The following is a 144,179-nucleotide window of genomic DNA, read 5'->3' as shown; positions in this document are numbered from 1 at the left end:
TCCATTTGTATTCAATCTATGTTATACTTCTTTTGGAGGTTTTTTTTTGTCAACTAGAGTTTTAGAGAACATTTTGTTTTCCCTCTTTAAACATTGGTGACTAGGTGCATGACTCATCCATTTATCTTAATAATTTTTTTTGCTCTCATCTTTTTTTTAAATGCAATTTTTGGAAAACTAAAATCTTTTGGAGTGTGTAGTGTAATTTCATTTTCTTTTCTTCTACCATCATATAATGATTTTCTTAAAGGATGTCTATCTCTAGTTTCACTAAGAAGCAACTAGTTCAGGTTCAACTTCCCCTCTAGAGGATTTCATCTCAAAGGAGTTTCCTTCACTAGTTTTTACATTTTTTATCTGTAAATATTAAGTCATACCTCCTTTAAACCTAAAAAATATAAAAATGGGAGTAATCTATGTAGAAATTTGAATGAAGACATGCACCACAAATTTTTCCAACACTTGCATAAGGATCTTGTATGATCACTCTATCTTATATCTATTTTGTCTTGGTCACATTGGATACTTGTAAGTTGGAGCATTAAATATTGTTAAAATGTGTGTTGATTTTGTAGCCACCAAATCCTACACCAATTTTATTTTGTTATGCAACTCAAATGACTTCACCAAAAGTTGCCCATAGGCCAAGTCAATGCCAACTACTCCAGTGACAAATAATTGGTTTTCACTTTCACATGACCTCCACATAAAGTCTCCCTTACATAAAGATAATGTACCCTTACATGTTTTATGTCATGGATAGTATGAACAAATAAGGGCACTGCATTGTTTAAACTATCAAATGTCTTGTTAAAAAAATTATGAACTAACTATTATTCTCTTAATAATTGATTGATAGCTTATCTCAAAATTTTGTAAAAGGGGACAACATTTTCCTTTCGCCATAACTAGAAAACAATGGGTTTTTTTGCAACGTGTGTAGCCGATGAGAAGCTCATTCCATCATTTTAACAATTGTGACATTCATTTGTCAAAATTGTAATTCTTTAACCTCCAAAAATCAATTTGTTGTGCAATTTTCAATGGAGGAATAGCTTTCACCTTAATTATGAAAAATTGACAAAATTTTGAAATTCATCAAAATTTTGCAAGGATTTCATATTTGTAATCAGAATGAAGTTTTGGATAGTTTATTTTTAAAAAAATATATAAAAATTATAGACTATAAATAGACGATTTGGCATCAAAACCTGATAAATACTTGTAAATCTTGTCTCACATATTTCTTGGAGGGTTAAAATTCATATATAATTCAATTTTGGGGGGCTTGTAAGGAGAAATTCAAGTGCCTCATTGTGTTTACATTATGGATGCCAAAATCGATTTGTTAACTCCACATAATTTCCACACATGGAAAGTAAAAGTACAACTTCTCCAATCAAAGGTTTATCAAAAATGGTTAATGGATGAGAAATGTGGGTTGTAGGACATTTTGAATAGTTTACTTATCAAAAAAATTAATATGAAGCAATCGGTATAATTGGTCTCCTTGTATTTTATAAATTGCAATTCACATTGTTGATTGAACAACTCTAAAGAAAATGTGGGAAAATTTAAAAGATCTATATTCTATAGTTGATGAATTCAAAATATTTCAATTCGATGTTGAATTAACAATATTGTCTCCTGAATTAACAATACTGTCAAATTTAGGTGTTTTGTTTAACAATTTAAGGGTTCTAATAAAAACAATTAGATAAAGTGTCTTCTTGGTTTTGTCAAAACTAAAAGGCCCATATCAAGTATTTTGTTATTTTGTTTACTCTATAATGAATGCTCTTGGAAATACATTTGTAATGCCTACTATTGAAAAATTTATTATAGAATCACACAAGAACAATCTAAGTTAATCTCAAGGGATGTTATCACCTCTTCAAGAAGGAAAGCACTAATTATCAAATCATCTAAGGGAAAATAATTATTCAAAAAAATGTAAGAGAATCAAATTTAGGAAATGAGAATTTAGCTAAGAAAAAGAACAAATCCAACACACAAACCATGTCCTCTTCACATTTAAAAAAGAATACTTCTGAGTCTGAGAAGAAAAGAAAAGGACACTATACTTCTATGGATTACAAAATCACGATAGCAAAGTTTGTTATAAGAGGATTGTAGCTTTGAAAGAGGTTGTGAAGAAACACATATTCCCAAAACTAGAAAAGGACATCCACTTACAACTAGAAGTTTGGCCTCATCCACAAATGGTTGGGTCATTGAATCATAAGCCTCTACTCACATGATCTTCTTGATCGTATTTCTACCAACACTACTTTGATTTAAGTGGGCAAATCTTCATAGATTCTAGTTTTTGGGTCAAGGACAATACACTTGATAGAGGCTTGCATTGAGGATGTTCTTTATCTTCCTAAGATTTCAACTAATCTTCTCTCAATTTACTATATTTTGCATACTGGTGATGGGAAGGCAATTGAACTTCATCACATGATGTAGTTATTTGATAACTTTGTCATCCTGAGATGATTGTTTCTTTAGGAAGAATAGATCATGATTCTTGATTGTATGTGTTTCATGGTTTAAGTCATCTAACGATGTGCCACATACTTCTCATGTTCTCTTTGAACAAAATCTGGCATAAAAATCTTCAGCATTTGAGTACTAATAATATGGTACTTGGACTCCTAAGGTCTCTTGCATAGATGGAATTTTTTGAGATTGTGTTATTTCCAAACATAATTGGGAACCCTTTAAAAATTGTAAGTTCCATCATGTTGCTACCTTACTTGAGTTGGTTCATAGTCACCTCATGGAATTCCCTTCTTTTTCCTAGGAGAAAAGTATGTATTCATCTTCATTGATGATTTCTCTTGTCACAGATGGGTATACTTTTTCAAGTACAAGAGTTATGCCTTCACCACTTTTTGAATATTCAAGGTTTTCATTGAGAAGAAATAAAGTTATTCTATTTGGTGGATACACATAGATAATGGGGGGAATATGTCAACCAAACCTTTATGAACTATTGTATTGACCATGGTATTTAACATCAGTATTCAGTTTCCTAAACTTCTTAGTAGAATGATGTTTTTGAAAGAAGAAAAAATCATTAAGAGAGATGAAAAATTATATTTTCCAGTCTAGATCTATAGCCCCATTATTTTGATATGAAGCAATCAGTTGTGCCAACTATATTAAAAAACAACACTCCACACAAGGCAATTAGAAATATTAATCCAAAGAAGTTTGGTTCCCTCGTGAGTTGCCAAGAATTATAGATTCCTCTACAATAGTCAGCCTTCCGACTCTCATTCTCATTTGCAAATATGGAGGCATCTTTTCACTTTTTGGGTAGAGTGACCCTCATAAATGCTTGGAGAACAATTATATCCATTCAGAACTCGGACTTGATTCGACCTAGTTCCCGACTGCCTGTCACGTGTCACATCCATGAGGAGTTAAAACTTCTAAGGCTAAGGCCTGTTTAAAAGAAAAGAAATGAAAAATTAAAAGTAGGTGATGTGGATAACTCTATCGGGGCTATAGATGCCTAGCTAGCAATAGAGCAATATTTGATAAGAACTAGGACAATATCCTTGTCATGGCTATGGATGACCATCTAGCAGCAAGGCCCTATCTAGTTGGTTATAAGAGGTCAGTTCCATCTATGTAGCTTATCCACTCATATACTTTTTTTTTTGAGTCTACTCAAGGAGGAAGGATTAATCTCACACACACTAAAGCAATGAAGTCATTCGTTCCTACATACAAAATTATTACGTGCAAACTTGAATATTATAAACCTAAAAACTTCTTAACACATCTCTTCTGAAACTTATATCCTAAAGTAATATTTAGTGTTCACATTTCTCTTGTCCCTAAGTGCAGGATTATGTTATTCTTTCTTTCATTTGACGTAACCTTTACTTTGGGAATTTTGATCTTCTCAAGCCTTGCTTCCGGCAACCTAGTTGCTTCAATTATCTTGAGCCAACCTTGTTCTTGTTTTTGGATGATATTCATAGTCTTTTGAGAAAGGCTTGGTATTCGTTTAAGCTACAAGGTTAATTGCTTTCTAATGTTTAACTTCTTTCTTTGGTTGCAGGAGCTAGAATATCAACAAATAGATGCAATAAATCTTCAAAGGCTTTTCTCAGCAAGCCCATTGCTAAGATCTAATCAAAGATACCTGACATCGATTCTAGAAAGCCCAACTGACAAAGCATCAAAATTGTGGAACTAGAGATTCAAGATTCACCTCCATGGGAAAAGGTTCCCCCATGAGTCACCAAGAAATGTAGATTTCACCTTCGTAGGTGAAGATTCCCTCGTGAGTTGCCAAGAATTGTAGATTCCTCTACAACAATTGACCTTATGAATCTCATTCTCATTTGCAAAGCTAGCAGCATCTTTCCAATTCTCTAGAAAAGTGGCCCCCATAAATGCTTGGTAGACAGTTATATCCATTCAAAACTCAGACTCACTTTGGCCTAGTTCTTGACTCCCTATCATGTGTCACATCCGTAGAGAGTTCAAACTATGTTGTGGGTCTTCCCTTGAGAATCTTCGCCTACTTTCCATGTGTCACATCCATGAGGAAGCTTCACAAAAGGGATCGAGAAGTTCTTAAAGAGCTCGCAAATCCTCCATGTGTGTAATCTACATCCTCCCTTTCATCGAGTAATGATTCTTGGTCGTTACAATTTCAACAGTCATGGAGAATGAATGATGGAAACAACTAAGCAACATGATGTGCATGCATGAACTAGAAGAATTGTAAAGATTCTTTAAAGTCAAAGAGATCGCGAGTATAATGGAGGTGGTTAGTTCCCCAATCATGACCAAAACACAAATGTTCCTCATACCAAAGATCAAGGATGGATCTATGGCCTAAAATTCACCAACACAGAAGTAGCCGGCAACACCATCCTGGCCTTACTCCCAAAATTCTCATGCTGAGTAGTAAGGCTCTTGAAAGAAGATTATAAAAGCCTACAAGGAATGAGAAAGAGGGAATTTTGAATTTTTGAAGGATATGCTGAATTTTTAAGTCTCACAAACTGAGTCTCTCAAAGATGATCTTTTATGGATGTAAAAGCCTTAAAGAAGAATTACAAGCTTGCCTCCTTTTATTTTATTGCATGAATTGTGATCTACATTACAACCTTACTATCATTTGTAAATTGATAGATTATGCCTCTGTCGCCTTTTTGTCATTATAAATGATGTACTATGTCATTAACAAGGGCATGATTATTTTTCTTAATGGATGTCTCAGTTATATTTCCCTTGTTCATGAAATATGGATTATGTGTAACCACTCTTTCCAGTTTTATGAAAATCAGTTTCGGATGGTATCTATTTCGCAAGATGTAAAGGGATTGTCATTTCAGAGTGGTGGCATTATCAATTTTGTTTGGCCTTTACGGGTGCTTCCCTTGGGAGGATTTTTAAGTTATGATTTATGTCTAAGTTACTTTATTCATTTCATTCTCTTCCCAATAATGAAGGGTCTGTGGCGTATTGTGCTCGATCTGCAAAATAAGTTCCCTTTGATGAGTGCCTGTAGTATTCTGTAAAACCTCTATATTCATTGAGGCTTCCATTCCTTCAAAATTCTTTAGTTTGGATGTTGGTTTTCCCTCTCCATTTTCCAAACCCCCTTTAAAAAAATAAAGAACCGTCTTCTAAAATCCTAGAGGTTGTTTCACAATTTGCATCTCGTCCCACACCTGTGAACTTCCCGAACTGCCTTTTGGAAATTGGCGAAAGCCAGTTTTGAGGATCATCAAGTATTTGGTAGCGAGGCTCTTGGGAATTCATATTGTATGGTTAATGTCATGTAATGGAGAAGAATATTCAACCATACATATATATTTTCTATTGAGGATGTGAAAGCATATAGATTGTTTGATCGTATCACTAGAGATGTCCACTTTCACATGGACATCCAATTTGATGAGTTTTTTACATAGATATCTCCTCCATCTACTTCTTCCTTCACTACCTACTCCATCATCTTCATCTCATGAGGATACATTTGTATTAGATGATTCTTTAGAGGATGGTCTTGATCCACCAGCACTTCCACCTCTTATCATTCATGTTTTTTCCCAAGTGGGCCTGAGGTACTATTAAGGAGGTTGGTTCTTTGGTTGGTCATCCTATGACCTCTCAACACACTTGCTCAAAGACTTGCATTGGGTCATGATATATCTCCAAATACACAAAAAAATTTGGAGGCTTTCGACATTCCTTAGTGGGAAAGTGTTATGCTAAACGAGTATTATTAATTAATGAGGAATTGTGCATGGTATTTGATTTCTCTCCCTAAGAGAAGAAGTTTGGTTTGATGCAAGTGGGTGTACCATACAAAGTATGATGTTGAGGTTCCATTGAAAAATAAGAGGCACATATTGTTGTAGACACTAAAATTGTCCAAGCATGTAGCGACATTTTATTAATTTTCTTCTCAACTAATTAAATAATTTTATTATTCAACTAAAACTAATTTTCTTCTAATTCTCAAATAATTTTTAAATTATTTCTTCTTCTAGTGTTTAATTAAATAATTTTATATTATTTAATTAAAATTTATTATTCCTCTCTAATCAAACAATTTATATTCATTAATCTCGCATCAACTAATTATTCTTCCATGATTAAATAATTATGTTAATTATTTAATCCCTAATGAGCCGTCCTCTTTGATTAAATGATTATGTTACTCCTCTAGATTAAATAATTCTTTTATTATTTAATCTTTTTCAAAATCTCTCTAATTAAATAAATCTTATATTTATTTAATTATCTTCAACATGTGGGTGAAAATAAATAAATTTAATTATTTAAACTTCACCTCCTTATCTTATCTTTTAAACTTGCTAATTTCTTCTTCCCTTCCAATTTTTGATTTTCTAATTTCTTCTTCACTTCCACACTCAACTTGCCAAATCTAATCTTCTATCTTTATCCTCCAAAATGGACTTTCAATTCCATTTGATCCTATCCATTTATTTGTCTATTGTCAAATCAATCTCAATTATTCAATAAACTCTTATTTTCTCATTTATACCCATATATTTTCTCATTTTCATTTAACTACGCCTTTGAAATCTTTGTGCTATCATATCATCTTGCTTGTATGTTGTTTTTGTGCAGACTTAATTTTTGAGAGATAATTTGCAAGAACACTAGAAGAACAATGGAGGTCATGAATTTGATGTTTGGTATAGCTTGTTTTAATTATCTTTTTTAATGCATTGTGAATTCATCTTCTATTGGTTGTATAGGTTTATTTTGCATAGAATTTGGAGTTTGAGGTTTCTCTAACGGTTCTTTGCAGATTTCCTGTGTTTCCTAAATGATAATTCTAACTAAGGTTTTTTTCATGAGTTTAGGGTATTGACTACTCAAAGACACGTGTTCCTATAGCCAAGATGAATTTAGTTTTTTTATTAATTCTATCACTACATCTGAGAGATTACTAGTGTATCATATGGATGTGAAGAGCGTATTTTTATATGGTGATCTTCATGAGAAGATCTATATGGAGTAATCTCTTAGTTTTTTCAAGGACTCCTCACTTGTTTACAAGTTATTTCTTTCTTTGTATGGTCTTCAAAGAGATCCTATGGTTTGGTATGATAAGATTAGTGGTTTCTCTCTTTAACTAGTTTCACTCAATACTAGTTAGATAAAAATGTTTACATCTAAAACATGGAGATGAACTTTTCATATTAGTCTATAAATTGATGACTTGATTTTTCTAGTAGTTTCTCATCCATGCTTCAGGGTATTCAACACAATTTAATGGCATAGTTTGACATAACAAATCTTCAACTTTTACATTTCTTCCTTGATCTTTATATTATTTAGTCTCTAGAGGGGATCTCCCTATACCAAAAAGAATATGCCATTGAATTTATTTATTGGTTTTATGAGTGATTGTTAACTTGTGCCTACACCATTTCAATTTGGTGTCACTTTTACTACCACTTCCATAACGTATAGTGTTAATGTTACTTTGTATAGACAATTAGTTTGTAGTCTTTTGTATTTCACACACACTTGTCTTAATATTTGTGAGATTTTTCCAAGATCTAGAGGCAATGGAAAGCACAAATAAGAGAGAACAAAATAGATGATAGAAATAAACTATATTCTATCAAGATGAAAATACTGATAACTGGATCATTAAGTGTTCAATGATTGCCCGTACAAACAATGTAGATGAGCCTTCTTATATAGGCAAGGCTATATGGATATGTGAGTACACAAACATGACATGTGGCTCAATAAGAAACAAAGGTAGGTAGGAAATAGGTATGGGTAGGTAGGAGAAACAATATAATATTCCACATGAGGTGGATCACCCACCGAAGGTGGAATTATTACTCCACAATATGTGGATATGATAAAGTAGTAACAAGATCATACCATAAAAGGTGAAAATTCTTGTACACACACTATCCCAATGTGGCACAAACACCCAAGTGTCGCATACCCAAACTACTATTAAATGCATGTACCTAAGTAGACTTAAGTATAGTGTAATAATATCCATGATGAATAATTATTTACACCAACACCCCCCCTTAAGTGCAACTTAGGGGAATGCACTAAAGTCTACAATGCAACTAAGCAATGCAAGATGGGTCTCGACTACGAGGCCATGTTAGGTACCCATGTACAATTGCAAATGCAATCTCCCACAAACGGAGAAAGAGAGAAAAACCCAATGGGAAAAAAACTCCCCCCTAAAAGAGAGATGATGAAAGCACACAGTGCTCTCAATGATGAATGAGAAGAACAAAAAATATGTCCACCCCCCATAAGACAGAAGAAGAGACCATGAAGCCCTCCCTCAATGTCGATTCTCCTGCAAAGATGGTCCAATGATGTTGACCAAAATACCTCCCCATAAGGAAGAAAGAGAGTCAATGTTGGACCAATAATGTCAAAGTGTAACAAAACCAGGTACCAAGTCGATGACGATGAATCACTCACTACACCAAAATGAAGATCAAACATGGAGACAACTTGCTTTGAGCATCATCTGGATACTTGTGAATGGCAGAAATATTGGTACAATCTAAGTCTCACGGGAGCCATGCACAAATGTGTACAATCTAAGTCTCAACTGAAGCCATGCACCAAGTCTCACAAGATATTCCTAATCTATGTGTATAAGAGGATTACATCAAATATGTCAACAATGACAAGATACAAAGAGGTGTGGGACTTTATGGTAGTGCAAGTATAGCATTGCTCATGCAAGAGCATACAACATGATAGTGCAAATCTGGAAACATGAAAATGATGCCACCAAGAAGCCTTGTAGAATGTTGCAGAAAAAATGCCTCCGATTGGGATGTGGCCAAGAGATATAAAGGAGCAAATCAACCCCCACCCTTGACTACCAGTTGGAAGCACTGCAAGACAGGTATGTAGTGACAAGAAAAAAATTGTGTTCCCAATTTGACTTATTCCATGATATTAGTGTTTTTAAAACATTTGAAAAATCTAGAAAAAACAATTATTATGCCCCCAAAAAAAAACTTTATTAAAAATAAAGAAAAAAAAATTAAAAAAGGCGCTAGTCATTTTTTTTTTTTAAATGAAATGAAAAAAAAAACTTTAATAAAAATTTATTAAAGATAAAAAACTTTATGAAAAAGTTTATTTTTTTATTATTAAAAAAAACATATTTTAAAAAAATAAGAAAAAGTATATTTTTTTTATTTATTAAAATAACATTAAAAAAAAATTTTAAAAAAAAAAGTGTACCCCCCCACCAGGGAGGGGCCGAAGGTACATTGCGGGGCCGCAGTGCCTGCGATGACCCACAAGTACACTGCGGGACCACGGGTACCCTGCGGTTACTCACAGTGCCTGCGGGGCCGCAGGTACACTACGATATACCCGCAGTGCCTGCGGCACGAAGCCCCCTAAAATAACTTTTTTTTTGGCCCCTTCTTTTAAAAAAAAAAAACAATACCAACAAAAAATGCCCCCCCCCCCCCCCATTAATTAATAAAATTTATATTTTTATTTTATTTTTTAATTTTCCGGAAAAAATAAATAAAAACAAATTTCAGACCTATACCTACAAGTTCGTATGGTGGGTCAGGAGGGGAATATTTTTCATCTCGAGGTAACGGAGGCCGATTTCGACGAATTGACAGTCGATCTTGGGATTTTTGGGCCTTCTGAGCACAATGGTAATGACGGATTTGGCCAAAAATCCTCCAAAATTGCAGATCGGTGTCGGGATGAGTCACCACCCTCCATCTTCAAACGGCTCTAGATTTGGCCTCGGATGTCGGATTTGGACGAAACAAAAGGTGATTCTTAATTCCTCGAACCTCCTCAATCCAATGGTGACCTCAGATCTAACCCAAAAAGCTCCAATAATAACCTACAATAGAAAGCTCCAAAATACACAACCCCAAATAGCATCAAATTTCTCTCAATTGGCAAACCAATGACACTCTAATGGCTCTGATACCATGTGAGAGCTCTGATAGCATGTGAAATTTTTCCAAGATCCAGAGGCAATGGAAAGAACAAATAAGAGAGAACAAAATAGATGATAGAAATAAATTGTATTCTATCAAGATGAAAATACTGATCAACGGGATCATTAAGTGTTCAATGATTGCCAATACAAACAATGTAGATGAGCCTGCTTATATAGGCAAGGCTATATGGATATGTGAGCACACAAATATGACATGTGGCTCAATAAGAAACAAGGGTAGGTAGGAAATAGGTGTGGGTAGGTAGGAGAAATAATATAATATTCCACATGAGGTGGATCACCCACCGAATGTAGAATTATCACTCCACAATATGTGGATGTGATAAAGTAGTATAAAGATCACACCATAAAAGGTGGAAATTCTCGTACACACACTATCCCAATGTGGCACAAACAACCAAGTGTCTCATACCCAAACTACTATTAAATGCATGTAGCTAAGTAGACTTAAGTATAGTGTAATAATATCCATGATGAATAATTATTTACACCAACAATATCACCTTCGTTGTTGTGCTCATTTCCCAATTTTCACATGAACCTTGTGAGAGTCATGGAAGACAACCACACATATTTGAGGTATATTTGTGGCACCACTCATTTTGGCATTCATTACACTCTACGAGATTCATACATAGTAGGCTACACCAACTTGGATTATGCAGGAGACGTCGACTCACACAAATCCGGTTCTAGGTTTATTTTTTATCTTGGTTTTGATCTATTTGCATGGTCTTACAAGAAGAAAAATGATGTTTCATTATCATCTATTAGAGTTAAGTATTGAGGAATAATTCATGTTATACATGAGGTGTTATGGCGTTGATAACTTATAATATTGTTTGGTCTTCCACCTCATCATTCTAGTATACTTTGGTGTGATAACCAAAGGGCCATCCACATTTCATGCAACCCAATTGAGAATTAATGAGTAAAATGCATCAAGACTCACATGCACTTCTTTTGACAACCTATCCAAGACAATATTCCATCCATAGAGTATTTGCCAATTGAGGATCAAGTTGTGGACATCTTTGCTAAGTATTTAGCATCACCTCACTATCTTGTGTTGTGCCAAATGCTTGGGGTGAAGGAATTTTTATTTGTGGCCTATTGATTCCTCCTCCCTTGTATATATTTTATCCTTTTTTTAGGGAAGAATTTTCTTTTACTCCATTTGAGATACTATTATTTCTTATCTAAGTACCTCATCAGGTCTTATTGTTGAGACTCATTGTTTAGTGACTTACTTAATAAGTATCACTAATAGAAGGGTGTTAGTGTGAAAACTATTTTTACACATCTAGTTAGCATTTACCTTGTTCCCATAAACCTATTCACATTAGCTTAAGTTAACTTATTGGTTTAGTTGTCTCACCTCATAGACACGCGACACATTCTCTCACACTTGTGTCAAGTGCTCTACACGTGCCGCATCCCTTGGAGGGTTAGTTAGTCATTTTGTTTCACCTTCCTATTTCCTCCTTGTCCTATATGCAATGAGATATCGTTGTACATTCACATGTTTGATGATAGTTTCTTGGTTAATTTATTGTGATTGATCCTTTTGTGGAAGTTTTGAATTTTTCATAATTTGTTGCTCCAAGATGTTCAAGAACAAATTCTAATTTTTTTTTAATTTTAAAAAGATAGGCTAAAGTACTAGATCTAACTTCAAAGCAAAATATTGTGTACCTATTAAAAAAATACGAAAAATTACATGTGGAGATTTTTACATCTCTTGAATACCTTTTTGATGTTACAAGAATCATGAAAATCAAATATCTAGGTCAAAATTTATGAGCTCAAAGGCCAAAAAAGAAGAACTAACTTCAACAAGAAATTAAAGGCACTAACAACAAAATTTGATAAAATGACCTTCATTGTTGTAAAGTATTTTGAACCTCTTTTTAATTATGTCTAGCTTTTGAAAAATTGACTTCTAGAAATAAAGTTATAACAATTTTTAAAAAGTGCCCTATCAAGGCATAAGAGGTTTGGGTGTTGGTTGCTCACATGACCACGAGCTTGAATCTGAGTTATATTGGCAAAAAAAATCACCATATCTCTTGGTGATGGGTGGGCGAAGCCTAATGCATTGCTTCCAATGGTGAGTAACCATCATTAAGCTTTAAGCCCCAAAACTTACATAGAGAACTTTAAAACCACAATTAAAACTAACCTGCCACAAAAATGGTTAAAATAACATTTTTATAAAACTTTTCCATCACATACATATTATACTAATGACATAAAAATCACACAGTTTGACACAGGAATTATGCATATAAAATATTTCAATATATGTCAAACTAAACTAGAGATCTATATGGTATAGATCTGTATGCATGTACAAATTGTGTATAGCTATATCGACTTTTTTGAATTTTTAAAAATCCTTCCTAGAAAAGTATAAACCAAATTTGTCACCAAAATATAGAGTGCCATATATGAAAATAAGGGTTTTAGGCCTCCTAGACTCAATGGTGAGGTCTTTTTTACCCCAATGTGCACATAATTAAAGATCTTGCCCAATTATCTCTCACATTTACAAAAGGGCTTGTAGATATGAGGCTCTAATATCCTATTAGAGTCACAAGTGGGATCAAGCTCAAAAGAACATCTAAAAAACCAAGGATTACTTCTTTCAAAAGAGAAACAAGAGAATAATATTTTTTTATTATGGTGTGTTAAATATGAAAATTCAAACATGATGCTTTTCTCATATAGGAAAGGTTGAGAGATAGGACTCACTATGATGATCATGAGTGTATTTATCCTATTTCATGTGACAAATAGGGGTTAAAATCACATGTCTATTAAAGACTTCTTGAAATATTCCTAACTCCCTAAATAAACTTAACACATAAAACATGTGCGAAATAAACCTAACTAGGAACTAGTTAGATAAGGTTTTTATTCACACTACAAAGGGAAAACTAGATAGGAAATAACCTTGTTCACACCAACATGAACAACAAAAGTAGGATGAGATACTACCATTATAAGCCAAATAGGGGACCCTCCATTGTAAACATTAAAGGAACTTGAATGACAAGGTCAAAGATGAGTGTTCAACCATGAACAAGAAGAACACAAATTGACAACAAGAACCAAGACATCATCAAGCACACTCTCAAACAATGGTAGAGTCTCACCCAATCAAAAGTTCACATAAAAACAAGAATTCGATCACCAATGTATGAGAGAGCATGATGAACAAAAGAGCAAAAAAAAAATGACCTAATGATGAGATCAAAAGGTAAGCAACACTTTCCAAAGAATACCATTAATGCATAGCAAGATGGTAGGTTTGGTGAAGTTGTGTCCATTGCTAAGCGTCAAGGTTTTGAAGGTTCTTTGGCAACCATGCTTTGATGACCAACTCTGACACTCTAATGAGGTCAAAGTTTAGCAGTTTCTTTTATAGTCATGTTGAGATTACCAACTCCAACAATATAACAAAAGGTAAAATCTCTAAAATAAGCAGAAGGAAAAAAAAGTCAAAGGTAAAATTAAATATAATAATCCCAAAGAAAGAAAATAAAAATTTAAAAGAAAATAAAAGTGGTGGATCCCTTCTTTGTTGAAAAAATGAGGTGTTTGTGTAATGAGATGATGGAAATACAAGGCATAAGACAACTCCATACATTGCTCAATATGCTGGATTTTTTTTAGGATGGACAAGATGTTCACAAAGGGGGTTATTAAAACATGTTCAATGAAAAATAAATTTGATAAAAATTATTTGATCCAACTTAAATTTCATAGTAGAAAATTGTAACTTCATTAGGCATCCATGGATTAAAGGGATAAAATTTGGAATCATGAGATATGGAATGTAGCCTACAATTACAATGTAGTGTTCAAAGAGATCGACTTTTCTACTAAACATACACAACCTATAGATGAGAAGAAAATAGTGTTGCAATTTGACAAAAAAAGTCCAAGAATAGTGCATCTCAAATTGAACTAGAGGTTCATAATAGAACTATTCAAGAGATTGAACTAGATAGTGAGTAAGATGAATCAATAGAAGAAGAAGCTCATACCCCACTCTTGAGAACCTTCACAAAAAAGCAACTAAAAAGGTATAACCCACCTAATTTTTTTTGTATTTTTTCCTTGTTTTCTAATGATGACACATCTAATATTATGAATGATGCAATAATCCAAAGTCATCAAGTCAAAGAAGAAAGTTATAATTGAGGAGATGGTTGCACTATAGGAGAATAGTAAATGATACTTGGTAGAATTGTTTAAGGATAGAAAAAAAATTAGATACAAATAGGCTTTAGAGAAGTATAGTTATGAGGGAAAGTTTGGTGGCTAAAGGTCATTCTTAGGCAAAAAAATTGATATCAATGAGATTTTCTCTCCTATTGGGAAATTTGCATCCATTGGATATTTTATCTATAGTTGTTGCATTTGACCATGAGGTTGAGAAAATGGATGTTAAGACAAAATTCTTGCATAGATATTTAGAGGAGATATACATGATGCAGATAGAGAATTTTGTGGTAAAAGGTAATGAGGATGGTGTTGGAGTATGCAAGGACATAAAGCACAAAACTGGTCTTCCACTAGTCAAACAGTAAACACAATAGGATATATATAATATAATATGAAGAATGTGTAAAATGTACATATATGCCTTGCATATATAGGAAAGTTAGGTGAGATAGGAAGGTAAGACTCAAATTGTGACTAACACTCCAAAGATGCAACACTTGTGAGTTCACTTGACAAGTGTGTGAACAAGTGTTAAAGATGAATATGTTAGGTGTCTCAAGTGATGATGACACGTGTCTCATTTCTATGAAGTGAGACAAAAGAATGAAAAATACTAAGAAAACATAAGGTAGGTGTGAGTAGGTCAATCCTAGAAAGGTGATTAGCTATCTAGTTGGATAATGACATTATTTTTCTAACACCCCTTTTAAGTGCAACTTAGGGATTAATGTATGAAAGAAAATAAGTCCCAACCACTAGGCCATGTCAAGTACTCATGTATAAATTTATCATAAAGTGGAGATAAAGGATAAAAGCTAGTAGGAATAAAACTCCTCTCCAAAAGAGACACGATGCATGAAATGAAATGTTCAAGTATGAAGAATATAAGTGACAGAAGGAAGAACTTGTGATGACCCCCCAATGAATACTTCTAACACAAGTACAATAATGATCCCTCAATAGGAAAGAAAGAAGATAAGGTCATGTGACACCCTAAAAAAATGAGAAGTAATGAACTCCTTGTGCGGAAAGGCTTCCTCCCAAAACTGATAGTAGAAGAGAAACCATCCAGCCTCCCCTCAAGATGATGCATGTAATACTGGTAGATTGACACTAGATGCAAATGGTGATCCAGATCGTTCAACAACATTTCTCCTCTTGGGAAAAAGGCACAACGTGTGTCTGCAAGATCACCTTCCATTTTGGATAGAAAAATATAGGAAGCAATATGAATATCTCTAAATTATGCACATGATCCAAATCTTCAAATGATGCCCATGATGGATGCTAAATGATCAACAAATGTTTATGTGATGGATTAGATACTGTACAAGATTAAAAAACATGGACCATAGATATATGGTGATATCTGGACTTATGTGAATTTGATATTATTGCAAATGATGATGAATGGTTCAGATTAAACTCATGATGCCCTGCAAAATTTTTCATGATAGAAACTGATGTAGGTGTGGCAAGATAAATATTCAAATATGGTGATGCTACTTGATTAACGCCAACATAAAATAGACAAAAAATTTCCTCCCTAATGTCTCCCAAATTTGCAAGTTGGGATTCTAAAAATAAAGATATGATGGTTAATAAATATGTATCCTAATGAGACAGATTTGGATAGACAATGGCAATGTCCTAATGTAAAGAATGATTGAAACTCATGGATGTGTTGAAAATGGATTCAAATTTATAAATACATGATACGGGAGATGAGATCTTAATGCAAGCCATGCAACTACATTGTTCATCCCCAAATGATGGTGTCTCATATGATGGCTAAGTGAGATTGGATGGTGTTTTTGCAAGGGCTAAAAGGAAAGAACTTGGTAACTTGAGGCCATGTTTATTAAACTACCTTTGTATTTTACAAAGTCTACAACAATCCAAAGTATATAGTTTCTTTCCATGATTATCACATTTAATTTTCAACATGATTACAAAATCAACAACTCAAAAGCAAAAAACACTCAAATTGCCCCTTATGATTAGAGAGCCCCCCAATGTTGGCACTTTATAATTTAGAGCATTTTGAAATTCAAATAGGCCCAATGCTTGAGAAATATCAAAATATTATCTTTTGTAAAAAACAACACTCAATTTCGACATACCAATCAAAAGCTATGACATAAACAAGTTCTTGTAAAATAGGCCTATTTTAAATATAAAGAGTAAAAATAGCACTGAAAAATCAACAAACCTAGTCACGCAATCATTTATTGAAATTGTAGCGGAACAAGCTTTTCGTCAACAATCCACACTTGAATACAAATACCCCTTGTTTGCAAGTTATGGAAAAACAGAAAAAATAGCCCCTTTCCAACTTTCCCAAATATGTTATTGGTTGGATATTTTGTAATGAAATTATTGTCCGGCTAACAAAATAGCCCATTTTCTCTTTTATTAAAACTGTCATTTTCTCTTTGTTACAACAATTATGTCAGCTACATAGACATTTCCATTTTGTAATGTCATTGGAATGTGAGGTGCTTATAAATGATCACAACTAGCACTAATGGTTGAGTTAAGTGTTAACTGTGAGTTTTAACAAAAAAATGATTAGTTGTTGGTGTAGATAATAGTAGTTGTTATCATTTATTACAATTCTACATGGGTGAACACTAGATAATGAACATCACACCTCACAATGAGAATATAATGTTCTTGTTCACACTACAAAGGGAAAACTAGATAGAAAATAACCTTGTCCACACCAACATGAACAACAAAAGTAGGATGAGAAACTACCGTTATAAGCCAAAGAGTGGACCCTCCATTGTAAACATTAAGGGAACTTGAATTCCAAGGTCAAATATGAGTGTTCAATAATGAACAAAAAGAACATAAATTGATGACGAGAACTGGGACATGATCAAGTACACTCTCAAGCATTGGTAGAGTCTCACCAAATCAAAAGTTCACATAAAAACAAGAATTCGATCACCAATGTATGAGAGAGAATGATGAAAACAAGAGCAAAAAAATAAAATTAAATGACCTAACTATGAGATCAAAAGGTAAGCAACACTTGCAAAAAAAAAACCATTTATGCATAGCAAGGTGGTAGGTTTGGTGAAGTTGTGTCCCTTGCTAATTATCAAGGTTTTGAACGTGCTTTGACAACCATGCTTTGATGACCAACTCTGAAACTCTAATGAGGGTCAAAGTTTGGGAGTTATAGTCATGTTGAGAAGACCAACTCCAAAAATATAACAAAAGGTAAAATCTCCAAAATAAGCACGAGGAAAAAAAGTTAAAGGTAAAATTAAATAAAATCATCTCAGAGAAAGCAAAAAAAAGTTAAAAGAAAAGAAACGTGGGGGATCCCTTTTTTTTTTGAAAAAAATGAGGTGTTTGTGTAATGGGAAGATGGAAATAAAAGGCATAAGACAACTCCATACATTGCTCAACATGCTGGAATTTTTTAGGATGGACAAGATGTTGACAAAAGGGGCTATTAAAACATGTTCAATGAAGATAATTTTGATAAAAATTATTTGATCCAAGTTAAATTTCGTAGTAGAGAACTGTAACTTCATTAGGTACATCAATGGATTAAAGGGATAAAATTTAGAATCTTGAGATATGGAATGTAGTGTACAATTAGAATGTAGTGTTCAAAGAGATCAAATTTTCTCATACAACATCTAGATGAGAAGAAAATAGTGTTGCAATTTGACACAAAATATAAGAATAGTGCATCTCAAATTGAACTAGAGGTTCACAATGGAACTACTCAAGAGATTGAAATAGATAGTGATTAAGATGAATCAACAGAAGAAGAAGCTCATACACCACTCTTGAGAAACTTCACAAAAAAGCAACTAAAAAGGTATAACTTACCTAACTTTTTGTGTCTTTTTTCCTTGTTTGCTAATGATGACGCATCTAGACTATAAATGATGCAATAATCCAAAGCCAACAAGTCATAGAAGAAATTTGTAATTGAGGAGATGGTTGCACTATAGGAGAATAGTAAATGATACTTGGTACAATTGTCTAAGGATAGGAAACTTGTTAGATACAAAAAGGCTTTCAAGAAGTATAGTTATGAGGGCAAGGTTGGTGGTTAAAGGCCATACTTAGGCAAAGAAATTGATATCAATGAGATTTTCTCTCCTATTGGGAATTTTGCATCCATTGGATTTTTTATCTACAATTGTTGTATTTGACAATGAGGTTGAGCAAATGGATGTTAAGACAAATTTCTTGTGCATAGATATTTAGAGGATATATACATGATGCAGTTAGAGCATTTTGTGGTAAAAGGTAATGAGGATGGTGTTGGAGTATGCAAGGAAACTGAAATCACAAAAATGATCTTCCACTAGTTAAACAATAAACACTAGGATTGTTAGAAACAATCAAGAAGGAAGACTGAGAGGGGGCGGGGGGGGTTAATCAGTCTTCACTGGATGCTCAACAAATTAAACTTCCAAAACACTAACTGATAAATCACAACAATAACAGTTAAGCAAAATAATCAGCACAACACACAACACCAATATTTTGACGTGGAAAACCCGGTTAGGGGAAAAACCACGGCGGGAACCTACCCACAATAATATGATACTCTACAGTAGTATGTGAAAATATTACAATGGGGAATGCATGTGCATTCAAGCACACTTCCTAGAGCTCACTACTCAAAAGATATATGCCTGGAATGCTACAACAGAAGCCTAATATTGGTCCTAATCCTAAAAATAGAAATGGTAATAAGTTTCCTCATGTTGGGAAAACTCATATGACTAGACCTAACAATTCTTACTTCTATGGTTATTGTTTTTCCTACAACTATTTTGGTCACAAAGCTATAAATTGCAGAATATTTCCTAGAAGAAATTTCAGTTTTGTGAATCAAAATCCTTTTGCTCCTTTAAGGAATTATAATATTGTTTGTTATAAGTGCAATAATTTTGGTCATTCTACAAAGTTTTGTAAGAGTGTTATGAGGGCAAAGTTGGTGGTTAAGGGCCATACTTAGGCAAAGAAATTATTATTAATGAGATTTTCTCTCCTATTGGGAATTTTACATCCATTGGGTTTTTTTATCTACAATTGTTGCATTTGACCATGAGGTTGAGAAAATGGATGTTGCATTTTTTCTCATAAGGGCCAAATGGTGCATCGATTCTACCCTCAGACTGAAGCGCTCTCATCTTGAGGAGAAATCGGTGGTCTATAGTGTGGAAAGGAGATAGTGGTTGTTGTTGTTATTTAGTTAAGGACTGAGACACTTCAGAAACAAGGGAAATTTTGTGAGAAGCCACGATTTGGTCTCAAAAAGGAATCCATCTTCCAGATATTGCTTGCTTCTTTCACTACCATTTGGAGAGATCAAATAACAAATTCTTGTCTTAGTTTCAATGTCAATTTGGGGTCAGTAATGTTATTGTAGATGATACAATTTGAGTCGATATATATCTAAAATTCAAATCTGAGTTTGTATAAAGAATTGTGATCAATATGGAGTCAGTTTGGAGTCACATCTTGTCACATATTTAATGAAAAATAAGTTGTAGACCTCTATTTACTATTATGTCTATAATGATAACAGTCATATGCCAAGTGTTTGTAGAAATGTCTCTTGACCATAAATGCACATTGGTCATTTAAAAATTCATAAATATGCATTGAAAATATCAAAAGAATCATTATGCATTGAATTTGTAATGTTAGATATCATTGAAATATTTTGCAAATACATTACATGTGTATCGGTATCAGTAACACACAATGTTAAGCAAAGCATTTACTTATATCAATAACACGCAAGGTTATCAGACTGAAACTCAAACCAGCGAGCTAAATGTCTATATGATAATATTCCTTGGGCTATAAACATCAAGAGAGCAATCATATTTTAGTAACAACAGGTTAAAGGGGTGAAGGACAATTGTTTGATAAAATTCCTTGAGTCCAAATTCAAAATATTTAGTCATACAACAACAAGGGATATTATAAATGCCAAGGCCATGAATGCAATTATATGTGGGTTGTTTGAGTTAGAGTTTGTTAAGGTCATGCATTGTGAGTCAACACAAGTTATGTGGGAAAAATTGCAGAACGCTTACGAAGGAGACGAGAAGGTTAAAAATATAAAAGTTCAAATGAATAGAATGTTGTTTGAAGGTCTCAAAATGCAAGAGGAGGAGATAATAGCAGCATATTTCTTAAGAGTAGTTGAAGTGATCAATTCCTTACAGGGTTTGGGAGAGAAGTTGGATGACAAAGTTGTTGTTCCAAAAATCTTGGGATCGTTACCCTTAACATTTGATGATAAAGTTTCAGTGATTGCAAAGATGGTTGAACTTGATAAGCTCACAGTTGATAAGTTGCATGGAATCCGGACGACTTATGAAATTAGAACGAATGCTGAAACGTTTATGAAAAGGGAAACTACCTTCAAAGTATTGAAGAAGGGTAAAGATAAAAGTCTTGCATCAAGTGACGGTTCAGAAGAAGAAATTGATAGTGAAGAATCTCATTTTGCAAGAAAATCTAAGAAAAGTTCAAGTTTAAAGGAAAATTGTCTTTAAATTATTATAACTACAAAAAGAAGGGACACTTTGCTTCAAAATGTCCTTATGAGAAGGAAGAAGACAGTTGTTATGAAAATTAAAACAAAAACAGCAAGAAGAAATTCTTGAAGAAAGGCAAAAACAATTGTTTCTCCAAAAGAAGTCTATATTCAAAAGAGGAAAGCAGCTCTTCAGAAGCTAGTGAAGAGAATCTCTAAATGATGAAGTCTTATTTATGGATGTTGAACAAACTTTATCTAAAAATGATGAAGAAATTGAAGTTGAATTGGAACAAGAACTCATTTCTTCTCTCAATGAAATTAAGAAGCTTATAAAGAAGAAACGGTCTAAAGATGCTGCTACAAGAGGAAGGTAACAAGGTTTATGAAAAGTGGTTGCATTAGAGGTTGCTGAAAAACAGGTTGAAGATCTTAAAGTGCAAATTGAAGAATTCAAAAAGATTGAAGACGATCTTAGAAAACAACTCAAGGACAAAGAGCTAGATTGTGAGAAGCTTAAAAATGAAGTTATCTATTTGAGAAAGTTTGAAAAATCCTCACAGCAGTTTAGTACTGAGAACACTGTTTAGAAAAGTATTATGACTCTAGATGGTTTATTGAGTTCGCAAAAGAATTTTCTTGACAAGAGTGGATTTGGCCATGATGAAGGTCAATGCTCTAAATCCTCTGCAGGTGAATAACAAAAGCCTAATTCTGGTCCTAATCCTAAAAATAGAAATGATAATAAGTTTTCTCATGCTGGATGAACTCATGTGACTAGACCTGACAATTCTTACTTCTGTGGTTATTATTTTTCCTACAACTATTTTGGTCACAAAGCTATAAATTGCAGAATATTTCTTAGAAGAAATTTCAGTTTTGTGAATCAAAATCCTTTTGCTCCTTTAAGGAATTATATTATTGTTTATTATAAGCGCAATACCCTTGGTCATTCTACAAATTTTTGTAAGAGTGTTATGAGGGCAAAGTTGGTGGTTAAAGGTCATACTGAGGCAAAGAAATTGATATTAATGACATTTTCTCTCCTGTTGGGAATTTTGCACCCATTGGATTTTTTATCTACAATTGTTGCATTTGACCATGAGGTTGAGCAAATGGATATTGCATTTTTGCTCATAAGGGCCAAATGGTGCATCGATTCTACCCTCTAACTGAAGTGCTCTCATCTTGAGGAGAAATCGGTGGTCTTTAGTGTGGAAAGGAGATCGTAGCAGCTGCTATTATTTAGTTAAGGACTGAGACACTTCAGATTAAGGGGCAATTTGGGGAAAAGCCACGATTTGGTCTCAAGAAGGACTCCATCTTCAAGATATTGCTTGCTTCTTCTACTATCATTTAGAGCAATCACATAACAAGTTCTTGTCTTAGTTTCCATTTCAATTTGGGGTCAGTAATGTTACTGTAGATGATACGATTTCAGTCGATATATATGTAAAATTCAAATATGAGTTTGTATAAAGAATTGTATTCAATAGGGAGTCAGTTTGGAGTCACATCTTGTTGCATATTTAATGAAAATTAGTTGCAGGCCTCTATAGTATTATGTCTATAATGATAAGAGTTGTATGCCAAGTGTTTGAAATGGCTCTTGGCCATAAATGCACATTGGTCATTTAAAAATTCATAAATATGCATTAAAAATATCAAAAGAATCATTATGCATTGAATTTGTAATGTTAGATATCATTGAAATATTTTGCAAATACATTCCATGTATATCGGTGTCAATAACACGCAATGTTATGCAAAGCATTTACTTGTATCAATAACACGCAAGGTTATCAGACTGAAACTCAGACCACCGAGCTAAATGTATGTATGATAATATTCCCTAGGCTATAAACATCAAGAGAGCAATCAAACTTTAGTAACAACAAGTTAAAAGGGTGAAGGACAACTGTTTGACAAAATTCCTTGAGTACAAATTCAACATATTCAGTCATACAACAACAAGGGATATTACAAATTCCAAGGTCGTGAATGAAATTTTATGTGGGTTGTCTAAGTTAGAGTTTGTTAAGGTCATGCATTGTGTGTCAGCACAAGTTATGTGGAAAAATTTGCATAATGCTTACGAAGGAAATGAGAAGGTTAGAAATAAAAAAGTTCAAACGAATAGAATGTTGTTTGAAGGTATCAAAATGCGAGATGAGGAGAGAATAGCAGCATATTTCTTAAGAGTAGATGAAGTGATCAATTCCTTGAAGGGTTTGGGAGAGAAGTTGGATGACAAAGTTGTTGTTCCAAAAATCTTGAGATCGCTACCCTTAAGATTTGATGCTAAAGTTTCACCGATCGAAGAGATGGTTGAGCTTGATAAGGTCACGGTTGATAAGTTGCATGGAATCCTGACGACTTATGAAATCAGAACGAATGTTGAAGCATCTACAAAAAGGGAAACTCTCTTCAAAGTATCGAAGAAGGGTAAAGAGAAAAGTCTTGCATAAAGTGACAATTGAGAAGAAGAAAGTGATGGTGAAGAAGCTCATTTTGCAAGAAAATCTAAGAAAAGTTTGAGTAAGTCTAAAGGAAAATTATCTTTAAATTGTTATAACTGTAGAAAGAAAGGACACTTAGCTTCAAAATGTCCTTATGAGAAGGAAGAAGACAGTTGTTATGAAAATTAAAACAAAAACAGCAAGAAGAAATTCTTGAAGAAAGGCAAAAAAATTTGTTTCTCCAAAAGAAGTCTCTATTCAAAAGAGGAAAGAAGCTCGTCAAAAGCTAGTGAAGGAGAATCTCTAAATGATGAAGTATTGTTTATGGTTGTTGAAGATACTTTATCTAAAAATGATGAATAAATTAAAGTTGATTTGGAATAAGGACTCATTTCTTCTCTCAATGAAATTAAGAAGCTTATAAAGAAGAAACAAAGTCTAAAGATGTTGCTACAAGCGGAAGGTAACAAGGTTTCTGAAAAAGTGGTTGCATTAGAGGTTGCTGAAAAATAGGTTGAAGATTTTAAACTGCAAATTGAAGAAGCCAAAATGCTTGAAGAAGATCTTAGAAAACAACTCAAGGACAAAAGTGCTAGTTTGTGAGAATCTTAAAAATGAAGTTATCTCTTTGAGAAAGTTTGAAAAATCCTCACAGCAGTTTAGTACTGAGAACACTTTTCAGAAAAGTACTATGACTCTAGATGGTTTGTTGAGTTCTCAAAAGCAGTTTCTTGACAGGAGTGGAGTTGGCCATGATGAAGGTCAATGCTCTAAATCCTCTGAAGGTGAACAATAGAAGCCTAATTTTGGTCCTAATAATAAATACAGAAATGGTAATAAGTTTTCTCATGCTGGACAAACTCATATGACTAGACCTAACAATGCTTACTTTTATGGTTATTGTTTGTCTTGCAACTATTTTGGTCACAAAGCTATAAATTGCAGAATATTTCATAGAAGAAATTTCAGTTTTGTGAATCAAAATCCTTTTGCTCCTTTAAGGAATTATAATATTGTTTGTTATAAATGCAATATCCTTCATCATTCTTCAATGTTTTGTAAGAGTGCTATGAGGGAAAGGTTGGTCGTTAAAGGCCATACTTAGGCAAAGAAATTGACATCAATGAGATTTTCTCTCCTATTGGGAAATTTGCATCGATTGAATTTTTCATCTACAATTGTTGCATTTAACCATGAGGTTGAGAAAATGGATGTTAAGACAAATTTCTTGTGCATAGATATTTAGAGGAGATATACATGATGTAGTTAGAGCATTTTGTGGTAAAAGGTAATGAGGATGGTGTTGGAGTATGCAACGAATCTGAAAGCACAAAAATGATCTTCCACTAGTCAAACAGTAAACACAATAGGATTGTTAGCAACAATCAAGAAGGAAGACTAAGACGGGGGGTGAGTCAGTTTTCACCGGATACTCAACAAATTAAACTTCCAAAACATTAACTGATAAATCACAGCAATAACAAATAAGCAAAATAATCAGCACAACACACAACACCAAGATTTTGACATGGAAAACTCGGTTAAGGGAAAAACTACGGTGGGAACCTACCCACAATAAGATGATACTCTATAGTAGTATGTGAAAATATTATAATGGGGAATGCACATGCATTCAGGCACACTGCCTAGAGATCACTTCTCAAAAGATGTATGCTCGAAAGGCTACAACCCTTAGGGAAGTCTCACTGACTTACAAAATTATTCGGACTACAATCCGGAAGGAATGAACTGCAATAATAGAATCTACAAATGCCTAATGACAGTTCCGGTTAAGCACAATTGTCTGCCCTACAACACCAAACTCACCACAACACTTTGTTGAATGCTATATCCTTGTTCGCACATTTACCTCTCTCTGATAATGCAGACACAATACCAACACCTAAATTACATAAGTATCTCACCTATTTATACAAATCATCTACCTTGATAACAAGGTCGGCTAAACCCTCAACCCTTAACTCCTAATTACATTAAACACGATACAAAGATCAACCACCAGACCAATATTATGATTTACATTACATAGCATGGACCTAATTAAAATTCCCAAACAATTACATCCACTAGCAATCCCACCAAGATCAACCGTAATACGTTACACCACTAGAAATACTGCATAACACACAAATTATCACCGGTTCAAAGAAATCACCAAAAACTCGCACAACGATCAATGTGGATCTCCAAAACAAATAGGAAACAATTAGGAAACACCATCAAGAACGTTAGAATCATTTGGAATAGTTGCACCATCATCTCTTTTCAAATCCTCATCAGTCAACGTCTCAAAGCTCAAGAACACAACCAATAAGCAACTGTCAAGAAGAAAGATAACTTGCAGAGCACCAAATCATGAACCATCTGAAATGAAGATACACAAGATCATCCCAAACAATAATCCAAAATCTCAGCACAAGATTTGATCACATAGGAATATACCGAAGGGAATATTGACAGAAATCGGTAAATAAAGAACTGCAAACCGGATCAAAAAATCTTCGCAAACTCACCAGAATAACTCACAGGAATATGTTGACATCAATGACAACAACATATCCTAGAAGAAGTAGTGAAAAAACAAATCCAACAATGATATCTATCATATAATATGAAGAATGTGTAAAATGTACATAGATGTCTTGCATATATAGGCAAGTTAGATGAGATAGGAAGGTAAGACTCAAATTGTGACTAACACTCCAAAGGTGGAACACTTGTGAGCTCACTTGACAAGTTTATAAACAAATGTTAAAGATGAATGTGTTAGGTGTCTCAAGTTATGAGGACATGTGTCTCATTTCTATGAAGTGAGACAAAAAAATAAAAAATACTAAGAAAACTTAAGGTAGGTGTGAACAAGTCAATCCTAGAAAGGTGATTAGCTAACTAGTTGGATAATGACATTATTTTTACTAACACCCCTTTTAAGTGCAACTTAGGGATTAATGTATGAAAGATAATAAGTCCCAACTACTAGGCCATTTCAAGTACTCATGTACAAATTAATCATAAAGTGAAGATAAAGGATAAAACCCAGTAGGAACAAAACTCCTCTCCAAAAGAGACATGATGCATGAAATGAAATGTTCAAGTATGAAGAATATAAGTGATAGAAGGAAGGACTTGTGATGACCCCCCAAGGACTACTTCTAACACAAGTACAATAATAATCCCTCAATAGGAAATAAAGAAGACAAGGTCATGTGAACCCCTCAGAAAATGAGAACTAATGAACTCCTTGTGAGGAAAGGCTTCCTCCCAAAACTAATAGTAGAAGAGAAACCGTGTAGCCTCCCCTCAAGATGATGCATGTACTACTAGTAGATTGACACTAGATGCATATGATGATCCAAATCATTCAAAAACACTTCTCCCCTTGGGAAAAAAACACAACAAATGTGTGCAAGATCACCTCCCATTTCCGATAGGAAAATATAGGAAGTACTATGAATATCTCTAAATTCTGCACATGATCCAAAGCTTGAAATGATGCTCATGATAGATGCTTAATGGTCAACAAATGTTGATATGATGTATTAGATGCCATAGAAGATTAAAAAACATGAACCATTGATATATGGTGATATCTAGACTTATGTGAATTTTATACTATTGCAAATGATGATGAATGATTCAGATTAAACTCATGATGCTCTACAGAAAATGTCATGATAGACACTAATGTATGTGTGGCAAGAGAAATATCCAAATATGGTGATGCAACTTAATTAATACCAACATCAAATAGAAGAAAAATTTCCTCAATTATGTCTCCCAAATTTGCAAGTTGGGATTATAAAAACAAAGATATGATGGCTAATAAATATGCATCCTAATGAGACAGATCCGGATAGACAATGACAATGTCCTAATGCAACGAATGATTGGAACTTCTGGATGTGTTTAAGTGGATTCAAATGTAGAAATACACGATATGGGAGATAAGATCTTAATGCAAGTCATGCAACTACATTGTTCATCCCCAAAAGATGGTGTCTCACATGATGGCTAAGTGAGATTGGATGGTGTTTTTCATGTAGGGGCTAAGAGGAAAGAACTTGGTAACTTGAGGCCATGTTTATTAAACCACCTTTGTATTTTACAAAGTCTTCAACAATCCAAAGTATATAGTTTTTTTCCATGATTATCACATCAAATTTTCAACATGACTACAAAATCAACAACCCAAAGCAAAAAAAAACTCAAATTGCCCCTATGATTAGAGAGCCCCCCAATGTTGGCACTGTATATAATTTAGTGCATATTTCAATTCAAATAGGCCCAATGCTAAAGAAATATCAAAATATTAGCTTTTGTTAAAAACAACACTCAATTGTGACATACCAATCAAAAATTATGACATAAACAAGTTCTTGTAAAATAAGCCTATTTTAAATACTAAACTGGAAGATTAAAGATAACACTAAAATATCAGCAAACCTAGTCATGTAATCATTCATTGGAATTGTAGTGGAACAAGATTTTTGTCAACTATTTGCACTTGAATAAATATCCCTTGTTTGCAAGTTATGGCAAAACGAAAAAAATTGGCTCCTTTCTAATTTTCCCAAATATGCCATTGGTTGGCTATTTTGTAACGAAATTGTTGTCCAGCTGACAAAATAGCTCATTTGCTCTTTTATTAAAACTGTTGTTTTCTCTTTGTTGCGGCCATTCTATCGGCTGCATAGACATTGCTATTTTGTAATGTCTTTGGAATATCATTTATTACAATGCTACATGCGTTAAGACCGAACAACTTAAATCACACACTCTAAGTTTTGACTTCTAGGCTTAAAAGTGTTAAACATTGAAAGTTGACTGAAATTTTCTAGGCTTAATATATTGCTTAGTGTGTGTGGTTTACAATTGACCAATGAAGACTAGTCAATGAATGTTACACCTCATAATGAGAAGATTAGCAAATGCCAAGCTAACATCAAGTACCATGTAACCAACCTTGACCTAGTCATGAGTGGGAGGATAGATTTGTTGAAAGGGCACCAAAAGTGGAGATTAGGCATGGATGTTATCTATTACGCAAACCAAAGTGTGTTAGGTGGTGATTGTAGAAAAAAAAAAGGTTTGTTTGGTAAGTGAGGAACTAGTGCAAGATGTAGCACCCAAAGTGGAGGTGATTGTAGAATAAGCAAGGAGGTCATTTGATAAAGAGAGAGGCCAAATCAAGGTTGTGAGATTAAAATTGTGACCAACCCTCCAATGGTGGAACACTTTTGAGCTCACTCGACTAGTGTGCGAGCAAGTTTCGAACATGAATGCACTAGGTATCTCAAGTGATGAGAACACGTGTCTCATTACTATAAAGTGAGACCAAAGAATGAAAAGTCTAAGTAAATGTAAGCTAGGTTTGAATAGCTCAATCCTAGAAAGGTGATTAGCTAACTAGTTGGATAATGACATTATTTACACTAACATATGATTTAAAGGTCAGAAGTTATTTTATGGTCTAAAATAGTCTCCTAACATGTAATATTAAAATTATAGTTCAGGTTTTAAAGTCAAGCTTTGTTAGAGCCAAAACGTAATACTATCTTTATTATAAAAAGATAAGTGATTATCTTATTGCTATTATTATATATATTGATGGCATGTTGATTAGTAACATTAATGATATGTTTAGAGTTTGAAATATATCTTTTATTCTTATTTGGTATAAAGAATTTAGGGTATGCTAAGTTTATCTTAGGGATGGAGATTAGGATGGACATGGCTAACAAGAAACTCTGGCTAAGTCAAATAAAGTATGTGAACTCTATTTTATAGAGATTCAAGATGTAAGATTTCAAATCAATGAGTGTCTTTGCTCCCATGAAAATAAAAGCTTTCAAAATTATCTTTTAATTTTTAATTAAATTGGGACATGAACTATGTGCCTTAATGTGAGTATAGCTAGTTTCTTGATGTATACTACAGTTGACACTAGACTCACCCAAGCAATAGAAGTCGTTATTATGTATATGTTGAATTTGAGCAAGGATATTTGATTGCAATTAAGAGGGTCTTTAGATACCATTGAGGAACTTCAAACTATTCTGTTTTCTACCAAGGAAGACCTAATTTAAGTAAGACAATGGACATATAGGGATTCATTAATTCAAACTGTGGATAGGAAGAGGTCCTTGATTGATTAGCTTTAACTTATCCGATGGTGTAAAAAAGGTTTTTATTCTTTCAACTATAAAAATAAGAGTATAATAGCTACTTATGTTTGTAACAATGCAATTTGACTACAAATATTGGTTTCACTAAAAATACAATGCAAAATCATTGTGGTAATCAAAATGTATGTTGGTGTTTTTCCTACAATCCATAATCCTAATGATTTCATCACATCAAACTAAGGACGGGAAAGTCCAACAGTAACAAGACTTTCATAGTCTTCTTCACTTTGAGTTCCATCATACTCAAGAGGGTGTTCCTAATATGGGCCTGCATTGATACTATCTCTACAACATCACAACCTTCAAGCTTATGAAAGATGGCCTATTCTTAGATTCATAAAACTTTATGCACTACTTCAGATTTGAACTTAATTTCACTTGCTTGTCTTTGAGAAAATCTAAGAACAGATAACTTATGGAATAACTTAGAAAGGGGAAAGGGTTAGAAGGGAAATTGATTTGATTTGTTTCTAGAAACATCCCAAGCCCTCAATAAACCAGTGCCTAATCCAAAGCTACAGGGTCAAACATGAAACCATAGCAAATATCCTATGAACAAGTGGAATTCAATTAGCATATTTCAGATGTTAATGCCTTACATTAACAAATTCATTCATCCTGTCATCAAAATTCTCCTTACATATCCAACATGTGCATCCAAAACCATAAACATTTACTCAAAGCATTTAATTCTCCCCTTGGAAGAAACCCATGAATAAACATTTCAATCACATACAACACTGTGAAAATAACTCTCAAATGCGCTTGATATTCATAAAATTATATGAATCTAGACACAAACTTGAGATTACAATTGTTTGGACAAAGAGATTTAACTCTTTCCTTGAAAGAGATCAATGAACAAACAAAAATGAATCAAAACCTTCTGAAGGCATTCAATTTGTATAATCAAAAGTTTACAAACTGGAGACAACCTGATGACAACAACAACATAGTACAAAACACTAATGCACTCGCTCATAAGTTAAAACTACAAAATTAACAAGCCTAACTTGCAACTCAAAACTCAGAACTGTCTATTTACTTACTTTGAATTAGAAATTCCAGAACCTCTACAATAGAGAAGAATGGAGAATTAATAGAAGAAGAAGACATTTCAAATTTTTTTCTAATGCAGCCACCTGTCTTCTTCAATCTAATTCACATTAGCCATATGTCCCTATTCTCTCCTCCCTCATCAACAGAAAACATTTCTCTGCCAAATCAACACTTTTCACCTACAGCTCTCTAACTAAAAATATTCCTTTTTGGTCATGCTTGCTTTCTCGAGAAAACACTCTCTACATTTTCAACATTAAACCAATATATCTTAATTTATATCCTTATGCCCTGACTTCAAGTAACAAACAATCTGACATGCTGGAATATATTTGTTACCTTTTACCTTGTTGCACCTTTCCTGTTTATTCTTTATTATGTTTCACTCTCAAAAATACTTTACCCCTAAAAAGAACAAATACTCGGTGCTCTTAGTTTTTACCCTCTTTGGCAAAATATTTACACTTTAAGAGAAAGAGATTCACTCCTTTGTGTATACCAAGATTACTAACACATTTTCCCTCTGCATAAATCTTTCACATGCGTTTCACATTCTTGACAACAAAAAGATTTTTAGTCTATTTACTCTTCAATCCACATTCCTCCACGATTCTCTTGCACTTACCAGCTATGTGGAATGCCTCCCACATGTTGTCATCCTAGTGTTCTAACACCCATTCTCCAAAGCTCCTTAACAGCATGCTTGGCAATTGTTCCAAGAAATCTGCAATCACTTCACCCAAACAGATATGCAAATAATCCACTAATTCCTTGATATCGTTATGACTATGGCTTTGGAGTATTTTTCATGCTCCATACATGTTGCAACTAGGTACAATTTTATTCCAGCCCTTTGAATCATGTGCCCCTTCACCAATACACCCATCTGTTTTTTCCACATCTTGACAAGTTTCTTCGCCTTCTAGCAGCTTCTGGTTTCTGAGTTGCCCCTTAGTTGTTTCAATAAATTACTGAAAGGCTTTTGTAGCACCACCAGTTGTGAGCACCTTTGAAGACTCCTGCATTTTCTCCAATTGTTTAAATTCCTTGTCGGCAGCCATACTTACTAGGTCCGCTTCAATGTCAAAAACTTGAGTCACATTAATACTGTTGAGTTGTTTCAACTTGGAACTTTCAACAAAGGTCATCAAGTCCCAAGCTTGCTGGTAAGCTTTTATAGCTTTCTCCTTCTTTCACCCCTCTGGTTCTAGTTTGATGATCATTCTGAGAAATGATACTGCTATCATCTTCCACCAATTGTCATTCAGTGTAGGAAAATACTCCTTCACAATCTGCAAACTTTCAAGCTGATCTACAAATCTTTCCTCATAATAATAAGGTCTCTCAGCGGATCCCTTAATTAGGTCGATCAACTCACAGCACTTGTTATCCTTCCCTTTTTGAATATGATATGTTTGAAAGCTTATAAAGCTTCTTCAATAAATCCGTTATGTGTCAATCATGTAGCTCGCGGCATCAAAAGTTCACATGCCTTGACCATGCGTTTCAATTGTCATTCTCAAGAATCTCAACAACAAATATATTTAGTGCATAACTTGCAACTATAACACTCGATGTAATTCCTCTACTACTTTGGAGGATGTCTTTGTCCTGTCCATTCACTTGCACATTATGCAAAACCCTAATGCTCTGTCATGCTCACAAATTAGGGCAACAACCCTTGCTCGTGATGCCGCAATGCATATCGGCCTCCTTACTTCCCATTGCGGCATCACGGGATTGTAGATATGTAAATAAAATTGCAAGGGAGATAACATTGCAACAACATGGCAAATCTTTAATTTTCCCTTAAAATATTTCCTCATTTGCAATTTATGCATTTGATTTGAATTTTTCTTTTATTCGTTCACAGGCCCACCAAAAATATCTTGGATGCAAAGTATGGATCACAATTTGAGAAATAATGTTTTTATTTTGAAATGAATTATTTTGCCTCTCATTTATATTTATACATTAATTTATCATAATGTGTAAATAATACAATAGAACTAATCACATGATGGCCGCTCCTTGTGAGGGATGTCCGATCCCGATGTGGGTCTGACTAAAAGAAAAATCGTTCTCAAAAAACTACACCCTGGAAATGATCTGAAAACACTTCAACATTCGTCTGGATCACCAATTTGCAAAATGTGATCACTGGAAACTGATTTTCAACACTTTGCAAAACTGATCAAAACCACCTTTGGACCCTTGGAAACCGCTTTCAAAAACTACTCAAACAGCCACCTGAGACTATGCTACCTAATAGGCAAGTAGTCCAATATATTGTGAATCATTCTGCAAAACCATTTTGCTTGACTATGCTCGAGGCGGGAGATATTAATCACCAAAGTTCACTACTTAGCTGTTTCTGCATTAAAACCTGCCAAGAACCTCTTCAAACCTAGTTTCAAACCAATTTTGAAAAGGCAACAAATGATATCATGAAGAACTAAAACTTGGCATACACGCTCATTTCACTACAAGGAATCATAGGAACCAAATGATTTGAGAAACTAATCATGTAGGAACAAGTTAGAAACACTCAAAGTGAGCCCTCCTAAAAAGCATTTCACTGTGCAAAGTACATAAATTAACAAATTACAAAAGATTTGGCTTTGGCAAACAGGCCAAATGAAAACTTGGGAATTTGAAAACGGGCAGAGGAGTATACAAATTTGTAGGGAACACAAGGGAACAAGGATTTCCTCATGAAAATCAATAGGTTGCAAGATATAAGCCTCCAAAGTAGGCTACTCGGGCCTTTTCTTAAAATGTGCACCTGTTGAACCCTTGTCAACCCCTCAAATCTAGTGCCTCAAAAACTCATCAAATTTGATCACGAGAAGCTACAACTTGATCAATACGCTCTCTAATAAGTGTTCTTTCCCTCAAGTGATTTCCCATGAAAATCATCAGGCTTCAGATTATAGCTCTCCCTAATGAGCTACTTGGGTTGAATCTGCAACTGCCTTTCTGAGTGTCACAAGGCAAAATTTTGTATAGGTCCTCAAAAGTTAGCCAACTTTTGGAGGTCCCAACAGTGGCATTACCCTGGCAAAGAACCTTACTTTTGACATGTGGACAAAGTTTGTTTCTATATAATACCAATAAATTAAAGATGGTTTTTTTGGTCCCATGGAGTGTTTAGTCTTGTGGACATCATTAAAATATTTCATTCATTCATTCATTTTGTGACATGGTAGATATGAGAGTTATGATCAAGGTGGATTCTTCAATTTGGATGTTACAAATTAAAAATGCATTAATGCAATCAATGACCATGGAAAATCATAGATTATGTATGACTAGCATAGATATCTTAAATACATCTATCTAAAAGACGTCGAGAAATATTAGTGTCGAGGTGCCTATCTTTCTCAATAAAAATTTAAATTTAAGCACCTTGAAATATCTATGTCTATTTAAATGTAGGCACCTTGAGATAGATGTATTTAAGATATATATGCTAGGAGATATATATCTATAATATATAATATTTATATTTATTAAAATGTGTATTATACTTTATTAAGATACATATAATATATGTATTCTTCATTTTTGGAGTGTATTTAATACTTTAATATATCATGTATTTATTAGAATGGATAATAGAATATTTTTAAGATATTTAAAATTATTAAACAATCATAATATTTAAATTATTTAAAATATATTTAATAAATATTTATAATAAAATTTTGAAACAAAAAATTGAAATTGTTTAAGAGATGATTATTTTATTTTTCATATGTAATTTTTTTCTTTTACTACTACATAAGTTTTTAGAATTAATATTTTATTTATCAAGTGCATTTTTTTATATTTTATTACTATTAGATACTATTGTAATGAGTTTTTTCTTTTTTACAGTTAACTAGTTATTAAAAATTTAATTTGAACCAATTACAAACAAGGTTTTATTCTTGTTTTTTAAAATATTTTTATTTTCTAAAGTTACTTGTGCAATTTTTAAGTTTACATATTATTTAATTTGAACCAATTACAAACAAGGTTTTAATCTTGTTTTTTAAAATATTTATTTTCTAAAGTTACTTGTGCAATTTTTAAGTTTAGATATTATAAAAATTATTTTTTTGTATCCTGATTGGCCAATACAACTTTTGTTGTTATAAGCGGATTTTTTGGAAATCTAAAACAAATAATGTTCTAAAACAAATAATGTGCGTGAAAAGGATTCCCATAAAATAAAAATTTATAATATAAAAACATATGACAATGCGGCAATCAGATTAATCATTCATTTTTTTTCATATTTTATTTTTTTAATATATATAATTTATCATATATTTATAATATCAATAAAAAATTCATATTGAAAATTTACTTGATAACAAAATATACTTCTACCTCATATAATTTACATATTATATTTATATATCAATGGTGTTGTGACACAAGTTTATAGTTTAATTTTGTTTTTCATTATATTGTATTTATTATTAAATGATATAATCAAAATTAAAACCTTTTATGTAATTTTTTAAAATAAAATGAATAGGATTTACATTTTAGTTTTTAGAATATTAATAAATATAATATTAATTAATATTTTCAAGAAAATAATTGATCTCTTTAAGTAGATAATTGTTTTTAAAATAAAATAAATAGAATGGAGAATTTAATTTTTAGAATCATTTAATATATTGAATTAATGAATTTAATAATAAATTAAACAAATAATATTAATATGTAGTAATAAATATAAATTTATATATAAAATATTTATCATATATTGATAAGATCTCAATTGATAAGATCTCAATTGAAAAAATATTTATATCATTTTATAAAATAAATTGAATAATATTTTTTATTATTAAATATTATTTACTTACAAATAAATTATTTACTTGAAAATATTAAAAATCATCACTCTCACACTATTTACTTGGGATGTTTAAAACCTAGAACGGTAAGAACTATAAAAAAATAAAAAATAAACTTACAAACACATTCACGTGCAACAAACTTTGAAGGATTTGTCAGGCGACTTTACCTATTTTCACGTACATTATTTTTTATCTTAATTATTATAATTTTTAAAATATAATCATTATTCAAATTAAATCATATTTATTATTAAAACTATACTAAAAACAAGGCAAGTACCACTATGTGGTACTTGTTTTTTATGTGTACAAAATGACTTCTTGTGATTTTTGATCTTTTGATTATTTCTTCTTTATTTTTAATATGACACATTTCTTTTACTCTTAGTCAGTAATCATTTTCTACTTTATTTTTTCAAAAATTTATCAATGATTAGTATTGTATATACAATTGTCTTTTAATTATTAATATTTACTATTTGGGTTATATATTCCTTGCTTATTACTTTGTCAGCTATTTGATATTTTTTAAAGTGTTTTTATTAGCATTAACATGCTCATGTTATACACTCCACCGCATGCTGCCACTATAGTTCTCATACAATTACTAAAAGGCATTTCAAACCCTAGTAATTAGTTCACTTTGTTAGACCTTTTTATCGTAGTCTTTTGCAATGAATACGAGAGGGAGACAAGGATAACTTTAAGAAACTCCCTTGAAAAAGATATAAAATTCTAACCAATCATTCATCTATTTGAGAAAAAATATTAATTTTATTGATGAATCTATCTTCTTTTTTTAAAATATTAATTTTTTTTGATGATTTTTTTAGATCACTAAAAATTTGTAGAAAATTTTGATAAATTATACTTGTATTCAAATAAATAAATTAATGTCAATGGCAAAGTATGTTTTTATTAAACAAAATAAAATAATTTTGTTGGTGAATTAAATTTGTATTCAAATAAATAAAATAAGTTCAGTAATGAATTATATATGCATATATATAAAACTATGAAATCAATTGTTAAATGTGTTGGTAAGTTAAGAAAAATTATAATGTGAGTGGCAAAAATATTAAATGCTAAATGATAATGATTAAATTACTTGAACTTATAATTTTAAATAGACTTTCATATACATCGTTGGATGATCATTAATAGAAATAAGTTCTATTCTATTTCAAAGTTTTGATATAGTCGAATTCATACATTAAGTTCCAAGAATAGAGACAACTATATAGGAATTGTGAAATCTGTTGACGAGTTGAACATCTTTATTGGCCTTGTGTTGGAGGGACATGTGTTGTCCTTAGGACTGAGAGAGTATTCAAACTAATTGTTGTACACCTTGCAGTCCCTAGAATATTGTAATTATTTAATTGTGTAATGTGTGTAAACGTTGGGCCCTCATGGAATGGAGCACCTCACATGGAAGGAATCTGAGATCCTTTGGTTAGCACATTGTGCCATTTTACATGTGTCATGACAATTGTAGTCATTTAAAAGGGGGATTATGTTGAGTTAAACTTGATCCTTGTTGTCTCAAGGGTTAAAGGTATTCATGGATGACTTATTTACTATTTTTGTAAGAGTTTCTCTTGGAGTGGATACTAGGTTCAAGTAAGACCATTTTGAGCGTGTTGGCTCATTGTTTTAAGCTCATGCTTTTGAAAAAAAAAATGATTTCTTAGCTCTCCTTTTCTTATAAATTGAGGGTTTGGGATGGAAATTATATGGTAATTTTATTGTAGGATTTATTAAGAGCAAAAAATCTAATTGAATACATTGCATTAAGAATCACACATTTATACAATAAATATATGGTGAATCCTGTGAACTATAAGTTCAACAAAATAACAAATAATACCCTAAATATGCTATCAAATAATAACAAACATAACAAACAATACATGCCAATGATGGAATATCAAACACTCCCCAATTATTACATCATTATTTTAAAATGTTGATAAGAGAATCTTAAAAAGTATCAAATTTCATACATCCAAGAGGCTTGGTGAAGATGTCATCACGTTGTTCTTAAGTAGAGTAGAACTGAAGCTAAATATTATTTTATTGAACATGTTCTCATATGAAGGAGCAATCAGCTTCAATATGCTTAGTTCGTTCATGAAACATTAGATTACGAACAAGCTTGAGGACACTTTGATTGTCACAATAGAGGAATGTGGGTTGATTTTGAGGCAATCCCAATCCTTTTAGTATACAATGTAGCCAGACTACAACACTTGCTAAACAATATTCTACTTTTGTTGAAGAATGAGCAATTGTGGCTTGCTTCTTACTTCCCAAAAAATAGGACCTAATCCTAAGAAGACAACAAATCCAAATGTGGATTTTGTATCATCAACAAAACCTGCATAATCTACATATGTATATCCTTTCAAGAAGAATTGATCATTCTTTTTTATATTCCAAACTATGATTTGTTGTACCATGTATATACCTTATGGCCAATTTAGTTGCTTTCAATAACACATCTTTGGTTCTTGCATGGATCGTGAAAGATAGTTAACAACAAAACTGATATCTAGTCTAGTGTAAGTCTAGTAAGTTAAACCTCCAATCATTTGTTGATAGAGAGTTGCATTTACTTGTGGAGATGAATAAAAAATAGATAGCAGCAATCCTAATTCCATAGGTGTAGACATAGGTTTGAAATCCATCATTATGCTGAAAGGCATCTACAATGACATCAAAATGTCTGTAAACAAAAATCCATTTTTGAAACAATTTGACATGCAAATGACAAGGAAATGCATGAAATATGTCATGTTTCAGCTTTTGTGGAGGTGTTATTTTATTACTCCAAATAAAATAGAACCCTTGCCACTTGTCTCCAGCTAGATTCACAGTTTTTTGCATGCAGGACTTTAATATAAGTATTTTAGAAGAACATTTATTTTACAGATCATTCTCTTCTATTATAAGATATCTCTCGACATATTTTACATATATTTTTTAATATAAGTATAACAGTTCTAAACTTCTCAAGCAATCTCTTGGCATAATTTTTAGTGATGTAAAGATATGGTGATTTGTTTTCCATACCTTTAACCCAAGACAATAGTGTAGTACCCCGAGATCTTTCATATCAAATGGCTTCTTGAGATTGTTTTTGGTTTTCTCTGTTAGGATTCCCAAAGATACTGAGAGGGGGGGGTGAATCAATATCTAACCGGTTATTGAATTTACTTGATTTAAAACATGTAAAGCATATCAATACTGTATACCGGTAAACCAAGAATAATGCAGTAAACAAGAATAACAATAACAACATGAAAAGCACACCATAACACAGTAGTGTAACGAGGAAACCCGGTGTGGGAAAAACCTCGGTGGGATTTGTGACCCACAATATTCGTTTACTGGCCAATAAGTGAATATTACTCTTACAATAGGGGCCTGCACATGCAGGAAGGCCAAGTGCCTAGAGCTCACTACTCAATTACAAAATAAGAAGTCACACTGACTTACAAAATGGATTATACAAATCCAATGTCTTGTACTGCTTCAAATTAGCATCTGCTATGCCAAATCCAGTACCGGTTTTAGCTCTGCTTCATACATAAACCCTTAACCTATAATTCGCATATTAGGTCTGCCTTATTTTTGCCTATCACATTGTTACAAAATATTCTACAATGATCTCATACATATATGAGTCATATTACAACTCGCCATGACGGCTTACAATGATTTTACAATTAATTACAAAATACATTATAAACAAAATTCCTGTCGACTAGGGTGTCGGTATCCTTCCTTTGTCGGTGTTCTGTGTGCCGGTGTAGAGTTTGTCATTGCCGGTGTCAGTATATTGTCTTGCCAATATCATATGATTGCAAGGTTGTCATCAATGACAAAACCTTCAATCACCTACAATTTCTCATTGGAGTGTGCATTTGCCAACATTCTCAATCATTGTTTATGAGTTGCCTATGATAACTAGGTCATCAACATATACATTGATAATCACATTCTACCGCCTTGTTCCTTGAGGTAGAGATTTGGATTATATGGATACCTACTAAATCCATGTTGTAGAAAATGTTCATCAATTTTAATATACCAACCTTTGGGAGCCTATTTGAGACCATAGAGAGACTTAACAAGTTTGCATACTTTTTCTTCTTTACTAGGTGCAACGTATACCTCTAGTTGGGTCATATAAACCTCCTTAAGGTCTTCATTGAGAAATGCACTTTTTACATCCATTTGATATAATTTTCTTTCTAATTGTGCATCTAAAGCAAAGATCCTTCTAATTGTTTTGATGTTTGTTGTGGGAGCAAATGTTTCCTCATAAACAATCCCTTCTTTTTGGGCATAACCATTGGCTACAAATCTAGCCTTATACTTAATTATACTACCATATGTCTTATACCTGATCTTGAAGATCAATTTACATCCAATTGTTTTCCTACCTAGTGATAGAAGTCTTGTTTTTCCTTAGAGATTGATACTCTACATCCATAACATCCTTCCAAGACTTTGGTTCTAGTGTTTTTTGAATATTAGATGGTTCAAAATTATCAACAACTAATCTCATTAATGCCATCTACCTCATTGAAAGTCATGCTACGAGTCCTTGGTCTTGAAGTTAAAGTGTCTACAACTCCATCTAGCTTTGCATCGCAAATGGTACTAGTATACCACTTAAAAATAGGTCTTGTGATATTTGTTGGTTTTGAATTAGTTTGAGTATCAACATCCCCATTACATTTCCCATCCATGTTGAATATTGGAGCACTATCTAGATTAGATGATTAAGTGAAGGTGAACTTAACTCACTTTTCTCATCAAAAATAACATCTTTGTTGATATTTATCTTCTTTATGGTAGGGTCCATAAGACTGTAGGCCTTTGATTCGATATAATAACCAAGAAGAATACATTTCATGGATTTTTTTATTTTCTTTCTTTGCTGCTTAGTAGCGTGCATATACGTTGTGCAACCATATACACAAAGATGAGAGATAGATGATTTTACCCCCTATCCAAGCTTCTTCTAGTGTGATGTCATCAAATGTTTTGGTTGGTGTACAATTCAGAAGATAAACAAATGTATGCACATCTTCAAACCAATATGCACGTCCCAAGTGAGAATCCTTCAACATGATATGTACCATTTCCATGATGATGCAGTTACATTGTTCAGCAACTCCATTTTGCTAAAGTGTGAATTGTAGTCAGTCAGCATCGAAGTCCATTTTCCTTTAAAGTGAAAAAACACTTCGTCCAGTCATGTGTTTGGTAGCACCTGAGTCCACATACCATATACAATTTGATCGTGAACTACCTTCTAAAGTGGAGTGAAAACACATACTCATATTCTTGAGTGTCTTCATCAGCAACATTATCATGTTTCCATTTGTCCTTCTGCTCATTACATCATTCTTTTACTGGCAAATTGACTCCAGATTGAGAGATCGAATACCTGCTTTAAAGCACAGATGCTTGGATTCTATTGTAACCATTCGATTCAAATTAATACAATAAAGGTGTTTTTGGTGCTGGATTTTTCCTACAAGGGTTTAACAGTGCAGTTCACCCTAGCATTGTTAATAAACTACTCCCATAAATATATGTGAGTTGTACAGCCGCAAGGCAGGATTAGGACACCAAATTCATAGCTAAATTTGATACTAAAATGAGTTGTTAAGTTTGTTTCAAGGAGAACCATTCAAGAAACATAAAAAAAGACAATGGAAACCCCAACGTGTGGAAATTGAATGTAGAATGAGAGACTTGATCTAAAATCTTAAAAGCAAGAGATCTGGGATGCCAAACACATGATGAGTATATTAGCATAAGCATGTAGAGCCATTTACCTATATTGAAATCTCCATGGAAAAAAATATATATTTAGAAATAAATGAAAATTTTCACGTGGAAAGCTATGCTCTAACATCAACTAATATGATTTTTGTTTCTGAATGCTTATTTATTTAAGAGAAACCTATATTTACAGGTTCAAAATCCTACAGATTCCTTCAACATTTTCAACTTCCAACAGTCTACCTCCTTTCAAATTAAATTACATCTACCCTAAGAATAATTCCCACTAGCGCTACATGCATATGGATTCAACTATTGAAGAATAAGTAAGAATAGTCAACGAAATAGTTAACAATGGATGTCTTCCTGAACTTCATAAAAGCTAGTGTTTACCCAACCAGTTGAATGTGAACATCAGCAGCCTATGCACAAGCTGCTTGAGCTCATTTCCAACTTTGGTATCATTGGCTGTGTCCTCACCAGACACGAATAACACTACTTACAAAATATGTTGACATTGGTACTGCAGTCTTGAGATAAAAGAGAGCCGCCTTAGAAGGGATTCAAGCCAATACGACAGCTTATGGCCTTCCTCCCATGTAATAATACATTAGAAGCATGAATATTGCATTATAAGTATAGTCTCATTTAAACAGAACAATAGTTAATCAAGTGGATCACTTAAACTCTCATTGAAAAAATGCCATCTAAGTTTATACTTTGCAAAGGATCTGTCTAATAAGTGAGCAATTTATCAATCAAATGCAGTATGGAAGATAATCCATGCACTGCCGTTTCATAGATTTATACAATCTACCACTGTGTTTGATAAGAATGATTTCCAAGAAGAAAATATTTACAAGCAAGCCAATAAATAAATTTATAGCCTCAATAATAACCAGCTGCCATGACTCTGAATCATCCATACCAATGAAACTCATTTTTAAAATGACTAGATTACCTTTTTACCACCTAAGAAAGATACACGGGGATTTTAAATCCCTGGATACATATGTGCTCAAGCTTTTCCCCACACGAACATCCAGTTCAAACCATTGCAATACAGCAATAATAGCTCATAATCCGAACTAATTGCATATCAAATTACAGCAATGTCAAGGTTTCGTACTAGTTGAATTTTTTTATTCTCATACTAACAAGAATACGTTATTCAGAAGCCCTTGGCAAAAAAATACACAACTTTGAATTGGTGCAAAAGGTTAACCCAACGTAGAAAGCAAGATGTCATCTAACAACTACACATATGTCAAAATGAGAAGAGTCGATGCACTAAAAATGTCCTCATTTTTTAATAATCTGTTTTATCAGCTTTTGCAAAAACCCTTTTGGTTTATTTGCATTTAGTACTTTTATGTACTGTTGCCTTTGCGATTCAATCTCCTCCACATTTGAGCTATCAATTGCACCATTATCACTTGGTTCCGGTTTAAGTTGTGAAGGATCGGCATTATTTGTGGATTCTGAAATAGATGCAGCGTCCGCCTTCATGTTACGAGTGCTGGCCGCATCAAGTTCTATGTCTTCACAATGACCAATACCAATAAACTTGGCCTTACGGTCTTCTTTGAGCTTTTCAGGACTCATTGACTTCAGTTCCTGAAGATATAACCAGAAAGAGATAAATATTTATTCCAATAAGAAATTAACTCTTATTTGCTGAAGGAAGCGGCTACTTACCCTCAAGTGCCTCAAGATGGCATGTTTTATTCTTTTGGAGGTTTCCTTTGGATCAGCATGTGCACCCCCAAGGGGTTCCTGCATGTATAAACAAAACAATTGAGGAATAAGCCAATCTCTAAATGCAAAATATCCAGTTTCAATCATAGAAATACTACTTCATAAGAATTTGAAAGCAAATAATTGCACCACTAGAGTCAATAAAGTCAAAACAATCTGAGCTCGTAATAAATTAGCATATAAAACTAAATTGGTAGAGAAAGCATCAAATACTCCAGATGCAGTTAAAATCAGAATTACACACCTTGGTGAAGTCCTAAGGCATTATGTTTATAGCAATAAGAAAAAACACTAAAACCAGTAGAGTTGCAAGGTGCCAACTAATGCTAAATGGGGCATATTGAGCTAGGTTATTAGATATCTATGACCACCTCCTCTTCCATGCATGTATCAAAATTCCAATTTACTATGAAAAGTGCCAGCCATTTTGCTATGTAACAGCAATATCACATAATTGCCTAAGACTTCTCATAAATACTCTTTTAAGTAGGCATATCCTTCCAAGCACTCTTATGATTTATCAATTCTCTACCACTGCCTATCTAGAATCTTGAGAAAACAGTTAGTCCTTGAATATATTTAATATAATATTTCAGCGCTATAACTCTCTAAATTATAATGTTGTAGTTTAATTTATGATCCCAAATAGTAAAAAAATCCCCTAAATATAAGGCAAGAAAATGTGCAGAAGATATGCTATTTACTAGTAATTAGAAACATATTTGTCTACACTTCCAGAGACATGTCACATTCAGGACTTGTGTGAATTGTAATTTTATGATCTCTTTTGACAATTGCGTTGGAAATTATATTTACCATATATAAAGCTAACTTCTAGAGACAATAAATAGGATCCATCTCGAGACTTCAGTGAAGGCCATAATGGTCAAAATAATGCAACAGGTTGTAATTTACTGGCCACAAAATAACTGAGGACAAGCCAGAACGCATTCTCACATAGAATAAAGTTCCCATCTGGAGTCTGATATATTTGATTTCAAGAAACAAGTGGAAGAAATATACTCTAAACCAAAATCAACTAAATTAATTCAAGAGCGGATTTGCACTTCCAATTTAACAGCCATAATATGTCAATTTCAACAGTGAAAAGTTGTTTATACTCATAATTCAAGAAAACAAAATTTGGCTAATTGGTAACAAATAATGCCTTTTGAAGAAACATTATTGTCTAGTAAATCTTTAATGAATAAAGATGCCTTCCACTGATAAAATAAATGATATTAAAGGCAATTTGAGAGGGAGCTAGATAAATAAAGCAAAAACAACATTCTGATCCGCTCATTATGCAAGGAACAGCTTACAGGAATAACTTCATCAGCTATTCCAAATTCGCGGAGTTCTTCAGCTGTAATCTTCAACCTCACGGCTGCCTGTATATTGATATAAGCAATATCAGAAATAAAACTATTAATTTACCCTCATCTCGCTATAAGTATGATTCAATAAATTATTGAAGCTACATACCTTTGGAGCAGCTTTAGCTGATTTATACAGGATTGCAGCAGCTGCCTCAGGACTGTATTTCACAGTTAAGATGGAATGAGAAATAAGACTTGAGAAATGAAGGTTCCCCTTGTAACATATGGAAATTGCAAGCAAAAATTATAGAAATCACGAATGAGAAGACTAGCAATAGCATAACAATCTCAGCTAAAGCATATACACAAATATGTAGTAGTACTAAATTATAAACAAAATCATTGCAACACGGAAAGTAATGAATACCACTAAAATGTCAAGACTCGATACCTAAATGTACTAGCATACACCTATATTGTTGTATGGGGCCCTCATTTCACCACGAGAGAGACATACACATGATCTAGTTAGTCAAATAAGGTGCAATATGGAACACTACTGCAACCCTTGAAAATGTCATTAATGGCTATAGTATTTTGCATAGTCAAGGGAGTTTAAGTTGTCTTTGAGCCAATATAACCTTTCCATTTTACTTGGAGGGGTCGATGCATGACTTTAAAGACACTCATGCACAAGCCTGTATGGGAATACATTTTTAGACAATGGAGAATCGCCATGGTTCAAATGCTGATTAATGTAACCTTTCTTTAAATACCTAGCATTACATTACTCTGCATACCTGTTGGGAATTGATAAAAACATGCTATAGAGAACCACCAGATCTCATTTTACAATGTCTATTTACTACTCAATGTTTACAGTTGAACTTTTGAAGATCCCAAATAGCAGCATTAGAGGCATCTAAACAATTTTTTTTGGAATTGGACTGCCAAGTTGACTATGGGTTCTTGCAAGCTTTGTAACTAATTCATTTGTTGTTGAAGTTAAAAAAAAAAATAGGAAATTTGTGTCTATATGTCATAACACGAGAAATATCAAGAAACAAAATTTCTCATTGGAGATTAAAAATCTTAGTGATAAGAAATTTCCACAATCCATAGAATAAATCAAAAGCTGTTTCTGGATTAAATTGTGTGCAAGATTTTTGAATCAACGTTTCGGATCACTCTCCATGATCCATCATCAGGATAAAGAAGGATGATGGATCACGGAGTGTCCGAAACATTGATTCAAAAATCTTACACACAATTTAATCCAGAAACAGCTTTTGATTGATTCAAACTCTTCTTTCAGTCAAATATGAAATATCATTTCCAGAAGGATGATTCTGCGCAGCATAGCAGAATTATTTTTCATGCTTGCAGATATTAATTTGGATAGCAGCTATCCAAATTAACTAGACATTACTCTAAAGACCTACCTTGAAAATTAAGTATCCAAAAGTAACTTATATTGTACACTTTAACAATGATAGGTTCCTACAAATGTAGCCCTTCGCCCTCACACTTGTAATAACAAGAGCGAAGATTACTTCTGAATACTAATTTTCACTGTTCACCCTTAATCAACAAGTGTCATATGATGACTAGTTTCTAACATTGCAATATAGTTAAAAGTACAGTTGATAGTAACTAGTTGAAGCATGGTAGATTTGACTGGTCCAGTAGCCCATTTGTTATAAAATTTGCAATGTGATAGTGTTTTAATTTGCACCTACCGGTGCAACAAAAAAACAAAAACAAAACAGTTATGTGGTAAAAATGCTCTTCAAATTAGAAATGGTAATGTAATTTGTAGAAGATATGCTTGTTATTTACAATCTTTACAATTATTTTCTGGGTTGTTTCGTGCTCATGCTGAATAAAATTTCAGTGTCTTGTTGGATTCACCTAAGGCAAAAGTTCACTCTTCAACTCAAGGCAAATGATTTTGTGCTTTTTGACTGAGAATAAATCCTACAACTACACACTCACAGCATTTTAGCTATTAGTTGTTTTTTTACAACTAGTTATGCTTTTATGCTTAATTTCACTTAGGAGTGCTTGCTTCTAGTTACTATAGTTTAGCTAAAGTTGAGCTTTTTATAGCTCCTCATGCTTGCACTTTAGTTCTCCTAATTTTAGCTCATGGCATCTTTGTGCTTTCTTTATAAGCACCTCATTGTACAATTGTAATTCATTCTGTATTCATGCTTTTGAGTAATATAGCATTCATTTGTAGAAGGTGTTTTTGTTTGCTGTTTAATCTTGCAGGTGCTTGTGTTGCAAAATTCAACAGAACTATCTAACTAAAAGCAGAAGCTGAATACTGCAAGTACATATAAAAGATTCAATAGGTCAAACCATAGATTGCAAACTTGCCAGTTTGTGCGACTAGTCACCACTTTTTCTACTCAGATTTTTTTCCAAAGTAGATATGCGAAGTCCTAGGTATCAAGTTTTTACCAGATCTTAGGTGCCAAGACTTTACCAAGTCTACACGAATTTTTTTTTAAATTCTCAACAAACCAAAGGGTTTGACATGCCAACATGCTAAACACAACAAAAATGTTGGAAAAAAAAAAGTTTTCATGCCTTTATAAGCTGATACTCGGAGACGTGTCCCCAGCCAAAATGGGGCTGTCCTCACTCAGAAACATACTGAGGACTGGGATGGGTTGGAAACATCCCCTGCCATCCCCAAAAAACCAGAAAAAATTGGAAAAATTTTGGGGATGTTTGGAAAAAATGCAGGAAGTGGTTGGGGACAGCTAGTCGTCCCCTAAAGACCCAGCCAAAAAAAGTTTCATTTAAAAAAAAAATTACACAAGTGATGAAAACTAAAGGGGAGTCAATTAGAAGGCATGTTTAAGGAAATTCAATACACTAGTTATGTATGGTAAGAGTTCAATTCACTCCACACCTATCTATGATCAGTTAACAAATGACCAAAAAAATAGGGTGGCAGTAAGCAAAGACTAGGCTTTGTTTGGCAAAGTTAGCAATTTAGTTAGTTTTAGTGGAAATCAGCTTTCTACTACACACAATAGCCTACAACAAAAATCAACCCTATCAGATATCAAAAAATAAGGATTCTTATCAAACATGAATTTGGTTCAATTAATAACCTAATTTGAATAAATATAGAATACAGGGAATCAAAAAATCCTCAAGCAAGCCCAAAAGTAACAAAAGTTGAGAAAATATTTCCTGCATAATACTAATTTTCAAATTCGATTTGTGGTTAAATTAAGGCTTTAGATCAAATGCTAATTATTTTCAAAGGGAAGAACATAAGGTCCCTAAGGGAAAAAATAGCCAGGCGCTCAATTTCTAACCTACTCAACATAAAAAAAAAAGGCTATCTAAAGCCAGGGTCATAACTTTCCAGCAAAAGTCCTAGGGCAGGGACAGGTTGAAAACAAAGAAAAAGCTAGGGCAGATGGTGGGCTAGATGATGGAAGATGGGTAGAAAAGAAGCTACCTAATTGCATATGAAGAATTAAGTCCTTGACTGGGCTATCACTGGATCTGAGTGCAGCAGCAACAGAAAAGGTGAGGCTGGTCATCTAACAATAAAGAAGCATCCATCTAATGTCAACATAGTCTGCATCAGGTTCTTTAGGTGAATAAATACAATTAAAGTTTGTTAAAACCTAATTTATTTGTCTCTTTCTATGAAGTGAAAATCTCAATTGAACTCTAATATTATGTGTTAAGGTGCTATGATGCTATCATATGAATATTTGAGATTTTCTATATTTTTTAAATTTCACATTTTTTCAATAACCGTCCCCTATTAATTTTCCTATTTAAATATGCTGGAAAAAGTAGTAAACTATCCTCATGAGTGCTAAGAATTCAGTCATGATAACTCATATCCTAAAAGTCTGCAAAATTCTCATGAAGAGCCAAGATTTGGGTGAATAAAAATGTTAACACAATGAAAGATTTAGCACGAATTGAGTGATATACATCAGTTCTAAGTGATATTCCATAAGCAAAAATATGTGCCTCCATATCTAGTAAGGTCATGCAATTGTAGGACCTCTCCAGGAATAGTAAACACCACATATCTAATTTGATCCTCTTTGACATATGCCAAGGTAAGCTCAATCCAAGGGTCATCTTCCATGAAAGGATTGAGCTTTTTAGGAAATTTTCATCACTTGTTCCATATTTTTTTGATCCTACACCTTCTAATGAGAACACTTCATCACCATTAATTGAGCATTTGTTTGACAAACCATAGATGGAAGACTCGTGGGACTCTCCACGGACTCGCAAGTCCATTCGCGGGCCGAGTTGACTTGCCAAGGACTCGCGAGCCGAGTCCTGACGAGTCTTAACAAAAGACTCGCGAGTCTTATCCAATGACTCACGTGAGTCCTAAGTCGAGACTCGCGAGTCCAACCTAGAGACTCACGTCACCCAGCAAGCACACCCAACCACATTTTAAAGTAGTTTTTTTTTCATTTTTAACTTATTTGACATTTCTTATTGAAAACAAGTTTGTAGGGTTTGAAGGAGAGGAAATAAGATTAAAACGGCAAAAGAGATCCAGGTAAGGATTTTTCTTCTCTTATTTTTTCATTTCCATGTTTTGAAAATCAAAATAATCTTGAAAAACAAGGGCATATGCTGCCAAAAAAATTTCTATTTCTCTTCCTAACTTTATTTCCTTATATTTTTTTCTTGTTTTCGAATGTATTTTTTTCAAATGATTCATTATTATTATTTTTGTTGATTTTCTACAAAACCCTGCTGATTTTTTTATTTTTTCATGTTAAAATAGCAATTGCAAGTTCAACTCTAAGGGCAATTGTTGGATACTAGTTGTTGGAATGTGTTGTTGTCAACATATTCTTGTGTTTCTTGTGTTTCGGTGTTGCAGAGAGTTAGTTTGGGTGATTTGCTGCAGATATGGTGATGCGGACTAATGGGTTTTGAGATACTTATTTCTAGTTGATTCAGTATGAGTTTCAGTGTTCCGGAAGGTGATTTGATCGAGTTATATGATCCGGTGTGGTGATTGGTTTTTCTGTTGGTTCTGCATTGCAGAGTTGTGATTTCTGGTTTGTATTACTCCGGAATTGATTCATTATGTTGCGCGGATTTTGGAGAGTGTTTGGGACGTTCATGTGTGTCCTCAGATCGGATGGTTCATGATTTGGAACTTCACAAGCGTATCTTTCAGTTTGTTGTTGGTGTTCTTGAACTCCGGTGATGAAATAATGATGCTTCTTGATATCCGAGTTGTTGCGGTTATTGCGATGGAATTCATGTTGCTTGTTGATGTCCTTTGATCATGTTCTAAACGTTTTGGTGGTCCGTGTTGATCATGGTGCGTGTTATTGAAGATTTTATTGGTTCGGTGGTATTCTTCGTGTTATACGACTTTTTGGCTGACCCGACGGTTCTTGCGTGTTGCAGATGAGCTTGGCGAGATATTCGGTGGTGTTGTGTGTTCGAAGATTTGATTTGGGTCCATGCTATGTCCTTGCCGACATTGTATTGATCTGAACATTGATTTGTATATTGTGTGATGTAATTTTGTAATTAGGTTTTATGTGTTGAGCCGACCTTGAGGTTAAGGTTGATAAATTGTATAAATACATGTAATATTCATTTGAGAGATGTGATCAGTGTGTGCGAATATTGTTTTGATCTTTTAGTAGCAAAGGAGATAAGCGAAGAAGTGCAAAAGAGTGTGCAGAAGCGTGAAGAGAGGAGTTTGAGTATATGTGATTAACCGGAATTGTAATCATGCATTTGGAGATGCTATTTTTTTAGTTCATGTAATCCGGATTGTTGTCCGATCATTGTAAGGCAGTGAGCCTTCCCAGGGTTGTAGCCCTTTGTTATTTTGAGCAATGAGCTCTAGGCAATGTGCCTGAATGCTTGTGCATTCCCCATTGTAATATTTACACATACTACTGCAGAGTATCATCATATTGTGGGTAGGTTCCCACCGTGGTTTTTCCCTTGACTGGGTTTTCCATGTCAAAAATCTCATGTTATGTGTTGTTAATGTGGTGTCTATCTTTTCTATTGATGTTCTTGATCAGATTTAAAGTTAAGGTTAATTTGGTTCTGTTTGGTGAAAACTGATTCACCCCCCTAAAGTTAAGGTTAATTTGGTTCTGTTTGGTGAAAACTGATCCACCCCTCTAAAGACTTCAATGGGCCATTGCTAGAGCAAGCCGTAAGAAATACGCAAGTTGTGGTTGATGATCAGAAAAGATATTGGCGGAGAAAAGGATATAGCATTTTATCGGATGGATGGACAGATGGACGGAATAGGACTCTTCTCCACTTTTTGGCGGCTTCAAATGGTGCAATGGTATTCCTAGGTTCTATTGATACCTCAAATGAAATAAAAAATGCAAAGACTTTGTGTAATCTATTGGATGGGGTGATTCAGGAAGTTGGAGTTGAGAATGTTGTCCAAGCTATCACGGACAACACAACTGCATATGTATCTACAGGTAGAATGCTTATGGAGAGGCATCCTTCGATTACATGGAGTCCTTGTGTTGCACATTGCTTGGACTTGTTGTTAGACGACATTGGGAAGATTAAATGGGTGAAAAGGGTGGTTAAAGATGCAAAAAGTGTCACCAAATTCATCTACAACCATACTTGGGTCATTGCTTTGATGAGAAAACACACAAATGGCAAGGACCTTGTGCAACCTGGAGTGACACGATTTGCTAGCCACTTCCCCACTTTGCAAAGTACTCTTGGTGCCATTCTTCATCTTAAGCAGATGTTTGTGTCTGATGCTTGGTTGGCGTCTACATACTCCAAAAAAGTTGAAGCGAAGAAGATTGTAAGCATTGTTTTTTTATGCAGGGTTCACCAAAAGTGGAGAGGAGTTGATTGGGGTAAGTAACAAAAACACAAACCTAAACTTTATACAGAATAATCTATTTGCTGATTTTTTTTTAGGGGTTAATTTTGTACTAATTTAAAATTTGTTTTAATTTTTTTAGGTGATAGAACCTTTGGTATGGGTTCTTCATATGGTGGATGGAGAGGGCATGCCAATGGGTTACATTTGTGAAGCCATGGATAGGCCAAAGAGATCATTTCACATTACTATGGCAGATGTACAAGAAAATGTGAAATCCTTTGGCGCATCATTGATCGTAGGTGGACAAATCGACTCCACCAATCGATGCATGCCTTCACCTACTTCTTGAACCCGAAATTCTACTTCTCTGATTCATATAGGGCTGATGAGGAGGTCATGGCAAGTGTTGTTGCATGTATTGATAAGATGGCACCTCATCTTGAGTTGAGAGACAAAGTTCTTGATGAGTTGGAGGTGAGATTTGACATTTGCTATATCTTTATTTATGAATTTGGAAATGTTCATCATTGAATTTGACTATCTATTTATGAATTTGGAAATGTTCATTGTTCAAGATGTACAAGGGTGTAGAGGTGAGACTCTTCTCTTCACAACAAGCAATTTATAGGAGAGGAAAACAACCAAGTAAAAAATACTACAAGAAAAAAACTACAAACTTGATTGTTACATTTTTTTCTCAATTCTAATATTTCTAAATGTTTTTTTTGTAGATTTATGGTGTTGGCACGCCTAATCTACAAAAGATAGCCATCCATGTTTTGTCCCGGCCATGAAGTGCTTCTAGGTGTGAACGGAATTGGAGTTTATTTGAGAGCATTCACACAAAGAAAAGAAATAGGTTGACACAAAAGCACCTCAATGATCTTGTCTTCATTCAGTACAACCTTCACCTTCACTCTAGAAAGGTAGAGGGTGTTCCACATGAGGCCATTGACTTGCATGAAATTGATCCATATGGTGATTGGACAATCAATGAACAAAATGATGGTTATGATGTCCTCCTTATTAAATATTTTGTCATTGATGTCGGTTTTGGAGAATCTCAGCTAAGTGTTGTTTTGCCTTCAGCATTATACTTTTCATTCAACCAGTCCAGTTGTATGTTTGATCGTACCGAATCTATGTCTGATCTGAGTTTTTGTTCAGCTTGTTTCATGAGTTAGTATGTCTACAAGTGACATTCTTTTTCAGTATATCTTCTTGTTCGTTAGATTTGGCAGAGATGTCAGGAATCCTCTACAACTTCAGTTCTGAGTGTGTGTTTAGTACGCGAGCAGTGTTTTCAGATCAGTTACACTTCATCTTGTCAGGGCAGTTACACTCCATCTTGACAGGGCAGTGTATTCATGACATTTGCTTGCTGCGCAGTATAATCTTCTTGCACATTTTGTCTTTGTTCTTTTTCAGCATACGTTTTCTTTTATTAGGAAAGAGAGATTTTTTTTTTAAAAGGAAGATATGCTGGAATCACTTTTAACTCCTACAGGCAGTCCATTTTTTCTGTGCAGTGCTCTCTAATTCGATGGTCTTGTTTGGTTGGCTGTACCTGTTCAGAAGTTCTGAGCTTTTTGAATGATTCCTTTTTCAGTAACTGTCTGTTGTGATGCGTTTTTGGCAGCTTGGATGTTCTTGGTCGACATATGGTCATCATGTGTGTTTTCCTCTTCTGATTATTAGCTATCTTACAAAGTATGGTGCTGCTATGAATCTTAGCATTTAGAAGCTTTTTGTGTGCTGGGATCATTGAAGAGGTGGAAATGAATATACTCAGATTGTCTTTGATCGACACTATGTAATGAGGTTGAAATATATTCTTCAGGGGTAATGTTGGGACGATTTGCATGTATGCATATGTGAGATAGAATGCGATAATGTGGTGTTTCAGTTTTGATAGAAAGAATATATGTTTGATGGTGTTGTGCTTACTGTTTAGTGTGAAGAATACGAAAATGTGGAAGGATGCAGTTGTGCTGAATATATTCTCGAAGGTTTAATGGGACTGTGCCTACAATGAGGTTGTGCGTTCAATATATGGGTGCAGCTGTGACCCTTAAAGCAGAATATTATACATTTCTCTGTCTGTGCAGTTGATTTTTTTACAAGAAAATAAGATTGTTGAGAGTGTTCATAGCCAAAAGTGTTTTATACACTTCAGTATAAAACTGCGATTTAACTTTTGTAATTTCTTTAAAATCTGGAAGTTGTTTTTACTGAGTTGAAGCTCTACTTAGGGGTTGGAGCCTCTTTTGATTTGAGTTGGTGCTCTGTATGTGAGTTGCAGCTCACATTTGTACTTGGGTTGGTGCCCATTTGTTTTAAGGAAGCTATTGTTGCCATGGGTTTTTACCCAAAAGGGTTTTCCATGAGATAAATTTTGCGTTCTTGTGTTTTGGCTCAGTTCTGTTAATTTGTTTTAATTTGTTTTAAAAGCATCTGAAATACTGATTCACCCCCCATCCCCACCCCCCTCTCAGTATTTTTTATTTGGTTTTCACTCCTTACCAAAGATCTTGTAGAAATAGAGAGAGGAGCACCACAAGATGCAGAAGCAGCAGGATTGGATGAAATGGAGGAGGATGAAGATGAGGATGAAGATGAGGACTTTGATTTTGAAGAAGAATCATTTCACCATTTAGATACCTCAACACCTACTGCTACTACTACTAGCTCAAGGCCTGAAAAATTGAGCTATATTAGGAAAGCAAATAGGAAGGTGTAGTCTTCTCTTTAGTTTGTTGTTTATATTTATAACATTTCGACATATCATTATATGTAATTTTTTAAACATTTATAAACTTATGCTGCTATTATACATTTTAAAGATTGAAACTATGAGTATGAATGATGAAATTTCAAATATTAAGTGTTTGGAGATCATATGACTGTTTTGACATGTGTAATGTTTCAATTATGGCTCTTATGTTCTCTAAATGCTTAATTTGTTTTCGTTTTTTTTTGACAAAACTACGGTTTTTTTTTTTTGCCCAGTCCTTTCACAAGTCCGTGGCGGGTCCGAGTTTTCCAACTTTGGATAGACTAACTAAGAATGCTCATTTTCATTACATATCTTTTAAATATAGAACGCCATAAGTAGCTGATCTCTTATTTAGAGAAATCTTTAAACTACATGGACAACCCAAAACATCATAAGTGACAGAGATAGTAAATTCCTCAATTTATTTTGTCAGGACCTCTTTAAATTGTTGGGAAAGGGACAAAGCAAAATTGTAAACAAGTGGCTTGAAGGACTTTTGGGGAACTAAGTCACAGGGAAACAAATAGCATGGGTCAAATGGTTACATCTTAGAGAATATAGCTATAATTCTACCCATCATATGTGATTCCATCTAGATGTGATTCCATTCATTTGACTGGTTTGTTTTGGCCAATCAAACTGTTGTAGAATTTGCCAGGTTAATAAAATCTCGTCACACAAAAAACTATTGCCTTCACTTAGACATTTGAGTTATTTCTCAAACAAGGTTGTAGCCCTCAATCGAGTTCCTAAAGCAGTTTACTTGATCATTTTACCATCATATAATTATAATATCTCTATTGGGAACTCATATACACCTGACATCACATTCAATGACGACAACTTCAAACTAATAAGTTTTGTGCATCTATTATTATAAGCTGTGTTGCCTTGCTGCATAAAACATGTTAGGCCTCTTTTGCATCATTCGAAAAAAAGTGTGGATGATAATCATGAAAAGAGGGTAATCAACTAATCATATAGTCTAAAACGCATGATCGTCATCTTTGAATGTATTTGATCCTATGGAATCCTACTCAAAGAAGTTTCATATAATAGGGGATCCTCATTTTTTTCTATTAAAAGAAATTTATGGCATGCGACTCCATTAAACATCAAGGAAAAGTGTTCTAGTTTTTATTTGGGGCCCACATTTAATGTTAGTGGTCCTGACTAAAATTTATAGGTTCTAATTAAAGTTTATCCTTATAATTTATTAAATATCATTGAGCATATAAAACAGATAAATAAATAAAGAATTAATTAGTAACCAGATTTTTATATTTGGATAAGCTAATTTATTAATTAACTTATAATATTTGTTATGGTCCATGGAAGATTCTAATATAACCTCCTCAACTAATGTAACCCATCCATTGCCCTATCATTTAGTGAAGCCCTATTGTGGGGAAAATATAAAGTGAGAAATATAAAATATTACTATTGTGAAAACATTGTTGAATGTATTTCACAGAAGTTAGGGTTTTATATTGAGAGGTCATTGGTGGGAGACGAAAGAGAAAAGATTTCATAATCCAAGTTTCTTGTAAGTTTGTATTTGACAAATTTGATGTAAGTTTTCTAAAAAGGATGATGCTCATGTGGATTTTTACCTTTATGGTTTTCCCCACCATAAATCCTGCATACACTCTATTTTTTCTTCTACAAGTTATTTATACATTGCTTAAATTTAATTCCTATATTAATTTGATTGTTACACAGTTACACCAACCTAAGATCCTAATTTCTAACAAAAACAATATAGTATTTCTAAAAATAGAGAAAACTGTGATTTTGTTATTAACTTATTTCATGTTAAATATAGCATACAGACATAAAAATAACATAGTTTGTTGATTAAAAGGTGAGTAGGGTGTTTAACAGAAAACCGTTTTACATTTGCCTAAGAAACAAAAGGGGCCGGTCCTAAAACAGTACATCATGTCATCGTGGAGTGCATGCTATTACTTGTACATGTTCACCTCAAGTGTAAAAAGTTAAAAACAAACTGAAAAAAGATAGATTTGTATAAGAAAATTCAGAACCATTTTTCTCCCTGTAAGTGCTTTGTATTCTTCTACCCTTAATGTGAAAAATGAGCCAAGAAAAGACACATTTAAAAAACTTCAGAACCAATTTTTTAAAACTTGGGTAGTAGCACATTAGATGTGGTATATTGAAATTAATCAGGATTAATAGCAAGCTTTTTCAGTGCAATGATACTAAGTTGTTGACACTGCCGAGGGATAGTGAAAAATGTTCAAAAAATAAAAAGTTCAAATAAAGACTGTTTATTTGTCTTGCAAACATTACTATTGCAAGACCTCCAAATGAAAAAAAAAATTGTTTTGCCATTGCTTCATATGAGTTTTGCTTTCTCAGATGAGTTTTTATTTCTAAAGCACTCATAGCATACACCATTCTTACACCAAGGATCTCCACGAATTTCCCACTTTATATCATGATTTATATCTCATCTTTATTTGATCCCCTTTGTCTCAAAAATTGCCTCTAGAAGCTTCATAGATTTCTAACTCAGCCATACCACATGACTAGTAATCATAATCAAAAATGCACGGCTACTTATGATTGGCTCACTCCTCTAGCCCTCTTTCCTTCTTTCCAACTTTTACCTACTTGCCCATGCCATTCTTGTCTTTTCCCAGCTTATTATTTGTCATTCTATTTCTACCCCCGGGCAAGCAACAACACATTTGAGGTCTCCAACCCTTTTCTTGTGGAGAACATGACAACTGACAGATCGGTTTTTTTCAAATGTTTTCCAAAGTTTGCACTATCTGGTCATTTGATAAAAAAGCTACTTTTTTAGTGCAATTTTAGAATTTGACCATGTATGCATTCCTATAGTAAGTAACTGTCCAGAGCAATTTGAATGGCATTACCCAAATAAATATGATGTCTTCTACAATTACCCAAAAACTCATAACTTGTAATCCACTAATCATCTTTTGTGTCATAAACATGTCCACATGTTGGAGATACACATTGGAATGTCTCCAAACATTTGGAGAGTTCAGCTATTGTCTCTTGGAATCTTCATATTTCTCCAAGAAAAGCCCGTCAAAATAAGGAACCTTCCCATGGACCATACCCATACATTGCTTGTAATGGTCAATGAATGTTTGCAATTCTTGATATTCACACAGAAGTTTCTTTTCTTATCCTCTTTGCTTACTTGTCACACATGTATGGTCCATGACTGCTGGTCACGTTCAAGATCAAATGATCAATTGTACACAACATCAGTTGAGGAGAAATTTTTCATGACTTGCCTTCACATGGATATTGTTTTTTGTTAGTTTCTAAGATTAAGGAGTTTGTATACAGGTTATATGTGGACTTGAGATGATCCTAAACACCCTAGGAAAGATAAAGGACATGTATTCAAGCATTAAAGACCCATGATAGAATCACCATGGCAAATTCATCATAACCAAAAATGAAACACAAATAACCCCTAGCAAGAGTGAAAGCACAAATGCCCCTTAATAGACATGGCAAGTTCATCACAAACTCTATGGGGCATGCAATGTGAAGGGTTTTGTCGATTCATTTCAGCTTCCAAGCATGGGGAAGCATGGAGGAGTGTCATGACAGTTATGAGAAGTCTATAATAAATGTTTGTATAGCATGTGCAAAGTTTCTTAACTCTAGTAATCCTCTTTGTAAGCTCAACTTGCAAGATTTGACATTGTGGAACAGGGATTTGTAAGCTCAACTTGCAAGCTTTGACATTGTATGGTTTTTTGGCCACATAATTGATGGCTCATGTAGATGTGATGTTCAATCACTACAATGTATTGAACTGAATCATAGTGGCTTGAGGAGAATCTTGTTCACAATAGCTAGGGTTTTCTCCCTTTAAGGTTTCTTTGGGGTAACAACACTGATTTGACACCTAGCTAGGTGAATGGCAAATGGTGCCCATTAGCATTAAGAGTGGGGCTTTGGTACCACCACCTTGTGGGCATGTGGCAACTAGCCCCGCCATCTAGATTGGGTATGCACCTCCCAACACGATGAAGGAAAGCCTACTAGGGTTTAGCTAAGGGCATCAAAGGCCCACCATGCTTTGTAGGGCTAGACCTTGGGACCTCAACTTTGGTACACAGCTACACAACCATTATGCCCAAAGTTCAAACTACTCGTTGTTGGCACCAACCAACATTAAGGGTGATTTTTGTCCCACTAGAGCACCACCACAAGTGAACCCTCTCATGGACACATGGTTGTTGGTCCTGTTGATGTGTGTTTTATGCACATGCAAGCATCAGAATAAAATACCAAAGTACTTTACCCTCTCTTGAACAAAATCACCTCAGATGCTAAGGGTAAGATCAACTAAAATGATTCCAAGGTTTCTACAGTCAGGTCTTCACGAGTGGGTAACTCAATGGTCGATGTGAATTGTTGTTTTCACTTGGGGACTTACACAATTGTTCGAATCAACTTTGCTTATCATGAATATGGAATGAGTGTGCTGATAACTTAGGATTTGGCAATGTAGTTCTGGACTTAATTCTAAAAGAATTTCTAAAAAATGACAAAAGGGAATAGGGTTCAAGAATTCTATTCTAAAACCTAGAATGCAAGAAGTGATGAACAAATTCAGTGGAATCAAACTAGGCAAGGTCTCACCATCAAGTCGAACAGATTTTGACACAAGCTTAGTGCAATCATCTAAGGTGTATTTCATAGATTTTCAAATTACTAAAATCAAACATTGAGACCATCCAAGTTGATGCATATCAATGGACGCATAATAATTGAAGTTAAGCTTGCATAAATTTTCAGTTGACCACGCACGACTTACAATCAGCAAGAGGCTAGTGGTATGGATTAATGGACTCCACACAAATATACTCAACAATTCTTTCATTAAATCTAACAAACATTGAAAGAAAATTCTAATCTAACTTGGAGGAATTGAGAACCTTGAATGCAAAACAACACTTAAACAAAAATCACCATCAAGTCAAACAATGATTTATATTCAAATCTGCAACATCTACCAACAATTCTCAAAAATCTCTCCCTTACAAATGAGAGGCAATCAGGTATATGTAGAGTCTCATATAAAATGGATGGCCAAGATTAAATCAAAATCAAGGGCCAAGATCATGCCAACAAAACCCTAGAGTTGCCCTAATTAGGGTTTACATCAAAAATGGAGCCACCAACATATGGCCCAATAGAAAGACACCTAGTCATCAAATAGGAAATCTTCTAGAAGATTCCATCTTGCATCTCTTTCTCTCGCAACATAATCCAAGAATCTAGCCAATGCAGAATCCAACTCCATGGAAATATTGGGTAAGGTATCCTACTGTAAATCAATCAAGTCCAACGCATCCGAGCAAGCATCCAAGGTGTTCTCCCAATCTGGCATGAGCTTCTGCAAATTGTGAACATGAATCAACAAAGAGACCAAGTCATCCATCTTACTCTTCTTCAAAGAGTCCAATTGATTGAAGTACATGAACTTCATTTTGTCTCTCAATTCTGCTAAGTGTAAACCACTGGCTTCACTAACATCAACTCCCAATAATTCCTCAATTGAGGAAAGGATCCTCGACTGAATATCATGAATCGATCCTTCCATCTCTGCACAACCCTTTTGTGTGCTCTCATAAGTTGATTTCTTCGTGGCCAATGAACAATACTAGCCATGGAAATCGTATCTATCTCCATTGTGCACAATATTCTCTCTGATCAATGTGGACATAGGAATCTTCTTCAAGGCTCTGAGGCGTGGAATAGTCTTCTCTTAAATAGGTCGGAATTTCTCCCAAACTCCCTCCAAATACTGTATCCTGAATATAAACATTGTTGTCCTGTCAAAAGCCTGGACAAAATGAGTAAGGAAATTATATGCCTGTCTCTTCGTATCCTCAATCCATTTCTCCACTTCCGAGAGTGTATCTCTCATTGCCTCATAATGTGTATGTAGTCCACGATCAACTGCAATAGGGGAAATAAGGGTGGGATTCTCAGGCCTTATCCTTGCAATATACTCTCTAAGTCTGATATTCTCTTCTTCATACTTCTCTCTCCTCTTTATCTCTCGGTCCAATTTCGCACTGATTGCCTTGAGGGTATCACCGACCTCCTGAAATTCCTACTCTTTTGTAGTACGGCCAAGGGCAACTGAAGTAATCTGGAAATCCATGGGAGTAGCAATGTCCTACGTTACATCTCCAATAGGAACAGCCACCTATGCAATCCGCATTCCTGTCTCATCTCTAGCTATGTGTGACAAAATCTCAACTTTCTTAGGTTCTTTCTCCTTGTTGCTCCTAGTTAAGTAGTCATCAATGTCATCAATAGGTTGTGCCTCTACCATCTTCTTACTTTTCTCCATACTCTTCATCAGCCCATCAGGAATAGCGGCCATCTCCATACCATCATCGAGACACAACTCTCGATCAAGCTCTCTCAATGCCAAGATAACATTATCATCATTATCAGGATTATCCCTGGTCAAATCATATACATTCTTCCCCAAACTAACCTCCAAAAGGACAATAGGAGATCCCAGTTGATCATCATCTTCATTAGGTGGAGCAGATGTAGTTATGGCATGTAAATCCTGAACATTCTCTGATAATATCATTGTGTTGGAACATTGCTCAAACTCCTTATTTCGTTCTGGCACTTCAACTTCCTTGATTGATGAGACATTGAGGGGTGGTGAAGGAATGATAGGCGATGGAATCATAGTCTTTTGCTTCTTCTTAACCTCCTCAATCTTCTTCCCTTTAGCCTTGACTTCTCCTAGTGTGTTCTTCCTTCGTTTAGGAGCTTGACTCTCCTCATCCGCATAAATTCTTATGTCGTCGATAGTTCTTTGATCATCTTCGGAAGCGGGTTCCTCCTGTTTCATCTTTTCATAAGTGAAGATAACACCCATGTCAACTAACTTGTTCATCTGACTGTCTACCCATCCTCGGGAGAAACTCAAGACCTCTCTCATCAATACATTCAAATCTGTCACTTCTTGTTCTGACCAATTAGGCAATAGAATCGCCTTCTTCATTTCATTCTCATATTGTGGATGCGTATGATCCTTCTCATCTAATATCTGATCAGGAATGAGGAAAAGTCCACACTTCCTCATGAAATCCATGGACATTCTGGAGCACATTCTTCTTTTTATTGCTTGCTCGTCCATCAAGTTGGCCCAATTATCTTCTATGTCTACCTTGTGGATGAACTTATCTCCCCTGATCCTTCCAACTTTCTTATCCGGATCAAATCTTTCTCTTTTCTTGTATGTTGCAAATCGATAGAATGCAAGCTCTTCAATTGTTGTGCTAGTTGTTGCGGCGGATTGGCAAACCTCCAATGTCTTCTCTATTGAAATAGGAAAAGTCATCCTCATTCTATGTTTGTCCTTCTGGATAGAATTCAAACTCTAGAAGTTGTCTCACCACCTCAAGTAATATCATTCTATCTATAGGATACCTAGAAAGCCTGTAAGGTTCGGATTGAAATCCATGAATCCTTAGGTATGTGAAAGTGGGAAACTGTATGCACCATGATCCATATTTCTCTATCAACTCTGTTGCCTCCTTGGACAACCTTCTGTGGATTCCGCTTTGCAACATCCGCATTATGTACCTAGTGAATGCATCATTCACTCTCTTATAATCTTCAATTCGATACATTATCAGCTATGGATAGCACTCATAACTTCTGAATTGTCCTTGTCCATTCCCGACTTCACCTCTACATATCAATCCCTTGTAGGTAACAAATCGTGCAAGCAGGTACACCAAAGAGGAAGTCATGGCCAATGGCTTCGACCTCTCCACATTCCTTAGCTGAAAATCAAGATTGTCACTTATGATTTTAAACCAATTGATCAACGTTCTTTTTATACAATCATGGATGAAATAGAACATTCATCCATCGTATATTGCACCATGTGGCATCCTCATCACTCGGTTAAACACGAATACTAAATCACTATATTCATCTTTGAAATTTGTGCACATGAGTGTCTTGGGAGCCTTAAAATGATGAGTCCTAGGATTGATCATCCACTCCTTGTTCACTACGGTCTTGCACACATCCATCTTCTTCTTATATCTTTCTTCATATTCATCCTTGGTTCTATCTTTCATGTCTGCTCCACGTGGAATTCCAAACACCTCAACAATCGCATCCTCAGCAAGGTAGGCAATGATGGCACCCTTAGGAGTCTTGATCATTCGGGAGCGAGGATCATAACATCGCACATATTTCGGGATAAGCTCACTACACTATATGGACTGCAGGAATCCAACGCCCTGATAAATGCCACTCTTCATAATGTTTACATAAGCTGGAGAAGGAATCTGGCTTCCAATTCCGAACATCCGCTACCGCATCTTGTCCATGTTCAAGAAATGCATGTTTGTGTCTGTAATCTCCTTCCATCTAGATGACATCTTGGATTCTGGATAGAATCTCGTCTCAACAATCCTCTGTTGTTCCTTACGGATGCTAATTCCCGACTTCGATATTGTACCTATATGAAGTTGGAAGTTAGCAACTTCGGAAAATATTCCTGATAACAAGTTCTGATTTCCTAATGATCAAACAATTTTAGAATGGAAATCAGGAAATTTATCCACATTCCTAATGAATAGTAAGTAACTATGACAAGATTAGGTTATGAAATTCACTAAAATCATCAATTAAGACTTAAGAAAGTCTGAAGACTCCTTATACTTGGAAATTTTATCAAAATTAGAGTGCAAAGGAGTATACCGAATCAGGAATTGAACAAGGAAAGGTGTGAAAAGTAGTGTTTTCACACAAAAGTTGTTTGAGGACACCTTCCCAACGTCAACAATGGCTGCCAACAAGTCTGAAGACAACCTGCAACTCTACAAATCAGTCTTTCAGATTTTCCCAATGGTGAAAACAATCAATTCCGGGCATACATGTATTGGCTGGTAAAATTAAAAAAATTGAGGACAAGTCTGAAAATGGTGGTTTCAAACTTACCAGCACTTTGCAAAGTGATAAAAACCCTAAAAATGATCACGAAAACTCAAAGGAATGAGCTCCAAGCAAAATCGCCAAGGTAGGTAAGTGGCTGGAAATGATTATTTTTTTCTGAGGACAGTCTGCAACAATGGCGTCTCAGACCTGCAACAGCACTCAGAAGCTCTGAAAATGCACTCAAAACTCCTCCAAACAGCCTTTAGACAAAATCGACTTAGGTGGAATTTAGCTGGAAAAAATGTAAATCTGAAATGTACTTCCAAGCCAACAATGGAGGTCGAAAATCTCAACAATGGAGGCAAATATCAGGTCTGAAAAATGTCTGTCAGCAATCTCCTAGCTATGGCGCCACAAATGGTGAAGAAATGCACCCCAAAATGGAGGGAAATGACCCCCAAATAAAAATTGCCCAGCTAAGAGGAATGGCACCACCCTAGCAAAAAAATCGCTGTCTGAAAAAATCTGCAAATAACCTCCTCCAATGGCAGCCAAAATAAATCACCTAGGCTGAGAATGAAGGGAAATAAGCAATGAAAACAATTTTCAGCCCAATGGTGTCAACTTGACACCTGAACAAATTCGCCAGCTGAAGGAAAAATCGCCTAAGTAAGCAACACACTTGGCAAATATAATATAATTATAATGCTGGCCACCTCCTTTAAACTTGTTTTAGCCTTGAGTTTTCACCACACAAGCAATGTGGGATTAAACTTTGTTACTTATACTTGCCTGGGGAAAATCGATTTGCTTCTAGAAGGTGAAATTCATTAAATGCTCATTGCAAATCATTTATTAATTGTTTTTTATTTTTAAAATAATCTTTGACGTATTAATAAACAATTAAATTGGGTCACTTTATTAAAAAGTTTTAAAATTTGATCCAAAATTGACCCATGGGGAAAATCGCCCCATGTTGGGATAAAAATCCCAATGAAAAAAAATCATAAAAAATGCCAATTAGGGGAAATTTGAACCCTATCAGGATAAAAATCCTAACAAAATTTTCATCAACTTGCACAAAAATGGCTCCACGGGAAAATCGATCCATGTCCAGAGTGAAAATTCCAATTCAAACTTGCCACTTAGCACAAAAAATCACCTGGGGGAAAATAGACCTCAGTCTCGATAGTCATCTAGACCCAAAATCATAAAAAATCATCACTTGTGGAAATTCGCCTAAGGTCTGGAATCACTATCCACATAAAAATCCATGAAATCTCATCATAAAAGCCCTGGTGGAAAATCAATAGGCGTCAGGAATCATCATTTTAGTCCTCATTAAAGTCATCCGCAATCCTGGTAGAAAATCGTGGGTTGTCAGGAAAAATTCCCACTTAGTCAAATTTTGAGCATCCTGGTGGAAAATCGCCCCATGTCTGGATAATGTGGGGGAAAATTTGGGTCCATCAGGAATCCAGGGGAAATTCACCACCAGTCAGGATTTTGAGTGGGGGGAAATTATGGGTCATCAGAAATGTGGGGGAAAAGCACCTCCAATCTGGAATTTTGACATTTTGACCCTTAGAACATGGATTTTCATCAGGAATTTAACAGTTTAGCCACTCCAAATCATCTGGACACTTAGAATTTTAAATAAAACCCATCAGGACTTAGGCAAATTTACCAAAATTTGAGTGAAACAAAAGGAAACCTATCGAGATAAAGTGCAAAATCAACTTGAATAACTTCCTAGGAGCGAGAAAACAACTCCTAATGGTCCTGAAATACCTTAGCACTTAAAAATCATCGATGAGGACGTTCAAAACACGTTAACGCTCAAAAGGTCTATACTTAGACAAAATTAGGATCATTTAAATTCTCAACTTTTACACACTTGATCCTATAACTTCAAAACCCTAAACGACAATTAGGCATGATCAAAACTCTGAGACTCGAGCACAAGAACTCAAAATTGCCCACTATGCTGCCAAAACCCTAAACTAACCAACGCAGAAAGCAAGAAAGAGGGGGTCCCTGTTTGCAGTGGGGCAATGTGTGAAAAGGTCACAACAGGTCCCACCATCAAGTTTGAATACATGCACTCTAGCACAACAGAGATCGTTCGTCAAGGTTTAGCCAAGGGCATCACAAGCCCACCACACTCCATAAGGCTCAACCTTGAGACCTCGGCTCTAATACCAAGCTAAGCAACCACTATGTTTAAAGCCCAAACTATTAGTGAAAGTCACCCACCAACATTAAGGGTGAGTGTTTTGTCCCACCACAGCACCACCACAAGTAAACCCCCTCATGGACTGTGATTGTTGGCCCCACCATCTAGTTCAGGTACACAGCTACTAACACAACGGAGGAACATCCATTAAATTTTAGCCAAAGGCATCACAAGCCCACCACACTTTGCAATGCTTGACCTCAAGACCCCAGCTCCAAGCTAGGCACCCACTACACCAAAAGCTTGGACTCATGGTCAACGGTGTCCATAAACTGTGATACCGGTTCTCCCCTTTTTTGGCTGGGTCCTGGTCCTGGTCCTGGTCCGTGCCCGGTCCTGGTCCTGGTCCGGTTCGCTCTGGGTCCCACCCGGGTCCTGCCCAGGCGGCTGGGTTCCCTGTGGGTCCTGCCATGCATGACCCACAGGGAACCCAGCCGCCTGGGCAGGACCCGGGTGGGACCCAGGGCGAACCCAGGAGGACCCGGGTGAACCCAAGCCCATGGGTTCCCAAAAACGGGGCCCACAGGTTAGCAAGCATTTAAAAACAATAAAAAAACAATATTTTTAATCTTCTAAATACATCTAAACCCTAATCCGCCCCTCTATGATGCATTTCATGCATCAAAACATGCATTCAACCTATTCTACTTGCATTTTTGAAGATTTTTTCTCTACAATCAGGGTTCTTAGTTTTTGTATTTTTCTTCGAAGGTGACGACTACAAAGGTGTGAGACACGCATCAAAGGCATAGGAATCACTGGAGAAGAAGGATTTAGCCATTAAAGGTAAGTGAATCTGAATTTTTTTCAAGTTTTCAAGAATTTTTCCAAGTTTTTTTCAAATTTTTAAATTTTTTTTTAAAGTTTTTTAAAGTTTTTTTAATTTTTTTTAAAGAAGTCTTGTATATTTTTTTACACTTTGTATGCATAGTATGGGGTTATAATACCAAAATTTTAATAATTTTTTTCAATAATGTTGTGCATTCTCTTTTCATTTTAGGTGCACTATTCATATAATCATACATAATGGTTGGAACTGGAAGTGCAAGTGCAAGCTCTAGTTCAGTTGCAAATGTCCGAAATGAAAATACCCCCTTTAAAATTGATCAAGATTCACCACTTTGGCATTATACAACAATGATCAAGCCAGTGTCTGGTGGTGGGGGTTTTGTTTGGCAATGCAACCATTGTGGCACTGAGTATACCAGCTCATACTATCGAGTGAAAGGCCACCTTTGTTTCATCCCTGGGCATGGAATAAAATTTTGTAAGGGATCAGATGGCAAGGGGCTGCCAAAAGCTCTAGTTTTGGGATATATTAGAGAACAAGAGGAAGCTGATAGGAGAAGTAGCAAAGCAAAGACTGATCATCCTCTTGTCCATCAAAGCTCAATGTCTAAGAGGCCTTCTAGTAGCATTGGCTCCACAAGACCAGCTGGTTCACATCCTTTCATGCAAAACCCACCAGTTGATGTAGTAGAGAATCAGAATGTTGTGGCTTCACGGAAAAGAGGCCCATTGGATTTTGCCTTCAAAAATGAACTGAAAGAGATTGCAGATTCCAAAATTGCACGTTGTCTTTATGGCAATGGGCTTCCTTTCAACCTTGTTAGATCACCTTACTTTCGAGACATGGTGCATACTCTTTGCAATACACCTTCTGATTATGTTTGTCCAGGGTATGAAAAGGTGAGAACCACCTTATTGGCAAAGGAGAAAGCATCCATAGAGTTACAGTTGAAGGTCATCAAAGATACATGGCAAGAAACAGGTGTGACCATTGTTTCTGATGGATGGAAAGATTGTAAAAATAGGCCATTGATCAATGTTATAGCAATGTGTCCTAAAGGGGCAATGTTTTTGAAAGCAGTGGATTGTGAGGGGCAAGTGAAAGATGCAAGTTTCATTGCCAATATCTTGATAGAATGCATTGACATGGTGGGGCCTCAAAATGTTGTCCAAGTTGTAACTGACAATGCTAAAAATTGTAGGGCAGCAGGGACTATAGTGGAGGCTACATATGGTCACATCTTTTGGACACCATGCGCAGTACACTCACTCAATTTAATCATGCAAAAGCTTGGCACACAAATTGATTGGGTGAAAAAACTATATGCGGAGGGCGAGGAGATTCAAATGTTTGTGACTAATCATCATATGTCACAAGCCATTTTCAGGACCTTCTCCAAGTTGGAGTTGTTGAAGGTAATTTATAATTACTAATTTTAAATTTTATTTTTTAATTTTTTAGTTTTAAATTTGTATTTTTTATAGACTTGCATTTGATATATGTTGTGTATTTTGTTATGTCATGTTAGGTTGCTGAAACACGATTTGCATCTCACACGCTCGTCTTAAGACGACTTCTGAAGGTGCGAGACGCCTTGAGTTCTATGGTCATCAACAGCTTGTGGAGTGTATGGAAGCAGTCCCACACAGAAAGAGCTCTAAAAGTAAGAGCATTGATCCTTAGTGAGAAATGGTGGGATGATGTGGAATATGTTTTGAATTTCACTGAGCCCATCATGAGCATGATCAGGTATGCTGATACTGATCGCCCATGTTTGGGCGAGATTTATGATGGCATGGATTGCATGGTGGAAAAAATAAAAGAAGTAATAAATAGAAAAGAAAATGACCCAACGGAAACATTTTTCAAAGTTGTGCAAAAAATTGTTGTTGACCGTTGGAACAAGATGACCACACCCTTACATCTCTTAGCATTTGCTTTGACGCCAAAATTTTATAGTGCAGAGATGCTTGCAACACCAAGGAGGGTGCCACCATATAGAGATGCAGAGGTTGCTTCTGGCTATAGGGCTGCCTTTAAAAAGATATATCAAGATGAGGAGACAAGAAATATTGTCATGAGGGAGTTTGGCCAATTTGTATCTGCAAAAAATCATGATGTTGTAGCTCTTAATGCTAGATATGGGATGGATGCTGATGAGTGGTGGTATGTACATGGTCAAGGCTCCATTTACTTGCAGCCTCTTGCAATTAAACTTAACTCCCAAGTATGTATCTTTTTATTTTTTATTTTTATAGTTTTCCAATTCCATTTGATGCTATCATTTTTTTATTTTATAATTTTAATTTGTAAATTTCTAATTATGTTTTAACTTTTAACAGGTTGCAAGTTCTTCTTCAGCTGAGCGAAATTGGAGTACATACTCCTTCATCCACTCAGTCAAACGTAATCGTTTGGGTGCAAAGAAAGCTGAGGATTTGGTCTACGTACACTCCAACCTTCGTTTGTTGTCACATAAGGACCCTGAATATAGTGAGGGTGTAACAAGGAATTGGGATCTAGCCCCTGAGTGTGCTGATTTAGATGCTACAGTTGCACAACTTTGCCAAGTCTCTATAGACGAGGCGGTTATGGAATTTGAGAGAGACATAGCTAGTGGGAGTGGCATTCCATTTGATATTGGTTCAATTGATGCTGAATTTGAACCACTTGATGACCGTGGGCTTGGGTTGGATGCTTCAGATGAAGATGAATATGGAATTTAAATCCCATAGATGGCTTGTAATTTGAATGTTTAACTTTATACTTTATTGTGTCATGACATTTTCACATTTTGAAACTTAAAACTTGAATATTATCTTTTTTGCAAATTATGAATATGATATTACATTTATCAATTTATGATTTATGATATATCAATATCAGAATATTTATTGGCATTGGCAATTATGGATTTATGATTTATTGATTTATGATTTATCTGTTATCATCTATGTATCATTGTATGGGAAAGTTACATTGTATGTTTGATGTTTCATATTTGTATGTTTGAACTGTGAACATATATAATTTTGATGTTTGAAGTTTGAACATATATATATATATATATTAAAAAAAATTAAAATATATATATATATGTACGGACGAACCCGTACCCGTACCCAAAAAAGAAAAATTTTTGCCGAATCCGCGAACCCGTACCCGAATCCGAACCGGAACCAGTAACTTAGTCCATAAACATTAAAAGTTGGGTTTTTGTCTCACTAAAGTGCCAACATAGGCCAACACCCTTGTGGACATGTGACAACTAGCTCCACCATCTAGATTGGGTATACAACTGCCAACACGATGGAGAAATGTCCGTCGCAGTTTAGCCAAGAGCATCACTAATCTCAATCTATGTCTATGTGTTTCCTTAAGTTTTCTTTCATGGTTTTCATGTTTCTATGGTGTTATTATAATACAAATGATGTTACAATATTTTTAGTGTTCTTTTCTTGCACTTAACATGATTTTGGGGGTTACTATTAAGAGAGTTCAGTAGAAATCTGTGGTTGATGAGTAGTATGAGGACTATCATACCTATTTATGGATCATGTAGTACTAGAGAACCTCCAAATTCACAAGTAAAAACCTTGTTTGATTTTTCCTCAGCTTTCCATATTCACAAATTAACACCTTTTTCCATTTTCTTTCTGCCTTTAAATATAAAATGCTCATTTTTTGGAGAAATTGGGTCAAATCTGAATCAACCTCCCAACATTGATTAACCCTAGACCAAATAATCCTGTATGAAAGAAGTTCTAGGTGCTTTAGAATAAATGCTTGAAAAAAATTCTCATGTATTTTATTCTTATCTATCTCTCAATTGTTTCTGCTATCAAATACTTCAAACAATTTCAAACCAATTGTTTTTGTCTTTTATCAGAACTGATTATTATGATTGCATGCAATCTCACCATATATGCCACAATTAGATTCACCCTCTACTGTGAACCCAACTATAGCTAGCTAAATTCCATTAAATCTAAATCAAAACTTTAGGACTGAAATAGACAAATAAAGAAAAATCTTAAATTCTGGCCATTATCTACTTAAGGTTAAAAAAGCTTCATGCTAAACAGGAACCTAAATACTTTTGATTCTGTTCTAGAATCTAAAATCTGAAAATTATACTAGGAAACTAAGACATTCTTAAACTACAAATATGATTTCTGAAACTGCCAGAAAAACTAATTCTTTTGTTTAAGAAAAGGATCAAAATTTTCATGTTACCATAAATACAAAAAAAATTTAAAAATGTAAATGTACACAAGAAGCAGACTTTCTTGGCAGAAACAGATTTTCTGCAATAGGCCAAATCCAAAACAGTGTGACCGCTATCTTGACCCAATAATGTCTTCGGACTTGTGCTCAAGGTCGCTTATCTCAAAATAGATCTTTCTCTAACACCTTGCTGGTACGAAAGTGAAGCAGTTCTGACACAATCGGATAAAACCTACTGCATCTTACCGCACAGCATTTGCAGAGCATGAAATCCAAAAGATAACATAGGATAGATAGGTCACATCCCATCCCCTAGATGTATGTATAGGAAAAGATATATGTAACAAAGTAAGCGATATGAAAAAGATAGAGGAAAGATATATGTGAATATATAGGAGTATAGAGGAAGATATGTAAAGATTATGAATGCATATGATGTAAAAAGGGGTTATAAGGATATATGAATGTACTCAATTGATATTGACAATACAAATATACCGGAATTATATATATGATGTGTTATGTGATATTCTTTTATTTTCAGTAGATTAGTTGGTATTCTATCCAGATCAAATCCTGGCTTTCTTTGTATAATTGAGTCTGGCGTATAAACTACAACACTCCGAAAATACTTGGGGCTCAGAAATTCAGTTTGTGTCCCCAATTCTTCTTGCTAACAGTCCTATAACAAACTTACAACTAATCCTACACTAGCTCCTCCTTTGGTTTGCAAGAGATAATTATTTGTCTTACAATAAGCATGTCTAATGAATCAAATGGTTCAACGGAAATTCCTAACAAGGTGACACGGGAACACGGGGACACGGGGACAAGTTTCGGGGACAGGAGGATGAAGGGCCTAAATTTGGGAATGCAATCGAGCAGCAATGTGGGGCAGCACTAATATGCAAATTGAGGTGAACTGAAATCTTCAAGGCAAAATCTGCAATATAACATCTTTATTTGTGCCCCATGAAAGGAAAACTAATTTTCACGAAACTCGAGGTTGCTATCAATATGTAAAGGCATGTGCCATATAACAAGCAACCCGAAGACGTCCCCAACAAAGGTGGTGTTTGTTAGAAATTCAGATCTTAGGATACTAATCATTATAAACAAGATATAAAATAAATAAGATGAGAATCATACAACCATAAATTTACAATTACACAAGATATAAATGGGGAAAACCCTTTGAGGTAAAAAAACCCATAAAGCATCATTTTATTAAAACACTTTCAAAATATAGTCTATAACAAAATAGACTTGAAATTGGGGATACTCCTCCAATACTTCCTCGGGGCCAATAATACCTCTTGTGCATGGTGATACAACTCTCTATAAATCTCCACATTTACACACCTCTCAAATGAGAGAAGACCTCCTTAAATATAGGAGGAAGGGTGACTTCACTAGTCACACCTTTTCAATAACCTCCATTTATAAATAATTAATAATCTAATAGTTATTAGATTATAATTATTTCAAATGGGATATGCCTATAAAGCATATAATATATAAGGTTTTATAACCTTATATTAGAACATTATATATAAATGTTATGACCCCTAATAACATTATGTTCTAATAATGTTGCTATGGGGGGACATTTCCCCTGAGTCATCAAGTCTCAAAAGCATCCCCATACCAAGGGCATGAGAATTTTTTGGGGGGATGTGTCCTCGTGGAATAATGATCAAAACCCATTTGGACCCCTTGGATTGGGCCCCGCATACCAATAAGAAACAAATTTAAACAACAGTTTCCAATGGATAAATACAACTGGTCGCATTGGACCCACATCCCAAAGAGCCATGAACAATGGCCTGAGCCATATACCTAAAAATAAGCATTGGCATGGTCATCCCCCCTTAAATTGCTTTGCTCCTAAAGCAATATAAGTGTTATAAATTGAAATTCTTGGAACTTCTTTAACAACTATTGATCCGTTAAGTCTTTTTCAATGTTCCCTAGGGACCCATCCTTGATCTTTTTGACAAGGTTTCACGGAGGAAAAACATCTTGAGGACAAGGATAGAATGTCCCCTCTAAATCCCTGCCATAACCCCCACCTAAAAAATAGTATAAAACCTTAGAAAGTTTGTCTTATTTATAAGACATCACAAATTTTAAATTTGAGGCAGCAATCGCACAAGTAGTAGTTAATTATCTCAGCGCTTAAGGCATTCTACCAAATAAATAGTGGATTAAATATATATGATTGCCACCCTTATTCTGGTCAGCAATCCCAAATAAATAACATTAATTACTATATTAAAAGGGCCAACCTGGGAATAGACACAACAGGGCCGACCTCCTCTAGTTTGGTGCCCTCTTCAATTAATCAAATTATATTTAATTTATTCTAAGATTGACCTCCTTGAAGAGTCACCCCTCTTGGATGAAAGGGTGTATTTGGCATGGTATGTAAGCAGATAAGTTTGAGATGAGAGTGGAGGACAAATTATTGAATATCATTCCTATTTAGAGCAGATATAAAGGAATAAAAATCAGAATCGAACAGCAGAGAGCTTCATATGCAGCAAATCCGATTTGAGTAGGACATTCAATTCTTGTGGTATGCAGAAGTAGTTATGCATATGTATCTATATCAATTATATGTAGATGTGAATGCATATATTTATACTAGTTGTATGCAGATATGAATGTCTGAATTTAACATAAATATCTATGCATTTAATAATGTGATTTTCTGCCTGCAATAACCGATCATGTTAGGATAAAGAGGGGCATGCAAGGAGGGAGAATGGCTAGGGACCCCTCACTAGGCAGACCACTCCATCTGGATGTTAGAAAGGCCACGTGGGGCAAAGAGGGAGAGAGTTTCCACTCTTGGGCCTAGGGCAGAGGGTCATTTTAACGGCACCCTATTGCAGTTTCCCCTACAAATCCTATATTGATCAATTGTTGAAGTGAACTAGAGGCATCCTCAATCATAAGAGGGTGAGTAGTGTAAATGATGTTCAATTTACAATTCAATATGCAAGATGTATTCTTAATGTATTCTCTATATCTATGTAGTTTTCTATCTCTATCATGAATCTGACTATCTTCTTTATTTGACAGGTGAGAGAAGTATTTTTCGATTTCAATATCCTCTTCACAAATATCAAATGATACATATATGCAAGAGGAAGGATCAAGCAGTGCCTTGACCGGTCATGTCTTATGGACATGACCGATCAAGACACTACTTGATCGCACCCCTTGGTATATGTTATCAACCGGTGTTTAACTTATTACCAGCCCGATACTAATCGGGGTTCACGTAACATAGTGTATATGCTAATCGGTATTTACGATGGGGTTGACGTGGCATATTAACCGACGGGAATCGGTGTCTATGTTAATTGACACCGATCGCTAACTAAAGGTTATACATCCCAAGCGGTGCATACTTTGCCACCCGAAAGCACTTGATAATTATTTGTTTATTGCAGGGAACACATCCGATGTAAATCAGAATACATAGTTAACCCGAATAACCATCAGTGACCACCGATATACCATGCTATCGATATTGATTGCCTAAGTAGATTCGATATAGAGAGGAATGATTATCAGATGAAAATAGCTTGATGTTTTCTTGATGGTTATTCGATATGATAAATAATTAAATGAGAGACTTCATTTATCTCTCATTCAATCATTTATCTTACCGAAGCTATCATGCATTAACACTCCCTCTTAGCTAGGTAAGATAAATGAGAGTAGTATATCAAGCATCACAATTCAAATGATAGTTAGCATTCCTTCACACAATCTAACTTTCTAGGGAATCATATCACCCAATCACATGATATGAAGTATCACCTAAACACATGATACAAAGTGTCAATCACATCAATCTTGTGATGACAGGATATCACCTTAGCATGTGATATCAATATTGCCTAAGCATGCAATACTTAAGGATAATCATATGAGAAAATATTCAATTCTCATCTTATCCAAGTTGTAGTAGGTGCACTAGCATCTCATATATATGTTTTATCACAACACAATCATGGCTCATCCATGACACACCAGAGATCCAACATGATAACTGGTTTGGACATTATAAGATCGTCACCTTATAATGTCTCCATACAAGTGTTCATTATCTTGAGAGATCGTCACCTCTTAGATATGAACCCAGGGGACAAAAATCCAAAATGTCCTATCATAACAAAGAGGTTTACACATTAAACATCTTATTGATATGTAAATACAGATTACAAAGAAAATTACCTTTCTATCATACCTAAACCTTTTCTGAAGTGATCAATCTTCACTCTGGAAAGAGTTTTGGTCAGAATATCTGCCATTTGATCTCCTGTACAAACATATTCTAATTGAATCACATTTTTGTCTACCATATCTCGCACATAGTGGTATGGGATCTCAATATGTTTGGATCTGTCATGGAACACTGGATTAACTGAAAGTTTTATGCAGCTTTGATTATCACAATGTATAATAGTGAGTTTCATAGGTTCTCCAAACAACCCCACAAGCAACTTCCTAAACCATACTGCCTCTCGAGCAGCCATAGAAGCTGCAATGTATTCTGCCTTGGTGGAGCTTTGAGCTACAGAGGACTGCTTCCTGCTGATCCAAGATATCATGGCTGAACCTAGACTGAAGCAACACCTTGAAGTGCTTTTTCTGTCAGTTACACTTCCAGCCCAATCTGAATCTGTAAATCCATGTAGGTTTATGTCAACTTTCTCATATTTGAGACCAAGGTTTAGAGTACCTTGTAGGTATCTCATGATATGTTTTACTGCAACCAGGTGTATCTCCTTAGGTTCACACATGAACTGACATAAGGCATTAACTGCATAACAGAAATCTGGCCTTGTATTCACTAGGTACATCAGGGACCCAATCATCTGTCTGTATTGAGTAGAGTCAGTGGGTTGTGACTCTGTTGTTGCTTCTTTAAGTTTATGTAAATTGGTTTCCATAGGAGAGGTCATGGGCCTACAGTTTAGCATTCTGAATCTCTTCAAAATATCCAAGGTATACTTTCCTTGGTTTAGTATAATGTTGTCAGGATTCTGCCATACTTCCAATCCTAGGAAGTAATGAAGGAGTCCTAAGTCCTTCATATCAAATTCTTTGGATAGATCTTTCTTGCATTGATCTATAAGATGATCATTTCCTGTGATTAATAAGTCATCAACATATAAAATCAACATTAGCATATCACCTTTATTTCTTTTGTAGTAGAGATTAGGATCTGCATCATTTTTAGAGAAGCCTAGTCCTGAGAGATAGGTATCAATTCTTTCATACCAAGCCTTGGGAGCCTGTTTAAGCCCATAGAGAGCTTTCTTGAGTCTGCACACATGAGACTCTGCATTATAAATTTCAAACCCTTCAGGTTGCTCTAGGTAGACTTCTTCTGAGATCTCACCATTTAGAAATGTTGTCTTAACATCCATCTGGTGTACCTTCCAACCCTTAGCTACTGCAATGGCTAATACAACTCTTACTGATGTATATCTGGCAACAAGTGCAAATGTTTCTTCATAATCTATTCCTTCCCTTTGTGAGAACCCTCTAGCTACAAATCTAGCTTTGTGTTTTTCAATACTACTATCTACAGCATGTTTGATCTTAAAAAGCCATTTAGATGAAACGACAGATTTCTTAGTTGGCCTAGGAACAATCTCCCAGACATCATTTTTCATAATAGACTGATACTCTTCAGACGTAGCATCTTTCCATACTTGATGTTCAAGAGCTTCTGATACATTGTTTGGTTCTGCTTTAGAGAGATCATTCATAAGAGCAACATAGCTAGTGAATTTGTTAGGTCTTTTGCTTTCCCTAAAGGTCCTTGAAGGAGCAACAAATTTCTAAGCTTCTGCTACAATCTTGGTGGCCCATAGTGGTCTCTTCTTGAAGTTTTCTCTAGGTGGACTTTGAGTTTCACTTATAGTTTCCTCAGGATTCTCCCTCTGAAGCTCAGGAATAGGATCTCTATCTATGCTAGGGGTGGGGATATAGACTTCAGGGTCTAGAGAGCTTTGGGCTCTTTTGAATGCTAAGTCTTCTTCAAAGATCACATCCCTGCTTAGTTCAATATTCTTTTGACCAGGTATATAGATCCTATAGGCTTTGGAGATTTCACTATATCCTACAAAGATTCCCCTTTTTCCAGAAGGCTCTAATTTTAATCTTCTCTCCTTAGGTACATGAATATTGACAGGGCATCCAAATATCCTAAGGTGGCTAATGTCAAGTTTTGATTTAGTAAATACTTCCTCAGGGGTCTTATCTTCGAGATGAGAGTGAGGACATCTGTTTTGAATATATACAGCAGTGCTAGTTGCTTCTGCCCAAAGATTGACATTTAGATTCTGATCAAGAATCATAGCTTTGACAGCTTCAACGATTGTCCTATTTTTTCTTTCAGCTATCCCATTTTGTTGAGGGTTATAAGGTATTGTTAACTCCCTCTTAATCCCTGAATTTTTACAAAACTCTTTAAATAATTATGATGTGTATTCCCCCCATTATCAGTTCTTAGGGTTTTAATTTTATTTCCTGTGTAGTTCTCTGTTAGTGATTTGAATTCTTTAAACCTATTAAGGATCTCTTCTGATTCTTTACATTTCAGAGAGTAGATCCAGGTTTTCCTAAAGTAGTCATCAACAAATATTACATAATACAAAAAAAACCCCAATGAAGGTACAGACATAGGTCCACATACATCAAAATGAACTAACTCTAAAATTTTACTTGTTTTCCTAGTACTATTTTGAAAAGCACCCTTGGTATTTTTACCTAGAGCACATCCTGTGCATGCCCCTGAATGATATTGCTTTAACTTAGGTAGACCTGTGACAAGGTCTCTCATTGTTGATAAAGCTCTAAAATTTAGGTGGCCTAGTCTTCTATGCCAGATTTCATTGGCATCTGTAGTTTCATGAATTAAGGCTAAGTTGGGCTCTGTACATAGCTCATACAAATAGCCTTGTCTTTGACCAATTGTTTTAGCTTTCTTAATGGATGAGTTCTTTGGCCAAGCCAATACTTTGTTGTCCATGAAGGTTACTTTGTATCCATTGTCCTCCAGTGCTGATATTGAGACTAGATTTCTCTTGATGCCTGGAACATATAATACTCCTCTAAGTTGTAATGATACACCTGACTTTAGTTTGATGGTGCAGGTTCCAACTCCTTTGACTGGGTGTGTAGAATCATCTCCGATAGTTACTTCCTCATCATTCTCCTCTTTCATGGAGTCTAGTACTTCTCTGAATCCTGCGATGTGTCTGGATGAGCCACTGTCGACCACCTAGGAGTTCACTTTGTTTGATGCTTGATTTGTGAGTGCTAAATAGAATACATACTTCTCGGAGTCCTCTTCCCTTTTAGATTTTCCTGTTTTGGCAAATGTGGCTTGCTTAATTCTTTTTGGACATTTGGCAACATAGTGCCCAAATTTGTCACATCTGTAGCACTGAATTTGAGAAAGGTCCTTCTTGAAGGAGTTCTTGCCGTGACGACCTTTTCTCTTCCAGAATTGCTTCTGCTTGCCTTCCTTGTTTGAGGTCGTATTTAGAACTTGAAGATCTTCATCTATATTCTTCTGTTTGATCCCTTTCTTATTTTGCCTTGATTCCTCTTGGAGACAGTCAGCCTTTAGCCTATCGAATTTTGGGAATTCATCCCTTGCACTGATGCCTTGGACGAATGTTTCCCATATGCTAGGCAACCCATCTAGAGCAATGAGGGTTAATTCTTTGCTTTGGATCTCATATCCAAGGGTTGCCAGTTCATCCCTTAGGGCAGATATTTGCATGAAGTAGGCATTGACTGATTCTCTTTTTATCATGGCTATATGATTTATTTCTCGTTTTAAAGCCAAGGTTCTACTGGCATTAGATATCTCAAAAGCATCTTCAAGTGCTTTGAACATGTTGAAGGTTGTTTCATGTTTCCTTATAATGGGCATTATATTGTTTCTTACTCCATCAACTATGATTTTAATGGCCTTTTCATTTCCTTCTCTCCAAATTGCTTTGTCAGGTTCAGTCTCAGGTTCTGCAGTTTCAGTCTTTACAAATGATTCGACTTTATTTTCTTTTAGAATCATTTGAATTCTGAATTTCCATGCGGAGAAGTCATCACCTCCTCCAAGTCTGTCTTCAAATCTAATAGCGCTTGCCATTGAGAGAATTGTGATGTTGAATATATGCTTGATTTGAATTTTACGTAAAATTGAACAGCCTCAGGTTCGATTTAACCTGGCTCTGATACCATGTAAATGATGTTCAATTTACAATTCAATATGCAAGATGTATTCTTAATGTATTCTCTATATCTATGTAGTTTTCTATCTCTATTATGAATCTAACTATCTTCTTTATTTGACGGGTGAGAGGAGTATTTTTCGATTTCAATATCCTCTTCACAAATATCAAATGATACATATATGCAAGAGGGAGGATCAAGCAGTGCCTTGACCGGTTATGTCTTATGGACATGACCGATCAAGACACTACTTGATCGCACCCCTTGGTATATGTTATCAACCGGTGTTTAACTTATTACCAGCCCGATACTAATCGAGGTTCACATAACCTAGTGTATATGCTAATCGGTATTTACGATGGGGTTGGCGTGGCATATTAACCGATGGGAATCAGTGTCTATGTTAATTGACACCGATCACTAACTAAAGGTTATACATCCCAAGCGGTGCATACTTTGCCACCCGAAAGCACTTGATAATTATTTGTTTATTGCAGGGAACACATCCGATGTAAATCGGAATACATAGTTAACCCTTATAACCATGCTATCGATATTGATTGACTAAGTAGATTCGATATAGAGAGGAATGATTATCAGATGAAAATAGCTTGATGTTTTCTTGATGGTTATTCGATAAGATAAATGATTGAATGAGAGACTTCATTTATCTCTCATTCAATCATTTATCTTACCGAAGCTATCATGCATTAACAAGTAGGATGGCATGATAGAGGGGAATGGTGTACAGGCCTCACTAGGTACACCACCTCATGGAGACAAAAGGCCACATGAGGCCAAGGGGGACAGTTTCCGCCCTTGAGCCTAGGGTAGGGGATATTTAGGGCACCTTATCATGTCTCCCATTTCAACCCCGTTATGGTTGAACCCCACATAATAATTTACATTTGTTATATGTTATAAATATTTTTTCTCTTAACCCTAGAAATGGATGTATCTCGTGAATTATACCTTCATTGTTATTTAACTTCATTGCAGGTTTCCAAAACAGATTTATCTTATCTTATATCTTATTCTGGGGTGAGAATTATATCTCTAACTATATTATACTCTTTGTTTCATTTAGGATTTGTGAATTTAGGGCAAAATATAAGGTGATCCAAGGAAGGGGCATTACAATCCTCCAACCTATTTTGGGAGGGGACATCTCCCCAAAGTGATGGATGTTTCTTGGGACATCCCCATTTTTGGGGGACTTGGTGGAAATGACCAAAAGTCCCTTTGCAACCATCCATTTTAATTCTGCAAGAAAGAACCTCTAACCTCATTTTCTAATTAAAGATATCTGCATGGGCATCCATTCAATCTACCAAAGCTTGTAGCCACAAAGGGCTGTGGTAAATGTTATGATTAACGGGTGGTAACTAAAATCTACAGCAAGCCAACAATGGACTACGGAGCTGGGTTGGATGGATAATAAGTAGGTCAAGATCCAAGAAACAAGATTTGGTTATATGCCTTACACAAAATTTTACTTAAGTGTATGTTTAACATTGGTTTTAGTTTGTTAAGTTATAAATCTGAAATATCACAGAAAGGAACAAGACCTTTTTGCTGAAACATGGATTGCCACCAAAATGAGATTTCTTGGGCTGAGATGCAGCTTGGATACTTTCAGCAGAAATCCAAGCTCTATGTATAAGATACTTGATAAGATCGTTAATGACAGAAAGCAGTGTTTACTATGCTAGGCGTTGTACTAAAACGTGTCAGAGCAGAATAACAAATTATGCTACACAGTGTTACTTTAAATTCCAGCTCTTACAATGAACATCAGATATGACTGAAATCCTAGCTCTTACACATTGTGCTACAGTTTTATTTTAAGTTATTTTTATTATTTAATTTGAAATATAAATATTTTTATTATTTTATTAGCCATCCCCCAGCCATCTCTAAAGTTTAGGAAAAATTTTACAGTCCCCAAAATCCTGTCCCAGCATCCTCCCATCTCAAAACTCAAGACAAACACAGGATTTTTTTTTTTATTAGATGCACTATGTAAGAGAGCAACTCATGGGATCATCAAAATTTCCTATTTTATCAGGCACACTTCTATCATAAAACTGTTCAATGCGTAAAGAAAAAGCACCTTCAGCAAGAAGTGATCATAAATAAGTGTTAGGTGTTAAAAAGAGGCCATATAACATAAGGCTATGTTTTGGAGCATTGTTTCTTAATTCTTTGGCAGTTGAAGGAGTGTATTCTAGCCAAGACCAATGCCCAAAAACTGTTCTTGTAGCTGGCCGGGGTTGCCATTCATGTCTTCTCAGAAAAGTTTGTGTTACTTCATGTACTTTGTGAGGTGTTTTCCTTGTGAGGTGTTTTCCAGAAACATTATTGTTATGTCCTCTTTCCAACTTATTAACGTAGTGATAGAACAGAAAGAAATTAAATTTCAATATCTTGAAGAATTCCTGTAGTATGTGTTGGTTCTTCTGTTTAGATTCTAGAAGATCTCTCATCTTTGGTTGCTTGAATTTACTGGCTAGTATGTGGTGATGCTATTCAGATTTGTCTAGACTATTAAACTAGTAATGACAGGTTTTGCTGATTGTAGGCCACCTGGCTTTTCTTGTGGATATTTCTTGTGATGGCCTCTCTTGTGGAAAAAGCGCCATATTAGTGGCCACGGATACAAGATATACAACACTTAGTAATTACTGCTGATGATAGATTAATTAACATTCTGTTTTGCTTTTGATAAACTAAAAACATGGCACTCAAACTTAAACAAAATAAATTAAAGTCTAATACGAAACAGCATTAACTATAATAAGTACTTTCTTGACAGCTATTGCTGGAAAATAATACTTGTAAACCCACCTTGCAACAAAGTACACTGAATTTTCTAGCATGAGCATCCTATTAGCAGTCCCAATAGCCAGTGCTCCACCTGAACCTCCTTCTCCAATCACAACTGATATAAATGGAACTCGTAAGCCAAATGATGATCTCAAATTCTGTGCTATTGCTTCCCCCTGCAATTATAATGAAAAATTAATATTGAAACAAATAGTGCAACCATCATATCTGTATAACCAATAAGTATAAACTACAAGTAGCCTGGTACAAAGTTCACTGAATATACTTGTCCTTTCCGCTCAGACTCAATGTCTGCATATGCGCCAGGAGTATCAACAAATGTAATGATAGGAAGACCAAATTGATTAGCCTCGAGCATTATTCGTAAAGCCTTTCTATAGCTGCAATACCACATATTTTATACAATTAGCTGATTTTCCATCAACTGTAATAGATAAACAGAAGTCATACAATTTTGGAAAATTGTAATAAAAACATCTTAGCTCTACAAAATGCAAACTGACAACTGAGTGAGAAGCTTAAACATGAATAATTGTTGCTAATTTAAAATATTTTTTTCTGTAAGTAAAATGTGAAGAAGACCCAAATTATTAAATCACCATGTAGAAATGAAAGTACTATCAAAATCACTGCCATGCCAAAACTTAAGCTTCAAAAACCAAAACCAATTTTTCAATACAACGTTTAAGATTTTGCTCTGACATTCATGGATGCTGAAATGGTTCCTTCAAAGGAAAATATACATATAGGATATAAACATTTCCTATCAATAAAACCCATATGTTAGTTTTAGTAGCTAACTGCCTAGTGCAAATTGGACCTGATTTAAGAAATATGCCTTCTATGAACCTGAATAAAAAGCACATGCTATTTGCTAAATATTGGACCATAAACATACCCATGTGGAGTTGGCATGCCAAAGTTCCGATGAATATTTTCCTTTGTATTTCGGCCTTTCTGGTGTCCAATAAACATGAAGCTCATCCCATCCATGCTTCCAATACCAGTGACAATAGCTGGATCATCATATCCAGCACGATCTCCATGCAGTTCCAGCCACTAACAAGTGCAAGACAAAACTTGAGAAACTGCCATGTGCAATGCAAACACAATAAATAAAATTAAGGGAAACAATATTACCTTATCGCTAATGTTTGACACATGTTCAAGACAAGTAGGCCTGTTGGGATGTCGTGCAACACTTAGACGCTGAAATGGGGTCAAACTCGAATATATTTCTTGCATGATCTATAAGAGAAATGTGCAATAAATATTACAGAATGAATTCAAAACTCAATAGATCCTCAAAATAAATGATAGAAAGACATGAACCCCTTGTATTATTATACTGAATAAGACTAAAGTAAAAGTCATAAAATTTGTCCTAATGATATGAATATAAAACTCAATAGATCCTCAAAACAATAGAAAGACATGAACCCCTTGTATTATTATACTGAATATGACTTAAGTAAAAGTCCTAAAATTAGTCCTAATGGGTAGATGAAAGGACAAATCTTTGACTATTGGTCAACAACAGGATTGAATGAATAACCAATGCTCACAAAACCAATCCTGAAAAAATCAACAGTTACTTACATAGTACCAGTTGATGCATATCAAATTATCAATTAATTGCACTCAATTGCAAACAATGACCCACAAACCATGCATCTCGGAAGGAGTCACAAAAAGAATATTGGAATGGGCATAAGTTACTAAGTTTAGCAATGTTTTCATAGACAGACTCATCCATTGACTGCATGGGTGGATGCAAACTTTCATCTCTTGTTAAGAACTACCGGGTTTTAATAATTTTTCTCTGGAATTATTGCAATCTCAAGTCAATTGGAAAACCCAAAACATGAATTCAAGGAGAAAAGATTCATTCACTTTCTCAAGTCAACATATGATGCTTCGATTTTGTTAAAAATAAAAATACATGGTATGCTGATAATGTATGAAAACTGTATGAATTTCATTACCTTCCCCTCGGAAGAGCTACAAGAAAGAAAAACAGCATATGACAACTCAAAAGCGTATCTGTTATAAGGATATTAAGCAAGATTTTTGTATTCTTCTTACAAGCTGAAGATCTCCCTTCCTAAATCAGAAGGCTTCTTAAGGGTTCTTGTTAGGATTTGCTCCTTAGCACCAAATCCAAGAGGTGATGACAGGTAGATTTTGCAGCATGAAGCACCTATTCAACATATGACTAAGTTCCTTAAGGTTGGGGCCAATTTATTGCCAGAGCACAGAAAGGGAAAGAACTAGGAATCTGATTTCAGCTTCAACAAGCCACATACAATTGTAATTGGAAAATGCCTTCAATGCTCAAAGACGAGGAATAGCTAGCAGCTTAGACTCCCGATTTCGGAAGTCTGAGTATAGGACAGGGGGAGCTAGAATACGAGGCCACCTACAATTGGATGAGAAGATGATATAGCCTCCAGATTCCATCTCTAATATCTAAAACAGAAGCACTAGACAAAGAACATTGTGCTACTCTTAGAGTATGAATTTCAAATTCAATAGATTTTTTAGGCCACTGTTGAAGATTCAACTCAGTTAGTCCTGATCCTTTATGCAACAACACCATGGGTCTTATCAAGCAAGCATTACCTCAAAAGATCAATGGCTATGAGATGACTTTTCTGTATAGAGGGCTTGAGCATGAGAAGGTAGAGGCAGATATCAAAGATGTAAAGAATGACAAGTCCCCAGGCCATGATAATCTCTCTAGAGAGTTCGATAAGAAAATGTGTCAGCCTACCATCCATATGAAGATTGAACCCATCAAAAGTGGAGGCACGGGCAAGTTAGTCAAGGCCAAAATAATCAAACTCATATCAAAGGGCTCCAATGGAAAGTGGGTAGACAGTTAGCATCATAACATACTCCTAAATGTTTCTTATACAATTCCAGCTAAAACCCTTCTTGGAAGTATCTAGTCATTGGTGACAAGAATGGTCCAAAGGGAGCAAGCTGGTTTTACAGAGGGCAGATTTACTCTCAATAACCTTATCACTGCATGGGAAGGGATAAAGTAGGCCACAAAACTCTGGCCAAACAGTTTTATTTTTTTCAAAATCAACTGTATTAAGTTTTGACGTGTATGACAGAAAGAGTGGAATATCATTTGACCATGCTTGATTGGTTGGGCTATCTAACTCTAGGCCATTGTGGCCAATGCTCTTAAATATTGATTAAAGGAAGTTATAATCTGGGTGAAATTGGAAGAAAATATTTGCTGAGTGATCACAAGCCCCTCAATCTTCACTTTTCTCGTGAGTCACTTTTAACTCCTAGGCTTATTTAGCAAATCACATAAAAGCACTATGCTTTGTGTAGAAATTTTTACTAAAGCTGGCAGTGCACTAGTGAGTGCAGAAAAAGGATAAGTTTTGTTCAATAGGCAGCATGACTCCTTCATAGCTGAATCAAAGATCGAAACTCATAAAACCATGTATAATTACTACTTCAGCGTTTGGGCATTTGTTTGGCATTCAACTAACTGTGACTGAGAAATGTCATCGGATCATGCAGAATTGTGAAAAGAAGATATTAATTTGGAATAAGCTTGAGCTTCTGTTTGCTGACAAGATGTGTTAGTGTAGCATAAATTTTTACCTAAGTTTACTTAGGTTACAATTACTTTCATTTCCATAACATTACCTAGGATATTAGTCACACTCCTAGAGCTTCCAGAAAACGTAAGCTGCACCACAAGTTGTCATTTTATGCATTCAATAGGTATGATAAGTTAGCCAACCATATGCATTCAATAAGGATGTTTGTTTTCTATAAAATGAATGACTCCCTTGCTCAATATAAGGTACTTAGAACTTAATGCCTTGCAAAACATGAAAAGGCTTTGAACAAGCTTATCTTAGTTTGTAGTCAGAAGTTTTTCTTTCTTAACTAGAACAGTTTGATAGTCTCTTGCAATTTATATAGCTCCCTGCTTTGTGCTCATGAGATATTGAGTCTGTGACCCTGTAGAACCCGTGCACAATACTCGCAAGACTATGATTGTTAACAAAATGGTCATATGTTCTACTTGTGTTTGCTCCAACTTCCGCTCTAAAACAGTTCATGGAGTACATGAAAAAAAAGTTTTTATTGGGTGGACAAGGCAGAGGAAAGGGCTCTCTCTTGCTTCCTGGTTTGTCTGCACTTTTCTAAGGTGAATGGCACTTGCAGGGAAGTGGATTGCAAGAGTAATGGAAGGAAATGCCACTTAGCAAATCCTTATACACCTCAGAATCGTTTATTTACACTAACTACAAAGAATCAAGGGGTAGTTGACATTATTAGTAATGCTTGAGCTTTTCTGATTTTTGGTTTGGCACCACTTAACAGAGCTTGAACTGTTTTCAAAATCTCTTAGAATCTCTCCATCTCTTAGATGTTTGTTATATAGCCACATGGTCTATTTGGACATTCATCTTATGGCATGGACAAGCTGAGCATTTTCCACTCTACTCTGGCGAAAGGACAGCAAGGGCTTGTTTTATTGCAGACATCTCAGAACAAAGACAGCCAACAATGGCACTCTTAGCGTTGCCTAATCACCACTCCATTATTGATACCAACAGCCAAACCAGAATTCAAAGAGTTCTATGAAATTCTAACTAAACATTGTCTATTTAATTTGTAAATACAAATTGTTGGCATGGAACACCAGGATTGGAAGTAGAGCTCTATAAAATCCTCTGAGTGAAGACAAATGACCTATATAAGCTAGGGAGGCAATCAACTGTAATTTCCACTCAATTGAGCAAGCAATGTTATGCAAAGGGCAATGATGTGAAATGGTAAAGCCATTTGGAAAGCAAGAAACTCCTTCAAACAGAAGGTTCTAGAATGGATAGTAATGCATCAAGCATTTGTTGTCAAAGAGCAGTAAATAAAGTTTGTATTGCTGATGCTTCATGCATTGGGTGCACAAGAAAGCAGCCAGCTAACCATATCTTCTAAAATAATGTTTAACACATAGAGGTTTATGGGATTTGGTTACAGCTGAATTCAATTTCCTTTCTACTACCCGTCTCTCTTGGTGAGGGCTGCTTCTACGAAATTCTTGGATGGTCATGGGCAGCACCTAAAGTACACGGAATACAATTTGGTTGGCAGCAAAGGTACCAAGCTCTGATGGGTTAGCTGTTGGCTGATGGATTAGGTGGTTGAAGGAATTCCTGCTCTGGGAGCTCTGGGGTTGGGCTGGACCGGAGAGAAATTAATGGGGGGTCTCGCAACCCATTAAAATTGCATTTAGAGGACAAGATGCCAAGCTACTTTTAGACATCACTACATTCAGTTTGGGTAAGATGTCAATTCTTGGCTCTAATTGTGCAACCTAAGCTTGAAAGATTTCAGAAGGATGTAAATTCTTTGCCCATTCAAGACCAGGCAGCGGAGCTTCCTTTTCTTACCTAAGTAATGAGAGCTTTAACTATAGTTCTAATGCTTGGCTGACGTAAATCCTTCAAAGAAAAGATGGATTCCATACCATATATATACATGTATGTATATATTATATATACATCTACAAGTATATATATATATATGTATATATGTATATGTGTATATGTAGATATATGTATATATGTATATATGTATACGTAGATATATGTATATATACATAATACATACACACACACATATGAAAACATCCAACTAAATAAATCATCCAAGTTACAACACAAGTAGAATAAACTATGGTGATATTTTTGTTCCAAATGGATATTGTTAAAGTCTGATGTTGAAAGAACGTTGGGCCATCCACCAGGCTTCCACTCTCAAGGAAGTTCTTTATAGAGTTATAAACAGGTGCAATTGCTAGGCTAACTGGCCAGAATAGATAGTTTTACTGTCGTAGCTACTAAGTCAAAATGTGAGTTCATCTCTTGCAAGCTTTTATCCTTTAGTAAACAGGCATTGTCCTTTTGTAAAGCAGTCAAGTCTGCTGAAGCAGGAATCTGATCATTCTTCCAACTAAACAAACTTACTTGTACAAGTTTGCTGAAGCAAGAATCTGATTGTTCTTCCAGCTAAATGAGGTTATTCTTACAAGTATGTTGAAGCAGTAATTGTTCTTCCAATCAAATGAAGTATCTTCAGAAGTAACTCTCAAAAGTAAATTGCTCATAGTTGTGGATATAGGAACAAAAACAGAAATCATTCGTCCCTCACCCAATGTCATATAAAAGAGAAAGATATAGCTGTAGAACTTCTCAAAAAGGAATAATCAGAATAAAATTAACTGATAAATATCGTAAATGGCAGGACTCAAAGTTCAAGTGGAATGCTTGAACTTTGGATACACTTGTTTACAGCATTTATAATTCAACAAAACTCAAGTGGATGGACTATCCTTAGAAAGATAATAACAGAATAACAAGTCAGCTAATACATTAGTTTATTTCAGGCATTTGATTGCAAGTGAATGATCGCTTATGTTGCACTCAGATAAGATCAAATGCACTTTCTCAGCCTAACAAGTTAAACACCTGAACATCTGAAGACTGCAACTAATAAAAAAACAAATAAGGGTGGAGAAAAAGGGACCTCATTGTACTGAATCTCCAAAATATTAATATAACGTTCAAATTGTAAGCCAGTTTCCTTCTGCATTTTTTTAACCTGTTGTTCCCATGAAAAGAGCAGATTTGTATCAGCATAATACTCACAAGGATAAAAAAATCGCACATCTTAATTTTTTACAAACTCCAGTTTTGATAAACAACAACAAACAGCTTTAGCTATATTGAGCTTGGCATATAAAAGAAATTTAAAACATCTCCCTTATATCACCAAAGTCTTCTCATAGCCCCATTTTTCAACAGCAAGAACAACTATTAAATGCTATAAATAGTAACAGCAAACATTTATCCAACAAACAGTTGCAGATCTAAGTTGAAGGTTTGCATTTAGATAGGGGTTTGGGGTTCAGGTTTAGATACAGATTTGGGGTGCAGGTACAGCATTTCACTATTTTTTTCTTACCCGGAATCGATGCAACTTGGATATGTCTGTATATATATATATATACACAACTGATAATTGATAATTTGGGGTGAAGAATGGCAGGTGAGAAGTGTTGTCTGCTTTTGTTTTTCAAGTTTTAAGTGTTGTTAGTATAGTAGGTAGTTAGTTTTAGGGTTTGTTTAGGTTTTTACTCTTCCTTTTTTCTGTTCTTTTCATTAGCTTTTGAATTTTGGGGCTGGGCTTGTGTATCCAGCTTCACTCCAGTTACAGATGCTAGGTACTGTGGCACGGGCCAGGTTCATCTCAGGCAATATTGGATGTACCAAAGCAGTTGTGCAAGAACTCGCATTTAGCCAGACATGTACCAGACCAGGATTGCATAAACTTCATGATTGCAGAAATTTTGAAAATGTCAACAAACAATAAAGTAATCTTAAAATTAAAACGTATCCTTAAGCAATAGTCTAAAGTCCAGACAATACGGTCCATGCAAAAATTAAAATACAATATAACCCAAACCAATACAAAGAAAAGAACTCTTTCTACCAAAACAAAAATACCACAAACCAATTTTGTTTCACTAAAAAATAGAGGAAAAAGGAATGCTTAAAAACAAATTGCAATAAAGAAACTAAACGTTGATAACAACTCGGATAGAATCAAAACTCACAAGGTCCACTGACAGCAGGATTGCACAAATTAAATTTGCATTACAACTAAACAAGGCTTATGTAAAGTTGGAATTGATCCCTAAGAAATACATAAGTTTCTCTGACCTCCACACGATCAGTCTAATAATCATAACAGAAGAGATGTGAAGAGAAAAATGTTAATAGGCTAACATTTTGGTGAGGTCAACGAAATTATGATGCTGCTATGTTGTTGAGCAGTGGCAGAGCGGGTGGATAATTTGCATGCTGGCCATAGCCGGAAGGTTCAAAGAGGATGCTTTGCAATGTAGGATCCAGATGTCTCTTTGGAGATGCGCTGGCACTTGAGTACAATTTTTTAGTGTGGATCTGGATGTCAGCCTGAATGTCTACAGGCATTTGAGTAATACTTTTTGGCTCATTCCAGATTCATTACACACAGATTTTGTCTGTGTTTTAGCTCTTTTAGCTTTGCTTCAGTCAGAAATATTTTCAGGCAGGGGATTCCAGATGCAATTTGACTGTGTGAATTGTTTTTGGAGATTAAAATGTAGTAGGGCCTAAACAAATCAACAGCAAAAACGCTTCCAATTTAAATTTAACGTTACCATTTTTTCTCTCAAGTGCAAGATCATCTAATATAATACCCGAATTGAAGAGAGATTCCAAGATCCATGATAAAGCGTTGAATTGAGTAAACCTACGTCCAACTCAGCATTCATAGTGTAACTTCTAGATGAAGCCAGACGTAAGTCCAACGTAAAATTGACAGAAAAGATACCCATTACTTAAGAGTCTTAAGACAACTAAGTAAGGTACTTTATATGGGCTATTTCTCGCAATCGGCTAATTTGAGACAAAAATTTCAAAGAACAAATGCCAAAGTTCTGTATAAAATCTACATTTCCATCTTATAAACTAAATCTACAACTACTGTCAGCAAATAATATGCTTTCTCTTTAAAAGCTACTCTTCTGGTTAAAATTTGTCTACCTGATTTTTCTTTAAAAACTAGCCTCATTTTTGAAGATGGGAAGATTGACTTACTGTTCTATACTTATTTAAAAGTAAATGTCTATTTCTTGAAAATTTCCCTGCAAGTTTTTAGATGGAGAACTAATTAAACTTTTAACAAAAATTCAAAAGTTGTGAGTTGAGTATACCTCATTAATTTTCCTTTGTACTTCTGCAAGGGGCTTCTCGAAAGGGAGTAATACCCTCTTTGGCGGCTTCTCGAGTGGCTTAAATCTGTTAACGTAGGTGAAAACGTGCGGTCCACTGCCATCCGTGGGAAATTTGTCAGGCCACGGGTACTCTTTATCTTTCTTAAATTTCTTTCCCCTGCGAAGCTTATGGTTAGCAGCCACAACGTTTAGCGAAGCTGTTGCAGATCGCGGGAGGATTCGAACCCTGGACGTCTCCATTGGAAGGGGGAGCAAGGTTAAGCCATTGTGCTGGTCAAATTGGAGCATGTGACCATAGCGCAATGATAGCCCGGGGCAGCTCATTGCAATTATGAAAATACAGAAAGGGGTGAAAAGGTTATTAATCCGACAACAGGTTTGGCAAGGTTTTTGGGTTTTTGGCGAAGTTGATAAATTGTTAGTATGTTTGGACAGATGAGAGTTGGTGAAGCGGGTGGACATATGGCGTGCCGGCCTTTCCCGGCGGATTTGCCGAGGTCGCTTTTAGCGTGGGGTCGGATGTGTACGTGGAGGAGTGCTCGCGCTTATCTACCCTTTTGCCTTCATCTCTATGTAGATTTTGCCTTTTTGTCGCTTTTTGCTCCGTTGGCACTTCCAATTTTTTGAGAGAGGTTTGTCATCGTTCAAGTGGTATGTTTAACGTAGGGGCTTCAAGTATATTAAATACTTGCTCACTATTGAGCTCTAAACTTTTTATTTCCTAACTTCTTTTTAACAAAAATTATTGCATCTAAACAAATCGTTTCACAAATAATTAATTGAATGATCATAAAAGTTTAGGATTCAAGAGTAGAAATTGAATATTAAATTAAATGTGCTATTTAAATACAAATAATGTAAAGGTTTTTATTTTTTATTCAATCAAAAATATTATTATGATAGTTTTAAAAAAATGAATCTATTATAAAATTAAAAAAGAAATTGTGTTGAATATTTATCAATGATTTGAAATTTTGATTTTAATTTTTTAATTTATTTTGTAAGAGGGAAAGTGACTTAATTGGAATGACTAATAAATTTTGTCTTTACCTTCTAGCTTCTAAAATAAAATAAGGAAACTAGTAGTATTTACAAACAATTTTGAGAGAATCTATTAGTTTGCAAAATTCATTTTTTCTTCACTCAAACCTCTAGATTCAATGGCTTTGGAAAATGATTGAAGACAATTTGGAAACATGTAGTGTGTTAAAAAAATAAATGTTAGTCAATGATGCAATTATAATGCTCTAAGATTTTGATATGTTGCTCTCATGTAAATACTTTCCAATGACTTGCAAGCCATTGCAAAAGCAATCAAACAATGTCTTTAAATACAACGTAGCACAAAAATCAACACAAACATGTGTTATGTCAATTCACAATAGCTACCGATACAAAGATTAAGTTGCACGTAGACTTGAATAAAGAGGGAGGTCAGGAAAACATAAGCCTAAGACTTAATATGAATTTGATTTTTTTTAATTTAAGATTTAGATTTTCAAGTACAAAAATAACCTAGATAAACTTTAAACCCACAAATTTAATCAGAGATGAAGAATAGGAGGTCTAAGGATGAGGATCAATTTGTACAAATAGGTGTTAGATGAAATCAATAGAATAATACCATGAGTCAAATTCATAAGAATATGTGACATGTAAACTTGTTATCACATAAAGATACTCAAATTAAATTGTGTCTAAAACATAAAAGACACTCCAATTAAAATGGACCCAAAACATAGAAAACAATATTATTAACTTAAAAGAAAAAAAATAGATATAAAAATTTCACCATTGTCATATGTTAAATAAAAAAATTTATCTTCTAATTATTAATATAAATTAAAAGATAAAATCGTATGTCTAATCTCAACTTAAAAATAATTTAAACAAATTTGAAAAATGTGAAATATACATTTTCACTATTATGTTTTAAAAAAATCACCTGCAAATATTTAAAAAATTAATATTTAAAAATTGAAAAAATCAATTTGATTAAAAACAATATTATAAATCCCTCACTAATTTTAAAATAAAAGAATAGTTTAAATTTTTTTGTTGTGTTGTATACAATTGTACACAATTTTAATATATACAAGTTTACATATTGTATCCCATATCAATTGCACATATGAACTCTCAAATTTTAATATTCTGGTTTGGTGTCTGGTGGAGAGAAAATTGAATTCAAATGCACTAAATTCTTAACCCGCCGAAAATTTAGGTTTTCTTGGTGTACTAATTTCTACCCTAAACGCCCTTGTCGGGACAGGCCAATTAATATCCCATCTATTTCCAGTCCACGTCATGATTACAACTGTTGGCTCCTTCACTCTTGAATCCCCTCTTTTTCCATTCATCTTAAATTTTACACTGTTCAAATTATGTATCGTTCTAATCATTCCTCATTACAAAATGTAATCATGATTTATAGATATATAGTCTCTATAAATTTAGATACCGTAATTAAACGTTAAATTTGACAGTCGTATAATATTATAGATATAACATTTTAGAGGATAATTTTGTTTGACAGGCAGAGTCTAACCGTCAAATTTGACTCCAACAGCAAATAATAAGTAGCCGTTAACTAACAAATAGCACGTGCATCCGCGATAGAAGGATTTAGCCTTTCTGTCATTTCCACATGGATTAAGATGGTTGTGGAAAATTTATTAGAAGATGGTTATGGAAAATTTATTAGAAAAGGCAAAAGATGTTCTTTATGGTATATTTACAACTCATTTAATAGAAGGGGCCCGCAGAGAGGAGAAAGTCCGCCTCATTTATATATACCAGTGTGATACACTAATTAGATCTGCATATGTCATGTGCCTGTAATTGTTGTAGGCCCAAGACCGTAGGTAGTAGATTTCACCCAACTCTTAACGGCTTTGCAACGCAAAAATGAAAACTATTAAATTCTAATAACACCAAATCCTGATTCACACTTTTAACACTGGAAAAAATTTACATTTTAGTACAGAAGTTCGGTCGCTCTTTTTTTCGTTTGGAATTCTGTGATATATCTAGAGGTATTTATTCTCAAATTTATGGAAAATATAATTTTCACTTCATTCTTTTGAAGAGTCAGAGGCTTTGTATTGTACAAGGTTTGATTTTATTTTTTCCTGTTTAAATCAATGAATTTTAGAATTGAATCTTTAAACCAAAAACCACTTTACAAGATCACTCATTTTGGAGAAATGTAAATTTCTTTAAAATTGAGAATCCCTGTGTCAAAATTGAATCTTCTTCCACTCTATCAACAGGGATCCAAAAAAAACTTTCGCAATCATCTCGTTCCATAATCAACAAAATCGCTTTGAATCATGTTTAAACGGTAATTTAATCAAAAGTCATTTCATCCATAAGGGACATGGATTGAACTGATCAACTACTTCTCGTCAACGAAAGTTGTAAACTCAACTGACACAGGCTTAAAAGAAGTTAAATAATTTAAAATTTCTACCAAAACCCTAAAATACAATCAAACTTAACAACGAAGCCGCCACAATCACGCGAGACGGAAAAGGAAAACTGAAAGAAGCGGAAATCTATTTTTCATAAATAGAGATCAATCTTCCGATTCAAATATAGCTGTAAATTTCTTTCTCTGGACTGATTTCAGCCGAACTTTAAACTACAATAAGCTAATCTGATGCAGCCAAAAGGCAAAAAAAAAAAAACTTCAGAGCTTTCAATTTGGCCTACCTCTTCAATTTTCCTCTGCACTTCGGCAAGCGGCCTCTCAAAAGGCAGAAGAACTTTCTTCGGCGGCTTTGAGAGAGGTTTAAATCTGTTAACGTAGGTGAAAGGATGCGTTCCACTGTCATCAACGGGAATTTTATCTGGCCAGGGATACTCAACCTCTCTCTTATGTTTCCTTCCCCTGCGCAATTTAAAGGTTGCAGCCATTACAATTAGCGAAGCTGATGTAGATTGCTGAAGGACTCGAACCCCGATCCCCCGGGTAAAGAGGCCGTTGTGATGATCACATCGCAGCATTTGGCCCTGGCCCAATGAGAGCGCACAGGAATCCATTGATGAAACGAGAGGAGAAAACAAGAGCAGAGCAGAGCAGAGCAGATCGTTCATACAGGAGTTTGGATGTTATAAGGCAGAAGTGAACATCGCAGTCATCGAAGAAGGGCGTGGGGACAGAAGATTAAGCGGGTGGACGTATGGTGAAGGGGGCCACAGGTTTCGTCCCCGGCGGTCGTCCCGAGGTCGCCTCAATGCGTAGGGATGGGCCGGCATTAGTTGTGGCTGTTGGCTTTTATTGTCACTGATTTGGGCTTCCTAGAAAAAAATTTCCCTCTCCAAATGCTTATGTGGCAAAGAGCAACGTTCAAATGGTTTTAGTTAGATTTTCAAATGGTTCCATATTCTAGAAGAATTATGTTCGTATCTTTTAACTAATGTTTTTAATATATAGGTTTTTCTATAGTTTTCGTAAATTTTAAATGTATTGTTTTTAATCAATTTAAGAATATTTTTTTTCCTTTGGACATTTAAGAATCTAATTGCTTTGAATTCTGTTAGAGACTTTGACATAGAAGACTCTTTTTATACATCACTTTTATGGAGACGGTTTCGATATTTTTTTTTTAGGAGTTCTTTATTCTTAATTTTATAGTTTCGATTTTAGTTTTATGGTATCACTTGTTATAATTTTTTATAATTTTATTTTTGAATGTATTAATTTTTCACAATCTATAATAATTATTGTTAATTTTTTAGGTTTTGATTTTGTGTGATTTTTTGCATCAATGTTTTGGATCACACTTTGTGATTCATCATTAGGATGAGCTTTCTTTTATCTGATAATGGATCATAGAGTCTGATCTGAAACATTGAAAGGATGAGCTTTCTTTTATCTGATAATGGATCATAAAGTCTGATCTGAAACATTGATTTGATGGATCACAAAGTGTGATCCAAAACATTGATGCAAAAAATCACACATAATCAAAACCAGAAAAATCAATCATAATTTTATTGTTGACAAAGTGTATGAAATTTTTGGTGAGAATAGGAGGTTTGAAGTACTATTGGGGTTAAGTGAGGTTGTATATGCCCTCCCCTATTCATTTTGATATACGAGTGGATCATGAGCTTGAAAAAATCATTTTCCATTATTTTAGTGCATAGGTTACTTTTCTACAAAGTTTGTGTTGGTGTTCTTTTTTTTTACAACCAATATCATTTTGATGGCTTGCTTGAAGGAAAGTCTCTAGAGACAACTACATATCTTAGCATCAATTTTTAAGGGTTGACATGACCTCTTTATAAGTATATGGTAAATGAAAATATTTTTTCTAAATAAATCTAGACTCATTGTTAATTGCAAGAAAAGTAATCACAATTAACCTAGATTAAATAAATTGCTAATTAAGTATGATAAAGTACATAAATTGAGATTGTAAATTAGGAAAGTGAATGTATGTGAAAATTCATTATGTCTGCAACTTGTACGGATCCAGGGAGGATGTCCTGTCACCTTCCTCGGATTTCGAACTAGTTTGTTGGCGTTCGTTTGTGAGGTCACTGTGGTGTCCTTTCATGTGATGCGTGTCCTCTGCCCCTTGTGGTTTTTTATTTTTATTGAAGTGTTTGATTTTGTCTTTTGCCTCGTGTTTGCCTTTGTCGTGCTTTGTTCTCTTCTTTATTTTCCTTTCCCTTCAGCATGTTTGTTTTATTTTGTGTCAATTTGCCTCTGGACTTAGGTTCGTTCATGCCCTTGCATTGAGGACGTGCGTGCGAGTTTGATGGGTAGTCTGAGTAATGAAGACCCCTCTCGAAGGAATGATGAGAATGGCATCATTAATAATGAAGGAAGTTTGGGAAATGAGGCCGTCATTTCGTAGAAGTAAGAGCATAAAAAACTCTCGTACAAGGCAGTGGTTTCAGAGAATTCAGCCACCATTTGTCTGCCTTCTGCATGTTTTAATGGATTCTTTTGCAGGCCCGAGTGCATGGACACGAAGACCACCTCGAGAGGAGCCACAACCGATGGAGATAGACGTGAACCCAAGGATGATAGAGCGATGGACGATCCCGGAGGAGGAGGATATGGTTAAGGCTATTAGGGCCAAGCAATCTCGATTAAGAAATATTGCAGTTTTCTTTGTATGCATGGATAGAGAGTTGTTGCCTTTGAGGAAGTTTTTTGATTATTGGATTGCTAATGTGTGGGGTAAAAAACTAGGAATTCATGTTAATTTCTACATAATGATTCAAAAGGGATTGTTTGTAATTTTCTTTAAGTCTCATAATATGCAAGATAGAGTTTTAAAAAAGAACTTTCGGAATGTCGAGTGTTCTCTGTTTAGGGCTTTCCCCTAGTCCCCCAAAGGGATCATCCCCTAATTGGGTTGAAATTGAAAACTTGCAACCCGAATTTTGGCCTTTTATCTCTCAAATTTTGAAGCCCCTAAGCTCCGTTCTACAAGTCGAGGGTTCGAGAATTACCCCCCCCCCCCCCATTTGAATGCTCGAGCACTCGTTGCTCTTGACCCCGAGATTGTGTTTCCTGACATAATCTCTATGGAATTTGAAGGGGATAATTATGTTTGGGAAGTGTCCTTGTTGGGTAATTTGGGGGCATGTTTTTTCTGTAAAAATAATGGACATGTAAGAAAAGACTGCCCTTTTGTGAAGAAATCTCCTAATGCTAACTTTGATATTGATGATAGTAATAAGTTGAGAAGTGAGAATAGCAGAATGCCAAAAGTTGTTTCCTCATCAAAAGAGGGGGTCTCTGTACCCATGGATACTCATACTGACATAGGCCAAGAGACTGTTAAATCTGGCCTAGAATGCCCTATTGGTGATAGTAATGGGAATAAATTTGTTAGTCACTCAAATCCTTTGTTTGAGGATGAATATGACGTTGTTCAAGCCCCCTGCTTTAATGATACCTCCAAGAACCTTGGCGGCTGTCAATCAATACATTTTGATCCTCCTTCCCCTGATCAAGGAAGGGTTGTGAATCCTTCTCTCCAACCCAGGTTAAATACCCAACAGATTTATCTTGCAAGTATTAAGGAGAAGGTTGATCTTTTAATAAACGCCACCCTACGCCCATATGATTTGAGCGTGAGTAATCCCTTACCTAGTATCATGAACTTCATAGTGGACGGTTCAGTTGATAAGCAGATTGTTCCCTTTGACAGTAATGATGAGCAGTTCATTGAAGTGGTTAGTAAAAAACTGAGGAAGTAAATAAAAACATCTGATAGACAATATCTCTCCAATGACAATAGAAAGAAAGTTAATGAGGTTCCCGAATGCTTTAATAGATTGTACAAGAATAAAAAACCCTCCTCCAAATAAGTTCCTATGATTATACACATACATAGCTGGAATGTTAGGGGTCTGGAGATGTCTGATAGAAAATATGTTGTCAAAAAATGGTGTATTAGCATGAAGGAAAAAGACATTATATGTCTTCAAGAGATCAAGGTGGTGGGGTTTCAGGCTTATACTATGTTGAGATTTATGTGGGAGTGGGCCATAGGGTTTCATTCCAATCATGAGAGGGGTAAAGGTGGCACTGTCATTATTGTTGGCCCCAAGTGGGCTGACAAGATCATTACTAATGGAGTCTCTCCTTGTCAAAGAGCCTTGTGGGTTACCTTTAAGGAGAAAGATTTTGTTTTGGGTATTTGCAACATCTATGTTGTTAATGACTATAGAGACAGAGCTAAACTTTGGGACTGGCTAACATTTGGATTACCGAATGCACACTGGAATTTTGTGGGAGATTTTAACATGATTGAACATGGTGATGACAAAAGTGGTGGTATTAAACATTGTTGGAAGGGGAATGAACATTTTTTTTGGTCCAAGTTCAAAAGAAGATTTAACCTGATTGACCCCATGGAGAGGAGGAAAGGAGCTTCTTGTGGTATTTGGTTCACATGGTGCAACAACCAAAGTGGTAAACAAAGACTATACTGCAGATTGGATAGATGTTATGCAGATGCTTCCTTTTTTTCCTTCCACCCTCAGAGGGGGAAAGCCCCCATCTGTGTATCCCTTGCTAGCATCTCGGACCACTCTCTTATCTCCTTCACTGTTGATCTAGACCTTGATCCTTCCTCTGTGGTTAGACCTAAAAGGGAAATTGGCTTCAAATTGAATGTCTCCTTGATAAATGATGAGGATAATGCAAATGTTATTTTGATGGTCTCTCAGCTAACTAAATATTGTTCACCCCATCTCAGACCAAGGGGGAAATAGGAGAAACTTACTACATCCTGGTGTAAAGCGAAAAATAATCGAACCCTAGTCGTTCTCCCCTCCCCAACTCCGAGGAGAGAGAAGGGAGAGTCACTAAGGTTGATGGTTTTCACTTAGGAGGGACTTTACATTCAAAAGAGGGGTTGAAACCCACAAGATCCAATCCCACGCAATGCAAGACTGGATTCTATATGAGTTTCAAGGGTTGTGATAGCAAGGATACCCTCTTTTGTAAAGAATGTAGATGGAAAGATTGAACTAGGAATGCATAGAAAGTGAGAAAGATTCGCTTATAAACTGAGTTAGGGATATAGGATGAAGCTGCGGACCTGGAATTAGCAGTAAAATGTCGAGACGACGTTGTCCTGCAAATTTGAGCAAAAGTTGACGGGACGATGGCGCCCGGCGTGCACACGGTCCTCCGAAAAATCCACGAAACGAAGGGGGATCTGTTCGTCTCTGCACAAGGATTCCAGATCTTCAATTTCAGCCGCGTACTTGCAACCTACACACAGAAAAGCGAAGAGGATTGGGGGGTTAGGGATTAGGGGTTTGCCCTTAGGTCAAACCCCGGTTTTGGAATTAACCAAGAAATGAGAAATGCTGTAAATGTAATGTAAAACAAGTACTAATACCTTGTTGTAAGGATGTTTGTATCCTTATATGCGAAGGTATAGATGTTGTTGTTTGTTGTATGTTGTATGTTGTAGCATGTAATGTGTTGTAAGTGATCTCCTCTTCAATGGTTGAATCCTTGTCTTGAATGCAACACTTAGCCTTGAATGGAGACTTAGAATGATCAATTGCTTGAAGGAATGCTTGAATGTTTGAATATCGTTTCCACCTTTTTTTCATCCTTTTTCATCTTACCAAATGAGAGAGAAAAATGTAGTTTATATACTTGCCAATTAGGGTTAAAAGACTGATTTTCCCAACCTTAGGCCGACTAGGAAATATAATTTTCCAATTTGCAAACAAAAAGGCCCGAAGTCCCATAGGAGACCGGGCCCAAAATAGGGCCAGGGACCATGGCGCTGGGCACTCTGGTCCCACCTCCCGGGACAGCAGGGTGCAAGGAGGATCAGGCCAGGGTGTTGGAAAAATGCAGTTTTTGGTGTCATGAGCAAGTTTCGAGGTCTCCATTCAGGTTTAGTGTTGCGTCGCCATCGTGAAGACCCAAATGCGGTCGAAATTGCAAGTGTCGCAATTTTAGGACGCTACATTTAGCCCCCACTTTAGCGGGAGTATAAGTGTACGCTCATACTTCCGGTAAAGTACAAGGAAACAACATTGAAAAACTTTCACCACGTCAAGGAGGCAAGATACACCAAGCCCCCAGTGGACTAAGGATCTTACGACTTCGATTGACAAGGTAAAAGGGAAGATCACGAGGGAGAACCATGACTGTCAGTAGCAAGGTTCCCTCACTATGAGTCATGCAAGAAAGATATCAAAAAATTTCAAGGCAAAGCTAAATTTGTCAAGAAATTTTCAAGTATCTTGAAAAGATATGAACGGGATGTATGCCCCCCTACGTTAAAGCGATCGCACACGCCTCACCGAGGGTGATTGCTTTAAGGTAGTGATACATATAAGAATGAGAAAGGAACGTTATCACAAGGATTTAGCCCCCAAGTGTGAGATAAGCCCAAGGATAATAGACACAAAACACAAAGCACAAGGTGACTTCGCTTTCCTCGGGGTCAGTATGTTGTATGATAATTCATGTATATCATATGTATGTATGCATAATTGTTCTTCATTCCCCAATCAAGGAAGATCACCTAGAAGAAGGGAACACATGTGTCTTTTGAGTCAACATGAGAGAGATCGAGAGATCTCAATGCTTTGCATCGTCCTCAAGTAGACAACACTAAGGACAACAAATAGAAGAATGAGAATAACACATAGAAGAAGTAACGAAAGAGAGGAGGAGAGAATCTGCTATGCTAATGAAACTAGTCTAGCACGTCATCTACCCCCCAATCTTGCTGATCAATGTTTTGGGAAGGCAGGGAACACGCTAGAGGAGGAACATCCAACACAGCAGATGGAGCTATCACAAGATCCAAACAAGGGCTATGTTCATATCCCAAGCCGCGGTGTTCTTGTCTAGGAGCTAGGATAAGTGCTTTAGAAAATTCGTTAGATAAATGGTTATCAATATCAACAAGTTCATATTCACTATCAGAATGAACAGGAGAAGTAGCATTTTCATCATGAATAACATTTTCATCTATATCATCATCAAGATTTATAAAAATAGGATCTTTAACTCGCACAGGATCAAGACCATCATGCATCTTATGTTTAGGAGATTTCGGCTCAATCGTCGGCTGAGGAGAAAATGGAATAATGCTTGTTGAAGGTGTTTTTGGGGATTGCAAAGTTTGAGCTCTAAGACGACGCTTTCGCCGGCGTTCACATGCAGAACGATTTCATCTAGTCTTAGTAGGAAGTTGAGAAGATTGAGGAAGAGGAATGTTCTCATCCTTATCACTTGGGTGTTTAGGTTGTGGTCTCTTAGGCTGAACAATAGGAGAAGAGGAAGGTCTCTTCTCTCCATAAGAGGAAGGAGGAGGAACTGCTCCATATAAAGGAGGAATATTTGGTTTTGGAAGGAGACCAAGTCCATCATGACAAGGAGGGATAGGTCTACTTTTAGGAAGTTTATTAATCATAGGCATAGTCACATCCATAGGGATGGGTTGGGAATCTTCTCGAGGAAAGACATTAGTTTTATCTTTCAAAGGAAGAACTTCCTTCTCAAGAATGATAGGAATGTCAAGTTTGGGTGTTCTAGGTTCACTTAGAGATAGGATCATATCTGTTTTCCACTTTTGATAAGATTTGAAAAGATGATCACTTCGCGGAGGAAGAGATTGGAATTGTTTAGGCCAAAAGTAATCGATAGGAACGCTAGAAGTTCTTTCAGCTGGTTTAAAGAGACTATGATTGATAGTAACAACTTCACCATTATAGGGAAATTTCAAACACTTGTGAATAGGAGAAGCGATAGCTTTCATGGAAGATAGCCAAGGATAGCCTAGCTTCACACGAAATTGTTCGGATGATGGAATAATAGCAAAGTCCACATCAAGGGATTTGTTATGGACCTCAATAGGTAATGTAATAGAACCAATTGCAGGAGAAGAAAATGCATCAAATAGTTTCACAACCACATCTGTTTTGTCATAGATAACTTGATTCAATTGCAAAGTAAAAATAAATTCTTCAGTAATGACATTAACCATACAAGAAGGATCAATAAGCACTTCACGGCAAGGTGTGTTCTTGACTTTTGCAACTATATATAAAGGACCATCAGGTGCCCTGATAGTTTCACTGGAATCAAATGTGATGGAAGGTTCTTTAGGGATTTTATGTTGCTCTACAAAGTTAATCACATTCGGAGTCATGGACACAAGATCATCAGGTGAGACAGAGGAATCAGTAGTATCAATCGCATTAGAGGTATGAGAAGGTAATGGATCAGTGAAAATCTGAAGATTTTGGTTAGGAGGAGCTACAGATGTATTGCCTGATGCTGCATTCACATTGTTGTTGATGATGTTTTCATTGAATTTAATGGACTCTTTGTTCGGTTTAAACTTCCCAAATGGTTGTTGACTACTATCACCCTTATCACTCGGAGTCATAGGATGTGATTGTTCCATTTGACTCACAGTCAGTTGATAATTGTGAAGAGTTGCGCACAATTGTTGGAAAGAAGTAAACTCAGAAAACAGGAGTTTTTCTCTAATGTCTTTTTGTAAATTAGAAATAAAGATTCTTTGAATATCATTGTCAGGCATTGGAAAAGAAATTTGAGCATACAAATGCTTATATCTACCAATGAAATCAGTCACTTTTTCTTTAACACCTTGTTTACAATGCATTAAATCAATCAAAGTAACTTTAGGACTTATATTGTTTTCAAATTGTTGAATGAAAGCATTTGCAAGTTGTTCGAAAGAAGTAATAGAATAGGAAGGCAACGAGCAATACCATTGTAGGGCTTTGTCTCTTAATGTTCTAGTAAACAATTTTGCAAGCAACCTTTGGTCATAAGCAAAATCAGTACATATTGTTTGAAAGGTCTTAACATGTGTTAGAGGATCACCCTTACCATTATAAAGCTCCAAATGTGGAATTTCAACATGTTTAGGGGGAATAGCTCGAACAATGTCAAGAGAAAGTGGGCTCGCAACGTCAAATGTGGGCACACTAAACTTAGATTGATTCATAGAGGCAATTTGTTGCTGTAAAGAAGAGACAGTTTGTGCAAGATTGTTAATGGTCGCTTCAGTCGAAGAGTTCATATTAGACGTGTTAGATTGTGATGGAGGTGTTATGTTATTGAAAGAAGGTAGAGAGTAAGGTGGTGGGACACTATGATAGTTAGTCATAGGAGATGATTGGACAGGAGGAACACTACAAGGAGGAATGGAATGATTAAACGAGTTGCCCCCTTGCGTCATGTTCATTTGTGGTGATATAATAGGAACACTCATTGAAGGAATGAATGAAGAAGTTGGATTGAATGAAGGAAGAGGGTTAATTGAAGAAGAGGGATTGCCCCCATGACTGGTGATCATAGGAGGAATGTCTTGTGTTGAAGTAGTCATTATGTTTGATGTAAAAGTAGGTATACTAGCAATAGGAGTCGTCAAAGGAATAGAATGGTTGTCTTGAGTAGGAGGTTGTGTATAACCTAAAGTTTCGGCACAACTTTTCATAGGCATCACATTTGAATCCACAATGTGTGCAATACCACGCAAAATATCAATTCCATTCTTATCACTTTGAAGCATACGTTTTAGACCCTCAATTAAAGGAAGAGCTTGACTATCAAGGTATTCTTGAGACATCCATTGTCGAAAATCGTCAAATTGGTTATCCAATTTTGAAAGTTGTTCTACAGAAACCTCATGGAGAGCTTCTTCATCATTAAGAGGATTAGAGGAATTACCCATGTCCTCGTTAAAAAGACCATTCAAATTAGGTTCCATCTCCTCAGTAATTAAACCTTGGAAGGACTTAATTCTAAGGCTTCGTCTAACGGGAATAGTGTAAGTAGGACTTATTGTTGTAAAACTCATGCACTAGAGAGAGAGAAGATTTTGAATTTTTAGAGGTAGCAAATTTCAGTAAAACCAGCCAATCTTCTAGATTTAAGCTGTTAAATACAATCAGGACAATCTCCCGAAATTTCGGAAAAAATGTCCGGGACCGTGGTGCTCGAGGTGCACACGGTCCTCGCAACTTTTTTCGAAATTTGCAGGGATGAAAGTTATGATGATTTTACAGCTAACCTGAAAAAATTGAGTGATTTTACGATCTGTAGATAGGCCAAATTAAAGTTGCAATCTCAAAATTGAACCCTACCAAGATTGTCGAAAAATGCAAAATTTGAATTTTGAAAAAGAGAGGGAAACTGAAATTTTGAATTTTATGATTTTAGAGGGAATACCAAAAGCAATGCAAGTTTTGAAATTTGAAAATTGACTCAATTTCACGCAAAATTCAATTTTGAAAGCGGAAATCAAAGTTGTTGTAATTAAGCACTTAATTTCAAAAGTCACAAATTGCCAAAAATTTGAATAAATCACTGAAATTTCGAATGAATGATAACACACTTTTCTGATTTAGGACTGTAAGAAACATAATTTTGACACAAATTTCAATTTCAACAATTTTTGAATGATTAGAAGCCTCAATCCAAGCAATCACTAGACCAACTTTGACTGTAATTTTGAAGGTGTTAAAATTGATAAAATCAGCCAAAATTCTGGATTTTAGCAGGAAAATACAGTGATCTCGCTCCCGAAATTTCGGAAAAAATGTCGGGGACGATGGCGCTCGGAGTGCACACGGTCCTCGCAACTTTTTTCCAAATTTTCAGGGATGACAGATATTGTGATTTTATTGCGGAATCCAAAGTTACAGCTGATTTGGAAATGTTTTGATCAGTGAAATTGTCGGACAAAGGTTGAATCAAGAGGGTTTCAAAAATGAGGGTTTTGACACTTAACCACTTAATTTTCAAAATTAACGCACAAATATGAATTGATAATTTGTAATAGAAGGGCAGATCTGAAACAAGCATCAACAATTAAACATTTCACAAGTTTAATTACTTAAAAAGAAAATTTAGGGTTTTTATGCAATTAACCTCTAAAATTTTGCAAAAGATCAAACATGGAAATGTAATCAAGGAATCCAATTTTCAGATCTAATTATGAATAATCAGAAAGGATGTTCACGTCGGGTTCACCAAAATGTAAAGCGGAAAATAATCGAACCCTAGTCGTTCTCCCCTCCCCAACTCCGAGGAGAGAGAAGGGAGAGTCACTAGGGTTGATGGTTTTCACTTAGGAGGGACTTTACATTCAAAAGAGGGGTTGAAACCCACAAGATCCAATCCCACGCAATGCAAGATTGGATTCTATATGAGTTTCAAGGGTTGTGATAGCAAGGATACCCTCTTTTGTAAAGAATGTAGATGGAAAGATTGAACTAGGAATGCATAGAAAGTGAGAAAGATTCGCTTATAAACTGAGTTAGGGATATAGGATGAAGCTGCGGACCTGGAATTAGTAGTAAAATGTCGAGACGACGCTGTCCTGCAAATTTGAGCAAAAGTTGACGGGACGATGGCGCTCGGCGTGCACACGGTCCTCCGAAAAATCCGCGAAACGAAGGGGGATCTGTTCGTCTCTGCACAAGGATTCCAGATCTTCAATTTCAGCCGCATACCTGCAACCTACACACAGAAAAGCGAAGAGGATTGGGGGGTTAGGGATTAGGGGTTTTCCCTTAGGTCAAACCCCGGTTTTGGAATTAACCAAGAAATGAGAAATGTTGTAAATGTAATGTAAAACAAGTACTAATACCTTGTTGTAAGGATGTTTGTATCCTTATATGCGAAGGTATAGATGTTGTTGTTTGTTGTATGTTGTATGTTGTAGCATGTAATGTGTTGTAAGTGATCTCCTCTTCAATGGTTGAATCCTTGTCTTGAATGCAACACTTAGCCTTGAATGGAGACTTAGAATGATCAATTGCTTGAAGGAATGCTTGAATGCTTGAATGCTTGAATGTTTGAATATCGTTTCCACCTTTTTTTCATCCTTTTTCATCTTACCAAATGAGAGAGAAAAATGTAGTTTATATACTTGCCAATTAGGGTTAAAAGACTGATTTTCCCGACCTTAGGTCGACCAGGAAAGATAATTTTCCAATTTGCAAACAAAAAGGCCCGAAGTCCCATAGGAGACCGAGCCCAAAATAGGGCCAGGGACCAGGGCGCTGGGCGCCATGGTCCTGGGGGACCAGGGCGCTGGGCGCCCTGGTCCTGAAGGACCAAGGCGCTGGGCGCTCTGGTCCCACCTCCCGGGACAGCAGGGTGCAAGGAGGATCAGGCCAGGGTGCTGGAAAAATGCAGTTTTTGGTGTCATGAGCAAGTTTCGGGGTCTCCATTCAGGTTTAGTGTTGTGTCGCCATCGTGAAGACCCAAATGCGGTCGAAATTGCAAGTGTCGCAATTTTAGGACGCTACACCTGGAAAAAGTGTTTCAAATTATTGGAAAGAAGAATGCTATGGACACGTCTAAGGAGGAATCATTTCTTCAATCCAGGCTTAATGAGATTGAACAGGATTTGCAGAATAAGGGGAATGATCTCAGGTTGGAAGGAGAGTTGTCCTCGGTGAAGAACCTTTTAAGGAAATTGCAGAATTTCAAGATTAAAGGGCAGAAGGTTAGAGCTCAGATGAACTGGATCAAAGGGAGAGACAAGGGGTCCAATTATGTCTTCAATCTTATCAGTGCCAAAAATAAGAGAGAACTTATTGAAGATATCCAAGTCAATAATGTAATCACTAATGATATGGTAGCCATCAAAGAGGCATTCTTTAGTTTTTACAATAGCCTTTTCTCATCTGAGAATGGGGATTGTAATCAGAGGGCCTTAGAGAAATGTTCAGGGTTAATCCCTAAGAAAATCTCTGGAGAAGATGCCAAGGCTTTGAGCCATAAGATCTCTTTGGAAGAAATCAAAAGTTTGATCAATTCACTAGCCAATGGCAAGTCTCCAGGAATAGATGGTCTACTTGTTGAGTTTTACAAGAAACACATAGAGTGGATAAGCTTGGAACTACTGAAACTATACGAGGATGTTTTTGCACAGGGGTCCCTTGGAGATAATATAAATAAGGGTGTTATCAAGTTGCTACCAAAAGGTGGTGATAAGACTGGTTAAAAATTGGAGACCTATCACCTTATTGAATATCTCATATAAAATCATTGAAAAAATACTGGCAAGGAGAATTGTTGGATTATTAGACAAGTTCATTTCTGCCACACATACTAGATTTATAAAAGGTACATATATTCTAGAAAATCTAGTCAACAGTTGGGAGGCTATGCACGGGGTAAAAGCTGATAATCAGAATGTTGCAATGGTCTTATTGGACTTTGAGAGAGAATATGATAGAATAGAATGGTCGTTTGTTAGGGGAGTGTTACAAGCATTTGGTTTTCCTTCAAACTTTTGTTAATGGATAGATATTCTTTTCAAGGACTCATCCACAGTTGTTGAGATTAATGGTGATATGTCTGAAGCCATCCCATTAAGGAGATATATAAGACAGGGATGCCCTATTGCCCTAGCCCTATTTGTCATTGTCGCAGATGCTCTCTACTACATTCTAAGGGCCCTGAAACTTGGACCCTCTATCAAAGGTCTTACTCTTCCTAATGCTGATGATCTGATTAATGCTCAATTTGCTGATGAGACTGCCTTATTTCTAGCCCTGTCTGAGGATAATTTTGATAATGTCATGGAAAGACTTCAGTTCTTTTGCTTGGCTTCTGGTGCTAAGATATCCCCTCACAAATCTACTATCCTTGGATGGTCGGAGAGTCCCCCAAATTGGATCACAGGTAAAGGGTGGCAATGGGCTGGACCGAATCATATTGTAAGATATCTTGGTATTCCCTTTGCCATTAATCTGGCTACTCAAGATACGTGGCAATGGTTATACTTTAAAATTGAAAAGAAACACTTTAAATGGTAGACCCACATGCTTTCTCTAGCTGGAAGAGTGCAGATTGTTCGAAAGGTTCTCTCTTCTCGTCATATTTATTGTGCCTCCGCATGGGTGTTTGCTAATTACCAAACTAATAAGCTTGAAAATATTATGAGGGATTTCCTATGGTCTGATGGGATGGGGCACAAGAAGAGACACTATGTGAATTGGAATTCTCGTTGCAGACCTAGATGTATGGGGGGTTTGGGTATTAAGGATATCAGGGCTCATGGCATTTCCCTAGCCTCCAAATGGATTGTAAAATCCCTATATGGTAATGAACCTTGGAAGGTGCTGATAAGAAATAATATTGAAAGGTCGGTTGTTAAGAAAGGTAAAACATGGAGGAATATCCCCTTATGTGATATTGTACTTGGGGATTATAGCATGAAAGTGTTTGGATCCAGTATTTTTGCATCACTTTGGAAGGCATGGTCACAGGTAAGGAGGTTACTACCCTCTTAGGATGCAATAGGAAGTTCTTCGGCTTATGTTGTTGTGGATAGATCTAGTTGGTGGGGGGTGAACCTAAATAACAAACCCCTTGCTTTGACCCAAAGTTGCTCTGTTAAGATCTAGAATGAGAAAGGTATATCCCTGATAAGTAATGTACTGATTGATAATCGATTGGGCTCATGGATAGAGTTCAAATCTAAATATGAGATACTAGCCTCACAAAAGAAAACATACTCTCTCATTGGTAAGGCTACAGGGTGTTTTTTTCATGGGAAGATCCTGAATATTGATTCTTTTTTGAAACAGCTTAAGTGGTTGGATGGTTCTCCGTTCTTGGAAATCTCTACTAAAAAGATTTATCTGATGCTAAAAGAGGATTACTCAATCTTCTCTAGAGTTAATTAAGGTTGGGGTTGTGAATGGCCTAAGTCCAGATGGCAATTTGTTTTTGACTTCTTTTGGCACTCTCTTATTGAACCTAAAAAGTCTTGTTTTAGATGGCTCCTTTTGTTAAGAAAACTTGTTGTTGGCTCCTTTTTATCTGCCGAGGGTCTCATGTCTATTAAGTGTGTTGTGTGTGATATGCAGGATTCCTTTGAGCATTTGTTTTTTGAGTGTGAATATGCTCGGGGTGTGTGGTCCATTTTTCTTGGTCCTTCTCTTGTTGGAATCACAGGCCTGGTCTTTCTTGGAGTGAGGTCCTTGCTGGCTTTGTAGAGTCTTTTGACTTTAAGATGAACCGGTTCTCGCTTGTTCTGTCTTGTGAGGTGTTATGGTTTTTGTGGAAGGAAAGAAATGGAGAGGTTTTTCAGAACAAGAAGAGGAGGCTTACTGAGTTTAATAATAAACTCACACATTTCTTTATCATGTCACAGGTTTCTGTTGTCATGGAGATATCTAAAGATAGATTTATGACATTGATTCGTGAGGGTGCCTTACAGATTTATAAGGAAGATATCCAGCTTGTCCACTACTTTAGGAAGCATATGGATATGTTGCAGTCAAAGGGAATCAAGGCCTTGACTCAGTACATGAAAAAGCTCAATCTTGAAGATTCAAATGTGCTTCCTCCTAGATATGAGGATCAAGACATAGGATAGTAGTGAACAAGGTGGCTCATTTTGTTACTTGTTATATGGCCAATGAGGCATTTTGTATTAATCCCTCTTACATGATGTTTTTATTGTAATACTCACTTAGTTGACTTGGGGCTATGACCTGTTTTGTTATACATGTAAAAAGGATAGTGTATAAAAGTGGGAAGTAGAGGATAAGCAATGCAAAATAGATGTAAACAAGACATCTGATATTATATTGTATATGTTTTGAACTATTTTAATATAAAAAGAAAGTGAATGTATGTGTTTTCAGGGGTAAAATTAATCATCAAATAATCAGATATAAAAGAGCGAATCACAACTCTAAATCCAATTGAATTAACTCCTAAATGACAATGAAATATATCAAACCAATTGAAAATCAAATAATAATAAAATCAAACTCCCTCAATTGATCCAAATAGGCTTCCATTGCTCTTCTCCAAATCGTGTGGTAGGTGGCTCTCAGGTGTTGCACTAGGATTCTTGTATACGATTGACACAATTATTTTGAAGATAGTGATTCTATGATTTTCGGAAAATTGATGTGAAATGAGGTTGTATTTATAGATTTTTAGGTGAGATGGGGTGAGATTTGAAACTGGGGTGTTGATTGACAGTTAAACTAATTTGATTGATCAGCTAACTCATTTTGATTGATCTGTTAAGTGGATTGATTGAAAAGATAACTCAATTGGTTGACTAGATGACTCAATTGATTAGCCAATTGACTAGATAGATTGGATAGTTAACTAAATTGATTGAAGAGAAGGTTGAATTGATTAGCCAGTTGACTAGATTGATTGAGGAGAAGATTGAATTGATTGATTAGTCAAAAAAGGTGATTTGGAGTGAAAAGGGGAGATTGGAGAGTTAACTTAGTTAACTAATTTGATGAACCAGTCCCGATTTTCAAGATGTGTTGTAGGAAATTGAATTGAAATTCATTTTCATTTTGATTTAAATTTGAATTTTGATTTTTGAATGATGAAATGCACATGAGATTTATTGAAATTCATTGAAATTTAGAACTGGTGAAATGTGAATTTAGGGGAATTAAAATTAGTTGAAATTATTTGAAATTCAAATTTGGGGAGTATGAGGAATAAATCAATTAATTAAATAATTTAAATGAAAGTATTCAATCATTATAAATAGGATTAATTAAATAATAAAGATTATTTAATTAAGGAAATTAATCGTAATTATTTAAATAATTAATACTTGAGATGGGGTTAATGATGAATTGATTAATAGATGGAAAATGAATGATTAGTAATGTAGAAAGTGATTATTTGAATTAGTAAAAAGAATTAATTTAACTTAATTAAAGAATTACTTAATTAATAAGATGAATAATTAGTATGCGATTCATGAGACATTTTTAGGTGTCTAGAGTATGGAGTTAAAAAATTTAGCTCAAAGAACAAGGATGATGAATAATATATGATGTCACACTAAAATTCACTTACCTTGAGGCTAACAATGAATAATTTACTTTGCCTCAAAATAAAAATAGACTATAAATTTGCTAGGGTCAGATCTATGTTATACATGATTACTCTCACTTGCCACATAAATGAGTTGGAACATGGAGATGATCTACAACTCGCTACAATAAATTTGCACGCTATGGACTTTTACATCTCTTCTTTGCACTAACTATCAATGACCAAAGATATCTAAAAATACCTTGGGAAAATGGTTAGATCTACACAAGCATTGTGCTCTCCTAGGTTGACCTACTTGAGTAGGCTAACTCTATGATTATGGAAATGATTGAAGATAACACTCTTCAATCAATAATTTGTTGCAGAATTAAGTTTCTTTTAATGTTCCAAATCAAAAAGGTTCCTACAATGATACTCTTTGTAATTTATCAGATTTGCAATAAATATCATCAACCATGAAAGAATACACACTAAATGCCTTTATATACCAAGGTATGGTAATTAATCATGTGAACATGTAACAAGTTGGCTCATGTAGAGTCAAAAATTGCATACCCCTTTGCAATTTCACCTACACTTTGTAGCCACTTTAGAGTCCATTCCCCTAGTATTTGTGTAGGCTCATTTCAACCCTTGCATCAGCCTTTTCCCTCTCAAGATGCTTAGGACATCTTTTTAGCAACTACCTTTTGGAATCGATTTCTTGTTGACCACATCTTTATCTTGTCTCTCATTGTTTTTTAGCATGATTTGTCTAGACATTTGTGCACCATGAGGACGTACGCATGTCACGCTATCATCTCATGACATCTTAACATTCAAATGTTAATTCTAAGTGTTTTTCCACTTGTCACCTGCCTGAGTCAATGGAAATGGCTTATGATCTTCTAAAATAGATTGGTAGCCTCTTATTTTCCTCTTATTGTCACTTTTGAATCTATTCTTTCACTAAATGCAATATCTCTTATTTCTCTCTTGAAATCTCCTTTTCTTTTGTCTCTCACAGCTTTCTCTTGCTTTATCTTACTTGCTACAAAAATCTTTAGAGATCTCTTATCGTGTCTTTGGGCATCTTCAAATTTATCACTTTTTGTTCCTATCAATTCATTTTATCACTTTGTCTATTATATGTCATCTATATATCTATCAGGCTATTATAGAGATGAAAACACCAAAATAGGGACTTGACTGGGGTAAGTCTCCAAATAGCCCCAAACTTTTTCTCTCTTTCGTATGTGTGCAGTTTTATTGGAAGCATTCAAATGCACAAGGATTTGTTTATGTTCTATTTATTTTATTTCTATTCATCTTTGTTATTTCATATTTACTATATTACGTTTATAACTTCTTGGTTATACAAATCGATCGAAGTGTAGATTTGGGTTTTTGTGTTCTTTATGCATCTTTTATATTTCGATTCGTACGAGACTATAACACATTGCACAAATGTCTATGTGCCACTTTGGCATCCTTAGCGAAGACACTTAAATTTGGACCAAAATCTTCCTATCATATACTCTTTTCATTCTTGTAATCAAACATCTTCTTTTTCCTTATTTGTAATTAGATATCTTCACCAAATTAACTAGTTGGAGATACCTGAATGTACGTTGTGAAATTGACTCTCAAGGGAACATAGTTTTCCCTTTGTAGGGTCATTTGTCCTCCATTATTGTAACTCATAATGATTAGCAGAATAGTCAAAAGTTGGCAAGTATAAAAAGTTTCTTATCTTAAATTTTTGTTTAGTTCTTGAATGGTGCAAGATTAATCTAGGATAGAAAAGTGCTAACATGGGAATGGAGAATGAATGTATAAGAGGGATGATGTACCTAGATATGTGATATTGTGGGTAAATAGAGTTAAATATATATAAATGAGTGTAATTAAAGAGGGATGATGGATCAAGGAATGAGCCCAACATTACACATAAAAGTAATTTTTGACATGTAAATATATTAAGTTATTCCATCAAAATAGGCCTAATGCTAAATGGGAATTGGCATGGGTATTAAAATTTCACCAATACAATATTCCCTTGGACTTTGAGGTGCTTGTTAATCTTAAATGATCATATATCTCAAATTATACAAGAATTCACAAAAATGCCTATAAAAATAACTATTTGGACATACAAGAATGTTGGGGTCCATGTACAGGTAATGGGGCCCACTATATCTCATCATGTTTGTTCATTTGTTGGTACATATATATAGTGTAAATTATAACATTACAATTTCACACTCCTTTTTTGGGCCTTTTCCTTAGTGTGTTTCCACCTAGCTCTTTTCCAAGCCTATTTTTGGTTGTGTACTGCAAAACTAATGTTATATGGTAATATGGTGATCTTATTCCCTATTGTGAGCCCATGTACATGAAATGTCCCACTTATTTTTTACTTTGGTTATGTTTCTTTTTTTGTTTTTTGAATTTTTTTTTTGTGTTTTACAATTACTCAAAGAAATGCAAGAAACAAAGTAGAAAACACTATTGAATAACTAACCCCACAAAATTCAAAAATTTATTGCATTAATTACTAATATTGGACATACCTAACTCACACACCCAATTAGGAAAGATGTAGGAATGATGGAAGAAGTATGACTACTAGAATAATTATGTACGACCAAGATTGACTCTAAAAAATATGCAAATTACCGTCACTGGTTTACTAGGAAACCCTTATCAAAATCTTCCTTCAAATTCCACAAAAACCTCACACTATACCCTCTAAAATGGTACGACCTACACTAGAAATGGTATAGTTGGATAAGTGAATAAAATTGCTTGCAATTAATGCCTCCAATTGCCTCACACCTGCAACCATACATTACTTTCAAATCTGCCCTCAATTACTTTGCAAAACTCTATCAATCCTTCTCTCAATTAATGTAAATAATCTCTCATGTAATCCTTGTAATGAGATCACCTCAAGAACACCCTAGAGAGATATTTCACTCTCGTAGATATCCAATCATGTGAATATTTTCGTTTCCACAAGTTGTTGACTCAAACCCTTGCTTTAGTTCTCAAGCCAAACTCTCCAAATGATTTTCCCATGAATGAATGAAAATGAACGATCAAGCTTCATTTATTTCTTCTTTCCATAAAATCCCACCTAAAATGAAAATATACTTTAGCTTTAATATTTTAATATTCTACTTTATTATTTATTAAACTTATTTATCCAACTTAGGTGTCCTTTATTATTTAAGTGAAATATTAATAAGTCATGTTATATTACTCGTTTAACTATCCACCATAAAGTCCCTTTTAATTTATTAAAATAGCATTAAAGTTAAACATTATGATCAACTTTAATAACTTAATGTTATTCTAATAATAAATTCCCTTAATATAATAACTAACAAATAATTTTATCCAAGTGTCTGTTGAGCAAGTTTAAAAATAGAAATCCACACTCTGACCCTATTGGCAATCCTTTTGTGACTTTCTAAAAAAAAAACTATAGTCAAAGAACATAAGAATGTGCCACATACACCCCTTGCAAGATCAAATCAATCTCCAGATGGGTTCCCTAACCATTGTATTATCCTATAGGAACCACTGTCGATAGGCTGACCTCTGAGAAAAGTTAATGCTTTGGAAGGCCACATTACAATACACTAGACCTGCCTTTGTCCCACCCCTTTTTGGGTTGACTAGGTGTTGGGATGTATCCTAAAATTTTGTTTTGTATGATCTTAGAGTATGGTTTAGGGTTTTGGTCTTTCTATATGTTCTAATCTTAAAGCCTTAAACCCTAAACCCTAGCAGTGATCATTATCTTTCTTTCTTTTTGTTTTAATTATGTGGTGACTCCTAGTAACTGGTTCCCAGTATCTTAAGTTATGCCTTAAGCCTATCATATCATCTTCATGACCGACCCCTTTTGTTAGCTATTCAGTTGCCTTGGCCCTCCATATTTTTATCATGTGGTGCATCTTTTGCAAGATCAACACCTTAGATGACCACATGGTTGCGTGATTAACCTAAGGCACTTGCTTGTCTTAACTTTGCAACACCTCTCGCTTATTTGGCACATGGGCCCAACACAAGCATAACTCATTTTCAAGTGGACCAATGAGATTTTTCCTATTGGATGCCAGTGGACATGTCGAAGAGGTAGGCCCAATGTTTTTGTAATATATGTCGTACCATTGAATAGTTATCTTCCACGCTTCTGATGGCCCAAATCATTGCAATTACACAATTAATTGAAAATGCTCATAAAGGCTAACTTCACAACTCTATCTATTATGGGCCCTACTGATGGTGATGATGTATAGATGGTGTGTTAATTGAATGACATATGGAGAAATTAAGGAGGTGGCAAGGATGTGGGTCTAGGTTGCTTGGATATTTGGTAAGTTAATGAGTGATTAACTCTTATGAGGTTGATGGTCATGATCTTCGTGCAGTTGTGTGATTAGACATAAGTGATCAAAGAGGTTAACTTTGTAACTCCAAAAGACTTTAAAGCTTTCCACATGCTTGATTCTCATTCGTTGTCGACTGACAAGGATCTTTTGTTGGGGCCTTAACGTTCAAATATGAATTCTAATGACTATTCTTGTCATCAACCCACTCTATGTGCCTATAGTTGATGTGTCCAATTTCTCGTTGCAATCCAGAATCTCAAATATATTAACTTCATTGCAACTCAACTCTGCACTTACTACGCTATGAAAATGCTTTGTATATTTCTTGTAAATCCATGCTAATGTTATAGGGTTTATATTCTAAGGTTTCATGTGCAAAACAATGATTGCATTAGTTACATTAATAATTGCCTTTAGTCTGAGTCCTATGCATTCCTATAAGCTCAATTCATTGCTCAAGGTCTCAAAAAGGATCATTCTAGGCTTTATCCACATAAACCCTAGCTAATTTTGTATCAATTTACATAAACCCTAATTTTAGCAATGGTTGAATCTTCTAGCCTGGGTAAGAGGAAATTCTTTGAGGAGATAATTGCACAGCTCCCAGGGTCAACAGAAACACAAAAATGATCTAGGCTAGGGGCAAGGCCCAAGGAATTCATCACTGACCATTCTATTGGGCGTAGAGATGCTTTAATCCTACCTTGGGGTTTTAGCCTATGGAGAAGGGGATATAACAATAAAAAGGAGTGAATTCCTATGTCGAACATATGAAATTGCAAAGATCAGTAGTCCCCAATATACATGTAATTATTTAACTAATTTCTCCTATTGTGAACAATTACAGACCAAAGACCAGAGAGGTCTTGGCTAGAGGAAGAGGTAGATTGATTGTCATCACTAAGGAAATTATTAATGAGGTCTTTATGTTGAACCTTAATATGGATTGGCTTATCAATCTAGAAGAGTTGGAAAGGGAATATAAGAACAATGAAAGTTTGCACAAAGACAAATTGGCTTCTTTCAAACTTAAGGGCTTAAGAAGAGATGAGAGACTACTAACTTCAATACAACCTACTCCTTATAATTTCAATTTATTTGTTGGTTATTTCACATACACATATTATTATTTTTGTCAAGTGTGTGTTGCAGATGTAAGGAGCATGATTTTGAATTAGATGTTGGTATTATGTGTGGATATCCAATGCAGAGACCTTAACAAACCATTTGATTATGCAACCTTGGTGGCTGAGGGCATCCATAATTCCCTCTATGATTTTAAGAGTGGAAAAGCAATGGCTTCCAGGTACTATTCTTTGTTGATGCATATTTTTTAATATAAGGGTCTTGAGGTTTGGCCTACACAATTACATATTACTACTATGGCTAAATGGGAAGTGCTTCCAATCCAAGAATAGACTTATAGTTGGGATATGAATATGGATGAATCTATCTATATGGATTTTGAAAATTTGTTTGTTATGAAATTGTTGCGTATCCTCCAAGGAGATTAAGGTGGGGTCTAATTAAGGAAGTGAAAGTTTTCTTAAGGCCTAAAGATGTAGCACCTAGATTGCAAATTCCTCATAACTGGGGATCATGGTTCTATTTTAAGGATCACACAATCATAAGGTTTTTTGGTAGCCCTATTACTCCTAGGCTTTTTCCTATCACTGTTCAGGACAAAATTGCTTTCCTTGAAATTATGCACCAATTGGTTGAAGCAGAAAAGTCCGCAGTCAAAGGGGCTTATAAGAAAGGGTCATTAGTCCAATCACAAGTTGTGATAGGGATGTACCACTTTGCAAATATAAAGGCATATGAGATTTTTGACTCTCCGTTGAATAAGTATCATCTTCCTTGGGCTGAATACAGATACTATGACTCTAAATGGTTTATTTAGGGCCTTGGAGTGACACAACCCAAAAATCATGAATGGCATGATGAAGAAGATATTATCAGGAATGTTGAGGATTATAATGATGTTTTGAAAAGGAAGGAGAGGTGGTATAAAATTTAGTATGAGGAACACAAAAAGAAGAGGGAGGATAACACATATTCTCTGGCATGACAAATGTTATTGGTTCTAGAGGTGAGAATGAGGGCCATCTTTGGTGCTTATTCAGACATTGATAGGATCTCCTTGCCTCATGAGAGGCCTAGATTGGATGTTGTGCCACCAGTTCAGGAGGTAGAGAAGGAAAGACCCAACTCCCCTCAGTCCATTGGCTCCCCCATCGGTCCTACTTACCCTCCATTATCTCCTCTGCTTGACCAAGAAGAACCCTCATTTGTTCCTACTTCTATTCAGATAGCATCAAAACCCCTCCCCTCACATAGGTTGATTGCAAAATATGCCATGTAGAATCCAATGATTGCTTCATCTTCAGGAACCTCACAATATCAAACCCCAAAGAGCCCAAGAGTTTTCACTCCATTGCATACACTTTCTCTAGGCAGAGATATTCCATTTTAGAATTATGAGGGTTTTGAATATCAAGGAGAGGCACCTCTACCTCATCATAGGTTTGACATCAAGTTAGGTGTTAAGATCCAAAATCCCTCTGAAATGTGGGCATTGGATGCTTTTAAGCTTGTGGGTGACCTTAGTGAAGACATAAGGCTAAATTCCTGTGAACAATTCATGGATGATGATGAGTTCATCAACACAAGGGAGTTCCAACAGTTTGTAGTAAGGAATATGGTAGATGAACTAGAAAGGAGGAAAGGAATCAAACTTGATAACCTAAGTGATAATGAAAGATTTAGGTTGAAGGATGAATTACTAAAGGCTTCTAAGGAACAAATGGCCACCATGACTCCTAAGATGGGAAGCCAAATTGTGAAGAAAGGTGTTGTGCTTCTTTTGGAAGGATAGGATACATCTTCTACAGTGGCATTTGATGCCCTAAGGAGAAGACATGACATTGATTTGGATAATAATGGATCCACAACAAAGGAATAATGTGATCTCAAGAGAAATATTTGATTATCATCTTGATCAATTGGTTATTTGGTGCCTTCATCCTATTACAAGGAGGCCAAGTCTGAGTCGTGAGATGGACCAGTTATTTGGGAGTTTTCTTGTTAAAAGGGTATCAGACACTAGTGCTCCAGAGGCCACATGCATGACATTGAATGTGGCAAAGTTTTCTCACAAGGTTGCAATGAAGGTGGATGAAGAAGTTTGTATCCTAAAGGATAAAGTGCATACATTGAAAGAGAAATTGCAGGCAAGACCAACATACAAACCTCCTGGTATGATAGAACATTCCTTTGATGAGGTAATGGGATTGAGGAAAGATTTGGTTGAGGCTAGGATAGATACAACAAGATTGAATAATATATGGAATTGAGATATTTAAATCAAATACTTCAAGGATAGCGAAGAATGCAATAACTAAGATGGTTCAATCTCTATTTGAGACAAAGTGGTGCAGGGCACACATCACTCCAAGCAAGCAATTTTGGTTTTGTTCTAGGTTTTGTGTTGTCTTTCAAGTTGTAATAATGGACCAACCATTGAGACTCAATGGAGCCATGGTTGAGTTGTCCAAGCTTTGATATGTTTCAGTATGTTCTTAAGACTAGGAAGTTGTAATGTTGATGTTGATCACATGTGTAGTACTCTAAATCAGAGTCATCATGTAATAGGGGTCTAATGTATTGTATTTAGGTCTTTTAGGATGCAAATTTGCACTCTAGTGCATTCCAAGGCTCCCAAAGGCCCTCCACACATCAATCCAAGCAAGCAATTTTGGTTTTGTTCTAGGTTTTGTGTTGTCTTTCAAGTTGTAATAATGGACCAACCATTGAGACTCAGTGGAGCCATGGTTGAGTTGTCCAAGCTTTGATATGTTTCAGGATGTTCTTAAGTCTAGGAAGTTGTAATGTTGATGTTGATCATAGGTGTAGTACTCTAAATCAGAGTCATCCTGTAATAGGGGTCTAATGTATTGTATTTAGGTCTTTTAGGATTCTTAGAGGGCCTTTGGGAACCTTGGAATGCACTAGAGTGCAAAGTTGCATCCTAAGTGACAAAAATGTAAAAGTTGTTGAGCAACATTTTGCATCATTTTGCAAAAGTTACATTTTTGGATGTTGGTGTTGAAATTTGGTTCAACCAACTAAATCATGGGAATATAAGCCAAAAACAACTTCATTGTACAGGTTGGAGGATCTGGAATGCAAAAGCAAGTTTTTGTGTTTTAAAGAAATCTTGTCTTTTCATTGTTTTGATAGTTTTTCCTTGTTTTTTCTTCATTGTACGGTCTAGTTAGTAGAATCTCATTACAAGGCATGAGATTTTATTGAATAATCTTTCCAGCAAGGTAGATTAGCTATTCTAAGTGTGTTTGGTTGCAAAGACCTAATTCATTCTCTGTGACTAGGTGTAAAACCCTTGCAAAGTAGGGTTTAAAGGCAAAATGGCTCTAACCTGAGCATCCATTGATGGCACCAGTTGAAATCAAGTGGAATGCTAGGTTATAATTGATGCCCTGCAAAATGGCACAAATGTTAGTTCAAGATCAATCAACACAAAACACACAAGATGTTAGAGTTAATCAAAAACTAAAACATGAAGGCATTCCAAGAGAGATACTAAAAACACATACTAATGAATCTAACTAAAGAAGTAAGACAATGAGACATCTCCAACTGTCTCTCAGCATGAGATTAGTTCCTTCTCCCTTGTTCCTCTCCTCTCCAAGTTCCAAAATAGTGTAGCTCTCAGCAGCTTTTTGCACTATGGATGCTTATGGAGGATTGAGATTATAGAATAGCTCTAAACATGAAATGAAAAGCTATTTTTAATGCTAAAATGATGTATTTTAACCAAAAGACAAGAGATTAAATTGTTTATGCTAAAATGCTCTCTAAAATGACTATAGTCTAAATGCTTACAAGTTTTCAGGATCTGGATTATGAAGGAATGGGCTCTATTTATAGGAAAAATGGAGCAATGGATGGCCAGGATTGAAAGGTTTAATCAAGGGTCAAGCTTGAAAGTTGGGGATCCATGTGCACAATTTGCACCAATAAAATAGTGACAAGTGTCAACACAGGATTGGATTGAGAGAAGAGGTTGGAGGCATTAAAGGCCTGAGAAGACCTCATGGTTATCTAAAGGCTAAGGGTCAAGCCTAAGTTAGGATTATCCACTGGATTAGGAGTTAATCCAAGGATAAACCTTTGTGCAAATGATTAAGAGATAATCATGGTCAAAGCATTAATGACCTGATGAGACCCTTGGGTTGGGTAAAGGTTGAGTCAAAACAAATGTCTTAACCATGTGGGAGAGTTGAATTAACCATTAATGGTTATTGGAGACTTTGTGGATTAAGTGGTTGAAAGTTGGAAGCCTTTAATGGTTTTCAAAGACTTTGGGGTTTTGAGAAGTGACTCCATTTTGCTTAGGAATGTGACAATATTTAGGGGATGGATTAGGTTAATTAGGAAGGGGTTAGAAGAATCTAGAAGGGGATTAGATTTTGCAAGTGGATTTGGTGGGTGAGGGAAAATAGGAATTTATTTAAAATAAAAATTCATTTATTTCAAATATGTGTGCAAGTTGCATTTGTAGGAAAATGCAAGTGGGGTGGGGATAATGATTTAAATAAATGTTTTATTTAATTTATTTAAAAGAGGAAAAGGAATTTTAATTAAATAAATTGATTTTATTTATTTAATTGATTTGTGAATTTGGTTTAATGAATTAATTAAAATAAATTGAATAATTTATTTAATTAATAGAAGAATGTTTGGGGATGAATTAATTAAATATTAATTTAATTAACTGGTGGCTAGTGGATTTTTAATCAAATAAATACGAAATATTCATTTAATTAAAATGGACAGATTTATGTGACTACATTTGCCCCTCTTTGAGACGGTGCAGTTTATCGCATCGTTTCAAAGAAAGAAAAATTGGTGTGAAGAAATGCCCCATTAAAATGTTAATTTAATGGGTGGTATGCCCCCTCGAGAGATGGGCCGAAAAATTGCGAAAAATCGGGCGATCTCTCGAAAAAGAATGAAAATTGGCAGGGTGAGAGAAAAGAATAAGTTAGCAACGTGGGTGAAAAATAGAAGAAAACGGGGATAAAATGGAGAAACATCAAGCCAGTGAGTACCCTTAGGTCATACAGGAGATACAGTGAAAATGTGGTGGTTGTTCTTTCAAGTGATGCTATACAAGTGATCAAAATTGGTTGAACAATCTGGTGCAATCGGTTTAATTGCCCCGGTCCAGTCAAAGCATGACAGTTGATGCCAGTTGTTTGCTTGGACAAGATAAAGTCTGAGTAAGTGAAGCAAAGTGACCTGATGAGACTTAGGCAATTGATGCAATTGCCCGATGAAGTCAAGGTATATGAAACAAAAATACTCGTTGAGACTTAGACAATTGATGTAATTGTCCGATGTGATTGTGTTTGATTGGTTGATCAATTGATGGTGTGTGCATGTGATGGATGGTTGTGGGGAATCATGGCAACCCCGTTGAGACTAGGTCATTATGATAAATGCCTGATGTAGTCTAGGATTACCATAATCGATTACCTGTTGAGACCCGAAGATACTTGATCAGAGTATCTGTTGATAGTCTAGGTGTGTGTGAGTCAATGTACCTGTGCAGACAGAGTAACTTGCTTGGCTGATTGGATGACTTAGGATAGGAACACAATCCCTCCTATTTAGAGATGGATGGTGATGAACGTGGCTTGATTGGGTTGATTGAGAAACGATGTAGGGTATGCTGATTATCGAGATGGGGAGGGTGAGGGGGGGATTTGATGTTAGATAGAAGATATGGAGGACTTATGACTCATTCCTATGGAAGAAGAGGAAAATAGAGTATGCATTATTATGACTATGTATGCATGATATGCATCTATTATGAATGTATGGATGGGTGGAATGCAACGAAATGCAATATATACAGATGAGATGAAATGACGATCCATAGTGCTCTATTTTCATCATTGAGCTTTAAAATGTTGGAAGAGAATACAAGCATCTTGACATAATGATTCAAGATGACCTGAGTATTCCTTTCATGGATTTTATATAGCAAGTTAATACAAGAAACTTGATATAATGGATCAAGTTGACCTGAGTATTGCTTGCGGAACAGACAAGGATTATCACCGTTCATGCATGACTTGGATCGTCCTCCTTGATCTTAGGCTGATCATATCCTGAGACAAGTGCATACCGTACTAAGAGATAACACCTTTATCCAGTTTGGATGAGGTAGGAGGAACCAAAGGAAGAGCATTGTACCTGCAAACAAACAATATATACATAAAGAATAAAGAATAAGGATCCTTGGTAATGGTTCATGCCCATATGGTCGAGGTATACGCTGTAGTCAGCAAGCCGTAGTGATCTATGACTGCATTTGGCATAAGATCACGTAGCTTAGTGAACTTCCCACGTAGACACCATTAGTACATGCCCCAGAACTTCATCGGAAATAATGCACAAACGATACAAAACAATGTTGAAAAGATCCCGATACAGATAAACAAATGAATTACTCACAAATCAACCAAGTATTTGACAGCCTAACAGAATTTTCTTGTCAAAGAAAACATCATCTTGTCTTTGTTTTGGTAAGGAAGGATGCATCCTTGTTGAAAAGACAGTTTGATTGTTGATGTTGATTGTTTTGGTTTGATTGGTAAATGGTCATTGTGTGAGTAGTTTGTCAATGTTTGTTCTGCATCTGATCGGATGAATATGTACAAGGGGTTGCCATGTTTTTGTGTGATTTTTGATGGGTTTTGTCAATGTTTTTGGATTTTGTATTGTTTTTGAATGTTTTTGGTATTTTGAAAGTTATTTTTGAATGTTTTTGGATTTTGTACTGTTTTTGAATGTTTTTGATATTTTCTGGGACATTTTTGAATGTTTTTGTATTTTCTGATGATCGCCTGAATGAAGAGTGTAATGACACATAAGACAATGTAGAATCCCCTTCCATTACTAGGTTAAGGGTATTGCCCCCAGTTTGTAGACCTGACTATGAAAAGGTGGGATGCTAGACGCATGGAGTACTTTCTTAATTGTAGATCAAATAACAAGCCATGGTTGGGATAGATGGATGTATGTGTGTATGAATGTGATCGCAACGAGCCTGAAAGATACTGGAGCCATTGCCCTTACGAGTGGCGCCTGTTTGCCAGGTTTTCACCATCGCACTTACCCAAGGTGCCACCGGAGTGGTTGTTCACCGTTTGGATGCATGATTTTTCTTTACTACTTTTTTTTTTTTTTTGAATGTTTTTGTATTTTCTTTAGGACATTTTCTGAATGTTTTTTTTTTTTTTTTTTTTTTTTTTTTTTTTTTTTTTTTTGCGAATGTTTTTGGTATTTTGTGGTATGCAGGGGAGCCTGATGCTCTGTACATCTTAGGTATAAAACCGTTTGAGGTGCATGCTGTTGATTGGATCTGCGAGCGGTTCTCCTTCTGATGTAGCCAACTGATATGCCCCGGACCCGAATACAGCAGTGACAACATATGGGCCCAACCAGTTTGATTCAAATTTGCCTTGATGTTCTCTGTTTGGTTGGTTGCGAGGATTCTCTCGTAGAACAAGATCACCTACCTCAAATGTACGAGATCTAACTCGGTGATTGTAGCTTCTACTCATGCGCTGCTGATAGGCTTTGAGGTGATTGTATGCAGCTTGTCGCTTCTCATCTAGTAACTCTAAGTCCTGAAGACGGGATACTCTGTATGCTTCATCATCGATGAGATTATGCAAGGAAACTCGTAATGATGGTATCTCAACCTCAATAGGTAAGATAGCTTCTGCACCATAGACTAATGAATAAGGAGTTGCACCTGTAGGGGTTCGAATGCTAGTTCGATATGCCCATAATGCTGGATTCAATTGAACATGCCAATCACGACCGGCATCATTGACTGTCTTCTTTAGGATTCTCAATATGTTTTTATTGGATGCTTCGGCCTGACCATTGCCTTGTGGGTAATAGGGAGTGGAAAAGCGGTGTTGGATATGAAATTTCTCACAAAGTTCACGGACATCCTGATTTTTGAAAGGAAGACCGTTATCTGTGATGATGGACATGGGTACACCATACCGGCAGATGATGTAATTGAGGATGAATGAGGCGATCTGCTTGCCGGTGACTTGGGTAAGTGGAACAGCTTCGATCCACTTGGTGAAATATTCGGTGGCGGTAATAATGAATTTATGGCCATTGGATGAAGATGGATGAATCTTACCCACAAGGTCAAGGCCCCATTGACAAAAAGGCCATGGTGTCGTGATTGGTTGCAGTTCCTGGGCCGGTGCATGTATCAGGTCGCCGTGAACTTGACATTTCTTGCATTTCCTGACAAAATAGTAGGAATCCTTTTCCATAGAGGGCCAATAGTATCCAGCTCGCATGATCTTCTTGGCTAGTGATGGACCACTTGAGTGAGTCCCGCAAATTCCTTCATGTACCTCTTCCAAAGCCTTTGTTATCTCATCTTGTTCCAGACATCGAAGGAGAGTACCATCAAGACTACGTCGGTATAGGGTTTCGGCAATAATGGTATATCGAGCAGTTTGGCGAATGAAGGTTTTTCGTTGGTTATTCGATTGGTTGGGAGGAAGGGTGTGATCGCGAAGATAGGTGTAGAACTCACCGTACCATGGGGATTCGGAACCGACAAGGCGACATATTATTTCAGATTCGGGGATATCATAAGCGGGAATCCAAAGCTGTTCTACCAAGAACTCGTAGCGTGTTAAATTCTGTGGAAGATCTAGGAGAGATGCGATAGTAGCCATAGCGTCAGCAGCTCGATTCTGATCTCTTGGTATCTGCTCAAAAGTGATAGTAGTGAATGATGTCTTTAGACTGTCCACCAAATGATGCCCTGCAAAATGGCACAAATGTTAGTTCAAGATCAATCAACACAAAACACACAAGATGTTAGAGTTAATCAAAAACTAAAACATGAAGGCATTCCAAGAGAGATACTAAAAACACATACTAATGAATCTAACTAAAGAAGTAAGACAATGAGACATCTCCAACTGTCTCTCAGCATGAGATTAGTTCCTTCTCCCTTGTTCCTCTCCTCTCCAAGTTCCAAAATAGTGTAGCTCTCAGCAGCTTTTTGCACTATGGATGCTTATGGAGGATTGAGATTATAGAATAGCTCTAAACATGAAATGAAAAGCTATTTTTAATGCTAAAATGATGTATTTTAACCAAAAGACAAGAGATTAAATTGTTTATGCTAAAATGCTCTCTAAAATGACTATAGTCTAAATGCTTACAAGTTTTCAGGATCTGGATTATGAAGGAATGGGCTCTATTTATAGGAAAAATGGAGCAATGGATGGCCAGGATTGAAAGGTTTAATCAAGGGTCAAGCTTGAAAGTTGGGGATCCATGTGCACAATTTGCACCAATAAAATAGTGACAAGTGTCAACACAGGATTGGATTGAGAGAAGAGGTTGGAGGCATTAAAGGCCTGAGAAGACCTCATGGTTATCTAAAGGCTAAGGGTCAAGCCTAAGTTAGGATTATCCACTGGATTAGGAGTTAATCCAAGGATAAACCTTTGTGCAAATGATTAAGAGATAATCATGGTCAAAGCATTAATGACCTGATGAGACCCTTGGGTTGGGTAAAGGTTGAGTCAAAACAAATGTCTTAACCATGTGGGAGAGTTGAATTAACCATTAATGGTTATTGGAGACTTTGTGGGTTAAGTGGTTGAAAGTTGGAAGCCTTTAATGGTTTTCAAAGACTTTGGGGTTTTGAGAAGTGACTCCATTTTGCTTAGGAATGTGACAATATTTAGGGGATGGATTAGGTTAATTAGGAAGGGGTTAGAAGAATCTAGAAGGGGATTAGATTTTGCAAGTGGATTTGGTGGGTGAGGGAAAATAGGATTTTATTTAAAATAAAAATTCATTTATTTCAAATATGTGTGCAAGTTGCATTTGTAGGAAAATGCAAGTGGGGTGGGGATAATGATTTAAATAAATGTTTTATTTAATTTATTTAAAAGAGGAAAAGGAATTTTAATTAAATAAATTGATTTTATTTATTTAATTGATTTGTGAATTTGGTTTAATGAATTAATTAAAATAAATTGAATAATTTATTTAATTAATAGAAGAATGTTTGGGGATGAATTAATTAAATATTAATTTAATTAACTGGTGGCTAGTGGATTTTTAATCAAATAAATACGAAATATTCATTTAATTAAAATGGACAGATTTATGTGACTACAATAATATTTACATATGTTTAGATTATGTGTTTTGGTTTTGCAAGCCTTTGTGGAGGAGCTACAATGAAACCCTAGGCTCACAGCTAGGAGTGGGTGAGTCCAGGACAACAAGAGATGTGTGTTTTTAATAGCACATATGGATTGGTGGAGCCAAAAATGAGACATGGTTGGAAATCCCTTTGAATGTTTTTAAAGAATCCCTAATTGTTTTGTTCGAATGATTTGACTGGTGAAGGTCTTTAAGACCAAATTTGTGAGTCACTCGAGTAGGTCTAAACCCTTGAAAATAGGACATTTTTGGTTTCCATATGTGTACAGAAAACCCAGATGCAATTATTTAGTATAATTTGCAACTCTAGAAAGGGTACTCAAATATGCAATTTATTTGTGGCCTTGTGTGGGAAAATTTCAAACTAAGTCTTGAAAACTGCCAATGGAGGGCTAATTGTATTAGGCCTATTTGGAGCCGATAGAGACCAAGAGGGGTTAATAAACCTTGGCGATGGGTTTGAAGGTGCTCAAACCCATAAAATACTTCAAATACACTATGTAAATTCATTTTGAACCCATAGAACAAACTGGTGTATTGTGATCCTTTGTAGAGGTTGTTGGAGCCTTAGGAGTGGAGTTTGAGATTGAGGTGGAATCCTCAATAGGCAGTTAGTATGCTAAATATCAATGGCTATACCTTGGAGGAAAGCCAAATTGGATCATACCTTGGAGGTCTAAATAACAAAAACCATACCAAGTTCCATTGGATGGGCTTAAGGAGTTAGAGGGTTGAGTAAGACAAGTAAACCAAGAAAGTGAACAGAATTAGCTCTGTTGAAATGTGGCGATTGATCAACAAAGTACTGTACACTCAGCATGTATCCTCGCCGGGGTTTGGGGGCAGAAGCCCTCGAGAAAAGCGGGGGTTCGGGGGCGGCAGCCCTCGAAATTTTTTTTTTTGCCATTTTTTGTTGATGAAAACCGACATTGTAATAAAACCCTAAAAAGACCGACTTTATTTGTTGCCCTAAAAACACATGTTATAAGTGGCTGGGATGCTTAAGGCATTGTAAGGTTGATGTACTATTTTTGCTAGATAATAAGAAAGATTGGACGACTGTGTATGGTGGACGTAACCCATTATGGGTGAACCACGTTAAATCTCTGTGTTATTTGTGTCCTATTTTATTTCATTATCTTTTGTATTTAAATCTGCATATAATTGTTAGTTCATATTTGCTTCAGATCTGCTTGAAACCCTAACAATTGGTATCAGAGCGAGGTTTTCTGTAAATTGGCAAGACTTTTAGATTTGAGTGGGAGCAATGGAGGATTCCAAATTCAAGGTCGAAAAGTTTAACGGCCAGAATTATCAGTTATGGAAAATGCAGATGGAGGATTACCTGTATCAAAAGGATTTGTGGCGGCCATTGGAAGGAAAGGCAAAGAAACTGACCACAATATCAGATGAAGAGTGGGACATTTTAGATAGAAAGGCATTGGGATCCATTCGATTGTGCCTTGCGTCATCTGTAGCATTCAATATAACAGAAGCAAAAACGACTGTAGATTTGATGGCAACATTGGCTAAGTTGTATGAGAAACCCTCGGCTTCAAATAAGGTATTTCTTATGAAGCGTTTGTTTAATTTGAAAATGAGTGAGGGAGGATCTGTAGCGGAGCACTTAAATGAATTTAATACAATTACCAGTCAATTGTCTTTGGTAAAAATCACCTTTGTAGAAGAGGTTAGGGCTCTCTTGATTTTATGTTCTTTGCCAGAAAGTTGGAATAGCTTGGTTATGGCTGTAAGTAACTTTGTCTCTGGTAAAAATACTTTGGTATTTGATGATATTGTTGGTGTTATCCTAAGCGAGGAAATGTGAAGGAAAAGCACAGGTGAGACTCCAACATCATCGGGTAGTGTTTTGAATGTGGAGGACAGAGGAAGATCAAAGGAAAGAGGAAAAGGCCCTGGGAATGAGAAGTCATGAGGGAAGTCAAAGAAAGGACGCTCTCAATCTAGAGGAAAGAAAGATTGTTGGTACTGTGGAAAGCCTGGTCATCTAAAGAAAGACTGTTGGTCTCGAAAAAACAAAGAAGGAGACAAAAATGAAAATGACAGTAAGGAAGCTAATATTGCAAGTAATACTTTACAAGATGCTTTAATCTTATGTTTGGATAATGTTAATGATTCCTGGGTAATAGATTCTGGGGCTTCATTTCATGCTACACCCCATAGAAAATATTTTCTAGATTATGTTCAAGGTGATTTTGGACAGGTATACTTGGGTGATGATGAGCCCTATCAAATTGTTGGAAAAGGAAAGATAAAGATCAAGTTGTAGAATGGTAATGACTGGTTTCTGCAGGAGGTAAGACATGTTCCTAATTTAAGAAGAAATTTAATTTCTGCAGGGCAACTAGGTAGTGAAGGTTGCATAGTTACCTTCTCAGACAGTATGTGGAAGGTCACTAAAGGATCATTAGTAGTAGCTAAAGGTGCGAAGGTAGGCACATTATATTTGTGTACTGGTAACACTTACTCTACCTTAGCTGCTACAGATAAAGTTACTGTAGGGACAACAACAATAAATGTTGCAAGAACAGATTCGATAATGTGGCACCATAGGCTTGGGCACATGAGTGAGAAAGGGATGAAAATCCTTCACTCCAAAAATCTATTGCCAGGACTAAAGAAGATTGATTTAGAGTTCTGTGAAAACTGTGTTTATGGTAAACAGAAAAGAGTCAGATTTCTCAAGGTTGGGAAAGAGAAGAAGAGTGAGAAGTTAGAGCTTGTACATTCAGATGTATGGGGACCGACTCAGGTATCATCTCTTGGTGGCTCTTGTTATTATGCTATTTTTATTGATGACTCAACCAGAAAAACATGGGTATATATCCTAAAACAAAAATTAGATATTTTTGAAACTTTTAAGAAATGGAAAGCTTTGGTTGAGAATGAGACAGGAAAAAAGTTGAAGTGTCTCAGATCAGATAATGGAGGTGAGTATTGCAGCAAAGCATTTGAAGATTATTGTTCCTTAAATGGGATTCGAAAGCAGAAGACAGTTCCAGGAACTCCACAGGAAAATGGTGTGTCAGAGAGAATGAATAGGACTATCATGGAACGTGCGAGGAGCATGAGATTGCATGCTGGATTGCCCTTACATTTTTGGGCAGATGCTGTACATACTGCTGTCTATTTGATAAATAGAGGGCCTTCAACCCCTTTGGATGGTGGTATTCTAGAGGAGGCATGGACTGGTAAAAAGGTAAATTATTCTTTTCTAAAAACTTTTGGTTGTGAAGCTTTTGTCCATGTTGATAAAGAAAACAGAACCAAGCTTGATGCTAAATCTCAGAAATGTACCTTCATTGGATATGGGATAGATAAATATGGCTATCGATTATGGGATTTTGAAAATAGGAAAATAATTAGAAGTAGAGATGTTATATTCAATGAGAAGGTTATGTATAAAGAACAGATGTAGGAAAAGAAGCATGAACAGGACAAACAAGAATATGTGGTGTTGGATGAGATTCCTGAAAATGAAATGCCACAGGTACTTGATGCTCAGCAACAACAGATTGTCCCACAAACTCCTGCAAGTGTTAGACGTTCTATGAGGACAAGTAGACCCCCTGAAAGATTTTCTCCTTCTTTGTATTCTATTTTATTAACGGATTCTAGTGAACCAGAAGAATATGAAGAAGCAATGCAGGTAGATGCCAAACAACAGTGGGAGCTAGGCATGAAAGAGGAGATGGACTCCTTGATGAAAAATAAGACTTGGGACTTAGTCCCTTTACCTGCAGAAAAAAGAGCCTTGCCTAACAAATGGGTTTATCGGCTGAAGGAGGAGGAAGGAGGTCAGAAAAGATATAAAGTCAGACTTGTGGTAAAAGGTTTTGCACAGAAAAAGGGTATAGATTATGATGAAATATTTTTTCCAGTTGTAAAAATGACTTCAATTAGAATTGTACTTAGTCTTGTGGCTGCAGATGATTTACATCTTGAACAATTAGATGTCAAAATAGCTTTTCTCCATGGAGATTTGGAGGAGGAAATTTACATGTTGCAACCACAGGGATATGAGGTCAAAGGTAAGGAGAATTTGGTGTGCAGGTTGAAGAAAAGTCTGTATGGCCTAAAGCAAGCACCCCGACAATGGTATTTAAAATTTGATAGTTTCATGGCTGAACACGGTTATCATAGATGTCATTCTGATCATTATGTATATTTTAAGAGATTTGATAATGGTAGTTATATTATCCTGTTGCTTTATGTCGATGACATGCTTGTTGCTGGGTCTAACATGCAACATATAAATGATCTTAAACAGAAATTAGCCAGGTCATTTGCTATGAAGGATTTGGGTGCAGCTAAGCAAATTCTCGGTATGAGGATTACACGCGACAGGAAAAATAGAACCTTGAATTTGTCCCAAAGTGAGTATATAAAGAAGGTGTTGAAAAGATTTAACATGCAGGATGTAAAAGCAGTTAGCACACCTTTGGCTAGTCATTTCAAATTGACTAAGGAGATGTGCCCAAAGGCACAGGAAGAGGTTAATAAAATGTCTAACATCCCGTATTCGTCAGTTGTTGGTAGTCTGATGTATGCAATGGTATGCACAAGGCCAGATATTGCACATGCAGTGGGAGTTGTGAGTAGGTTTATGAGTAATCTGGGTATGGAACATTGGAATGCTGTGAAATGGATTCTTCGGTATTTGAAAGGAACTACTACGAAGGCATTATGTTTCAAAGGATCTAATGCTGCTCTAAGTGGATTTGTTGACTCTGATCTGGCGGATGATATTGATTCACGGAGGAGTACTATAGGGTATTTTTTTACTATAGGGGGAACTGCAGTCAGTTGGATTTCTAGGCTGCAAAAGGTTGTTGCACTTTCAACCACTGAAGCTGAGTATGTTGCTGCTATAGAAGCCAGCAAGGAGATGATTTGGTTGCAATGTTTTATGGAGGAATTGGGTCAGACACAAGAGGATAGCCCATTGTATAATGATAGCCAGAGTGCCATTCATCTTGCGAAGAACTCTGCTTTTCATTCAAGGACAAAGCACATTCAGCTCAGGTACCACTTCATCCGGATTGTTTTGGAGGAGGGTCAGTTACGGCTTGAGAAGATTCACACAAGTGAGAATCCTACCGATATGTTCACAAAGGCAGTTCCACAGGAGAAGCTGATTTCTTCATCAGTTTCTGTTGGTCTTCTTGATTGATAATTGTGGAATTTATACCAGTCAAGTCCTAGTGTTTTATCTAGCGAATGTTGCATGTACAGTGGTGTCGTGTAGTATTAGTCTCCAAGTGGGAGATTGTTGAAATGTGGCGACTGATCAACAAAGTACTGTACACTCAGCACGTATCCTCGCCGGGGTCTGGGGCCGGGCTAGGCCCCGGGTAGGGGTTCGAGGGCGGCAGCCCCCGAGAAAAGCGGGGGTTCAAGGGCGGCAGCCCCCAAGAAATTTTTTTTTGCCCTTTTTCGTTGATGAAAACTGACATTGTAATAAAACCCTAAAAAGGCCGACTTTGTTTGTTGCCCTAAAAACACATGTTATAAGCGGTTGGGATGCTTAAGGCATTGTAAGGTTGATGTACTATTTTTGCTGAATAATAAGAAAGATTGGACGGCTGTGTATGGTGGACGTAACCCATTCTGGGTGAACCACATTAAATCTCTGTGTTATCTGTGTCCTATTTTATTTCTTTATCTTTTGTATTTAAATCTGCATATAATTGTTAGTTCATATTTGCTTCAGATCTGCTTGAAACCCTAACAAGCTCCAAGACTCTCTACATCACAAAGGTTAGTGCAATATTGAACCATGTTGATGCTACTTGGGATGAGAACAAAGAGATGTTGGAATAATTTGAAGAGAATATAAAGTGGCAATTTTTTTTGGCTTGCTCACTATTTTATATGAATAGAAAAAAATCAGTATTGGAGATTGCTTTGGTCAAGCCTCTTCATGCTTATTTGTATGAAATTTTGATTTAGTTTAGTACAGGGTTTGAAATAATGAAGCAAATCTTCATTATTCATAAGATTTACACTCATATAATAAAGCTTGAACTCAAGATTTTCCGGTACCTGGTCAAAATCCACATGCTAGCCAAATTTGACAGAGAACAGAGTAGTGCAAAAGGAAGAAAGGTGTTGAGATCAAAGGCAAAGTGGAAGACACAAATTGGAGCAATTGTGGATCCAATATTGATAGATGTCTTCATAGATGAAGCATAGATACAGGGGAAGTTGCAGTCACATATGGATGCACTGTCAATCTTTGATAGTGAGATGACAAAGATGGAAGATGCAAGATCAAAGATAGAAGATGATGGTTACAAGAAACATATCAGGAGGTTGCAAGGGTTCAAGCAATATGGATTTGAATTTTCTTAATCCCTCTTTCTTCTATTTCTGATATTTTTTGAATTTTTGAATTTTTGAATTTTTCAGTTTCTCACCTTCTTGAAGATGTTGTTTCCTTTCTTCCTTTTCAAATGTAATGAGCTTGAAAAGGTGTATTTCTTGAATGAATCACAAATATTTAATATCTTACTAAGGATATTGATCTTTATCCTTCTTATTAAATGTATATCTTTGAGAAGGATTTGTAAGTTTGTCTCTATCAATGTGTATTTAATAGGTTTGCAGGGTTATCACACTTTTCAACCTGATAAGGGAGCTCAATAAAAGAAAAGAAGGTTTCCAGATAATCTCCAACAACTACCACCTATGGAGAAAGATAAAGGAATGTCTGTCCTTGTTGGGGAACTCAAATATTTTTTTATCTTTTTCATGTTAGGCAGTTACCTAAATTTTGATGTTGTAAAAGCCCCGAAGCTTGTTGCATCCTCAATTTTTCTATAAGAGGATGATCAAGGCCTTATTTTCTTCTTCTTCTTAGATATAGGTGTACTACTAAGTTTTAAGAAAGAAGCTTGTATACTCATTCACTAAGGGTGAAAAATATGCAATAGAGTTCATAGTTCTTGCAATACAGTACTATAATTCAGTTTCATGTACTACTTGCAACAATTATGAAAAGGATATGTACAAGTACTTTGCAATTGTATAAACATCTTGAAATCCAATTCAATAAATTCAAATTTGTTTCCATGTTGTTTAAAATATGTGTCAATTATAAAACCAAATAAACAAACACATAGATGAAACGATTAATAAAAAGGGAAAGCAAATAAAGATTAAGAAATGCAAACGAATGCTTTCTTGAAATGTCTCATCTTCCTCTAATCTCAAGGGCCTTGAAGGTATTAAATGTGGCTCTCAAAGAGAAATGATCATCAAGATGACAACTCAAGATATGAGTAGCTACATGATTCTATGCTAAAATGCATGATTTTGGCAATATGATACTAAGATTATGCTAGATATGTTATGATAAATGCTAATTGCTAATTGCTAAATTGAAGATAATGACAATGCAAATTAAGCTAAGATGCAGGGGTCTATATTGCTCCAAAACGAGAGATATTTATAAGAATTCATAGGCCAAGGCTGAGGTGGCAAAAACCGATGATCGAGATTCAATCTGGAGATATCAACGGTTGAGATTGGGGAAGATGGAGGGAGGGACACATGTCATCTCTATGGTGCCAAGTGTCAAGGAATCTTGCTCATGAGAGGGAAAGTGTCCAAGGGAAGAAGACATGTGCAAAAGGTGCCATGTGTCTCCAAGAGGGAATATCCAACCCACAAGAGGTTAGGATGTGCAAGAAGGGATAGGGTTAGTTAAAACCATGATTCGACTGAATGGGTTAGGTTAGAAGGTGGTTAGAAGTTAGGAACCATGTGCTCATTTGAATTTAGAAATTAAAATAAATTGGAAAATGTTAATTAAACTCAAAAAATTAGGAATTTGTTAACTTTAATAAAAGGGATTAAAAGAATGAATTTAATGGGGGGAGTAATTAATTAATTTGGATTAATTAATTAAAGTGGGGATATGAAATGAACTATATAAATGAATCATTTAGATTTATTTACAAGTAGATGAATTTAGGGGAATTAATTAAATCATTGCGAATTTAATTAATTGGGAAGGGTTATTAATGAAATAACTACGTATTTAATCAATTCTCCATACCATTTTTAGGTGTATACACTTTTCCCCTCTTTGAAACGATGTGTGACGATGCATTGGTTCAAAGAAAATTCGCTTTGATGAGGATTTGGTTTTGATATGATGCCCTAGATGTTGATTTGATAAATAACGATGCGAGGATGCCCCCTCGAGAGATGAATCGGATAATTTTTCAATCTTTTTTAATTCATCGCGATTTTATTTTTTTTGAATTTTTTGAAAATTTTGGATTTGTTTTTAATTTTAAATGATTTTATGATTTTTTAGATTTGACCTGATTTATCTCCCAATAAGAAAATTAAAACGCTACCCTGCCAAGTTGATTAGTTGATTAATTTAATTTTTTAAAATAGGAGATAAAAACCCCACTTAAATACCTCTTTGTTAACTCCATTTTAAACTTAAAAAGGTAAAAAGAGTTTTACCACTCACTATTTGTGCATTTGGAGTTTGTGAAAATTTGCTCCAGAGAAGAAGATGGAAATCCCCTACCACTAGCACAGGTTCGAACGAGTCTGACAATTTGAGCGATCTGTAGCCTACAGTCCACCGGTACGTACCCTAAGAAAACCCTTCTTCACATGTTCTTAGTGATTTTTAAAAAAATTTAGCAAGTTAAACATCTATTTTTATCATGTTCTAGAAACTGGGCATTCAATTTTTTTAGCTTAGCGTTTTGGGTTATTGATTTTACAAAATGGGTTGTTGTCGTTTTTTAAATTTTCAAAATTTTAAATTTCACGCAAGAGAGAGAGTCGTGGGCACAACTGAGAGTGACACGTGTGCCACGAGCACCATTGTGTGCACCAGGGGTGCCATCGTGGACACCACATGCACCATTGAGGGCTCCATGGGGGGCGTCGCCATGGGCATGGCGCGCGTCGCGCCATGATGAGCGCTTTGATGCCGAGGTGAGTTCCACAAGGGGTGTCGCAGGCACCGATGCCATGGGGATCGCTGAGGGCGCCATCATAGTCGTCGAGGCCAGGCGCGAAATGCTCTTGATGATGTGCGCGAGTGCTCCTATAAGATAAATTTGGTGTTTGCTAAGTGTCGTCATTACCGAGGAGGGCAATTGATGTTGAGTGTTGATTTTAGCATGACGTTGATAGGGTTATGATAGATCCGATTGATGCTCAGTATCAAATTGATGAAGATTTTTTATTTGGATACTCTTGATTGATTAAGATTGATGATCAATTTTGATTATCTCTATTTGCGTGCCTAATAAGATAGGATTGGTAACGACCTCATGATAGATGAGAGTCGATGATAAGTTCTCGACAATATTTTATAAATATCCAGTGAACACGATAGATTGATAGATGGATTTAATAGATAGATAAATCGATGAACTGATATGTTGATATGATATGATTGCAGGATCCCTTTGGTATTATGCAGTCACGGGAGCGCTTCTCAAAGACTTGGATGATGATACCACGGTTGAGTCAAGCCGAGTTGGACCTTATTGATTATTGTGGATTGTCATCCCTTATAGACATGCCCTGACATATGATTAACCGGGGACTATTGACAACACTGGTCGAGCGATGGCATAGTGAGCACAACATATTCCATATATCAACGAGTGAGATGATTGTCACTCCAGAGGATGTGTATAGGATATTGAGGATTCTAGTGATGGTAGAATTCTTCTATTATGATCTCAATGAGTAGGGTGGCACTAACATGCTCAATAGAAACTTTGTTGATGAGAATATCGGTGGATATGACATCGCATGGCAAGAGATGCTAGATTTAGGGTATGCCACCCTACCTACAGTTCTCGCTGGATTTGTTGGTGGCTTCCTTTGTCTTGATCACAGGTCAAAGGGATTATCAGTTGGATGGGGTCACCTTCTTGAGTAGCTGGTGACATAGGGGACTCAGTTTTCATGGGGATCTTGCATGCTTTCCCACTTGTACTACGATTTGCATAGAGTGGTATATCAAAGATCAGTGACGCTATCAACAAATGTGACAATGTTACAAATATGGGCCTGGGAGCACTTACCTATCATGCGACTGCTAGCAGATAGAGAGAGACCTATAGGGAGGCCCTATGTTTATGCATACTCAGGCGTTATTGTCTAGCAAAATTTAGGAAAATTGGAGTATTAGAGGCGAACTCTAGATGACTTGGACACAGTTGTATGGAGATCTTACAGAGATTGTGAGGTCTAGCGACAAGATGCATTGCAGATACCTTATATTTTTCTGAATCGATACCTGATTGGATCCACACCCTACATTATTGAGCAATTTTTTTGTACGAGGGTGTTGAGATAGTATGGCATGATATAGGGGATTCCATAGGGTACAACCCATTATGCGTGCAAGAGGTAGGATGTGCCCACTTGGGGGCCTACTATTTCATATGAGCAAGTGTGCATATAGTACTCATTGGGGGTGCAAGATTGGGACTATTTCCCAAGTATCATAGATAGTGGGATGACTGGTGAGTATGCTGCATACTTCACGTCACACAGGTTTCCTAGATTGACATGTCTTGATGAGCCAAAGCCAACTTTTGAGGAGGATGATGAGAGACCACGACGTCGAGCCCCAAGATGGTTGAGGGATGAAGGGGGGAGAGGAGGTGGGGGTGGAGATGGTGGAGGAGATGGAGATGTGATGGGGAGGGGTTTTCAAAGAGAGTTTCACTTTGCTCAATAGGTAGTTGGGTAATATTTTAGTGGGCTCCTTTCACTCTTTATTGGTCATTTAACAAACCAAAATACTCAAACTCTCTAGGAGTGCTCCCTATCAAATTGTGCCCAATAATTGCTTCAAGCATGATTGAGATTCACAAGGGTAAATCCAAGATCTAAGCTATACAATCCTCTAAAATATACTTGCAGGGGTTGTAATAGGTGTTCTAAAGGTGTTTCCATGCCAATCAACTGGTTTTACAATTGTCTTTCCTTCATTTCTTCATCCTTCCCTCTTTCTCCTATTTTCTAGGCCTAGTAGCCTTAGAGCCCCAATTAGCCCTACCTTACCGGTTTTTGAGGAATTGTTCAAAAATCACTCAAAGAACCTACCAACCTCTTTTGTGATCTGAGTACCCTTTTGGATGAACTTTTGAATCCATTAGGTGAGATAGTCAAGTCTGTCCGTACTGGTACGAAACCCAAAAATGGCATTTAAAGAGGGTTTTGGGACTTTGTTGTCTTCTCCAAAGGGTTTATTGTCTTCTGTACTTTGTCACACCTCCAACCTTTCACATAGGCTCTGCCATACATTAATTTTTCATGCCAAATACTTGGCACCTTCACAACTAGTCATCCCTGCAAGCATATGCAACATTTCAATCATTTTCCTAACCGGGCTATGACTGAGCTCGCCTAGGAAATGATGGAAAATTGATTTTCAACAACTTCTAGGCCAATACAAAACTTATTTAAATTATAAAATGGTTCCATGGCTCAAGTCCCAAGGGTTATTGAGCAAAACTCAAGGGATTTCAACTGGAACCATAATTGGGCTCTTAAACCCTTACTCATGCTGAGAGTAATGCAAAATCAATAACACACTTCAAACCTGCACTAAAAACAATTACAAACACCTTTTGAGCACTAAAATTTAATGTAATAAGAAATCATGAAAGAACAGTAGTAATATCAGTCCATGAAGTACAGACTGCTGCTCAAAAATTGAGAAAATGCAAGGTAAAATCTGGAAAATGTCTTCACAATCTATTCAAACTTGCTCAAGGCTTTTGCCAACCCATTTATATTCCTTATTAGATAATTTTATATGCCATATGGATCCTAACCAACTCTTCATCGGTTTCCTAACCACCGATATGCCCAAAAATGCAAAAAGTTGCTCAAAAGTTGCAAAATGTTGTCGAGCAACAATGACAACTTTTGCCAAAATGTGCATTTTTACATTTTATGCATTACCACTCATCCTAAACCTCCTAGGATTACTACATAATATTAAAATGACATTCCTAAATTCCTAATGAGGCTTTCCAAGACATTGTACATCAAAATGCAAATTTATGTCATTTTAGGCGTACAAGGGCTCGTAGGCCAAATTTGAGCAAACAAACAACTTAGTTGACAATAATACTTCAAATGCATATCCAAAACACATGTGGACCACTGAGTAGTCCATTATTCATTAACCTAATCTAAAATAAGGACTATCACACCAAAATCTAGAAAATGCACTAAAAACTAGGTGCTCCTGTACCATACTCCCCCAATGAGAAAGAAGTCAAGTGACTCCTTGAGGTAACAAAGAAAGGGGAACTCCAAGCTTAGAAAAGTATTCCTTAGGTACCCAAGTAGCCTCAGATGCTGGAAGGTGCTTCCATTTGATCAAGTGCTCAGTATATGTGGTATGCCTTGTCTTCTTATGAACTTTACAATCTAGCACTTTCTCGGCTCGTGGCATGGTTGCAGGTGGTAAGGGTAGGTCTAAAAGTTCTTGAGATACCTCTAAGACCTTTCTACATTCCACTAGAAGGGTTCCCTTATACTGCACCAAATATGCAACATTGAAGATGGGCGATAAAGCCATATCTTCGGGTAGGTCTAGTTTATAAGCACTGTTTCCATACTTTGCCAAGATTTTACAAGGTCCAATTATCCTCATCTGAAGTTTACTAGGGACACCTTTCTAAAACTGTGCTTTGTTCAAATGAACCATGACCAAGTCCCCAATAGAAAATTGTATATCCTTTCTTTTCTCATCTACTTTTTCTTTGATCCTTTGAGAGGTGTCTAGTAGGATTGTCCTAACCTACTCATGAATCTCTTGCTTGGATTGAGCCATGTTCATAGTATGTCCACTCTGTTGTCCCATCTTTCCAACATCTTTGAGCTCCAAAAAACCTATAGGATGAAGGCTATACACAATCTCAAAAGGGCTCTTACCAGTTTATCTATTCACACTGTTATTGTAGGCAAACTCAGCTTGATGGATGATCTGATCCCAAGCTTGTCCATACTCCTTTGTCAAACATCTATGAAGGTTTTCAAATGTTCTATTGACCACCTCTATTTGGCCATCCGTTTGGAGATGATAGGCTGAACTGAAAGACAAGTTAGTACCCAATCTCTGCCATAAAGTCTTCCAAAAATGACCAATAAACTTGGCATATATATCTGATACTATGTTGATAGGTAAACCATGTATTCTAATAACTTCCTTGAAAAGAAAATGAGCAACATGACTAGCATCATGAGTCACCTTATATGGAATAAAATGGGCCATCTTGCTAAATATATCTACCACAACATAGGTGCTATCAAAACCTGATTTGGTCTTAGGCAAACCAACAACAAAATCCATACTTACACACTCCTATGGCCGGTTTGGGATAGGTAAAGGTTGATAAAGACCAGCATTAGAAGTGGTACCCTTAGCTCTTTGGAAAACTACACATTGCTCCACATATTTCTTGATATCCGTTTGCATCTTAGGCCAATAGTAGAATCTTTGGACAAGTTCCAAAGTCTTGTTCAAGCCAAAATGTCCACTTCAGCAACCATTATGCTTCTCTTGCATCAAATTTTCTCTCATAGACCCTTTCGGTACACAAAGTTGTCCTCCCTTAAACAAAAGACCATCTTGTAAGGTGAAATATGCATATTCACTATGAAAATGGTTTCTAAACTCTTGACAAACCTTGTAGGAAGCATCAAAGTCTTCATCATCTTGATATAACCACTTGAAACTATCCACTCCAATGCTCTTGAGCTGCACTTCTTGCACTGTTAGCAACCTTCTACTTAATGCATCAACAAGTTTATTACATTGACCCTTCTTTTTTTAATGGTAAAGGTATAAGACTGCAAATACTCTACCCATTTAATATGCCTATAATTAAACTTTTCTTGAGAATTGAGAAAGCTAAGAGCTTGATTATCAGTATAAACCACAAATTCTTTGGGCAAAAAATCATGCCTCCACTTCCTAAGGGATTGAACAAGTGCATACAAATCCAAATCATAAAAGGAATACCTTTTCTTGGCATCATCGAGTTTCTCACTAAAAAATGCAACCGATGTATTATCTTGACTTAAGACTGCTCCAACTGCTATGTTGCTTGCATCACATTCAATGGTGAATAGCTTGTCAAAGCTTGGAAGAATTAGTACCAGTTGAGTATCCACCTTTGTCTTCAAGAGATCAAATCCTCTTTGTGCTTCTTTTTTCCATTGAAACTTGGTTTTCACACCTCCTTTGATTGTGTCAAGCATGGGCACACATATCTCACTGAATCCTCTAATGAACTTCCTATAGAATTGTGCCAAGCCATGAAAACTCCTTACTTCACTTGTTGTCTTAGGTGTAGGCCAACTAATTATGGCTTCCACTTTAGAGGTATCCATCTTCAAATCACCTCTTGAGATTACAAACCCAAGATATATCAATTCCCGTTTCATAAACTTACATTTCTCCAAATTGATGGTTAGTTGCTCATCACATAGTTTCCTCAATACAATGTCTATATGCTTAAGATGTTCATCTTTAAATTTTCTAAAAATCAAGATGTCATCTAAATAAACAACAACAAATTTACCAATATAGTCTCTGAGTGCTTCATTCATGAGTCTCATGAATGTGCTGGGAGCATTTGTGAGTCCAAATGGCATAACAAGCCATTCATAAAGCCCTTCTGTGGTCTTGAATGTTGTCTTCCATTCATCTCCCTCCTTGATTCTAATTTGGTGGTAACCACTCTTGAGGTCTATCTATACCTGATTGTAATCCGGTTGATGGCTCTAGAATCAGTGCAAAGTCTCCAAGTACCTCCCTTCTTTGGGGCCAAAACGGTGGGTACTGCACATAAGTTGATGCTCTTCCTTATTAGACCATTGTCCAAGAGTTCTTTTATTTTCTTAGCTACCTCCTTGTTCTGATCCGGTGTCATTTTATAGGTTGTCTTATTGGTTAATGAGGCTACGGATATGAAGTCAATTTGGTGACTTATGGCATGTTGATGAGGCAAGGTTGTTGGTGTTCCATCACTGATAATGTCCTTAAACTAATTTAGTACTTGTTGCACTTCATTGGGAATGCATACTTTCTTCTCCTTGCTTTCTTCTTTTGGTTTTACTACAATTGCAAACCCCACTCCTTCTCCTTCCTTGAGTGTGTTAATGAACTCCTTCTCACCAACTAGCAACACATTAGGATCCTTTGATCTTCCCTCTTCTTGGTCTCCTATGGACTGAATTTTATAGGTGATTCCATCATTTTGAAAAGTATAGGCATTCTTCTCCCCATGGTGTATTGTTTTTTTGTCAAACTGCCAAGGCCTACCTAGGAGTAGGTGGCAAGCATCCATTGGCAAGATGTCACACAAGATTCTGTCCTTGAAGCCTCCTATATTGAACTCCACCCAAGTTTGTTCATTCACAAGAACATGCTACCCCTTGTTGAGCCAAGTAACCTTATAAGGATCACTATGTGGTATTCTTTGTAGGTTGAGCTTACTCACTACTTCCCCTGACACTATGTTATCCGTGGACCCTGAATCCACCACCACTCTACATAATTTTCCCATAATATTGCATTTTATCCTAAACAAGGATCTCCTTTGTCTAGGTTTCTCCTTAATCGGTTCTTTAATCAAGACTCTTCTTATCATTAGATTTTCTCCCTCCTCTGAATCTAAACTCACTTCTGATGCCTTCATGTTTGCTGCATCTTCTTGAACATAATTTACTCTCCTCTCACCTCCTTGGGATGAAAAAGACTTCTCAGGACATCTATAGGCCAGGTGTCCAAGTTGATGGCAATTGTAGCACTTCATTGTGGCAAAATAGGACCCTCTTCCTAATCCATTAGACCTTCCTCTACTAGAGTTTCTAGGCCCCCTTCCTCTATAGATGCTCTTGCTATTGGAATCCCCACTTTTCTCTACCAACTTGGATTCCCCTTGGGATTTTTGGTCTACACTTCTTCCACCATAGCTACCTCTATGACCTCTTCCATCTCTTCCCCTACCTCTGCCTCTGTTGCTTTTCTCTTGTTTCTTTTTGCTCTTCTCTTCCACCTTGAGTGCCAATCGATAACACTTATGAAAAGTACTAGGAAATAAAAAACTCAACTCTTCTTGAATATTCCATCTCAAGCCATTCAAATACTTGGCTACGTTGATGCTTTCATCTTCCACCATCTTGGATCTCAAACACAACTTCTGAAATTCCTCAGTGTAGCTGCTCACATCTAGTTCTCTTTGTATCAATTTTTTTCTCCTCTTGTGCAATTGGATTTCATAGTCTTCAAAGATATATGCTTCTTTCACCTCGGCTAGCATTCCTTTCCAAGTGTCTATTGGGTTCTTACCCTCCTTTTGCCTCTCCTCTTGGATGAACTTCCACCAAGTCAAGGTTTCTCCTCTCAATCTAGATTTGGCTACCTTCACCTTTTGTGCCTCACTAATCCCATCACATTCAAAGTGATTCTCCAATCCTTCAATCCATTCCATGACTACTTCTGGTTCCATTTTTCCACAAAAGAGTGGCACTCCTTCTAAGGATTTTCCTCCTAAGGCTTTGATGCCTCTAAGGAAAGGTTCTTCAGGTTGAATAGGACCAGGTTCAGGTGTTCTATCCTCTTCTACTACTTCTTTACCCTTCCCTTCATTGACCTTGATTGTCACTTTCTCAGTCTTGTCTTCAACTGCGTCTAGTTTACTCTCCAACTGTTGTAATCTTACCCTGAGGAGCCTATTCTCTTCCTCTTGGTCTTATACCTTCTTGGATAACTCTGCATTGGTCACCATCCTTAGACTAGTTTCTCCTACTGACTCAGTCTCTGACATGAACTGGCTTATTTCCAAATCTTAGGCGCTCTGATACTACTTTGATGGGGAGGGGTTCTCAAAGAGAGTTTCACGTTTCTCAATAGGTAGTTAGGTGATATTTTAGTGGGATCCTTTCACTCTTTACTGGTCATTTAACAAACCAAAACACTCAAACTCTCTAGAAGTGCTCCCTATCAAATTGTGCTCAATAATTGCTTCAAGCATGGTTGAGATTCACAAGGGTAAATCCAACCTCTAAGATATACAATCCTCTAACATATACTTGCAAGGGTTGTAGTAGGTGTTCTAAAGGTGTTTCCATGCCAATCAACTAGTTTTACAATTGGCTTTCCTTCATTTCTTCATCGTTCCCTCTTTCTCCTATTTTCTAGGCCTAGTAGCCCTAGAGCCCCAATTATCCCTACCATAGTAGGAGGCACCACAAGTAGAGAAGGTACACATACTAATAGAATCATCTTGGTGGATACTCATCAAGATACTGCCCATCAACAACAGGCTTATTTTAGTGTTCTGCAGAGCTAGGTGCAGTAGTTATAAGGTTAACTGGTAGAGAGAGAGATGCTCAAATAACACATCTATAGGCGTAGATGGCATACGTACAAACATAGGCATAGGGGCAGATTGCCTCTCTCATAAAAGAGAGAGATGCAATGATAGATGGGCGTAGATAGGAGGAGGTATATGTGGAGAGGATGCAGAGGGTGGCTCAAGGGACCAACACAATAG

The 144,179-nt window shown here is 35.8% G+C and overlaps 1 protein-coding gene across 2 annotated transcripts; it reads right to left on the bottom strand.

Annotated features, from left to right (window-relative positions):
* Window positions 1-42,530: 42,530 nt before the first annotated feature.
* On the bottom strand, window positions 42,531-94,793 carry LOC131036172 (uncharacterized). Of its 2 annotated transcripts, none has more exons than XM_057967992.2 (10): window positions 94,246-94,793; window positions 88,278-88,352; window positions 82,848-82,955; window positions 82,606-82,766; window positions 81,973-82,087; window positions 81,708-81,862; window positions 44,919-44,970; window positions 44,756-44,824; window positions 43,374-43,451; window positions 42,531-43,292 (listed from the first exon to the last, which is right to left on the bottom strand). In XM_057967992.2, exons 1-10 carry the CDS (start codon window positions 94,627-94,629, stop codon window positions 42,978-42,980), a joined length of 1,512 nt encoding a protein of 503 aa, XP_057823975.1. In that variant the 5' UTR covers window positions 94,630-94,793; the 3' UTR covers window positions 42,531-42,977. The 2 variants fall into 2 exon arrangements, with proteins under 2 accessions (XP_057823975.1, XP_057823974.1); XM_057967991.2 differs by lacking the exon at window positions 94,246-94,793 and adding an exon at window positions 90,511-90,971.
* Window positions 94,794-144,179: the final 49,386 nt, after the last annotated feature.

This window comes from Cryptomeria japonica, chromosome 10 (assembly GCF_030272615.1).
Source record: "Cryptomeria japonica chromosome 10, Sugi_1.0, whole genome shotgun sequence".
In the NCBI taxonomy this organism is placed as follows: Eukaryota; Viridiplantae; Streptophyta; class Pinopsida; order Cupressales; family Cupressaceae; genus Cryptomeria; species Cryptomeria japonica.
The sequence above is the reverse complement of the archived record's forward strand: the minus strand, read 5'-3'. Positions and strand labels throughout refer to the sequence as shown.

What these genes read in the sequence shown, in the direction of transcription:
- LOC131036172 (XM_057967992.2), bottom strand. Translation starts at nt 94,629, where the DNA reads ATGAACGATCTGCTCTGCTCTGCTCTGCTCTTGTTTTCTCCTCTCGTT. An exon ending in TGCAGAGGAAAATTGAAGAG is followed by an intron (nt 88,353 to 94,245) that starts GTAGGCCAAATT and finishes TGGGAACAACAG; the next exon opens with GTTAAAAAAATGCAGAAGGA. An exon ending in TGTCAAACATTAGCGATAAG is followed by an intron (nt 82,767 to 82,847) that starts GTAATATTGTTT and finishes TGCACTTGTTAG; the next exon opens with TGGCTGGAACTGCATGGAGA.